This window comes from Accipiter gentilis, chromosome 31 (assembly GCF_929443795.1).
Source record: "Accipiter gentilis chromosome 31, bAccGen1.1, whole genome shotgun sequence".
Taxonomy (NCBI): domain Eukaryota; kingdom Metazoa; phylum Chordata; class Aves; order Accipitriformes; family Accipitridae; genus Astur; species Astur gentilis.
In genome coordinates, this window is record NC_064910.1 from 12,708,074 (window position 1) to 12,829,152 (window position 121,079).

At 41.4% G+C, this 121,079-nt stretch overlaps 4 protein-coding genes across 10 annotated transcripts; all 4 read left to right on the top strand.

Annotated features, from left to right (window-relative positions):
* The first annotated feature begins 23,799 nt into the window (after nucleotides 1-23,799).
* Nucleotides 23,800-29,875, top strand: LOC126053020 (uncharacterized). Of its 4 annotated transcripts, XM_049834507.1 has the most exons (3): nucleotides 24,072-25,351; nucleotides 25,728-25,828; nucleotides 27,386-29,875. In XM_049834507.1, the coding sequence occupies exons 1-3, from the start codon at nucleotides 25,195-25,197 to the stop codon at nucleotides 27,542-27,544; spliced, it is 417 nt and encodes a 138-aa protein (XP_049690464.1). In that variant the 5' UTR covers nucleotides 24,072-25,194; the 3' UTR covers nucleotides 27,545-29,875. The 4 variants fall into 4 exon arrangements, 3 of the variants coding, with proteins under 3 accessions (XP_049690464.1, XP_049690463.1, XP_049690462.1); XR_007510219.1 differs by lacking the exons at nucleotides 24,072-25,351; nucleotides 27,386-29,875 and adding an exon at nucleotides 23,800-24,040 and having other exon boundaries at nucleotides 25,728-26,141; XM_049834506.1 differs by having other exon boundaries at nucleotides 24,072-25,856; nucleotides 27,693-29,875.
* A 3,946-nt stretch (nucleotides 29,876-33,821) lies between these two features.
* CD99 (CD99 molecule (Xg blood group)) lies at nucleotides 33,822-67,511 on the top strand. Of its 3 annotated transcripts, none has more exons than XM_049834511.1 (11): nucleotides 33,822-33,969; nucleotides 56,669-56,704; nucleotides 57,069-57,119; nucleotides 57,600-57,632; nucleotides 59,173-59,214; nucleotides 59,362-59,403; nucleotides 60,844-60,915; nucleotides 62,249-62,290; nucleotides 62,606-62,716; nucleotides 63,558-63,611; nucleotides 65,613-67,511. In XM_049834511.1, the coding sequence occupies exons 1-11, from the start codon at nucleotides 33,909-33,911 to the stop codon at nucleotides 65,636-65,638; spliced, it is 570 nt and encodes a 189-aa protein (XP_049690468.1). In that variant the 5' UTR covers nucleotides 33,822-33,908; the 3' UTR covers nucleotides 65,639-67,511. The 3 variants fall into 3 exon arrangements, with proteins under 3 accessions (XP_049690468.1, XP_049690467.1, XP_049690466.1); XM_049834510.1 differs by having other exon boundaries at nucleotides 63,555-63,611; nucleotides 65,613-67,510; XM_049834509.1 differs by lacking the exon at nucleotides 33,822-33,969 and having other exon boundaries at nucleotides 56,456-56,704; nucleotides 63,555-63,611.
* Nucleotides 67,512-72,149: 4,638 nt separating this feature from the next.
* XG (Xg glycoprotein (Xg blood group)) lies at nucleotides 72,150-94,437 on the top strand. 2 transcript variants are annotated; one of them, XM_049834513.1, is made up of 9 exons: nucleotides 72,150-72,238; nucleotides 83,275-83,316; nucleotides 83,658-83,714; nucleotides 87,997-88,032; nucleotides 90,613-90,678; nucleotides 91,588-91,644; nucleotides 92,296-92,334; nucleotides 92,623-92,742; nucleotides 93,930-94,437. In XM_049834513.1, exons 1-9 carry the CDS (start codon nucleotides 72,178-72,180, stop codon nucleotides 93,944-93,946), a joined length of 495 nt encoding a protein of 164 aa, XP_049690470.1. In that variant the 5' UTR covers nucleotides 72,150-72,177; the 3' UTR covers nucleotides 93,947-94,437. The 2 variants fall into 2 exon arrangements, with proteins under 2 accessions (XP_049690470.1, XP_049690469.1); XM_049834512.1 differs by lacking the exon at nucleotides 93,930-94,437 and having other exon boundaries at nucleotides 92,623-92,814.
* A 3,581-nt stretch (nucleotides 94,438-98,018) lies between these two features.
* Nucleotides 98,019-118,557, top strand: GYG2 (glycogenin 2). Its single transcript, XM_049834501.1, has 8 exons — nucleotides 98,019-98,290; nucleotides 103,952-104,093; nucleotides 105,852-106,026; nucleotides 107,332-107,494; nucleotides 108,052-108,178; nucleotides 109,102-109,324; nucleotides 110,456-110,596; nucleotides 114,461-118,557. The coding sequence occupies exons 1-8, from the start codon at nucleotides 98,050-98,052 to the stop codon at nucleotides 114,620-114,622; spliced, it is 1,374 nt and encodes a 457-aa protein (XP_049690458.1). The 5' UTR covers nucleotides 98,019-98,049; the 3' UTR covers nucleotides 114,623-118,557.
* The last annotated feature ends 2,522 nt before the right edge of the window (nucleotides 118,558-121,079 follow it).

Consider the following 121,079-nt stretch of genomic DNA (forward strand, 5'->3'; position numbering starts at 1 on the left):
TTGGCAGAGATGTATTCCTGGAAATTTTATTTCAAAGCATTATTAAAAAACTTGCCAGTCTGTCCAACTCACTGGTAGCCCAAAGGAATACTCTGAAAAAGGGAAGTATTTACATATGGAATATAAACTGTGAGGCCAGTTGGGAGGAGGTATCATTGTGTATTCTTAGCTAATGACAAAGAAGGAAGGGAGAAAGAAAACACTGCCGATAGACTTAGCAAACACTTAGCTGTAATGACACTTAGAATAGTTATATTGTTTGCAGTGGCCTAGGTACATTTTCTTCTGCTGGAACTAGAACCATTTTTCAAAATTCACCATTCCTCCACTACGAAGCAGGTGGGGTTTGTAAGACTGGGAAAGCTAATTTTGGAAGAAAGAACTGTGAGTCTTTGGCATGAAGCCAGCTACAGTTTGGAAAACAGAGGCTGAATTATGAAGTGGGGTTTTCTGCTGTTATTTTTGTCATTTAATCTCCACTGCGTAGAGCTGGATCAGGGCAGCTACCACTCAAAAATGTCCCTGAAAAGATGAACTCTTTTGCATGTTGATGTCAGCTTCTCCTGCTAGGTTTCTACTTTGCAGCTTCATCATAAAATTTCACACTGGGTTAAATTTTGGCATGATTCAGAAGAAGATGAACCAGGAATTAATGAAAAGGAAGATTCAGCAACGTGATAATGGGAAGCTAATGGTGCTGCTGTTTCAAAACTGAGGTGGGAGAAACAAGAGGAAGGGAAATGCTATCAGCAAAACGCATTTGCTGCTCTTCCTTTCTTCATAGACCTATTCCTTTGAACTGCAGTTCCCCAGAGAGGTCAGTTGATCACTCCTTATTGTTGTCAACAAGACCAGTTGCTTCAGTGATTTCCTTACAGTCTAGATATCAAAAAATGTGTGAGGTTGTTGAATACCAATTGCTACATGGAACCAAGTTTTGCTTAAAAAGTGAATTAAATGATAATGCCAGATTCAAAGGCTGAATACAGAAGAATTTGTATATCTGTAAATTGGGCCCATCCATAACAAATGTTAGTAGAGCAGATCACTAGACCGTTCACCTCTGTTAAGCTCAGTCTAGCTACATCTCTGCTACAGCTAGATAGTATAAAAAAATGTTCTTCTAAAAAAACCAAACCCAACAGTGCTTCCTTTGACAATATACATTCATTACAGCACTTGCACAGAACTCTTGACTGTGTGTCCCTTCGCTCTTTACTTGTTCTCCAAGGAGTTAGGATTAGTGTTAACATGACGTCTCAGCTAGCTCAGCTGCTAGTCCCTTACTACAGGTTCTACGCTGCAGCTGGGATGAGACTGCACATCTTATTAAGCGCTGGCCTTGTGATGCATGCTAGGAAAGTCGTAACTTCTGTATTTATGAAACAAAGAACAATATCATTATCTTGACCTAGAGTTCTCTCACAACAAGATTTTGCTGTGCAAGATTCTGTTCTATTTCCTCCCTCCATCACTCTTCCAAAGCCTTACCTAACAGGCCACTAAAGTGATTTGTATAAAGACTTGTTAACAGCCATTCCCTTGCTATGATTTTCCCTTCAGGGCTGTGGAGTGCAATAGCTTTCTGTAAAAGAATAGCAAATTAATCATGATTATTTTTCAATGCATCCTCACTCCTCATGCAAGCCATCATTATTTATCATGTAGGCCCTACAGTCACCAGTGGTGACAAATGCAAAGACAATGAAGCCATCACCTAATTTTGAGGCCTGTTTACCTCTTCAGCTCAACAAAAAAATTACCTGGCTGTAAATAGAGGCTTTTTTCATTTTATACATAGGACAGGCAGTTGTAGCTGAATTACAACAAAGTCCCAGAGAGGATACTAGGTTAGACTCCAGCATGGGACGTTTGTTCCCCCTAATGATGTTATAACACTTACGTATATAGTAATACAAGGTAACACGTGAACATTTCTGCATACCCAGTGCTGAAGCAAGAGTGTGTGCACAACTCGCAGTTTTCATCACAGTCTCAAATACTCAGGCTCTGTTCAGGTTATTACAAACCACTCTGTACATGGTCATGTGAACTCTGTACAATGGCTGGTTGCTTTTTTTCCCCAGCAGAATGTCTCTGTTATCTTCAACATTCTTAAGGGTGTTTCCTGATCAGAAATCTAACATTGCGAGCTGTAGCTTCCTGATAACTTCAGCATGCTCCAGGGTTGCTGACAGGTCACATATACATTTTACATAGCCACAGCTTACTAGCAAAATTTATGTCTCTAAAATGCTTTTTGCAGCACCTTTTATTAATATGCATTTAATTATGGCAATGCCAATGGTGATGTCTTCAAGTTACAGAGTCCAGAGGCAGCCATAAGTACATAGTGTGACCACAGATGTAGGGGCCCTTCAAGATCTCCCTTGAAGAGATGTGGGGGAGAGAGTCAGTCTCCTGGTCTGTCTCTCCACTGCCCGCTCTCTGAAAAGACGTGCACCGGAGAGGAAACTGAAGCCACCCCTCATGTCACGGACTTGCCATGTCCCACCACTACGTCCCAAGTCACCACCTGCAGCTCCACCTCTAGCTCAGCCACATCACGCGGCTCCACAAACACCAGCCCCCATCGAGCCACAAACACCAGCCCCCATCGAGCCACAAACACCAGCCTCCATCGTGTGACCGCAGGCCCCTTCCTTTGCCACCGGAGAGCCAGCACAGTCTTGCATTCACCCAACAGAGAGATCAGCAACTGTCTTGTACGCAGACAGCTCTCGTGTGAGGGCGGCTTAGCGTGGGGCAGGGTGTTGTGCCATAGCCGACTGTCTGCCCTCTGCTACAGCAGAGATCTGAACTGCTTGTGGGTCAGCTCCTGAACAGCTGCAATCTGCAGCGCGGATTTTTATGTTTTGTAACCAAGATCTGTCACAGTTTTTAGGTCTGTAAGGGGCTAGACAGCTTCAAGGCACCCACTACATCCAACTGCAAGATACCTGATGAGAGACAAGGACACAAGCAACTCGCTAATCTTCTTTCTCTCAAGCTCCTGCTTCCAGTTTGATCGCTTCTTCCAGTCAGATGGAAACAAGATGAAACTTTGGAAGACTCAAGTGGTGTTGAAGAGAGAAGCAGGGCAGGAGCACTGCCCAGAGGAGACATGATGGGAAGTGCCCTGGAATGGGGAGATGAAGAAAAGGAGCTCTGCTCAGCTTCCTTTCTCCTTTCCATGAGGCTTCAAGAACCTTCCTCAAGATTTACCTCTATTGGGCTTAGCTATCCTTAACAGGAAAAGTGAAGGACACGCTTCAGTCATTAGGTCACACAATCCAGCTTCCTGGCAATAAATAGCGGAAAAGGATCTGAGTGAAGGTATCAGTCAACACATGGATGTGTTTTCTTCCTTAAAGCCAGGAAGTCCAAAGTCTGTTTTTTCCTACTACCTTGCTCTTGTGATTTTAATTATCTCGGCACCTTCAGAAACACTGGGAGGTTATTTTTTAATTCCACTTGGCAGATTACAAATTTTATTGTAAAATCTGACAATTAGAATGGAAGATTTCTTTTTGTTAGCTAGTGTTTATTGAGTATAATTTCTGATTTGCCTCTGTTCATTCAACTCTGACACAGCTGTGTCTTTTGGTCAATATACACTTTCTAGTAGCTAATCAACTTTCACTTACTAAGTTCAGATTTTATCAAGACTGGGTTTAATATGGTTATTTTCAGGAAAAAAAGAGTGTAAACATTTCAACAAATATTTTTTACACAAAAACCAAACGCTCCAAAATCAAATCCAAATTCATCTCAGCCATCCTGGGCACCATGAAATATTAATTACTTGGTGGCCATTAGTCCCATTTTCATCCGGACTATGCATCTCTGCCCCATGTGTCCTGGTGCTTTTATTCAGCCTAGAAGGCCTTTTGAGGTTATGTAGCTCTCCAGTACAGTCACAGATGGGAGGGCTGCAAGTACCAGTGCAAACAGAACACTCAGTGGTGCACTGGTCATGTAACAGAACTACAGAGAAATCACGAATATTTGCACATCTTTCACTTACAGCTCTCTCTTCTCAGTATTGTGGAGTTATGAATTAGAGCAGCATAAATCTGGAGGGGTTCTGTTTGAAAAAAGCTTCACTGATGTCAGAAGAAAACACACAGAAATTCAGGTTTTAAAAGAGGAAACTTCTTGAAGGAGACATATTCCTCTAAACAAAACCCAAGATAAGATTTCCTGTATCTGCAAATAAGTAGAAGTAGGAAATAGCCTTTTACTAGAAGAAAACCCATTCTTAATGAAAAACCTCCTCTAGGTAATCTTATAAAGTCAGATCAAGTTTACTTTAGTAAGTCATAAAAAGCCTTTTTCAAAGTCAATAGCATCTTGTTGAATAGGACCTACTAGGAGCCTTCATTGATGCCTACTGGCAGTTGGCAATATGATGTGAGATGAAGGAATTCATGGGAACTTTTAAAACCATGTTGGCTTTCTCAGATATAACAAGGTATGCTTGCAGAAAAATTAGAGGAACAAACCTCTAACTGAATTATTCCTACTGACCCCTGCAGTCAAAACCAAGCCTATCTATCAGAGGATCTTCAAAAAAACCCCACCAACCCAGTCAATCTTGGAGTTTTACCTGTTCATTTAATTCTAAGAGACCAACCCCTGTGGATCACTGGGAAAACCTAGATGCATCATGCCTGCGACATTACTCACATGAAGAGGAAAAAGTCTCCTGTCTGAAGGATCTTTACGGACTACTTAAATAAGTAAGAACAGATGTTATTTTAAAAAACAAACATGCAGCTTCAGGGTGTGGTACATGTAAACAAGGGGGGAAAATGACAGTTATGACAAACAGGAGATGGGTATGAATCACTGAAAGTTATGTGATGGAAATGCAGATGGCATAAGCAAGAATTCAAAGCTTCCAGAAGAGGGAAGCAAAGAATAATTATCAACATCTTAAGATTTAAAAGTAATTCATCAACATTTCTCTCTCCAGTACTGTTTCTGAAGCAATCAAACTATATCAAGAACAACTGGAGTGACCCTCTCATTAAAAAGTCATGATGGTAGCTGAGATCAGCTGTGGCTTCTTCATAAAACAGTTGCTAGTTTTCATCCCTGAGCTGAGCAAAGCCTGAGGAAATTCTTGGTTATGAGATTCATTATCTTAACAGTCTGGGTAGTGAATTTATAACCACTGCTCTGCATAAGGGCTGGCTGTTAGTTCCACTCCACGCAACTTTGTGCGGAGTCTAGAGTAGATGTGACACACTGTTTGCATAATTCAAAAATTTCTGTATATATTTTTCGTCTTAAACCTCAGCTCTTGTAATCATGTGATTAAGGGAGAATCTCTAGTTTTTTTCTTAATTACAATTCTTCATTCTCATGGTTTCAGAGAAACAGCTGAAAGCAGGAACGATGAATGCTAAGTACAGAATTCAGTAAGACAAAACACATGATTCTAAGCCACTACCATAGGTTTTTTGGTAATCCAATACTTATTTGATGATCAGAATGAAGCTTGTCCTGCGCAGCCTGCTCTGGCTGACCTTGATTCAGCAGGGGGGTTGGACTTAGTGATTTCACGAGATGCCTTCTAACCTCAATGATTGTACGATTCTGTGTTTGCAATGTCAGACACTTCATTTTGATTTTAAAGAGGTTCATCTTATAAACAGTAGAGAGACCTATTGTTTTCTGTTGCTATGTGCTGATCATTTCCCAAACACTTCCCCCATGCGTGAGTGCACGCACGCATACTCTCCCTCATATACAAACACACACACAGATGGTCCTTTCCTCTTACCCAGTCTATATGAATAATGACTTGGGTATAATAAAAAGCACAACTGGAATTTCTGTAAGATGCCTGTGTCAGAATGACAATTGTGAGCCAATATGAAGATGGCATTTCATTAACTGTGTTAATTCAGTGATAAATGTGAGAAGTATGAATGTGCCAGTCTCAGAATTCTCTCAAAAGCAGTTTGTTATGCACCTCTGATCAATGTCACATTTCCACCAAGGAGGCAGTGAGACCTGAGAAATAAGCCTTGATATGCAAGCCCACCATCTCCCACTGCCACAATGATCATGCCTCTCTGTGGATCTGTGAGTGGCACGGTATTTCAGAAGACTCTTAGGACACTGGCATACACTTTAACTCACCACTTTCCCAAGCAGCCATGTGTTGACATGTCTTGAATAGATAACCCGTAGAGCCTGAGCATTGCAAACCTGAAACACAGTAAGAGATCAGTTGATTCAATTGCACTGTGCACTCTGTGGAAAAGTTAAATCATGCAGTACAACTTGCATTTAAAGTAAGTAATCATACCTTGCCATTTTTCAAAAGATCCGTTTCATGGTGTCTATTAAGTTGCTGAAGCCACTGGCTTTAGAGCTGTAATGAAAATGTAACAGTGGTCTGCCATGTACCACTAGTCTTAGGGCAACCCTTTCCAGCATTTTCTTTCTGCTCTGAGCACTGTAGGACTAAGAATAGTAGCCCACTTGCCTTTTATTGGTCAGATTGCATGTATTTTACCAGGAAGACTCAGATTTTTATTTTTATGATAATAGCATGGAGAATTGTTTTGAATGCAAATATCTCTATAAAGCACACTTGAGATTGTTATGTACTTATGGAGGACAGTAGAAAGGAAATCTTGTTCATATACAATTAAAAAAAAAGTTTTCTTTCATTAAAAGATGTTACAATACATTCAACTGACTGCCCAGCAAAGAAATCCTGCAGGAGAGAGAACACTAGGTCCAATTACACAAATCCTGGAGTTCAGAATCCGTAGGTATCATACTAAATGCCAAGTGCCAAGACAATATTTTAAGAGCATATAATACATTAATTGAAGTTGTTTCCACTTTCTTTTCATAGAAATCTTGAGCTATCACAAAACTTGTCCAGTAGGTACCGTGCTTTCTATTTGTAAAACAGCTGAGTGTCAAGGACACGCTAATGAAGAATTGCTCTGCCAGAACCACAAGCCTCCAGAATGAATGGTTTGCAGGGAGGGGTGAGCAGTAGTTGAGAAGCTGTGAGAAACATTTTGCACTTGCTGATCATCTTTAACAAATGTATTTTACCCCTTGTACCATTCAAAACCAAGGACACTATTTCAAATTCTCAAGTTCCACTAAATAACACACAGAAGGAAAGGTCACAACCTGAGACCAAATGACAGTATCTTTCAGCATTTTCACTAGCAGTTTTCTTTATCTGAAAAGCTACTCATACTGTTTAAGTATAGCTTATTACTCTGCTTTCTTCCTTAACTAGTTAGCAACTGGCATCCATGCTATTTTCATAGAATCATTGAATCGTTTAGGCTGGAAAAGACCTTTAAGATCATCTAGTCCAACTGTTAACCTAGCACTGCCAAGTCCACCACTAAACCATGTCCCTAAGAACCACATCTACATGTCTTCAGTATCTCCAGGGATGGTGACTCCACCATTTCCCTGGGCAGCCTGTTCCAATGCCTGACAACCCTCTCAGGAAACAAATTTTTCCTAATATCCAACCTAAACCTCCCCTGCTGCAACCTGAGGCCATTTCCTCTCGTCCTATCTCCAGCCACCTGACAGGAGAGACCAGCACCCACGTCTCTACACCCTCCTTTCAGGCAGTTGTAGAGAGCGATCAGGTCTCCCCTCAGCCTCCTCTTCTCCAGACCAAACCACCCCAGCTCCCTCAGCCGCTCCTCATCAGACTTGTGCTCCAGGCCCCTCACCAGCTCGGTTGCCCTTCTCTGGACACGCTCCAGCACCTCCATGTCTTTCCTGCAGTGAGGGGCCCAAAACTGAACACGGGACTCGAGGTGCGGCCTCACCAGTGCCCGGTACAGGGGGAGGATCACCTCCCTGCTCCTGCTGGCCACACCATTTCTGATAGAGGCCAGGATGTCATTGGCCACCGTGGCTACCTGGGCACACTGCTGGCTCATATTCAGCCGGCTGTCAACCAGCACCCTCAGGTCTTTCTCTGCCGGGCAGCTTTCCAGCCCCCCTTCCCCCAGCCTGTAGCGCTGCGTGGGGTTGTTGTGACCCAAGTGCAGGACCCGGCACTTGGCCTTGTTGAACCTCATACGATTGGCCTCGGCCGATCGATCCAGACTGTCCAGATCCCTCTGTAGAGCCTTCCTGCCCTCCAGCAGATCAACCCTGCCTCCCAACTTGCAATCCTCTAGAATGAATTTGCTGCACAGAAAGTAAAATTAAATCTAAAACAAGGTGGCTACATTCTAATTGTGAAAACCTCTTTTTAAGGGCAGGAAGGAAATGGGATGATCTCCAGACATCTGTGTGAGTCATAGCACGCTAACAAAAGACAGATAGGCATCCTTATTCAGCACAACTTTTTTAACTTCTTTGGTGTAACTATTCTCTCAGCTTTTTCTGTAATTACATTGACATGAGGTGAAAAAAGCAACAGGTCCCAGGATGCTTGATTTAGATTTGCCTGATTTGTACAATTGTAACAGACAAATATTTCAGGATTTCATAGGTTAGGACGAGATAAAGACAGAGACTTACACAGACCCATGTTTAGGAATCCATTTCCTTGAAACACATTTTAAGAACATTATCTTGAGGAGGGGACTAGAAACGCTTGGAGTCAGTGCTGTTAGTACTGAAAATCTGCTAAAAACTTGTCTGTCATTGTAGCTTCAAAATACATTTTTATCCTGTGTTTCACTAGCCTCAACAATATCAACCCACCAGAAAGCTATGCATGCATAGAAAAGCTGGAGGCCCAGCAATAAGGTTTAAATATTATGATTTTCCATGAACTGAAAAAGGATCTGACCAATTCCACTGCAGTGGAAATGGGCTGCTATTGCCTAACCCTGCCTGAAGCACCAAGTTTTTGGCTTGCTAATGCTACCAAGAAGCTAGGCTGTTACTTAATATCCTATTATCTAAGAGCAGCATTTTTGTATTCTGCCCAGTGTGCTGCATGCTCCTCCTGGAAACACAAAACTAGCTCAGCTCCAGTTAGAGAGAAGAAAGGCTGTATCATACAACCAAGAGTCCACTGGGCAACAGATCCCCTTCCTTCTGTGTCAAGTCCATATCTGGACACAGATGTTTATGACTTTCTTCTAAACCCGTGAGGGGAAGGGGAAGGGCAGAAAACTGTGATTTGTTCATGCTCTCAGGTGGTGATAAATTGATTTTGTTATCTAGGTGATGTCTGGGAAGAACAAAAATAGAAAGCCTCTGCACTGCAGCTATGCTGGTCTTCAGCACTCCTCAGAGAGGGGCTACTTGCAGCACAGCTAAGGACTTAAATGGTCAGGATGCTTTCCAAACCATAGCTGCTGTAGAAGCTAGAGCTTTGCCATACATAAATACTGCAGCAGCGAAACAAAGACTACCTTTGCCTTGGCGAGACCTTCTGGCCTAGGCTTATTTATTTGGACTTCGCTGAGTGTACAGTATTAAATGGATGGTCCGTTATCTGGTCTTTTTCAGCCTCTATGAATAAATAAATCATAACCCAGGAAAAGATTAGCAGCTGTTCTCGCTGCTGCTAAGTCAGAATCCAGTCAACCAGTGTAGTACTCCAGGTTTCTGCTAGTTAAAAGCCTCTCAAAGACCTTCACTGATAAAAAATTAAAGTCTCATAGTTGCATAAAGGAGCAAATCTCCTTCCAAGGAATAATAACATAAATGGTAGTGCTTGGCGTGCCATTCAGCAGACATTTAGTCAGTACAAGCTAGGACTCTGGAAATATTCACTCTTGACTGAGGTTTTGAGGTTTTGCTCTGAAGTCTTCTACAAAATCCAGAGCATGCAGAAATCCCGTGAGAAGTGAGGTCCTCCACGCCATCAGGAGAACTTGTACTCCAAAGCTGCTCTATTGCTGAGCGAAGCTCTCTGGAGGAAGGGAAGAAAGTCCAATCTTTGTTCAGCTAGGAAGTTCAGACCCCTCCACAGACGCAGCTGGGGGCTGTGTGCTGCCCAGCACCCTGCCCCACACAGCTGCATCTGGCCTAAGCAGGCAGCCATCATCTGCCAGGGCGTGTAGCAGAACAGAAAATACCGATGACTAACACTCACCGCTCACACCCTTGCATTACTTCGAGTTTGACTTATACAAGACTTCCTTTTTCTGATGTTTTATCTTGGCATACTCTCACTCACTTCCAGAGGGTAATTTTTCTGACATGTTGATTTTTCTTATTTAGCACTTGATCCTTGACAAAAGTCAGTGTTTGGTCCCCAGCAGGCAGTTGGAGGACAGCTGAAGTGCTGTCTTAGCAATCACAGATGTGCTGGTTATATCACACAAAAGCCACTTTGTGTCATGACTAATTTCAGATCCTCCCTATTTCTTATGCAGAGTCCAGCCTTGTTCCCTTATACACAGAGAATTAAATTCTGTGCCTGTATTTCCTTCTGGCTTTTCCACTGGGACACGACACAAACTTACTCGGAACAAGCAGACAAGCTCAGGAGGCAACACAAAGACATCACCAATGGCACTTGCTACCTACCCTGCAGGGTCCCTTTGCATTTCACTGCATGACTGTGCCTAGCACAGGAGCCAATCTTCTTCCCATAACTGCACCCTCAGTCAAGGGCCCTCTTTTTTGATCCCTTTCCCAAGGAAAGTTTCCTGCTAGGACAAACTCTGGACTGTGCTTTCCTGCCAGTGCTGAATTTTTAGCTTTCTGTGTTTTTCTGCATGTTCTGGCTTTGGTAGGAGAAGCAGCACCTCTGTCAGGTGTGTGAGTATCTCTACAAATCTGTGTTATCTACAACGCTCCTGACTGCTGAAGGATATATACCTCTCTTCACAAGTGCAGCAGGTGGTGTTACAGACTTTTACGTGGCCTTTGCACCACTGTAGCCACATACATGTAAATGCCTGATAATCGTAAGACAAAACTCGGAGGAGGTAAAGGGAAAGTACGATTGCCTGCCCTATTCATAGGCTCATTATTCTCTAAGTGAAACTAATGTACACACAGGTGTTCTGTTCCCAGGAAGCCATACTCATTATGAAACACGATTCAAATATGAGTAATTGTATCCAACTGGGGGCAAAACAAGGCTACAAAGAGAAAATAAACCCCAAATATGTAGATCCTACTGAAACAAACACTTCACTACTAGTTTAATTCTGATGGGTCAGCTCTCTTGCAGCTTCTGCTGCTATGAGTAAATCAGCCATGCCTCTCCCTTCACTGACAGATTACTGCTTTCAGAAATAAAATTTCTTGCTTTGGTTACAGCTCACTATTCACATGCTTTTCAAAGGAAAGCCAAACGCATTCTGGGCTGCATGAAAGATGTGTGGGCAGCAGGTCACTGGAGGTGATTCTCCCGCTCTACTCTGCTCTCATGAGATCCCACCTGGAGTACTGCGTTCAGCTCTGGAGTCCTCAGCACAAGAAAGATATGGACCTGCTCAACTGGGTCCAGAGGAGGGCCATGAAGATGATCAGAGAGCTGGAACACCTCTCCTATGAAGAAAGGCTGAGAGAGTTGGGGTTGTTCAGCCTGGAGAAGAGAAGGGTCCAGGAAGACCTTATAGCAGCCTTCCAGTACCTAAAGGGGGCCTGCAGAAGAGATGGGGAGTGACTCTATCAGGGAGTGTAGTGATAGGACAAGGGGTAACAGTTTTAAACTGAAAAAGGGTAGGTTTAGATTAGATATTAGCACGAAATTCTTTACTGTGAGGGTGGTGAGACACTGGAACAGGTTGCCCAGAGAGGTTGTGGATGCCCCACATCCTTGGAAGTGTTCAAGGCCAGGTTGGATGGGGCTTTGAGCAACCTGGTCTACTGGAAGGGGTCCCTGCCCATGGCAGGAGGGCTGGAACTAGATGATCTTTAAGATCCCTTCCAACCCAAACCCTTCTGTGATTCTATATTTTATGAAAGTGACATCAGGTATGTCAAAAAGCACTCTTTATGGCTGCCTTTGCAATTACAAAGCAAGTCTCTTAGATACTACTTTCTCCTTACTTGAGTAGATGAACTCCTTACATAAAGGAGTTATGCATGCATAACTCCATAAAACGTATACATACATGCCTTCAATATTTGGGCATCTGTGACTCTATTTACCTCAAAGGACAAACATACTGCACAGCAGGACCAAAGCTTGTTTTGATTCCCAGTCACCCTGATTATGGACCTCCTGAAAAATCCTGCAACTATCTCCCATGCCTAACTTTCCAGCAGAAATGTGTATCTGGGTCTTCACCTGACTTAATACTGGAATGGTATGAAGTGGTACATCTGAAGCCAAGGAGTGGGAATCACTCCCAGGCTCCCCTGGTGGAAAAACAGGTTGGGAGGCTGTTGATGGAAATCTCTTCATCTGTTTGAGAAGAATCTTCCACAAGTAAAGTGGATCTAAGGAGTCGTTCCCATTGCTCATCAAGAAGTATATATTTTCATAACAATTCAGCTATGTTTCTGTCGTGCAGAATCTCTGTGTATCTCTGCTTTCCCAAACACAGACAGCAAGACTAACAAGATGTAGTCTTGTAATTTGAACTTGAGAAATTAATACTGCTTTTTCCAGGAACACTAGAAGAAAAGCCCTTGCACTCCATCTATTACATATTAAACAGTAAGGGAGAAAAGTGCTGAAGAACCTTAAGTGCGGTCCCCTCTGCCAGTGCCTTCTCCAGACTGTTTTCAGTTTCAGTCTTGTTGCCATTGCTCTAAGTTTCCTCAGATTGTAGCTCCATAACACAGCTCCACTGCCAGTGGTCACTTCTGGATCCCCATTTCTAAACAAAACAAAAGCTTGCCTTGGTTTTGAAGGCGAGCTATCAGCGTGCCTTCTCAATCCAAAACAAGGGCTGGCTTCCTTCCCCAGTCCCTTAAGGACCAAGTGCCATGCCCAAATCTCTTTCAGAGCCTTCTTCCAACCTTCCTTTAATTCAAATAAAAGCTGGTATTGAATTTTTTCCTGATCTTCCTCATGACAGCAGAGGCCAACTTACAGCCAATAGCAACAACCTTCCCTCAGCCCTATCCTCCTCTGAGACGTATTTAAGCAACCAGTCAGCTGCTCTGAACAACTGCACAACATCAAAAGCAAAGCAAATACTTTAAATTCTATGCTAAGCCTATACAATTAGAGAAGTATAATCAACATAAAAAGTCACGCTGAACATGACTGTCTGCATATGTGCTAGAGAAAGCAAAATCAAAATTATAGATATTCTAGCACAGAATTTATAAGAGAGATACAGAAACAAACCAACCAAGCACTATGGGACTGGCCTTAGAGCTAAAGATTTGAACTTTTTTTTTTGTCTTTAAACCAAACGTTTTGTAACCAACTGTTATTTTGGACTAGCTTTGTTAGTAAGATCCACAACAATTTAAGAACAAAGGTGCAATGGCCTGGAATTGCCTCATTCTTTTCTACAGTTTCTTTTTCGTGCTGCATTTAGTCAGAAGATTACAAGTCCAGTGCAAAAAAAAAAAAAAATCAAAATTTTCAGCTTCAGTTGTTTGCAGCACAAACTATGCTGACCTTTTCCAGACAATTACATAAACCAGCAATGATAAGCAGTAGGGATCCCTATTAAAATACAACCCACGGCTTTTGTATGTGTGCATGCCTTCTTTTTGGCCCCCAGTTACTGGCTACACTGAAAAAGATTTTATGAAGAAAAACAACAGATATGATAAATTCCAACAGAAATCAGCCTCCAAATATGAACAGCAAGCATAACCACAGCTGAATCCAGCATTTGCTTAACTCACCAGGGATGGTCTAAGGCATCTTTTATCCTTTATACTCAACTCAAACTAGGCATGCTAGTAAAACCCCATTAAGCTGTTTCATGAGTCACAGGCATCTTTGTTCTGTGCACTTTGTAGAAGGTTTCCTTTATCTGGGGGTGGAGAATGTGCTTTGTATAAAGTTTCAACTCGTGTGGAAGTTCTCTCTGGCACAGTGCACGTGCCCTACCCAAGAGACTGTGTTTTCCTTTACCACATGTTGCTACAGCTGATATCAGCTGAAAATCCCAAGCAGGAAATCCCTTAACGTCAACTACAGGGTTGTGCTTGGGTAGTCTCTATAGACAGTCTAGGTTACAGCTTACTGGAGATCCTATTGCTCACGTACTGTGCCTGCTGCAGATCCTGTTCCTCTTTTCTCAGTCTGCAAAGAAATGGAAATAACTGAGCAGGCCTTTGGTTGCTTGGTTTTTAACACACAGGCTAGACAGTTGTATTTTAACAAAGAAAGTAGCTAAATCTAGCATCTAATGTTTGCTTGTTGGATCACCAATACAGTGACTGCAGTTGAGAAATAAGTTATGCTGGGGTTTTGTTAGCAGAAACCACCTTTCTATGGAAAAGCAATAGCAACCTCTCCTACACAGTTTGGGGGGGATCAGATTTCAGCTCACTGCTACTCCTCTTGACTTCTCCCCCAAGAGCAGGCATGTCTGAGACATTCCCTAATAGTGTATGAGGATGGCAACACAAAGGATTATTTTTTTTGAAAACAGACTTGGAGACACAATCAGTAATGCACACATAGCCACACAAAAATGCATCTGCCTCTCCTTAAAAAAAAAAAAGTCCTGCTTCTGAAAGAACATACTTGTAAGGATGTAGAGTTAATGATTTTCTTCCAGTCTTCCATTCTCTACTAAGGAATGTTTCTGAGCTCTTAAATAGCTCCACCCAAGATTAATGCTGCTGAGTAAATCAAGGGTCTGCAAGCCAGATGCCTGAGAATTTGACCAAGTGATCAAGTGTTGATTTTTACCTTCCCATATGATAAACTAGAACACTTGAACAAGGATGTAACCTTAAACTTTTAGTCTTCTAGTCTTAGTGGTATTAGCTGAATAACTGACTTTATATATATATTAGTTATGTGTATCAGTTTCACCTTTTATACTTGTAAAATTCTTTATATCATTATACACTGCCTCACTGAAGAAATGCTGATAGCAGGGGAGAAGACAATTTATGGTATGCTGTGAATTACACTGGTAAATAAACATAACTGGAAACTCACAGGGACTAGGAATATGCTAAATGAAGAGGCAAAAGTTTACAATGCCATTAATTTTCTAAACAAATGCTGCAAGTCATGCGACTATCTTCAAGAGTTATATAAAAAGTTAAGTTATAGAAGTTATTATTTGTAAATAAAGATGAAGAGGCATGTGCAAGAACAGCACAAACATGACATTCAGCTATTGCCAAGTGAGGACAATAAAGCAGTAGAACTGGTGTGCTGAGCTGATGTTTTCTTTAAATCCCATTGTGTAGAGTTTAAAAAGTTCACTGCAAAAGCACTGGGCCAGAACAGAACTTGTCAGGTCTGATGCATGTTTGTCCAGCGCTTCACCCTCCTCATGCATCCTCTCCTGCCCAGCATTACTCCTGAAGCAGAAAATTCATTACCATAAGACAAATAGATAAGCAAAACTCTATTTTCCTTCTCATTAGCCAGCTTTAGGATGTGAACACTAAGGCTGGTGAGTAGAGTTAATGTAGCAGAGGAAAATACTGTGGATCAGAAGGTGTTTCAAAACGTTTTCAGCTGTGCTTAAGGCAGTAAGGAAGAGTTTTCTTCTACCTGCTTCTTCTCAGTGCTGTCTTCAGCAGCACAGCAGAGGAAGAGAAAGTGGGCTAGGAAGCTATTGTAGAGAGTGGCTCGTAGAGGGTGGAGGAGACTTGATGTCTCTTTTGTACAAAGTTAAACCTCTGGAAATCAATGGGTTGTTGTTGTTGCTATGTCAGAGAAACAACACGTTGTAAACATCTGGTTTTTTCCGGTGGTGTCAATTTTGTGCCACGGAATCCCCCCAGCACTGGAATGTAACAAGACACAGCTGAGGCTCAGTGTGCTGCACGCTCCTGCTACATGCACAACCTCTACAAACATGTTGCAATAAAGCTTTCATCAGTTTTTCAGCTGTGCTAACTTCAGCTGCAAAGGCTGAAACATAGCCTTCCTGGTTCTTTATCCAGGAAGACAGAAATTACTTCTATGCCACCTGTGGTCTGTCAAGTCATCCACTGCGTCTGCGTTTAGTGTGTCCAAGGATTGCACCCGCAACATTTTAGCTTGTTAAAAAAATTAGAGCTAAATTTTGAAAGTTTCAAGGGTTTCAGTCCACTTGTAGAGCTATGGAAAGAAACAAGAGGAAGAGTCTGATGTTTTCAAGATCACAAACCAGGAATAGAAATCTCAACTACTAAGCTCCCTGTTTGCATCACTAAACAATCACTATCATTGCTCAAAATGTGGAAAGTCCTCTTTTGAATGATTACACAAACCGAGAATTATTTTGTGCATTCTGTACTCTAATATAAAGGCAGTGGCACTCTGTAGGACTTGGCTACTTTAATTCCAGAAGGACAGCTCATTCCCCATAGTCACACTCCCTCACAGAATATTCACAGAGAAAGGCTAAGTGCACCTTTCTCTACTTTTCTGCTGAAGATCATCTAAACCATAGGCCACAGCTGTCCCTAGTGTCCCATTACACGGTAGTCTCCTATAGGAACCGATGCTAGCAGGATGCAGCTGGAGGGAGGGGACTGTGGTGGCAAATGTATGTTTGTCACTCAAAGCACGTAAGTGTACACAAAGTTCGTTCTTACTAATGAGCAGGAAGAAAGAAGTTATAGATTTCTGTAGTATTTTGTACATTTAAAAAGATCCACCCTGGCACATGTATCAGCAGATGTCAACTAGAACTGGGGACCATCTATAGTAAAATACATAATTATGGTAGAAATGCCCTGCACAGATCCATAAACTTCAACTCTCTTCTAAGCTATGACATGATCAACATGTTATGTTCCACTTTCTTAGCTGGTTTTAAAATACTGAAGCCTGACACTACTCTCAACACAGAGCAGACTGAAGCATAACAAACCGTCATCAGGATTTGGCCTGGTTTTGCGCAAGAAATGAGACACAGCATAGTCAATAGCAATGCAAGACATCATCAATACACACATTTGTGCTTCTGATCGCTCCTCTACATCTGATATCACTATGTGGTTTCAGCTTCCTTTAAAACTTGGCAAGCATAAAGCTTCAGATTTTACACTACAAGGGTCTGGGAAATGGTCTCCACACAAATCTTACCTCAGCGTGCTCTCCTCTCTGACTCCACAGTACTAGATGTAGCTGGGGCTGCCTGAAACTAAGGCCATGGTGAATTCCTTTCCTGGTTCCTGTCTAGAGCTCTCAGCAGACAGCAAGGGCAAGCTTAAATGGCTTTTCCAATTACCCAGATACAGAAGAAGGAGACAAGGCAACAAAATGGAACAGTATACGGGGAAAAGAAGGTGAAGCAATGATAAGAAAGGCAAGCAGTAATAGCTCTGAGATTTTGAACCCGGTAATAACAAGCCCCATATGTGAAAATCTGGCCCTATCAGGACCAGTGAGACCTCACTCCAATTCCCCACCCCACCCCCACCAAAAAAAGGCAGGAGGATTTGCTCTCATTTGTTTAAGCTTTCTGATAGCTCTCTGGGCACTTAGGAAAAGAGCAGTGTATAAATGAGTCAGAAAAATGGATGTGGGAATGACAAATGCATGAGCTATTTTTCTGAAGTGACGCTTGCTTTCCACATTTCTTAAATTCTATGGAGAAGTTATTCACAGCTAGTGTTCCCAAGGCAGGTAAAGTTATGCCAGCTTGTTTTATGAACTCAGATTTTATGTGCTCAAATGGAAAATGCTGTATTGTTTGACTTAACGACTTTTCCTAAACTACACAGACAGGAAAAGAGGGTGTTCCAGCTGTGGGGTTTGCCTTTCACATATATATCATTCCATTTTATACTTTTCTTTTTTTTTTTCTTTATTTTGCAATACAGTAAAAAAATTAGACAATCAAGAACATTATAAGTTTACTTTAATAAGCTGCAATTCTCTATTTTTTCCTTTAGATAATAAGAGAAAAATATTAGAAGAATGTAATGTTTTGACTATTCTTCCTCAGAATTACAGTGTAGATCTGCCCCCACCAGATCCCAGCATTAGCAACAAAATCACATATAAATAAGTAAATTTTTATTCATAAGATGTCCTTTAAGGAAATAATAAAAGAGAACTTGAATTATTTAGGCTTACTAAGTGCCTTTCTGTTACACGTGCCTTTTTTCTGCAAAGGCAGAAAGGCAGAAGCAGAAAGGAAGCAAATAAGTAACAGAGAATTGGAGGAAAAACGATTTCCTTCTGTAGTATGGAAAAAAACCCTACAATGTTACTCCTGACCTTCAACTGACTTTAAATCACCAGTTTCAAAAAGAGAAAGTCCAAGTATGAATCAACTGATTAATTTGTGAAATAGATTATCACTCACTGTAAATTGAACCATGGAATAATTTAAACTGCTTTTGGTTTCTTCTCAGCTGGATCACAACATCAATATCAGCAACTCCTCAACTTTTTGCTTTTTCCACCCAGAGAAATACGTAGGCTTGAAACCATTACACCCTTCTCTCTGCCACTGCTGTACAGACAGCTGCAAGGGAAAGGACACTAATAGTCATCTTCTGGGAACCAAACTCGGAAACCAGCTTTGTTCACCAACAAAGTGCATGAGGACAGCCACGCATTTCTGTGTCATGATCCAAAAAAAGCTCTATGGGCTGAGGACAGAGCCTCGTGAGCTGGGTAATTGGCATTGAGCACAAAGACACAGACTCTCATCTGCCCCTAAACAGATGACAAGATAAAATACAAGAAAGATCCTAAAGCAGGAAATCCACTCTAACGCTGGAAATGATTCTTCAAAGAAGAATTTTAAAGTTTTCAAAGGGAAATAAGAACAATGGTTTCCTACCCGCCTTTTTCAGCACCCACCTATTAGGGGGGCATTTGCCTGTTTGGATTTGTTTGTTCCTAAGACCATGCATGACTAGCAATGCATTTAGTTCTCCTGCATGTGAAAGCAGATTCTGGGTATTCACCTATTTAAAGCATTGCAAGTTTTCCACTGCTGTGATTTTGCATTCATTAATATAGGCCTGTCTTTTTGGGAACAGGCAGTATGTACCTGTCCTGGTGCACAGGCACCAAACTGAGCGTCTTTCCATACACAGACATGACTTAGTGACTTGAGCTCCTTTGGGTCACCGAGTCCATAGCCAGGCTATGCAAAGACAGAGTCCACTCTTTCAAACTACACCTGGGCCTGAAGTGTAAATTTAAAAGCTTTAATCATAGAATCACAGAATGGTTTGGATTGGAAGGGACCTTAAAGATCATCAAGTTCCAACCACCTGCCATGGGCAGGGACACCTTCCACTAGATCAGGTTCCACTAGACTACCCCCCATCCTATCACTACACTCTCTGATAAAGAGCCCCTCCCCATCTTTCCTGCAGGACCCCTTAATGCCAAGTGCAACAACACTACACTTCATAACACACTACAGCAGCTGCTTCTTTTATTCTGCAACACATGACTAAAATAGCTTATGCCTGTCTTAGACTGTAGACGGCTGAAGTTGCCAACAGCATTTGCCATAGCATCTTAATGAAGGCCTCTTAGATGGAGATGTAAGCGAGACATACAGAGATGTTTTTGTTTTATCAGTGCAGCTCAGAAGAGTTTTCCCTGATGTGATGCATCTAGCGTGCATACACAAAAATCATTATGAACAAAATGCCCTCACAAATGGCTGCTAAATTCTTCCCATGTTTGTCAGAACTGACGGCCTCTTTCAAGAATGCAGCTACACCCTCACCGTGTTTATGAAACTGAGCAGTCACTTAACCTGTGCTACGTAACAGAGATGGAAGTATAGAAGACAACAAACCGTGGAATAATAATTAGCTCTCATTAAACCTTAGCTTTCTTCCCAGCTCTAAACCAGTTGTTTCTAACCTGAGCCCTCAGCACAGCACATAACCTGGGGTTATCTCATTGGATAACCACTGAAATTCCTAAATCTTGGTCATCTTAAAGTTCGTGCAGTTTGGTGTCAAACTAACTGCCCCTCAAGGCAACTGGTCCAACTCGCATCTCTGGTGCAGGTGGCCTTGTGACCCACACTGCAGGAGGCTTCAGCAGAATGGATCAGAGGGCACGCAGGAAAGCAAGCCCTAGCAAGCCCTGAGTTACCTGGGTGTCATAAATTGCGACCACAAGGGATCATAATCCAATTAAAATTTTATTAATTATAGCAAGTAGAATATGAGCAAATACAGCGCTGGACGGCAGGGGAGTCTGCGCTCCACCAACTGCCGTAATTTTAGGTTACAGTTATATTCCTTATATACATTTCATGTACCCTTTTCTTGTAAGTCTCCGCCTTGTCTTGTTTCTTCTTTCTTCACTGGTGTAGGTCTGTTACCATGCAGATTTGGTAGATCTTCTCAAGGATGACTGTCCTTTGATATGGAATGTCTTTTGATGTGGAGAAATGCAGCTGTTGTTCTTCCTTTCCTTATCTAGGGAGTCATAGCCATTACTTTTTCCCCCTTATCTAGTAAGTTATAGCAAGTGCCCTCTTCCCGGGACCTCCACACATAATTCGAGCAAGTCTTGTCATTTACACAAGGCATATGTTAACTCTCAACATCTCTTCCCCCTTCTTGATTTCCTGAACAAATTTAACCCGTTTATTACATAAGCAATCTCATGTCTTTTTGCAGTTTAATCTTTACACTGGGCTTGACATAAATCTTAATAAACAATATCATATTCATAGTTTCTCACATGGGGCTGCGTTCCCGAGGCAAGGAAAGGAAGGGGAGCACATGCAGTGACAGGTACGACTGCTTCCCCCAGTTTTCACAGGAAAGATGTCTTTGGGAAACTTGATTCTGAAACAATCAGACATGCAGACGTGAGCTTGAAAGGAAGATTTTCAAGAACATAGGAACCTTATGCCTTTTTTTACTGTCTAGACAATGTCAGTTCTGGGAGTATCACAAACATCATGCTGTGGCTGAAAATGAAGGCATTCCAACTTTGGTTTACTCCTTGTGAATATAACAGTTTATGAAAGTAAGCTATTTTTCCTTCGAGGAGAAAATACAAACAACGGAAGTATTAAGTAGGATATGTTCAGATAATATGGCAAATGGCAACAGTACCTGAACAACTAAAACAGATACTCATATGTTCAAGTTTTATAGAGTAAAACACCTCTAATACATGTCAGAAGTGCCAAAATTGCATTCATTTAGACTCAGAAGGATGCAGCTCAATCAAATAGTATAAACTGAATATGGCACTTACCTGTTTAAGAACTGCTTCAGTCAGTTTTCTCCTTCCTTCCTCTCTGAAGAGCAGAGACAAGCAGAATTTAACATCAGGGAAAAGAACATATAAAACCAGCACTAAGTTATCATCTTAAAATTGAATTATTTTGTTCTTAGAAGAAAAAAGAAAAAAAAAAGGGATATCACAAGTTTTTCAAAAGGAACAAACATTTCATTACTGAAAATGTCACTTTGCCAGAAAGAGAGGAAAGGCATTCCAGGTATTCTTTCCAGTAAGTAAAATATTTACATTAAAATAGAAGTGACTTAAAATATTCAAAACCAAGTTTCATGGTGAAATGCAGATATGGGAGAAACAGGTTTCAAAAGATATGTAGTGAACCATGAAACCTGAATTTCAGCAGTTAAATTATAAAGACAGATTTATACAGTTAGTATAAAATTGAAATATTACTAGAGGAATCAAGAGCTCCTATCAGCAGAAAACCTACTTTATTTTCATTGGATACATCTATGCCAAAGCATACCTTACAAGGCTTTATCTTTAAGAAAAGCTTTTCAGTGTAATTGATAAGCCTACATAGAGGTCTATAGCGTATACTGCTACAACCAGACTGCTTTCAGCATTTACAGTAGACTAGACATTTCTAGTCCATACTATTATGAAGACAAACTGTTATAAATGACTCTCTAGACAGCAAAAAACTCAACTTACTAGAATTCAGTGATGATACTATAGTCTACTGAAACAAGAGTTAAAAGAAAATAAATCTTTAATTGAAGAAGGTGAATATAAATAATTAATAATAAATAATAGAAATTTTAACACACTGCAGTAACGGTAAAAAAACTCTGTTCCAACAGAAGAGGAACCCATAAAAATACAAAATAATAATTAAAAAAAAATATTTGGTATGCTTAGCCTAAAAATACCACAGAATTAATTCTAACAAAGATGACCTCTTAATATCCTGCTTACTCTGACATCACTAGATCTTTCAGAGGAACTACTAAAACATCTTAAGAAAACCAGTGCTTATGTATAAGTAATTCAATACCCTAGATGATGGGCAGCTAGCCATGTAACACCTGATTCTAATAAAAGGCTACTTGTTCGAATTCTACTGGTGTGAGTTATTCCAGAAGAAAACAAATTTGGCTTTAAGGGAAAACGGTTGCAGTTGCATGTGTTAAATAAGAAAACTCCTAAGAGAAGGGGAGAAAAATAGTAAAGAAGAGGTTGGTCAGAAAACTGTAGGAAAGTTAGTTCCTCAAGATCTATGTATTGGTTAAGAAAAGATACTCAGAAAATAATTAGCAGTGAGTATCTACATTTATAGATATTAAAATTAACGCTTAAATAGCCTGCGTATCACTACCACAAATCTGGTCGACAGCCTTCCTGTGTTCTACTGATGTATGCATAAAAGCATAGCTGAGCCTCCATATAACCGAGGAAGAACATGTTAAGGGTTGTTGCTGCAGGCTGTATTTGCCTGAAAGGAGTTATGCAGGAAATAAAATATCCCTCTGTTTCTGATAAAATACAATAACGCTAAAAAAATATTCTTATAAGAGAGATAAGTTATTCCATTAATCAGTAAGCTGCATGTTCTATTATGGAACTAAACTTTGAGTGCATCCATGTCATATAATATACAGCTACCTTTTAAAATAACTTTTTGCGTAATGTCTCTTCAAATGTAGATTAGTATGCAGAAAAATTATCTATAAAATCGTATTTCTCTTTATAAACTATATGAAAAACTGTAATAGACTTTGGACATAGAAAGGTCTTTGGCTAGTCTACAGAAAGTATAGTCAAAGTATGTACAGATGTTACCAGAAGGTAAAAAACAACAAAGCAAAGTATAAAGCTATGTGAAGGGAATCTGAAAAGGAAACAATACCCAGCTGATAGTTATAGTAGGAGAAATATCTACACTAGTAGAAATGGAATGAGCTTTAAAGGAGATGGGCTCTCAGTTGCCATAGACCTTGGTACCTTACTATACAAGCTGGTGCTTTAAGTCATGTAGGTATACTGCAATAACTGCAGCTACTGGCAGGGAAGAAGCAGTACCAACAGAGAAAGGGTATTTACCGCAGGAAAGGTTGAGGGTGACTGTTGGGAAGTGGCTTGCTGAAAAAGGACATGGGCCTGTGGAAAAGTTGTGCGAGCAGAGTTCTGTGTGAAAGAACGTCAGTTTGAGCAGCAAGACTAGGCCTTGGCCGAAAATAGCTGGCTTTACTGATATTGGGAGAAAAACAACAGCTGGTCTCGCTGTTATCAGGAGAAAGACAGGGACGGTGTGACCTTGGCATAACTTCACAAGTAACTTTTGAAGAAGTTCTCATGAGAAAGTTACTGAACACGCGTAGCTGCCAACCGCAAGTGGGTGTGTTTTAGTAATGAATAAACATTAGCAATGTACCAATTGTATTAGGACTAGTAGGCATAATTATCGCAAACTGTATAAATATGAGCTATCCGTGCAAATAAAGTTGAATCACTTCTATCACTCATATTGGGTCGACTTATGTGCATTCCTCCGCCGCTCCAACAAATGGCGCCCGAACGGGGACCGAAGAAAGGGGAATTGGAGCGACGGACACTGAGAAGCACCGGTAGCAGCGACCGGGGGGCAAAAGATTAACCGAACGCTGATCGTCTTGGTTGGTGTGTTAACTCTCGTGCCTGGACCGTCCAAAAGGGGTTCGCCGTCAGTGAGGGCTACTGGAAAAAGGCTGCAAAGACTTTTTAACCGAGGTGCCTTAATCAAGGTAGCACCCAGGAGTATCAAGAAGCCGGCCGGCAATGGATCAAGAGGTAGCCCTAAAATTATTACAGTGCTTTTTAGAAAAGCGGGGAGTAAACTGCATTAAGCAAATTTCGGGGTTAGTCGCGCTGGGTCGCGTTAAGGGATGCTTTAAGAATCCGGATTTATTATTTGAGGAGAGTGAATGGCGTAGATTAGGAGACGTATTATGGGATATGGTAACTGACGATGATAAATCAGCTAAAAAACTAATGAAGCAAGGACAGAAACCTTTCAATTAGTGTGGGTACAGCTTCTGAGCTTAGTACCTGGAATGCTATCGGAACCTCCCTATGGGATGAAATTAGTGACGGGTCTAAAGAAGTTAAAGATCTTGCAACTTTATGGAAATTGATTAAGACAACTCTGTAAAAAATGAAAGCAGATCATAAAGCGTCTGCGTCTGCTTTTGCTGCTCTCTCTCTCCAACCGCAAGCGAAAGGGAAAAGCGGGGAGAAAAACATAATGCAGCGAGAGAGACTTTTTGGAGCTTGTTCGCCTGCTCTTGTGCCCTTGACTTCTGCTCCACTCCCTGGGACTGCCGATATTAATCAGCCATCCGACAGTTCCTAAGCCTCCCTAACCGTACGATTAAAGGAAACCCTACAGAATCAGGGAGTGAGTAAAAATCTGCCTACGAAAACACAGCCCCCAGATACCACCGTTCAACATGAACAAATTATACCTAGCATACACCCTGATTCAAATAATGCAAACAAGGACTTGGCTACTCTAATAATAGAACAAAAAGAGACAATGTTAGAATTGTTAAAGGAAATGCAGAAAAGAGACGGGGAAACCAACCGCACCCGTGATAGACGCGGAGCCGCCTGTAATAGCCGCTTGTAATAGCCACTGCAGAAGAAAGGCAGAGACATTGGAGGGGTGTAATAAAAGATGCCATTATAGAAGGGACTATGCTCCAAGCATTCCCAGTTATTGCATCAAATGGACAGAAAAAATGGGAGGTGTTTGACTGGAAGGTCATTGAGAAATTAAGGAATGCTGTGAGTCAGTACGGAATCAAATTTGCGTTAACTCACCAAATACTGCAATTCATTTTTTCTGCTGATACGCTGATACCTCAATACTCGCTTTTGAAAATGCTACTGAAAAGACACGCAAAGCATTGTGTAATTTGCCGAAAAATGCAGACGTCGTTGATATGATAGAATACACGGATCGATCAGTGGACTCACAGAAAGTAGCCTATGCTGCCACAGCTCTCCAAGGAGCTACAAAGAAACACAAGGCCAGTAAGACACCCTTGGTCAAGTGTTCTAACTGTGGCAAACGTGGACGCATTAGGAGCAAATGTACAGGTACCGTTAACAGTAAGTGCTGCAACAAGTGTAAGAAAGATAACCATACCACCAAGAATACAGGAAGAAGGGAAACTTTACACCGACTGCGAAGGCCCCTCGCGCGGCGACACGAATGCAAGGGGCTTGAGCTGCCAGCCCTCAGGCAGCCTCGCAACCACCAGATCCGCCACCGCAGGAAGCTCCGGAGTGGATGTGGAAACCGCAGTCAACATAAAGGGACCATTGGGGTTTGGACTTAGTGCATTTTTAATGGGGCAATCTTCAACAGCTCTAGAAGGAATTCTGGTGCTCCCAGGGCTTATTGATGCAGATTATTGTGGGACTGTGAAAATTATGATTCATGTTGTAATCCCTCCTGTTTCTATTCCTAAAGGTACCAGAATAGCACAATTAGTTCCATTCAGGTCGTGTGTTCCGAACCCGGGTGAAGTACAACGTGGAGATGGTGGATTCGGCTCCACAGGGAAACCGCAGGTATACTTTGCCATGGACACAACAAGAGGTAAACCAGAAAAGGTAGTGCAATTGGAAGGGCCCAATGGAGTTGTCGTCAAGAAACCAATGACAATCAATACAGGAGCTGATGTTACGATTATTTTATGATGCATTTGGCCTCCATCATGGCCATCGATCAATCCGAATTTTGGTATTGCTGGGATAGGGGGCACACAAGCCACCTTAGTAAGTCAGCTACCGATTACATTTGTGTTCCCCGATGGTGAACACATTACGACGTGTCCGTATGTCATGACTACCCCAACTGAATTGTTTGGCCTCGTAGGCCATGATTTATTGAGCCAAATGAAGGCAATGTTAGTGATGCATCCTTTTTAGGAGCGGTCACTGAGGGGTAGCCAATTCTGAAAATTAACTGGAAAACAGATGAGCCTGTTTGGATTGATCAGTAGCTGCTAAATTCTGAAAGGCTGCTAAAAATACAAGGGTTAGTTGAAGACCAATTGAGAGCGGGACATGTTGTCCCTTCTACTAGTCCATGGAATACATCAATATTTACCATTCCCAAGAAAAGTGGGAAATGGAGACTGTTACATGATCTCAGAGCTGTGAATGCGGTGATGGACAGTATGGGAGCCCTGCAGCCAGGTTTGCCATCTCCAGTTATGCTTCCAGAAGAATGGGATTTGTTAATTATAAATTTAAAAGACTGCACCCAGATGGCGCTGAACGGTTCGCCTTTTCGGTAACATCAATTAACAAGGCAGATCCCTATAAGAGATACCATTGGGTCGTGTTACCGCAATGAATGCGCAATTCCCCCACGATGCGTCAGGTGTATGTGGCCTGGGCATCAGAGCCTGTAAGAAAGCAGTTCCCTCAGTAACTTGCCACAGGATGAGATTTTAACTCAATTCAGGACATCTTAAGCCATCGCGGAGTAATAATCACTCCTGAAAAGGTGCAAGAGGCAGCACCTTGGAAGTATTTGGGGTGGCACATAGATGTAAGCAGTGTTAAACCTCAGAAGGTTCAAATAACATGAGAAATTTCAACGTTACATGATGTCCAGAAGCTTGTGGGAGATATCCAGTGGGTGCGGAATCTTTGCGGTATCACTAATTGCGATATGACCCCTCTGGTAGAACTCTTGGGTATGAGAACACTGTGCAGATGAGAAACGGGAAATGACAGAGCTGACCAATTGGTTGCAGCGCCACGGAAGCCTCCTCCAGGGAATCGTTTTCAACAAAGCACGGCAATCACATGCGCTCTTGCACCAACCCGCTAGGATGTTAGCAAAGCAATTTGACTTACCACTTACTGATGCCCAAGGTATCGTTAAAGCATGCCCTGATTGTCAAAAGGAAGGGCTGGGCTTGGGCCGTGGGGTTAACCGATGAGGTCTTTTGCCATTGCAGTTGTGGCAAATGGATGTCACCCATGTCACGTGGTTTGGTGCAAAGCGTTCTGTGCACGTGTGTATTGATACCTATCCTGCTGCCATGTGGGCCACGGCACGAACTGGAGAAAAGGCCTTACATATTGAATGACATCTTCATGCTTCTTTTGCAGTACTGGGTGTGCCTAAAGAAATTAAGACGGACAACGGCCCAGCCTATGGTTCTACATGATTTGCTCGATTTTGTAATTTGTGGGGAATTCATCATGGTACTGGTATTCCACATCTTCCCACAGGACAGGCTATTGTCGGATGGGCCAACCAAACCGTAAAAGAACATGCTGCAAAAACAAAAAGGGGGGAACCCAGGGCTTACTCCCAGAGGAACGATTGGCCAAAGCCTTATTTGTGCTAAATTACCTTAGATTGACAGGTGATCACAAAGACCCACCAATGGTAGTGCATCATGTTCTTTTACAGGCAGAAAGGACGCAACAAAGTACAGGAATCATGGTAATGTATAAGGACCCAGAATCCGGGAAATGGTGCGGATCAGCAGAAGTAAAACTTACTGGGAGATCCTGGCTAAGTGGGTCAAGCCATGGCTTCACACTGATGCTGGACCCAGAATTGTCCCAATGGCAACTGGCACGGCACCGGCGGGTGCTGAAGCCACTGATCCGACAGATTCTAACTAATAGAGTATTACTAGCGGACACCGAGTCCTTCAGACAGGTTTTTAGAACAGCGTGCCTTATTGTTTATAGAACTTGCTTTAGGTAAAAAGTGTGTTAAGCATAATTTGATTAAACATAGCGTGATTACGGGAAGACAGTGTGGGGTAAATGTAAAAGTTAGTTAAAGCCAAAATTAGGGGTAAGGTCTGTTTCCATTAATAACCTGGGAACGAGTTTGATTGTGTTTCCACAGATACAGGCCCACGATGGACTCCTGTTCGGTGTGCGCGACCATCATCATCTGGAGCATCATAGATGATGTGGCAATATGAATACCACCTCAGCCAAAAACTAATGTATAGGTCACCTTGGCTAACATAACAGGTCAAGATTCTCTGTGCATCGCAACTGTATCGTAAAGCCCACGAACCAATTAGACGAGATGGCTATGACTCGTGCAGCGCGCCTGGCCAGCGAGCGCATGCGTCATAGATTGCAACCGAGGCGGACTTTTGGCACCCGCTGGCCACGTGTGCTAAAACCCGTTCCTCTGCAAATGTATAAATACCGGGATTTTCCGAAGAACATCGGGCTGGTGTACGGTGAGGCCATCGTTGCCTCTGTGGGGACGCCCACGGAAAGCTGGCACCTACCGATTGCTGGGCTGAGTTCGTGGAGCAAGATGGCACAAGAATGTATGGATGGTTCATTTTCCTCATAGTTCTCATGGTCTGGGTCATTAGGGGTAACAGGTTGGCTCAAAGAATTATGGGCATTATTGTAGTTACTGTGATTGTAGCTATTGTAATAGTTTTACCTTGTTCAGCTTATTAAGGAAAATGGCATCCCAAGTTATTAAGCAAGCCTGGATTGCTCAAAAACAAAAAGAGGGAGAAAGATTTAAACAGAGACCTACAGTGGATTCAACCTTGTTTTGGTATTACAAATACAGACTTACAGCCGCTGCTGGATTTATTGAGGGGCAGCGATAGCTTAACTTCTACAAGACAACTAAGTGCACCGGGATGGCAAGCCTTGGCAGCAATTGGACAAAAAAAAGAAGTCACATCATCCATGTCTGGCAGATACGTTCCTGATTTACCCATAAATTTGAAACCTTATGCTGAGATTGATATGGAACACACTGACTGTTGTAAGCAGCATGACAGTGACACTGGTGATTGATCCACATCGGTTAACGCCATGGGACAGTAAGAATGTTTGGGTGTCACTAGCTAAAGCTATTAATCAAATCTGTTTTTGTGTGCTTATGTATTTTATTAGGTATAATGTTGTTTTTACTGTGCTTAATTAGTTGTGTTCACAGATCTTTGCAAAGGGCAATACAGCAGGTGTTAAAATTTTACCTCAATCTATTCACAAACAGATAAATTGGCTGAAGAAACATACACAAAGATCCAGCAAGAAACTAATTGGTTTGATGGGGTGTTACAGTCAATATTCGGTGGGATAACACCATGGCTAATGTCATCGATTAAGGAAGCCTTACGATGGCTGGGTATATTGAAATTAATCTGTGTAATAGTTAGAATTGTGTATGGGTACATGATGAGAGGAGTCTCAAAGCTGACACACCAAGCTCTACTCGCACAAAAAGAAAAAGGGGGAATTGTTGGGAAGTGGCTTGCTGAAAAAGGACATGGGCCTGTGGAAAAGTTGTGCGAGCAGAGTTCTGTGTGAAAGAACGTCAGTTTGAGCAGCAAGACTAGGCCTTGGCCGAAAATAGCTGGCTTTACTGATATTGGGAGAAAAACAACAGCTGGTCTCGCTGTTATCAGGAGAAAGACAGGGACGGTGTGACCTTGGCATAACTTCACAAGTAACTTTTGAAGAAGTTCTCATGAGAAAGTTACTGAACACGCGTAGCTGCCAACCACAAGTGGGTGTGTTTTAGTAATGAATAAACATTAGCAATGTACCAATCGTATTAGGACTAGTAGGCATAATTATCACAAACTGTATAAATATGAGCTATCCGTGCAAATAAAGTTGAATCACTTCTATCACTCATATTGGGTCGACTTATGTGCATTCCTCCGCCGCTCCAACAGGTGACCAAGACTAGGTGATTGGCCTTTGCAGACGTTGTTCAGGATATACACATCTCCCACAGAAACTCCTTTCTGAAATTATCTTGAATGGGCTGGTTGTAGAGGAATTTAATTTGTTTCCTTAGGAAGAAACCCTTAGGCTGTGGTGTCTTAATGTCTCTTCTGTCCTGCAAAGCAGAGGGCATCAGAAAATAGCACACAGCAGGGGAGCCAGCAGAGGTTAGACGGCAGATTCTGGAGCCTCTTTGGACTCTGGCTTATTCTGAATATACCCTTAGAACTGGAAATACCGCTGCTTCTTTACAAAAAAAAAAAAAAAAAAAAAAAAAACACCAAAACCCCAACAAACCTGATGCAGTTTTTATAATCTTTAACCAAAGATCACATGGGGTTTATGTTTGTAATACATGCTTTATATTTCATCCTTTTAAAAAAAATTCACGATTGTATTGACTGACTATACTATATCAGTTTGTTTGTGGTCCTAAAACTTCAACTTGCTGCTAAAACATTATTTACAGGAAACTTTGCTGGTGGAACTAGTCTATTCTCCTTCTCACAGCTCAAGTATGAAAACACTGGGAGAAAATAAGGTTTCACGTGTTTGACTTTTATTTAAAAATAAAGACAAATCCAAAGAATGCTGCTAGATGAGGCCACAACCACAACATCAACACACTCAAATATACTCCTTACATATGAATGTTCTTGGTGTCAGAAACATTGTACCTGAAATAAAAAGAGTCATCGCAGACTATTGCCAAATTCTGGTGAATAGTAAAAGCAAAAAAAGACAATGTCATTTCCAGAGTTGTTTTCAGACTCATACCAACTTTGTAACAGTAACCAAACACTCATGTGCATCAAAGAATAGCTTTTTACCTTTTTCAATACTGTCCAACTCCTTTCTGTTTTTCCCTAGAGCTGTCTTTGCCCATCTGCTTCACCAACCCTTGGCAGTGGCTGTGGCCCTCTCCTTTCAAAAGGTGTCTTCGGGGGACAGAGCAGTAAGGTTTTAACTGCTCCATGAAGACTTTGCTTTTAGCAAATAAAAATCAATTTGTTTTTCCTTTGCTTCTTTGAACATCTGCAGAGCTATGCTGTTTCTAGCAAGGTTGAGAGCTCATAGGTAAAAGGGGCAAAAAGTTACGCTGAGGCAGGAAAAGAGCTACAAGGATCTTCAGAAGAGGCATTGGAGGAAAATGGGAAGGAGCATTTATCTTCATAGCTCACAGAAAGCTACAAAGACAGGTCTTTAGCTGCTGATATCACTGAGTTTGTTCAAGTTTGAGCAGTTTCATGTGGGTTTACATGTTCCAGCTTTCATTGAGCTGCTGCGTAAGTTGTATTTTTCTTTGGGCCAAACCAAAGACGGTGCATGTCTTTTAAAGATCCTGTTCTTTAGAAATAAGTCTTAAGGTAACTTTCTCTCCTTTCAAGGCATCTTCAGATCAGGCAAATGCCCGAGCTGTTTGCAAAGGCTTCCTGGTAGAGGCTATGAGCAGGACACAGACAGAGTAAAAGACCTGCGAGGGCAACCATTGAAGGTTGAGCGGGCCAAAGATAGGTGCTATTGGAAGAAGTGGGTCTCAGATTATGCATATTACTCACACAATCAGATAACCAGCCCTAGTACTAAATTATTTTTATTTTTACAGATGAGTTGGCTTTACATGTGAAATGACAAAGCCCACTTTTTTTTCTAATCAAAATTTAACATGCAGAAGAGCTTGTAACCACAAACAATGAAACTCATTTTCACAAGATGTCAGTGAAATCTCCAGATCAAAAGATCAGTAAGATTAAAAAAAAACCAAAACAAACTGATATTCATAAACCTGGGAAATTTAGTAGCCATAAAGTCGCTAGTGCCAGCAAACATTACCCCTGCCTCAGGATCGAACCAAGTGGAAACCACTAGCTCTAGTGCAAAGTACAGTTATCTCACATCTGTTCTAACAGGAGGCTGCTTTTACCTCCTCTGAAGATGGTAACTTTGACAAAGACTAATTTTGGAAACAGGAAGCTACAGGGACTTGATCTGACGTGGTACTTCTAGTGAGATACCTAGGCTTTCTCTGTTAGTTCTGCAATCCTGAAAAAAAAAAAAAAAGTGGTTTGGTGCGATGTGATTAAATAGAGAAGTGCACAGTACTGATTCTTGTTCTTTTTGTCAAGACAGCAACTTCTTAGGTGATGCTTAACAACAGCTATAAACAAACACTGTGAAAGGACATCCTTTGAGCAACATTAATAATTTCCTGTGTATGTGCACATAGCATTAATGACTAGATCCGTACTGCTGGATTACACAATGCATGTGCATATATTCAATCTTACCATGTAGGCTTGGAGTCCAGAAAAAAAGGAAGCTGCTGACAACAATGTAATGTTGACTCTAGTACTACTCCTGCGACACTCAGGTACTTCAATGGAAAATCTTATCCTTAATTTAAAACACAGCATAATTTTAAGATTAAGTGTGTTTTAAATTTATTACTAGAGTTAAACTCTTTATTGCCTCAGGTTAAATCTAAAAGTTACTTGACTAGGCACCATCAAAGAGGAAAAAATATTGCCATCAGTTTATGAATTGGTGACAGTGATTCACTCACTCTGTGATTTTCCACTTTTCCAGCTGGCAAGGTCCTACAAATGCTAGAGAAGGGGCACAGACCTCTCGGAGGAAGGAATAGGCCTGCGACCAGTGAATTCAAGTCAGCTGCACACCACCAGTTATCTTCTGAGTTGCATACTGTGCGTCACTGAACTACTTATTATCCTGTCAATAATCAGCGCATACTTGGCAAGCGGAAAACCAGGATTCGGGAGAGGCGTTTTTGTCATACATGGCCCCGAGCAGAGCCGAGCACAACTGCATCGACGCGGTTCCCACCCCGACCCGCTTCAGGCTGCTACAGCAGCACCCGGAGGACCGGCTGGCCCTCAACCAAACGCGTCCAATACGGGACACGAAACGGCCGTTACAAAAGGACTTACACGAAAACAGGAGCTTTGACGTTCATCTTCCCACACCAGCAAAATTGGTTTAGAAAGTTCAGTGCTGTACTGCACACGGGTTTACGTTTGCACCGTCAGCTGCGGGCCCAGGGTGGCATCGCTTGCCAATACCAAACTCAAAGCTACTTCACCGATTTTCTGTCCAACCAGCGGAAAAGCAAGCTCGTTACGGGCCAAGATTATTAGGTGTCCTGGCGTGTTTAGCGTCGGGTAACTTTTCCTGAGGAAAAGCGGGAAAAGCGAGTGCCCGGGCGAAGCGACGGCAGCCGTGCAAGAGCACGCGCCTCCGCTGTGAGAACCCGTGGCCAGCGTTTAAGCCCTGGACCAAATTCCGTCCGGAAAACGGGGCCTCCTTTCGGGGCTCCTCGGGCCGGTGCCTCCCTCGGCCCGCAGGCAGGCTGCACGGCAGCGGTCAGGGCTGAAGCCGCTCCAACTCGCACGCCCCGAAGCCCTGCTCTTTCTCCAGCCCGGCCCGGCCCGGCCCGGCCCGGCCCACACAGGAAACCCGGCTGCCGGGCCTCAGCCCGCCGGGGAACGGGGCTCGGCCCTGCGCGGGGACGCGGCAATGGCAGACAACGCCCGCCACCCCCGGGGCAGCGCCCGCCCAACGGCCGCCGCCCTGAGGAGAGCCGCGGCGACGCCGCCAGCCCGTGGAAGAGCCCGCTCCCCACCCCGTTGCCAGGCCGGCCGCTGGCCTTTCGGCGGCTCCGCCCCGGCGGCCCGGGACCGGGACCGGGCCGCCCTCGCTCTCCTTCTCCCCCCCGCGGCGGAGGGACAGCGCCCGGCCGGGGCGTGTTCGGCTTCGCGCACCCAGCCCCGGGGGGGGGGCGGCGCGGCGCTGCCCTGCGGGCGGGCGGGAGCGGCCGCGGCGGGTGGCGGGAGCGGCTGTCAGGGAGCGGGCGGCGTGTTGTGTGGGGCCAGCAGCCATGAGGCGGTGGAGGCTCCTTGTCGCGGCGGTGCTCTTCGCCCTCCTGGTCCCCGCCAGAGGTGAGGAGGGGCGGGGAGCGGGCTCTGCCCGCGGACGCCCCGCTGGGCTTGGGGAGGGACGGCTCCCCTGCCCGCCGTCCCCGCGGCGGGGCGGTGAGGAGGGGGTGCCGAGCGCTGGCGCTGGGGCGGGGGATTCGGCGGAGCGGCCCCGGGGACGAGCGGGGGCCGTGAGGGAGACGGGCGGGTCCCCGGGCGCCGGCTGCCTCCCGCCCTGGAAACCCTGTCTTGTTTTCAGTCTTTTCGGTGAATTCGTGGTACCCGTCCCGGTAGGGCCCTTGGGTGCAGGGGGGGGGGTCCTTGGAGGAGGCTCGGACGGGCGTTTCGGGGCGGCGGGGAGCTCTGCTGGAGCTCGGCTTCCATTTTAGGAAAGAAAGCGGAGTTACGGCAATTCCAGGGCATCGGATAGTTACTGACGAGAAAGTCTGCCGTCACACAGCAGCCTTTATTAAAAAAAAAAAAAAAAAATTGGCAAAACTGCAGGGTAAAACATACCAGTGGATTTTCTGAGAAGCTTCTCACGGCTTCAGTGTGTGTCGGGGAAGATTTTCTTGAACCCTGATCGAAACGGTGTGTACCTAATAGCACGTTGGTATGTGGTATAAGGAGACAGTTTGAGCGGGGGAGAAAAGTAGCAAAGTTCCCAATACCAAGGGTTTTGGGGGGGGGAGGAAGACTCCTAAACTAGAATATGCAGTGCAAACTGTCATCTCCCATTTATATGACTTATTCCTAAGAAACTTTTTTGGTTTTTTACTGTTTTGATAAACCTACTCGGTGCTATGCTTAGGTATTTTCTTTCAGGTGCTTTGTAAAAGGAACACTTCAAAACTTACATATCTCTTCACTTAAGAGAAAAGGAAAAATACCTGTTCCTAGCTTTAACTGGAAGCTGTAGGTAGATACTGCGTGCAGGATGCCAGATAAGCAGTTTGGCATCAAACCTGCTTGAATTCAGTTCTTCTGCTGTGGCTTTATTGTGATCTTAACTGCTAGGTTAGCAAAGCTGAGCTCTTGGAAAAATAGTACAATTTTACAGTAGCCACCTTTAAAATTGACAGATGATTCAGGCTGCTAACATTTAGATATCATCTTCATACTTACGTGGAAAACTTAACTCTTCCACCTCTGCAAGCAGTCCTCATGGTCGTGGACAGCAGGATCTTTGGTGTGATGCTTTTAAGATGTGGAGGTATTTGGAGTCCCTCAAAAGTAGTCTTTCTAAACTTTCTGCCAAGAAGTTTGGAGGTGAAGAGAGTCTGTCTGATTTCTGCTCCACCGGAGAGAAGGTGCACAAAAACTGCTTTCCGGGGTTTTGTTTTGAATTCTGAGGAAAATTATGCTACGTTTTTAACGGATTACTTTTAAAAAGCTGGTTCATTTATCTGGGTACTGGTTAATGCCAATAATATGAACCAAGTAGATAGGTTATAATTAGTTTGGACACTTTTTGCTTAAACAAAACGCTTAAGAATTCAAGAGCTCATGAGAATGTCAGCCTGGGGAGGGTGGGGCCCTTCAGGGGAATTTCAGATTTGTGGTGATGCAATCTTAAATTAAAATAAAGGCAAAACCTGAATTACATACTTCTGAAAATCTTAATTTCACTGTTGGTAGGCTGTCTGTAGTCTGAATTTGTAGAACTGCTATAGAAAGTTAAGGATCTTGCCTTATAAGCAGTTCAGCTGTTGTGTGACGGTTTGGAGGTGACTGGTTTCACTGGCACTGCTTGCTTTCCTGATTCAAGCAGACAAGTCTGTGCCTCAGGACGGAGAACTTCTTACGGGATCATCCATTTTAGGCACGTGAAAGCTGTTAGTGTTAAAACAACATTCAGCATACCATGAGAATTTGAATGTCTTATTAAGCAAGGGTGAACTTTATTATTTGAGTTTGCTTAGGAAAAGAGCTTGCAGTTTTAACCTCACAACTGGTATTCAGGTGTTGTCTCATTTGCCAGGTATGAGCTCTGCAAGCCAGGCACAGCTGGAGTTTAGATATCATTGGGGCTGGATCCAGAGGGAGGTCAAATGTGAGTTTTTATATCACCAGTTTCTGTAGGCAGTCTGACAGCTTGTGCCTGCTGAGGAGCAGGATCTCTCCATTTCTCTCCGCCTGTGTTTGGTCTGGTGCCCATCGGGGCCTGTATGAGATGATTCAGCTTGATAAATCAGCAAATGACTAATCTGGTGCATTGAGTTTGCTCTGCAGCGTGTTTGATGGGTGTAGGAGCCAGCACAAGGGAGTGGCAGGGCTGAGCATCAGAGTGGAAATGAGGTAGGGGCAGGGGAGGAGAGGGCAGGGGGCTTCCTGCTCTGGCTGGCTGTGAGGTGCGAGACCGGGTCAGCCATCTTACATCGGCAAAACCACCAGGTTAGCCCAGTGTCTAATTTTAGGCATCTGGTTTTCAAAACACAACAACAACAAAAAAGTATTAGACAGGAGATCTGTACAATTTATATGAAGAGCACAGCAGAAGGAGGATTAAACAAAAAAACACATACATGATGAGCGGCAGAAAACTGCTGCATGTAGACACAAGGCTGAAAAGTCTCCCTTATCTACTGTAGAAAGATCATGGCATAAAAAGCTGTCTGCTTACCAAGGATCTCGAGTTTGGGCTCAGGAATATATGCTCTAAGTATCCTTGCAAGAATTGTGTAGAGCTTGTTGATTGAAACACAGTTGCCACAAGAAACAGTTGTAGTGAACACTGGGAGGTGAGCAAAATACACTGGAAGCTAAGGTATCTATGTTCTAAGATCAGTAGCCTAAGGTGAATTACAGGTGGAGAACCCTTCATCGTAAGACCGCTGTAATTACAGGGCTATGAGCTAAAGGGAAGGAAACACTTGTGCCCCTGGCTTCCTGTTGAGGCAAGTCAGTGTTGAGAAAAATGACTAGCTGGATGAAAGATGGTGAAATGAGCCTGTCTGTAGTCTAGTAGGTGGCACTTTCAGCTGGGGCAGGGATGTAGCACAGGGACTCCTGGAGACTGATCTCTGCTTTGTGGGCTCTGGAGTTGTTTGCCTTTTAAATCTGATTTTTAAAAAAAAAAACACAACAAAAAACAACAAAAAACCCCCAACAAAACCCGAAAAACCCCAACCACACAACTTTCTTTTCAGTTGAACAATATTAGTAGCAGTGCTAGTGTGCATACATGGCAGCATGAACATTAAAAGGGCAGCACATGTTTCTCCATCTTTCCATTTCCTCTAATTTGAAATTGCGAGAGGGGGTTTTTATATGTTGTTATTTATATAAAATGGCCACTGCGCTGCTACATCAAAATGACATCACTGCAACAATCCTTAAGCTTTCCATAGTTACAGTGATTTAACTTGGCAAGAGTTAAGCGTGACTAAGCCTACTGCTGTCCAGCCAAGACCAATTTCAATATTTTCCTGATGTTGCTGTGGTGCATGTGATGGGGTTGCCTGCGCTTAAGAAAGGACTCTGCTTTAACTCTTGCTGTCTTGAATCTCTCACTTCAATCAACTTGTATTTCATCAGGTGACAGCTGTGTTAGTGAAATTCAGTAATAATAGTAATCTTCATCAGTTAAGATCATCTGCCAGGGGAAAGCCTCTTTCTTTTAGCCAAACTGCTTTTCCATGCTCTGGCAGGGGAATGTAATCTTTTGAGTCTAGTAGAAGTGTTTTGAGAGAATGTTAGGACCAAAACAATCTCAGCTTGGGGAACTTGTACTTAAATTAGCTTACTGTCAGTTAACACAGACTTCTAATCATGGATTTGGGAATTGGGAGAAAGAAAATGATCAAACCCCTAAGGTCCTCCCCTTCCCTACTTTCAGCTTAAACCAAACACCCCTACCCGCCCCATCTCAGCTTCCTTGGTTTTTGCTGCACGTTATGCTCAGCCCGTGCCCTGCCCCTTCGGTGAGGTGACGGGCGGAGCAGGAAGGTCATCGTTCTCCTAATGGTTCCTTTCTGCTGCTCCAACTTGATTCCTGCTGACTTCCCTCTGCTCCTCTATGCGTCTCGGTGACTCTACCCCAGCGAGGGTCACTTATGGTCCCTCAGGGCTGTTGCTGCTCTGGTGTGGGTGACGTTGATGTGAGTGGCCCACAGCCGCAGTCCCTCAGGTGTCCTTGCCCTGGTGTGGATAGCTGCAGTCCCTCAGGGGACTTGGCATGGAACCTCTCCTGCCCGGAGCACACCTCCAGCCACATGTCGCTTCTGCAAGCCTCTCAGACCATCTCCTCGTGTCTCCTGTCCCTGCTGGCTGATGCTCTTTCTTATGTGTGTTCAAGCAGGAATGCTCTGCGTTCCTCTGACCAGTTGAAGGTTTAGTGCACGGCGTCAGTGTCAATGCCAGCGTGACACGACTGTAAGTGGCACGGAACAGTTTATGGCCTCTTCCCAGGCAGGGCACCCTGCAGCCCTCTACTGCTGAAACCCTGCCCAGTTCATGCTCCCATACATTCTTGAGCAATGTGTACCTAGGAACTGTTTGGACATGCATCTGGTCTGCAAAGACATATGTCTTTTGTCTCCAAAACACACAGCATAGTTTATGAAGTAAAATAAGATTATATATCATATGTAACAGCACATATTGAATTTCATTATCACTTTTCCAAAGGCCACCTTGTAGGTAATTCCTGGCCCTTAAGTGATAAGGACTGCTTCCTTAGGGCTTTCAATTGCTGCAGGAGGATAAACACTAACTTGTGTCTCAATTCTGGTGTCCCCAGGGCTGGCTGGTACTTTGTCACCCAGCCAAACATGGGGTAAATGGTTTTCTTCAGGGCTGTTATGATGGGTTCCTACTTTTATGTTAGCTAGTCCCGCCCTCCCCCCAGCTTCATAGAGGTGAGATTCCCTTTTCCTGGAGTGCCGTTTCAAGTAAGCCATTGTACCATTCTACCTTTCCAGATGCCTGGGGATTAGAGGGAATATGATACACCCGCTCTGCTCCACAATCTTCCCCTCACTCTTGGACAGCTGTGGTTTTGAAATGACTACTGCTATCTGAGTCTAGACAAGGCTGCATTCCATCATGCCAACAAATATGTTTGTTTGTTCCATCTAGGGTGCTGCCTACATTTTCTTTCCAAGTAGAAAAGCTTCTAGCAACCCATTTCTAGCTTTGCCACTGTGCGGACACGACACCTGCTGGTGTTGCTGAAGAGAAGGGAGTGATCTAGTTGCCAGGCTTCTTCAAACTTCCCTTTCTCCCATCACATGTACTGGTTCATCGTTCATACTTCCCAAGTGTGTCGTATTACTCCACAGATCTCACATGACCTAGTTGCTTGCACTACGGCTTCCTGAGACAGATCTAAGCTGTGTTCTCTGCCCTGGTACCTGAGCAGCAGTTTCGAGTACCTACCTGGCTAAAAGCAGCCTTCCTTTGTGCTCACACCGTAAATCTATGCTGGCAAGTTGAGCTAACTGGTCAACCTGGTTATTATGTTTCTCAAATTGCCTTTGAATTTCAGATATGTGCATTAACACCATGTGTTCAAGTAGACGTTTCTCCAAGTAGCAGTTGTATTACTTTCCCTTCTGCTGCTGCTGAAAGTAGTTTTCCTCACTGCTGCTGGTTATCATGATTCTGATTTTGAGCCATTTCCGCACCACATTAGTGATCACTGAGGAGTCTTGTGTATATGTATGCTCAGGGCCACTGATGCTCCTGAGCATGTTGCAAGGCAACTCCGAAGGCCATTACTTCTGCACACAGATGACAGCCTCTTGTCCCTTTGCACATGGCAGCCTCCCCTGTGGAGGGGCTCCAAGCTGCTTGGAGTCCCTTTTCCTGCTGTGATTTTTACAGGATTCGTCAGTAAACAAACTCCACTGGTTATTTTCAGCATATAACTCATCATATGCTGGGGCATTTTATAGCCAGAGGAGTTCAGTCTTCCTCATATTGTTGATTTGCTGGCCACAGACTAAGCTGTTCAAGTTGGGAAAGATAAAGATTACCTGGTTGCCCGTTACTTAGTACTGCTTCAAGAGTTTTTCCTTTAATCAATACATCATCAATGCAGTGGAAAAATTTTACAGAGATATGTTGCTTTAAAGTTTTGTAGATGATGCCATGGCAGATGGTAGGGCTGTGTTTCCACCCCTTGTAACAGCTGGTTCCAGACCTATTGCACACTATTCCAGGTGAAAGCAATTGGAGCCTTGCCTCTTCAGCCAGAGGGATTGAAAAGAAAGCGTTTGCAACATCAGTTGTAACATACCAGGTATATTTTTTGGCTTCTTGCTCATGCAAGAGCTACAGCATGCCTGGAGCTACCGCTATTAATGCAGCAGTTAAGTCATTCAAAGCTCTGACGTCTGTTGTTAACTGCCATTCTCCAGTATGCTTCTGGACAGGCTGAACAGGACTGTTGTAAGGTAAATGTGTTTGAGAGCCCCCCTCCCCTTGTTTTTCCAGGGAATCAGTTACTAATTACTTTTTAAATCTCACCAGCAGCCCCTTAATCAGTTCAATATGTCTTTCAGCAAGTTATTTGTGTTTCTAAGGGAAGAACAGCTGAGTCTATCTGAGTGCATGCAACGTTGCTGAGGTCAGTAATAGTCTTGTAGCTGGTTCCCTCCTGTACAAAGCACGCTGCCTGTACCAAAAGCCCAATGCCTTCCTGTCTCATCTGTCCATCTACAGTGGTCAAGAAAGTCAAGCCCAAGGAGGGCAGGGGCCTCTCAACCCATGAGTTTTACTTTTTTTTCGATTCTCTCCCCCATCCCACTGGGTGGGGGGGAGTAAGCAAGCAGCTGCATGGTTCTTAGTTGCTGGCTGGGGTTAAACCATGACAGGCTGGAAGCAACAGGTAGGGGCCGCCAATCTTGTCTAATCAAACTGAGGCTCCCTTCCACTAGAGGCAGGCACATGTCTTCCCCACTGACTCTGTGAATAACTACTCAGTCTTCTCTGCTACACCAGGGCAATAAGGTGCATTGAGCACCAGTATCCATTAGAGCACGGTGTAGATGAGACCAGGTGGTGCCTGGCCACCTTACCCAGACAATCCAACAAATTTCATTATCTGCACCTGCTGCCAGGCCAGCAGCAGGTCCCCCCCCACTGAAGTGAATTCAGATGGATTGTCAGAACAGCATGCAGTCTGAAGATGGGGCAGGAGAAGGCGGTAGTTGAACTGAGCTCTGACTCTGCCCTGTGCTCACAACTCCTCAGCTGGCAATGCTGCATCACTGAAGGGCCTTCTGTTCCACTTGGGCATACCCTCTCTTTTTTCCATTCAGGAGCAGCATCTATTCCGTAAGTCCCAGCATCTGTGACAGGGGCGTGCAGAATTCCCATTCTTTCCAGGCATTTTTCCCCAAGATTTGCCATACTGATAGAATCTTGGTATTATCCCTGGCCTTGCTGTTAATCCTACAGCGTGCTCCCTCCAGCATGGTACACAGTAGGTCATTCCTTGGTCAACAGGGGTCCCACCATGTTGTCAGCCCCCACTACCCAGACCTTGCAAGTTATTCCCGATACAGAGGAACAGTGTTCCAGCTTGTGTGTCTTGCCCTTTGCCTGTCTGTATCTTATCGGCTGCTGCAGGAGGTCTCTGTGCCACCTTGCAAAAGCAGCAACAGCGCTGAGTCAGCTTTTCTGCAGACTTGGGACCAATACTGCAAAAGCTAGTGTTTGGAAGGTTGCTTGGTATCATAAAAGCTAGTTTTAGTTTGCTTTTTCATTTAAAAAAAAAGGTCTTGCTTTCTCCATATGCTTGCAAATTCTAGTCTGGGAAAGATTTCTCTGCTTGCTGCAGGAAAGCACGTTTTTCACCTCTTGAAAACAAAAATTACTGCAGTGATAGTTATCGTAAACTCCTTTTAAACTGGTGTAGTCTCTGCATTTGATGTGACCGGGGAGCCCAGAAGAACAGGATCGAGAAGATTTTCTACAAAGAATTCCAAAAACTCATAAGGCAAATTCCTGTGCCTTTGTGGCATAAGGCCTATTTACAGTAGTTTTTCTAAATATAGAACAGTTCCTTTAAAATGCATAATTAATATGTCAAATGAAGGAATCATTCTAACATGTTTTGGGAAAAAAGATCTTTTTGAAAGAAAACATTGACATTTGAAGTCAGGTCTTACCACACAACATCATTGGCTGTATAACAAATGCAGTTGGTTTCCTTTATAGAGATTGCAGTCACCTGTGAAGAGTCCACATACTGTAAACATCTAAGAAATGGCATCTTTAACTGTATGTGTTAAAGCAAAACCTCGACTGAGGCAACTGTTAATTAACTGCAGATGTTAATTCCGCTCTACTTTCCTCATAGCTTGAGTCCTATAAAACTCCCATTGGATCTCTTGTTTCTTCAAAATTTTTCACTAGAAATGGTGTTCATTTCTTGAAGTGTGTAATATATCCACAGCTCATTTCACTTTAAGCCAAAGAGTTTAATCTAGGTAAAATCAAACTTTGTTTTTTAGGATAGCAATTGTTCTTTCATCCGGTAAATGTTATGACTCAGTATACAAGTTTTAATCTTTCCATGAATTAGAAGTTCTTTTTTATTAAACACCCATCAATTTCATTGGTAAAAATCAGATTTTAATTATAAAACTGTCTTTGTATGCTTTTTTGCTTAACTACAGAAAACATTGCTTGCATCTTTTCTGTTCGTGAAGAAGTCCAATATTCTGAAGGAAAAATAAAGCGAGAAATTTGTTAAATGCCGGTATTTCCAGGACAGCCAATTCTGCAAGCCTGGTTCTACTTTGCAATATTGGTAGTATTACTGTTTTTATTACTGCCACAAAAATACTACACTCTAAACCTTTTCTATCTGGAAAAAATGGAGTTAGAGTGTTTAGACTTATATTTTACTACCACTTGTTTGTTCCCTGTGATTTGGAGGAAAATATTGAACCTATGTGAAGAGGGAAGGGGCTAGTGGTTGTAGTAGTAGTAGTGGTGTTATGTGGTGAATTAAAAATAAGTGAGGCAAATATGTCGGGTAGGATACCATTTTTATTAGAGCTGATGCTATTGTTGGACAAAACAGACAGCTCTGGAGTCACACAAGTCCTTCTTAAATTTAGAAACAAGTTTCAGGATAAGGTTTGGGGGAAGGGTTTGAGGAAGCCCATGTGGAAAGCTTTTGGGTAAGGCTATCTTCTTCTATATTTCTATCTTTATCTTTAAATCTACTGTTTCTTCCCTTGCCTCCAGCTATCCTTGCCTGTCTGTATTCTCTCTCTTTGATGCCAGAAATCCCTGCCTGCCTCTGTTTCTCAGTACATCCTGGATGCCAGGCATCTTGCGATTGAATCCTAAATTCAGTAGTTACTTCACCAACTATTCCCTGCCCTCTCCCTCTATAAATGTTGCAAATGGTTATACAGACATAACTTCTCCGGATCAGAGCCGTACCTGCTTGTCTTAGCCAGCAAGTTAGCAATCTGATTTACAACATCCCTCCTCCCTCCCCTTCTGGCAAAAACTTCCAGCTTTCCTTTTTGCTATTTTGGCCTTCTGTAAAGGCCAGCTCCTTACTGTGCTAGCTAAGCGGAGAGGTAGACATTTTTTTCCCCAAAATTTCAGGCAAGAGCTGTGATTCTGAAGCTTGTGGCTGTAGAGAGCTGACAACTTCTCTGCATTCCAGACCTCTGCGACGCAGTCTCCTCCTCCTCCTTCTTCCCTGCCCACTGCTGCTTCTACTCCTTTCCCTTGGGTGTTGCCGTTGCATCTTTGTCACTGTCTCCACTTCCAATCCTATACCCAGGCATGGATCCCTTCAGCTTGTAATTCTTACCCTTCCTGAGGACAATTGCCGTCCACTCCTATTGCTTTCCTGTGGTGTTCTACAAAATGAGTAAACTTACAGTGCAGACTGAAGTCTGGCATGTGGAATGGCTGCCTGCAAGTGGAATATAAAATCCAATTTGCATTAGAAGGTGATACAGAATCAGAGTGGAGATGGTGAAACTATTTCTTAGGGTGGACATGGAGAATTCTTGATAAAAGTTTTTGTCTAACTATAGCAGAATAGAAGTACTTCCACTAGATGCTCTTGAACTAGAAATGCTTATGGTCTCACTGTGAACACCTTCCAGATGTTTTGCTGAGCACATGAACAAGTTGGAACTACTAAGAACATAGCCTTGGTATGAAAGGGAAGATTTATCTTGTTCCTCAAGTAATAATGAAGCATGGGAAGTAAAAAAAAAAACCTTTTTAAAAATGAGAAACAAAAAGTAAACCCTAATCTGACAAAACCTATACCACATTTCTGGCTTGCCGTGTATCTGTGGCTGCCACTTAGTTGGATTCTAACTCATCTATTTAGGTTTTTTATCTGTCCGGTTTGGGCAACTAGAACTAATCACAGTGACCTAGGTGCATGCAGTATCTCTGTGTACATGGCTGTCCTTCAGAAATATTTTTTTAGGTAGTAATCTTGCGTACATGATGCAAAGTCAAAGTAGAAAAAATGAGCCTTCTCCAGCCATTACCCAGAGAAGCAGGCTGGTGTCACATCACACACACGTCCTGTGGCTGAAGCTAGGCTGCACCTTTCCAAACCAATGCTGGTGTGGTGCAGTGGAGCACAAGCTGCAAAATCCTGGCTCACGGAATTGTCACTTCATGCAACTGTGTCTCAGTCCCTTAATAGTAAATACCTGTAGGAAGTGTCACTGGTGCTACTGAAACACTCAGTGTTTGAAGTTTGAGCAGCACAACAGGTTTTGTTATAAAATGGGTTGACTAGTGCCAGAACTGATTCAGTCTCAGAGCAACGGTTTAAAATATGAGTTGAATCATTACAAACCACTGTACTGGTTTCCTCTACCCCTTTTCCTCTACCCCACAGGAAACCCTCATTGTAAAACCCAAAGTTGTCATCTTCTACAGCTTTTGTTAAAAGAAAGTAGCTATTTTTAAGTATGCAGATTGAAAATACTGAAGAATCTTTTTAGCCATCACTGAACAAGCCACGGTGAAAAAGAGTCTAGGAAAGCAAAGTCAATTTTACTGTTCAGTTAATGTTTCTGACTAGATTACGGATTTTGTTTGTATTTTGCTATTAGTATACAAACTGTATTGAACTGGTAAGACTTCTGGTGAGGAAGGTAAAAGAAACAGGCTGTGAAATGAATTGTCAGTTTACAAGTATCAGCAGACATAAAACAGTCCTGCATACTACGAGCCATCATTTTGGTGTACTGCTGTAAACGTAAGAGTATTCTTGACCTAGTTCTGTGCACATTGCAAATGTATATTTCAACTAAATTTTATTTTAAAGAAGGAATTTCTAAATGGAAGGCCAGGTTCCATTTACTTGTTCATCCTAAGTTATAATTTAAATTCTTTTTCCTTGATCAGAATGAGGATTATTTCCCACTCTGGTGAATTTTTGGAGCTTTATTTCACTGGTTGCCAGATGACAAATCTTGGTTTCTTAAGAATTCCTTCTTCCTTGTGCTAAAATTTTGCCATCTTTCATCTAGTGCAGACGTCCCTAACCTTTCTGCAGCTGAGCCTTGCTGCTGCACTTCTCTTTTCCTCCGAGCCCCCTCCAGGACTGCTCTTTCTTCCATCCCTCCCTGCCCCAGTCCAAGAGGCTACCAGAGGTGCAAATTCAGAGTCTGAGCTAGTAAGGATGCAGACAAAACAAAATGCTGGTGTTTCCTGACCGCTTGGTGGGTAGGGAAGCCTCCAATCTGTCATCTTACACTCTTTATTGCTGTGTAAAGTGTTTTACTGAATTGGGATGAGCAGAAAAAGCATGCAGCTCGTGAAGTCCTGGTTCAAGAGATCACACAGTTGCCCTGAAAACACTTTGCCCTTTCTCTGCATAAGGCTGGGCAGGGTACTGAACTGTACACGTGCATTTAGAGGCTTTCAGTGCAAAGGGGAGAATGTTGTTATCTGAATAGAACTACAGGTAAACTTGGGGTGATAAAATAGCATTAGGTTACATGGTGTCGTCTGTAGTTACTTTCAGAACCAATGATTTTATTAAATTACACAATACTGAAGAGTTTGCAACCTGCTTGGATAAAACAGTTTTCTTAATCAAAAGATCAGTCTCAAATTTAACTACCATTGTAGTCTTTCCAGTGTATTTAACTGTTAATTTTTGGTGCTGGCTGCTATTTGGGTTGTTATGCCAGGGAGGCTTAATGTGTATGAATCTGTTCATGAAGGTGAGAACACTGAGTGTTCAAAGGGCTTTGAAAGCATGCCCCTTCCCAGCCCCACCATCTCCTCTGGTGTCCATCTTAGTGCCTGCCATCAGTGTGTATGTTGCCGCACTGTTTTCAAAGTATAGTTTTGACTGCTTGTGATACGTGCACTGTTTTGAAGTACGTGCTTCAGAGCAAGAGGTTTCACGGATGTCAGTCAGCTGCGGAAAGGTTCTTGCCAAGAACTGCTGAAACTGTCACTAGGTGTAAGTGCAGAAATCCTCAAGAAGTAATGAGATTCCTTGACTCTGGAAGAGGGAGAGGTGCTGACATACTGACTTTGACCTTTGGCGAGTGTTATGAAAATTTGCAACTGGGCCTTGCCAACTGAGGAGGAAGGCTAGGATGCAAAATACAGAATTACAAGGGTAAATATTTATTCATGTACATGAGGTGTCCTAGCCAAATTGGGGCACCTCAAATGTGGTTTTACACAGGGTTCTTGTAGCCTTCAAATGTTCAGGTACAACATGATTTGAGTAGTCATTAACACCCACGCTACTGCTGACTAGTCATAGTAAAACTTCGCAAAGCACCTATATTTCTGCAGCGTTCTTGCTGCTTGTCTATTGATCCAGATGTCCTTGGAGTCAGTCTTGCTATAGTTACTTACCTGTGATGCCAGCCAATGCTGGGAGGGTTTCAGAGAGGTGTTAGAGGGGCTAGGATACTGGTATTATCTTGGTTCTCCAGGCGTATCTTTTATCCTTCAGGGACAGCACTAAGCTTCCAAGAAATAAAGTCCTTATTTACAGGGCCGAGCTGTCCTTTGGTTTCTTTTACTGAAGTATGAACAATACCAAAGTCTCCAGTAAAATTCCACTACTTCACTACATTGCAGTGTATTGTAATATATAGTAACAAAGTTAATACGATTTCATACTATAAAGACTGATTGATATAATAATTAGGGAAGGGAACTTTCATAACAAGAGGAAACGTGAGCCTTGCGGTAAGAATGCACCTGGAAATTTAGGCTATGTGAGTAGTAGCTGCAAGGCTTGTCAGCTTTGTGAAAGCTTAAAGTCCTGTCTATCAAGCAGCTTAAACTTTGAAGCTGTAGACTGTGAGCAACATGTACTTAAAGGATTTTGGTTTCTTAGGCTTATCAAAAATTAACTACTGACATTTCTTATGCCAAGACAGAATTTCAAAAGTGGCTGAATGCATAGTAGATGCACAGCGCCCGCTTGATCTCGGTAAGATTTGAGAACAGGGTTTCCTAAGACTGCTTCAGAGCTCCTGGTCCCACTGTGGCACAGGTTTCTGAAGAAGCAGCGGTGGAGAGCAGAGGTGTCTCGGCCGGCTGGGCGTGCTCTGTGAGCCTCCCTGGGGGAACAGGGATTTTGTCGGCAGGTGAGACCTGGGAAGAGGGGCAGGGGGCACTCCATGCCTGCCCCGCGGCAGAGGGACAGGGTTGGCTTCTGCAGGTGCTCTGTTGGTGCAAGAGAAGGCAGCGGCAGCACGGGCCCCAGGGCTGGCGTTGCTGATATCAAGTAACTTTGGGCTCAATGCAGTGACGTCTCTGTGTTTTGGGGCTGCTATGAGGAAGAGTACCAAGAACTCAAGACCGGTAACTTAGAAGGCTGAAAATTTCAGTGTGCCTAGCACTCGCAGGTGCAAGGACCAACATGCAGGCTTTAAATAATGTAAGCCTAGGCAATATTTAATCAAACACCTGCAGCCTTCGTCAAGGGTGTGCTGCGCAGGAATGCAGACACGACTATGCTTCTGTCTGCCAGTCGTATTTTGCCTAGTCCCTGAATTTACACAAAAGGAAACTTCGTATTTGCTTTCTAGAAAATACTTTATTAAAATACTTACTAATTTAATAACACATTTATGCTTGGTAAGGCCAAGTACTTAGGTGAAATAGCAATAAGCATAGTATGTGACATTTGCAGTCTTGAAGCATGGTCAGGCCCTCCTGAAGTTACAGGTAAGAAGAAATGAGTGAAAGTCAAATAAATATGTCCAATATCTTTTTATGTGTTGCCACCTGGATTCAGCACCTTTATTATATTTTGCAAAATCCTCTTCCTCCCTTCCTGCTTCCCATCCCAGTGCCCCCAGAACTTAATCTTGTCATTTCTTAATGCAAGTGCCATGCTTCTGTCACCCAAATTTTCCTCTTAACAGCTTTTTTTTAGCGTAGGTTAGGTTTCCGCTTACAAACTTCATGAGACAGAGCAATGTATTTCAGTTCTCATCTGTAAAAAGAATTGCAGAGGGACAGAGTGATTTATTTTATTTGTAGTTATATGAGTTTTGTAGCACAAGGAATTTAGTCCAGTGACTAGAATTGGCCCAGGTCACAGAACCACAGGGTGCTGAGGCTGGAGGACACCTCAGGAGACCTTCCAGTCCTACCCCCTGCTCCAGCAGAGTCAGCCACTGTAGGTTGCCCAGGACCGTGGTCAGATGGGTTTTGAATATTTTGAGTATGTAGGGGAGGTGCTCTCTGCAAGAAATTACTTTCCTGGAAGCACGGAAAATACTTCAGCTCTTTCCAAGCTGCTGTTAGTGACAGTGCTTTGGAAGCCCTTTTAAGCTTAAGGAGCAGATCTGGGACCTGTTTGATGTTGGTTTGCCACTGAGGGTTGTAACCTGAAGAAAATCCCCAAGCATCCAAACTGTTGCTTAGAGGGAAAAGTGGTCACATCGGTTATGGACATGCAGAATTACAAATTGTAAGAAAACAACCAGATTGTGATAGACAACTCATCACTGGGCAGGTTGTGATTAAGATGCCAAGTATTTGTTTTATCTTCACTACTTGACTGAAGGACTCACAGGCGTTCACAGACCTCTTGCAACTGTTGTGTAGTTCTCTTTTACCCCTTCTCGTTTCTGGATAAGCAACTCAGCATTTCGCAGGACTGTTGCCATTGTGTTAGTTCTCTAGCGTCGTGGTTGACTCAGTTTTTCTGTATGCTTTCTGCTGATTTAGAGCTATTCATTCTGTCCTCTTACTCCTCTATGAAATCCTGCCCAGAAAACTCTGCTTATAGCTACTGTTCAGAGCCACATTGTATTTTCTTACTTTCTACCACTCAAAGGGGCTACAAAAGTTGCGCAGTGCATGGGAAGCTTTCAGACAAGCAAAATTCCCCAAACTGTGCTTCATAATATGGGGTTTTCTTCCCCAGTAAATGGCTTATTTTACCATCTTCTGTTAAAAAACCCTCACATGACTACAGTTCTTTAAGTGAATAGTTTTGAGTCAAATTGTCACCTTGTAGGCTTTTTACAAAATATTAAAATATTGCCAGTTTGGGATGGAAGGAACAGTTAGTAATTCAAATATTAAAATAAGTCAGAGATTAGTCTAAAACCTATTTTTTAGCAGTCAGATCAGAAAAAGATTAGGCCACATAATTGCCTAACTTTTTCTGTACTGTATTTTCAAGATTGGTACAAATAAAGTAATTTTTTAGGGAACTAGCTTTTGGATCACTGTACAAAAATTAAACATGATAGTTATTAGGATAATTTTACGCATCTTTTTGAAGAGGGAAATAAATCTTTTTATTGGTTGCAGCGGAGACTTAGCTGACTTTATTCCTGTCAGATACATTAGTGAACACTCCAGATGTGCAGAAAACAGACACTCCCCAGATGTAAAAAATTATCTTTGTTTTTGGGCTGATATACAGTTGTGATTTGTGTTTGGGCCATATTTACTTTAGGTAGGAAGGGGCTTCATTCTTCTAAACTGAATTTTATGCAAAACTTTTTGTTTTCTCTTACTCTGCAGAGAAACTAAACTTGAAAAGCAGCATCGATAGGTGGGTACTTGTATGAACAACAGGGTTTGAAACCAACTGTGTGGGATTTAATTTCATGAGACGCCAGTCAGGGCTAATTATAAACTGCTGTTTGGCAGTGGGAGTAAACATCCCATCTGTGTTCCCTGGTGCAGAGGGATTTTGCCTGCAAACCTCTGCCCTGACTGAGAGGAGTACAGTTTTAAGTACATTCTTCCACTTTCAGCGAGTGGTTTTCATGTTCCAGGTTCTCCATTTAAAAACCATTTAAATTTAGAAAGGCAGTTCTTACAGCAAGATACGGAGAACCAAGTCACCTTTCTCCCAGTTTTTTTGTGATTAAATTGCTTCTCTTGGTTTTGCCTGCTTAGGACATGTTGGAAAATAACTGCCAGAATGTGAACTGAGCAGTAGAAGACTTTTATTGTAGATAACTAATGCTGGTGGGGCAAAACCTGGATTGAAATCAAATGCTAGTAAACTTAAAAAGCAATTGTAAGGGATGTGATGGCTTTGCTGTGTTATTTAAAGTGTTTCATGAACAAGTTTCAATGTGTTGGCCTTCCTGTATTTTCTGTAGCTTCTGTTGTGGTCAGGTGTTGAGTATTTCTACTCCTCATGTGCTCCTTCCCCTTGGGGGACTGAAAACGAGACATGGGAGTATAAAATCCAGTTTCCCTGCTGGAAGCTGGAGAAACTGCTTTTCGCCTACTTGCCCAAGAATTTATGCCCTTGTGGCTACCAGCATCCTCATCCCCCAAGAGGGCTGCCAAACCTCATGTAAACAGTACAGAGATGAGAGGCCTCTTTGAGCTCAAGATTTTTGCAGATTTTGTGAAAATGAGCAGCTAGGCAGCCCGACAGACCCAAGTTGGGCAGTCGCCAACTGTATGAAATTTAGCAAGAGAAGGTGCCGGATCCTGCACCTGGGATGGGATAAGCCTGGTTATATGTACAGATTGGGCAACAAGAAGCTGGAGAGCAGTACCATGGAAAGAGATCTGAGGGTTTGGGTTGATGGCAAGTTGAACATGAGTCAACAGTGTGCCCTGGCAGCCAAAAGGGCCAACCATGTCCTGGGGTGCATCAAGCACAGTCGAGGGAGGTGATTGTCCCACTCTACACGGCACTGGTGCAGCCCCACCTTGAGTACTGCGTGCAGTTTTGGTGGCCTCAATATAGGGACATCAAATGGTTGGACTCAATGATCTTAACAGTCTCTTCCAACCTAAATGATTCTATGATTCTAGGAAACTGTTAGAGGGTGTCCAGAGGAGGGCAACCAAGATGGTGAAAGGCCTCGAGGGCAAGACTTACGAAGAGCAGCTGAGCTCACTTGGTTTGTTCAGCATGGAGAAGAGAAGGCTGAGGGGTGACCTCATTGCTGTCTACAGCTCCTTCAAGTGGGGCAGCCGAGGGGGAGGTGCTGATCTCCTCTCTCTGGTGACCAGTGATGGGACACAAGGAGATGGAATGAAGCTGCGTCAGGGGAAGTTCAGGCTGGACGTTAGGAAAGGCTTCTTCACTGAGAGGGTGGTCGGTCACTGGAACAAGCTCCCCAGGGAAGTGGTCATGACACCAAGCCCGTCAGAGTTCAAGAAACATCTGGACGATGCTTTTAGTCATATGGTTTAGTTTTAGGTAGTCCTGTGAGGAGCAGGGAGTTGGACTCGATGATCCTTATGGGTCCCTCCCCACTTGAGATACTCTGTGATTCTATGATTGTAAGTTAAGTCAGCCACTGATGGAATGGCAGGTAATGTCCAGCAGTGGGACAGGGACAAGTCGACCACTGTCACCTGGTCTGTAGGCCTACAACTGGAAGACCAGCTGCAGCCTGCAGGCTATGTGGCACTCTGTGGTGCGCAGGGCGCTGGGGAGGGAGGCAGGGAAGGAGGAGAGCGCCAGCATTTTTAGAAAAACAAAATTCAAGCAGTCTGTTGCTCAAGTCAGAAAGTTATGTTTGTGGTGATTCATCACGAGTCTCCTTTCTTGGTGTGTCGCCATACACGTGACTAATGGAGGAACTTTGCAAAGCTCGTGTTGGCTTCTGCACTGGAATGTAAATATGACTAATCTAATACCATAGCAGTAAGTATTGGAGAGCAGTGATGGATCTTTGCAAAGGACTCCTATTTGCGTAGTTACTTGGCTCTCTTGAATACCCTCTAGCTCATCAGCTTTTCAATTGCTCTTTTGTTTTTATCTGCTGGTTTTCCCCCATCTGGCACAAACCGTGCAGGTTATTGGGGACAGCCTGCTGAAGATCTGTCTCTTGAGAACCTGGTGTATGAGCTATGGACATGGAAGGAAAATAGTGTAGACACTTCTGAAATGTTCTTGAATCTGCTCATGCCCTTAGGAGCTTGTTGTGGGTTAGCCCTAGCTGGGTGGGTGCAACTAAGCACCACAAAGCCGCTCACTCAGCTCCCTCACAGTGAGATGGGGAGAGAATCAGAAGGGTAAAAGTGAGAAAAATCATGGGCTGAGATAAAGACAGTTTAATAGGGAAAGCAAAAGTCACATGCTCAAGCAAAGCAAACCAAGGAGTTCATTCACCACTTCCCATGGGCAGGCAGGTGTTCAGCCATCTCCAGGAAAGCGTAATGGTGACTTGGGAAGACAAACGCCATCACTCCCAACGTCCCCCCCTTCCTTCTTCTTCCCCCTTCAGCTTTATCTGCTGATCATGACGTCCTATGGTCTGGACTATCCCTTGGGTCAGTTGGGGTCAGCTGTCCCGGCTGTGTCCCCCCCAACTCCTTGTGCCCCCCCAGCCTGCTCGCTGCTGGGCTGGGGGGAGAAGCAGAAAAGCCCTTGGCTCTGTGTGAGCACTGCTCAGCAATAGCTAAAACTTCCCTATGTTATTGACACTGTTCTCAGCACAAATCCAAAACATAGCCCCATACTAGCTACTGTGAAGAAAATTAACTCTGTCCCAGCCAAAACCAGCACAGAGCTAGAAATACCTGCTGTGTTGTTGTGCTTTATATGCAATATAATATCTGCTTTATTTGCAATTATCTTTGATTAGACTAAGAAAATGCTCATAAGCTCAGTTACTCTGGGTGTTCCTTAAACCTGTAATGGGTGCAGCCTGCTACTACCTTTATTCTAGTTCTGTAGCTTTATCTCTGTTGTCTGATTGTTTCTTCCCTGGAATGAGCTGAATCCCTGGTGCTGAGCCTCTCTCCTTTCAGTCTAAATAATTGAACTTGTAGTTTAGTTGGACCCACCTATACTAAAAGCTGAGTGAGTACAGTTGTAAAAGCAAGGGCTTTAAAGACATATGAAGGTTTGTCATGAACAGTGGCGCAACACCTAGTCTTTGCTGGGAAAGCAGACCGCCATCACTTCAGACTGCAGATTATCGTAATGAGTTTCATACACTAGGTTTTGACATTTTCTGCTACTTTATTGAGATAAAGTAATGTGCTTGAAGAGCCTGGCATCTTGCTGCATGCTTGGAAGACAGAATTGTGGTTGCAGAATATTGAATAATTCAGTCAAAATAGAATTATTTTTTTCTTTTATTAACACTCAGATTTGTTTATTGGTCTCTCAAAGCATGTCTTATATGAGATTGGCAGTGAGCAGTCTCATCCTAAATTATTTCTCCGTGAAGTTCATGTGTGAAAACAATCCCTTAAAATAGAAATGTCACTGAATGCACACCCTTTTACACTGGTTTCCTCCTCTTGAGGGAAACCACTGCAGCTGGAACCATTCAGAGAGTTCTCGGACTAAGTTTCATGGTAGCAGTGGGAGACTCTTCAAATAGCCTCTTTTCTGCTCCAGGTGAAACTTCAGCTGCACCAAAGCATAATGTTGAGTGTATGTGCTTGTTCTTTCCCTCTGCCACTCCTTCTAAAATGAAATAGTGCTCTTGAAATATACCCATCAATGTAACATTTATTGACTTAGTAAACTATCTTTAACCTTGAGACAGATGGTGGTGGTCCATCCTCTGGTTGCTACTGTGGTAGAATATTTTGAGGAGCATGCATCTTCAGCAGATCGTTCTGCCTGCCTTCTTAAGAGTTAGACTAGCAAATATCTGATCAGGTCCTGTCTTAGGCATTCCTCCCTGGAGGACTTTAGCTTGCAAGATGTACATACTTGAGAAAGCAAACAAACCAGAATTGAAGTTTGAGGAACAACTATGCAAATACCTCTTTTAAATTTCTCTTGAGTGCTTTGACCTTTTTTGCCTATTAATATGGAGGTTTCTTGGTGTAGTCTGAACAAAGGGACAACTTAAGAGGTAACTGAGATTTGGGTCTTAGCAACTGCTCCCTTTACTGAGGTTTTTAAGATTGTATTGCAAGATGATGTAGGCTTCAGATAAACAACCTGCATATATTTTGCATTCTGTGAAACAGTTTTTCATGAGCTAAGTGTCTAAAAGAGCTTATGGTCTCCATCTGGAGTGAAGAACACCAAGTAAAATATCTTCTTGCTTTCTATCCAAGATCTATACCTAATGACTTTGTCCGGGACACTTTAAATGCCCTTTGCTTGTGCATCACATTAAAGCCAGGAATTGGCTCTGTTTTCATAACGGGGCCTGTCACAGACCAGGCAGTGCAACCTCCCTACATGGCTATGAGCAAGGTGATACTCAGTTTGAAAGTTACAGTGTGGAAATCGCTGCTTAGACCTCAGATTTCAGTTTCTGCTGTAGCAGTTCAGTTGGCCAGACTGAAGACTAGCTTGAAGGATGTTTTCAGGAAACTGCGAGCTTGCCTTTGATTTTTTTATTCAAGTTGTCATTCCTTGCTTCCATATTAAAAAAAAATAAAAATGTATCTTAGTCTCATTTCTTCTCTGGAAAAAAAAAAGGCATTATTAATGCAGTTATCTGCGAAAGAAAAGAGATTTCAATTTTGACCTCAGCTGAGAAGAAGGATGTCATCAAGTATATGAGCATCTGTCATTCCTGGTACTAGACTCATGATCTGTCCTTGTCTTAACTTGGCCTGTCGTGTAAGGAGAAGGAACATTCTGCTCATGGTTTTATTTTTGATGTTTGTTTTTTATTCCTCTCTTCAGATTTTGCAGTAGCCAGTTCTGATTCCTCTTCTGTAGCTACATTCTTAGAGGAAAAGCCAGGCACATCAAGGCGCTTGGTACTCAGTAGAAAAAGTCTTCCAGCTTCTTTGGGGCTGGAGCAGTGTATTTGGATGTCTTTTTCTTGAATAGCTGGTATCTACTTTCATGCCTTTTTTCCATGCTTCAGTGAAAGTAGGAATGATGAACTATCAGAAATATCCCAAGCAGTTGTTTTAGCTGTCCATTTATCTTACAAGCCTCTGCTGCTGAGATCACACTCATATTCATGCTGTGAAACCAGTTTGTATCATGAATATATTGAGTTAGTGTGTCTGCAGTTGGCTGGTGTTGTGGTTTAACCCCAGCCAGCAATGAAACACCACGCAGCTGTTCACTCACTTCCCCCCCACCCTGGGATGGGGGAGAGAATCAGGGAAAAAAATTATGTAAAACTCGTGGGTTGAGATAAAGACAGTTTAATAGGACAGAATGGAAGAAAATAGTAATGATGATAATAAAATGACTATAATAATAAAAAAAAAGTATTGGAATATACAAAACAATTGATGTACAATGCAGTTGCTCGCCACTCGCTGACCAATGCCCAGTTAGTTCCTGAGCAGTGATCCACCCCTCCTGGCCAACTCCCCCCAGTTTATATCCCAGACATGACGTCACATGGTCTGGAATACCCCTTTGGCCAGTTTGGGTCAGCGTCCTGGCTGTGTCCCCTCCCAACTTCTTGTGCCCCTCCAGCCTTCTTGCTGGCTGGGCAGGAGAAGCTGAAAACTCCTTGACTTAGTCTAAACACAGCTTAGCAACAGCTGAAAACATCAGTGTGTTATCAGCATTCTTCTCATACTGAATCCAAACCACTGCACTATACCAGCTACTAGAAGGAAAATTAACTCTATCCCAGCCAAAATCAGGACAGAGGGGTAAGCAGCAGTAGCTCTAGCAACTGACCTAAAGCAGCAAGAGAGAATGTTCTTCTCCTAAGGGCTGCAAATGAAACTTAATCCATTTGGAGTGGAGAGACCATAGTGGTGACAGCCACATTTAGCTGTCTTCTAGTAAGTTGAAGAGACTGCTCAAGATCAGCTGTGGTAATAACTTAACCACCTTCATACTGTTAACCTTTGTTAGGGGAAAAGATAAGTCTTATAAACCCATGAAAATTAATTTCTAATGCCAAGGTTATTAAATCTATTACCTGATCATATAACTTTCATATCAGCCTTTTTGCTCCAAGGCTCTTCTTCACACTTGAATCTTGTAAAGTCTTATGAATTGGAGCTGTGCCCTGCTCATTTTGTGGTTCAATGGAAAGAAGGCTGGGAAAGAATATGCTGTGGATGGCACTAAGAAAGCATGCAATAGGAGTGGCAAGAATAAAGGATTAACTGCTTTGTATTTACTGTAGAAATATATGTTCTGGCCTTCCGGATCCTTTCTATAGAGACAATTTTTAGTGCTGTTCCTTTGTTTTCCAAAGAGATGTGTAGATAGTGGTCTCGAGAAATAGAGAAGAGTGTCTTCAGCCCTTACTCAAAATATTCTTCAAGTCTGACACAGGAAGCAGAAAACATACCTCAAGATAGATCAAAGACATGTTCGTGACTGTAATAAGTGTTGGGTTTGAGTACACAATACCAGTGTTCTTACTGTTGCTTTCATCTACAGGCAATTTTGACGACTTCAACTTACAAGATGCATTTGGTAATTATTACACTCTTGCAAATTTTGGGAGGTAGGTGGGAAAATAGTGACTGCTCTTTTGACTTGTTTGTTCCTGAGTATCACTGCATGACCAAGCATGACACCTTCCCCACATATGGTTTGTTTAAACCCCAGTGGAACAATTCAGCTATGGGTGTGTCAAAATGTTGACTGCATAGAACTGAAATGTGTCTTTGGGAACATTCAGGGATTCCTTTTAAGGGGAAAATGTCTTGCTATATAGACATAATCCTGTGCATTTCATTGTGAAGATATAGGCTTATATTTGCCCTTCAATGTATCTTCTGAACAGTGTGTTAAATGGTATTTAAACTTTTTTTTTTTTCCTAACCGTCCCTGATAGAACCTACAAAGAATCCTCTTCCATCTCAGAAGCCATCAGTATCAGATTCAGGTGAGATCTAATTGGTTTGTAATGCCTTTCACTGTGAAGTCAAGTGTAGTTGTACATACTAATTCAAGAGCCTGAATTTTTCAAGTCAGTGGCATACAGAGTTGTGATATTTCTATAAAAGAAAGTTGTTCCCTAATAGCAAAAGGATTTCTGCATTTTGGAGTCTTCTGCTGGTGTTTTCACAAATTCACTTTGTGATTTCACAAGCTTAAAGACCCTGTGAGAATCCCTTCTTTTGCTTTCAGTCTGTATGTTTTGAGCTTGCTCACCCTGAGCTGGCCCTTGGCATGTACCATGACCACCAAAAGCAGCATGTAGTTTGACAAATAATGCCTGGTAGCTCTGTGGTGCTTTTCCATGGGCCACTATTGAATGAGCATGCCATTATATTAAACATTGTGAGGTGCATTTTGTGTCAAAATAGTCTAAAACTAGCTCAGTTTTTGCATTACGTTTAAAACTTCTTTTCCTTCTTTGTAGGTGATTTCAGCTTGGAAGATGCTCTTCATCCTGGTAAGTATCATGTTTTCCTGGATACTGCTCAGTGTTACTTGGTGCAATGTCTATTACTTAAATGTAATAAGGGCGCTGAGCTGCTTAAGGTAAAAGGCTGCAGATAAGAATAATGCAGTCTAGTTATGTTTGTTTACCTTCATTTTTAAGGGTCTGGATCACAAAAACTGTATGTATTTTACTCATTTGATAGACAAGTCCCACTTGTTTCATTGCTGGGTCTTCACTAGATGGCACTAATTCCATAAAGTATTACTTATGGAAGTAGTTTTTAAATCTGAAGTAATCTCTTCCTTTCCAGGAAGTAATTTTAGTAGCACAAGGAAACATTAATCTGTTTGAAATAATATGAGGGAAGGTGCTCTTTCTAATGCGCGTCAGCTCTGCGGTGTGGGCAGCAGTAGAAATTGCAGTATTTTTTTCACTCAGCCAGTAAAAGATGCGTCCAGTTAGGCAGATAATGCACAGTAGCTTTTTGAGTACCATCACTGGACCTGTTGCAGTATAGACAGCTTTCCTAACACAGGGCATACAGTTGTAGGACAGTAGCACTGTTTGCTGCTCTGTTTGATTTAGCCCTTTGAAGTTTTGTCTCTCTTAAAACAGTCTGTTTCCAACTGCTGATGGTTTTGAAAACAGAATTGGCTAATTGGGAAACAGTTGGCTGAATGAATCAGAAGGTCCACGTAAGTGAAGAGAGAGGATCCTTTATAGGACAGCAAGCCTAAGCTGGGGTCTTAGAACTGTGCTCTGGAGGTGCCTGCCTCTTTACTTTGAATATGCAGAGAGCCTAAGGAGACCTGATCTGATTTGTGCTAGAGCTGGGAGGAAGCAAGACCATGCAACATCAAGGAGAAGTAGCATACAGAAGAAATGGGCCACTACATTGGTTCAGCTGTTGGTGAAAACACGGTTTTAGAAAGCACTGCTGGTGTGTAAATTTGATGTGGGCAACAAAGACTGACCAAACAGTACAGAGATAATTACTAAGATATCTTATTCTGCTATTTTGTGGCAAGCTAAATGAAGTGTCACTGTGGGGACTATATTTCTACTTCTATTGTGTATATCTTGTCCAGTTTTTTGTTTGGTTTTTTTGGGGGGGTTGTGGTGGGGTTTTTTAGAGTAAGGTACCAACCTTTATTGTTGGTTAAAATCTGGTAGTTTTAAAAGAGGAAGCAGCCAAGTAATCTGTACCTGGTAGAAAAATTTAAAGAAGTTCAACGTTGGAAATCAGATATGCAAACTAAAATACTGCGTAACACTTACTGAGTTCTTCTGTATATGTTCAGTTATAGCAAGGGTCTGACATACAAGCTAATGTAGTAGAAAAACTGTTAATTGCATTAAAGTACAGTGTTTAACCTAAAATAACAAAACAAATACAGCATTAGCTAATGAAAGGAAAGGAAAATTACATGGGGAAGATTTGATACCATTTTTTAGGTCAGGTGGTCTTTCAAGGTCACTATATGCTCTGGTTTTGGTTTCTTCACACTAGTAACTTTGCTGACTTTATGCTAACTCTATTTGTCTACAGGTGACCCCAAGCCAGGTCCGCCTGCAACTCCTAGAGACACTGGTAAGACTGACCTAACAGGAATTTCTGAACAGTAGAAAAGTATTTGTTAATCTTTCCTAGTCCCTTTCAAAGTTACTGTATTATAGTCTGCTTTTGATATCTTAACCTTTTTATTTTTTTTTTTTCTAAATATCTCTTTGTGTGTAGATAACCCCAAGCAAGGTCCACCTGCACATCCTAAAGACACTGGTATGGCTTCTAGCACAATCTTCTGAATCGTGACATGGTTTTACTATCTCAGTTAAACTTCTAATAATTATTGCTTGTTAACTGGGTGCTATGTATGTCAGATGTTGCACTGGATAAACACTGAGGATTCAGGAAAAATTGTCTTGCAAATAAGCTTTGCGGTAGTCTTGAAATTTCATAACAAACCTGTTGAGTCACTTTCCATTCACTTAAAAGCGGGATGGTGTGGGGAGGAGAAAGGATGGGACAGAGTGTGTGTGCTTGGGGCAATGCTGTTCTTGGCTGCTTATGGTGGAGCACCTGTGTATTGGATTGAGTCCCTTCATCTTTACAAACTGAATCCCTACTAGTCATGCTAAAAAGTAGAAACTACCTGTGATCTGTATTCTTAAAGCATCTAAATTAAAGGTAAAGCTCAAAGTTAGAGTTGGGTGTTTATTAATGTTTTTTTAAAGGCCCAGTTAAGAAATTCAATTCTTTTGTGTTTGAAAGGCTTAAAATACATGTTCTTCCCTGCCTGTTGTGCTTTAGAGGTCTTTTCTGTCTTTGCCTAACTCAGAACAAAACAGATTCAGATGGATGCAGCTGTGATGATGCCATTATCCATGAATATGTTGGTAAAGAGTCCTTACCTGGAATGCAAGCACTGGTTCTTGTTTCTTCTCCTGCCTGATTTGCAGCAGATACTTGAATTCAGATCTTGCATGCCTCAGTACAGTGCTTTTGCCACCCAACTAAAATGTCCTCTGATGCAATGCTTTTAGTTTTGCTGCTCGAAACAGATTGGCTTTGCATAAACTGAAGATTCATTTGGCAGCAGAGGGAAGGAGGAGAACTCAGCCCCCATGAGGTAGGGTCCAGTGGAAGAGGAGAGGGACTGGTTCAATGTCCTGCAATAAATCAGAGGAGGGAATTACATTTGGATCTTCCCATCATCTTGCAAGTACAGCAGACACTGGACTGTGGCATGTTGAACTCTTTTTTTTCCTCTAGCTACTGTGTTGTACAGGTTCAAAAGACTGGTTGTGACTTAGAAACCCAACACAGCTGCAGCCTTGAAAAGAAATGGTCCTTTCCTGTCCATGTCCTTTCTCTGCTTCAACAGGATAGTGAGACTTGGGCTGTTCAGTTAAGTAGTTTACAGGGCTTCTTGCTTGCTTAGTCTATGACTTGTGCAGTACTACCTGCTCCTGGACACCGACTTCTCTCTGTTCAGGAAATCCAGAGGCAGTAGTGCTGCTATCAAACTGTGTAGTGCTGAGCTGAAGGGACTTGAGATTGGGAGGGCTTTTGAAATGTGAACATGTTGCGAGTATGACACTGAGCCTAAAACCACCACAAACTCAGCTGAACGATCTCGAGAAAACTTCCATGTCATTATGTGCCTTGAGATGTCTTTTCACTGAACTTAAAATGTGTAAAATAATTTTTTTTTAATAGGCAAACTTGATGATTCAGATCTATACGATGGTCATTTACCAAACAGAGGAGGTCATGGTGGTGGCAGCAATGGTAAGATAGTACATTGTGCTTCATATCAATCCTATGGCCACCTGAGCTTTTGATAAAAGCTTGCTCACAAGCTGGTTAACATGGTCTAATTTGTAACACCTTTGGTTCTGATATCTGAAACTGAAGAGCATACCTTCCAGTTCAAAAGCAATGTATTCTGTCTCTGCCAAAACCTCCCAGATATTTAAGGGGTAAAACTGGTCTAGAGGTAAAACCTTCAATGATTTTTACTGTTATGCTAAGAAAGGTGCGTTTTAAAACTGAGATGTAAATGTGGTGCTTATTTCAAAATTCACCATGACTGTAGTTCTTAAAGGCATCCAGGTATTATTTTCAGATCTTCTGTGACATACTCTCAGTTTCTTTTAGTTCTTGTGGTTAGGAAGCCCAGGGCTGGGCCAGAAGAGGGTCTGCCATGTGTTCTCAAAGATTTCATATGTCCCAGAGGACAAATTGATCCTTATACTTCAAAGTGATGTAGGGTATTCCTACTCTGAGCAGCACAAAACCATTTCATAGCTTACTCTCAGAGTAATCTGCCATGTCTAATCATTATGGTGCAGCTCAGTACAGAGATGGTCACTGGGATCAAGCTGCACATGACAGTAGTCATCATTAAGATGGGGTTAGTCATCCCTGTGTGCATTACTGCAACTTTACTATTTCCAGATCAGAGTTACCTTAAGTATCTTGATGTGGTGTTGAGATGTGCCACTGGTTACTGACTTCTTCAGAGAGTTGTCCTAGACAGAGGTTAATGATCCTAATTTTTTGGGAAGCTTTCACTTTCCAAGGTTACTTTGGGGCAGTAACATGAAAATTGGTGGGGGCAAGAAGCATCTGTTGAGACTCGTGTGGTGTTTTCATCTGCACAGGTTCCTGCTTCAGTGGTATGAGTTGCATAGTGATAAATAAAGATGGTATTTACAGAACTTCTGTCTTGTTTGCTAAGAGAATTGCAAAGGTATTTAGTAAATGAGGCTGGGATTTTAGGAAGAGATAGTTGGTTCCATGGAAATACAGTTGAATGCTACCCTGAAATTACATGCTCTTCCTCTCCACTGAGTATTCGGTGGTGGTGGGCAAATTGATTAAACCAGATTTCACAGGTGTGCTGCGCTCATTTTGTAGAAGTGCTGAGCACCCAAGGCTGAAGTTAGCACCACCATGAGCTGTGCTTTGAAAATAGAAAGTTTGAGTGCCAGAGCTTAGCACTGTATCGATATAATAGATGGCTTGCAATTTTGCATGGTTAATTGATTAAAAGGTTGTCAATTATTATATGACTGTTCTTTAGACATGTAAACTCTAAACCTTTTGTTCATTTTTACAGAACGGAAGGACCCAAGTCCAAATGATGGCCAAACAGCTGAGGGTAAATATATAAATCTATGTCTGTGATAGATTTAGCTACAAAAGGGTAGTTTTTTTTAATTAGTGGAACTTAAAAGAGGCATGCTTAAGTTGCTTAACAATAGGCATTGCTAAGAAATCAATGATTATAAAATTAGAGGATTCAGTTTTCATTATCCACAAAGACAGAAAGAGTTGATTACTACAGTTTCATGTAATAATTTCAGTTTATTGTTTTTTGGAAGTATTCACAGAGTTTACTTTGAGACAATACAAGTTTGACATTACTTTCAATTCTGGAAAATGTATACAACCTTTTTTTTTCCCTCCACCCCAGCTTCTCAGGGAGCCATAGCTGGAATTGTTAGTGCTGTGTTTGCTACTGTAATTGGAGCAGTATCTAGTTTCATTGCTTACCAGAAGAAGAAACTCTGTTTCAAACAAAGTGGTAAGAATTCTAAATTAGTTTTGTTTTCTACTGTCTAAAGAGATGTGGTTTTGTATTTATATGGGGGGCTAGAAATTGATCTTATGCATAAGGTAGTTTTAATAGCATGGTGAATTTGTGTTCACGGGGAGTAACCTCTCTTACTAGTCATCTAAGACAGGGTGTTTGAAGAATGTCTCACCCAAAATTTAGACTTTCAGAAGCAGACAGACTTAAGGGTCTGCATTTCTTAAAATAAAAGCACTTTCTGCTAAAGAGTAAGCAGGAGAGACTGCAAGAAAACATTTCTTTAAGGAAAATTGAGTGCAAGTTGGGGATTAGACGCTATTTTTGTGGTGAAAAATACTTTGTTATTTCTAATTTTGTAAATCTTGCCTTTGTGTTTTCACAAGATGTTTGCCTACATACTAGTTTTCTGACAGCTACCTGGATATTCATCTCCAAATGATTCTTTCTTCTGAGTCATCTATTGCTTGCTGTCTGCTTCCTTTTCACCTAAATAAGATATAACTTGTATCAGAGAACTTTGGGAGTACTGTGGGTGATAGGTGGGGCAGAAGCTTTGGTTTTGTCCTTTCTAGTCTTTCTGAGTAGTTGTTGAAGGGAGATAATAAAGCAGTCATCCAGCCAGGCACTGCTGTTTTTAATTTAGGAAGTTTAGAAACTGAATAACATCTACCACGCATGTTAAAATTAGCATGCAGGCAACACAAGGGCAACTCAATTACTATCAGCAGCCCAGATTCTTCAGTGCTATTTCTTCTCACAAATTATCTCCATTAATCAACAACTTTGAAGATAAGAGAATTTGAATGCTAAAAGTCTGTTTTTTTCCTAGCAGATGAAGAGAATGTGAATATGGATAGCCATCGGGGAGCGCAATCTGAGCCACCTGGTAAGAGAAGAATCTAGATGGAAAATCAGCTTTTTGGTGGGGATCCTATTAAATGCATTTAACTGACATCTAACATAATGGACAAAATTAGTTAGGCTGTTTTGTTTTGTTTCGCAAAAAAATGATTGTAACTACCATGACAGCTTAGAATTGAATCAAGATTTCAGTTCTGATAATATGGCCACTCTTCTCTAGTTTTTCATTCTTTGAACAGATTGGTTTATTGCCTTGAGGAGTCCTTGAAATACAGAAGCTGGAGAAAGTAGAGAATTTAATTTTCTCTGAAAAGTGTTAGTAAAGACAATTATGAAAGCACAAGCCTGCCCCTATAGTGTGATACTTAACTGCAGTTCGCTGACAGGTGTTTTATCAGTGTATGTTGTGTCTGATTGGAATCTGATACCTTTTTTGGTTGTAAACCCATAGAGAACTCTGCAAGAAAGTATATTAAAAAATGTTAATAGTTTTTGGACAGAGGTGAAACTACACTGGGAGCAAGGAGGTCTGAACTTACTAGCATGTTGTTGTAACTAAAACATTCTCTGCTGTGAACAGAGAATGATTCTTGTATGAAAGAATCATCACATAATAAATCTTTCTACAATGGTGACAGCTGTGGAAGGATCTCTTTTAAAGCAACAAAAACCCTAACAACCTCACCCTTCCAGGTATGGTTGTCTGGGGTACTTGGCTGATGGAACAGATGATTAACTCCAGGAAAGCCATAGACAGATCTGGAGGAAACAGTATAGGTGAAGACTTGGCCTTCTAGCCCTTGTGACTGGTCAACAAAAGAAGAAGCAGTACAAACTCATGCTGAAGCTTGTTGAGAGTCTTTGAAACACTGAATATTAAAATCTCAAAGCAGTATAGATCTGCAATATATTCTTCTGTGGGCTTAATCTAAAACCTGCAGAACTAGTTCTTGTTTTTTTATAATTTAAAAAAAAATTATACCTTATTTCTCTTAGGTATTTCATCAGTTTGCTAAAAACTTCCATCTGGCTCATGATCCTCTTTATAAACATTTTTCCTTTAAGCTGTTACATATATAAAAATCTCAAGGAGAAAACATTTTCTTGTGACTGGCTGTTGAAGTCAGGACTGGAGATAGGCAGGTATCCTCAATTCGGCTACACATTAGTGAAGCAAGCAGTATTGTCCAAACACCTCTACCAAAGGCAGTTAACATATGAGTTGGAGTCAGAATATGCTAAAATTTTGGGCAAGATTCACCAGAACTCAGATGTGAAAGATGAGCCAGACGATGCATACTTTATTTTAACCAATAAAATCAAATGTGGCATGTTATCATAAATGATTACTCCTGCCCACATATTGATGTCATGTTACATCCCAAATTTCATACCTCTATTATATTTTGCAGGCAAGTGTGAGCATGTTTTGAGCCAAGAAACTGGGCAATCATGGTCAGCATGGTGCTACTCCTGATCTAAGTTCTGGGAGTCAGCAGACATTAGCTCTGCTTTTGGTAATATAGTGTTGATGCACCTACATGGCTTCTAGTTAGAAGCAGTCTTGCATTAAGCCAGGTCAGATGGCATGGCAGAAGAGGTTTGCATTTTTTAAATTTTATGTAGACTTATCTTTGACTTCCTGAAAATGTAGATAACCTAGGCTAGTGCTTTCTTTGAACAAACCACTTTTTCTATCTGTTATGCAGACTGTACTCCATTTCATTTTTGCATCCACAAAACTGCAAGTCTGAAACTGCATGTTGGGTTATACTGCAAGTGTAGATAGCTACACGGATCCAGTAGGATGTGGTTATTTGAGTTAGAAATCTGGGATGTAACATCCCTTGGTATGCAGGGTGCTGGCTTCACAGAATCAAGCCTCTGCTTACCTGAATTTATCTCACAGTTTCAAATGCCTACTAAAAAAAGTCTGTTGTCCACATACAGTGTTACACAGTAATACATAACTTACAATATATACTAATTTAGTGTATTAATCTTGAGTTGTTTTTCACTTTTTTAGTTCAGCGCACACTTCTGGAGAACTAAATTCAAGAAAACACGATGAAGAACAGATCATTGAAACTGGATAGAGAGCCTGCATTCTGCCTGAAAAAAAAAAAAGGAAACAAAAAAAGCATAATGTAAACAGCAGTGTCTGAAGCTGCATGAGAAAACAGTTCTTGTTTGAAACACATCTGGGAGTGTGACTTAGACATGAGTACTTCTCTATGGTTAGAGTACTTCTCTATGGTTAGCCCTGTGAAGCATTGTTGCACACCAATATATGGCCTTAATGACAGGAGTGTAGAAGTATGTTGTGCCTTTACATTCTTTCCTTTACTCCTGTGACAAATGGGTGTGTCTCAAGTGCATTCAGTATGTTTAACTTTTCCTTACCTCTCCAAAAACAATAAGCAATTAATGTTTTGTTATGCCATTGCTTTCAGGCAGTGCAAACATTTTTTTAATATCCTGAACGCAGTGAGTGTACCCGCCAAACAACTGGGTGTATGTTGTGGGCACCTGAAAGCAAATGGCTCACTGTGTGTGGGTAATGGATCTGGGTGGGGGTGCTGCTGATACAGTCTGTGTAGTTGCCTGGGTCAGCCACCAGGGAAGGGATACTTGTTCTTGAGCATCCAGGAGACAAAAATTCAGTTTTGTTTTTGCATATTTTTTTTTTTGTTGCATCTGTCTGGTACAGATTCAGAACACCCAAACTAGTGCACACAGACCCTTCATCCTTTCTGGTTCTTCCTGCTTAGCAAGTATTGAGCTGGTCAAATGTGGAAAAGCCTGATTTGCAAATCAGAACCATAATCGATTTTGTACATCTGGTAAGAGTGGTGTTTGGCAATTGTCTAAACAGTTGTGGATGAAGTATTGGGGAGTGGGTATTGACATCTTCAGGCTTCCATAACCAAAAACTTAACAGAAAATAATGTTGAATTCAAAAGGCTTATAAGACAGAAACAGTTTGAAAGTACATAATAGCAAGACTGACCAGAACAACCCAGCCTCATTCCACAAGCATCCTTTGAACAATATAAATAGCATATGTGTGAAGAATGCTTTTGGACTTGTGAAGGATTGCCATCGGGATGAGGACCTGTGATTGCATCCTCAACTGAAAGCACTTGAGTTTTGCTGTGGCTCTTGAAAGCCGCAGGAAGGTTTCAAGGATTTGTGGAAACATGGAAAACTGCAACTCATAACAGTTAAAGGACTAAGTCTGCAATAATAACTAGTTCTGTCTGGAAGGAATAGTCTGACCAGTTCTGTTGGCTTTCATTCTAATTGTTTCCAATTTTCATGCAATTTTACGATATGTGTCTTACTAATGTGCTTCAGCCACCTGGCAGAGTTCTACAGAAAGATGTCATTTCATGGAACATCTTAGAAGTCATTATGAATTTGGATATTAAACATGTAAATATGTCTGTGCATTCAAATATGAATGTATGCCAAGGATAATTCATTTAAGAATTTCTTGTACATGTTCCTTAGCTTGCAACAAAGCTCTACACAGATTTTAGTATTTTGTTATGGAATTAATTTGTAAACCTCTTTTTGCCCCACTTCTGCTTTTAGTATAAAACTGCTAAAACCTTTAAATGTGTTTGAGGGTGCAAAAGTGATTTTTATATAAACATTTGATCTATGTAAATACAAAGAAATGGAATGTACTGCTTACCTGCATGAATAAACAGGTATCTCATATCAATGCCAAGTGTAGAGAAAATGGAAATAAGCCAGTGTTTCTTAGGGATAGAATGGCAGGGGAAGCTCAAACTACCTTTTAGCTAACCAGACTCTTGAATCCTTCTTCAGCTTTTGCAAGCATAAAAATTACTTACTAAAACCTCCTATCAACATTGTGATTTTTCTAAAAAGAAATAAAAAAAAAAAAGAAAACGTTTTTGTATATTCCTTTGTAGTAGCTCTAGAAATACAAAAATTTTGGTGCTCTACCAGAGAGTTTTTCTGTCTGCTCCATCAACAATTCGAGTTTATTTCTTACAGATGTTTTAATCATTTTAGAAGGAAGTTGGCCAGTAGCAACAAAGCTGTGAACTGCTTTCACAGGGTGCTTACCAGTTGGAAGTGCAGAGAAGACCTCTATCTGTGTGAAGGACAGCACCTAGATTTGGTAACACAGAATCTACTGAAAATATACACAGCAATAGAAGGCTTAGTATGGGCAAACTTAATGGCGTTTGCCTTGAGTGTTGCTCAGCCACCTGCCATCGCAGCCCTTAGGAATTGACACTTTTGCAGGGCCATGAGTCATTGTCTCACCTTGTGATACGAGAGGACCGTAACTAAATGAGATGGCAATGTGGGGGTTGCCAAGTGACTGAAGAGTAGCAAATTTACTGATTTTTTTTTTCAGTCTAAACAGGCATAGATTGCTGCATGAAATTTGGGCACAGCTATACACCACAAAACGGGCAAACCTGAAGGTAATGGTTGGAAGGAATTGCTGAGGTAATGCTGATTTCATCTCCTCTGGCTTTGTCCATTTATGGCTTCACAGGCTGGAGTTTGGAGAGAAGGAAGAAAGACTGGCTGCTGCGACCTAGGAAGAAAAGGTTAAAGAGAAGGCTTGACATTTCAGGCTGTTCTCTTGTGGTGAGCAAGAAACTGCCAATTTATGGGTTTCTGTTACTTACCTGTGGATAAAACGTAGCAGTTCTCTTATTTTTTTTCAGTTATCAGGGTATGAATTGCTACGTTGCTCTTTGCCTCACTACTCGTTGAGGCTTTGATCTTTTGCCTTCCTAAGTCAACTGCTCTTGCATTGTGTAACTAAATATCTGAGTTTATTATTTCTCACCTTCATTGGGTCAAGAAACATTATCAGTTAACAATTATTCTTCACCCTACTGAAGTATTTTATGGTTATCTCCCACAGATCAGCTGCTGGCCATCGTGGCCTTACAGGCTGTCAGTGACTTTCAGATCCCAATTTGGGAATTAATGTTCTAGTTTCCGTAAGAGTTTTGATCAGACTGTTGCAGTTGGATGAAAAATTACTGTCCTTTGCGCAAGTTGCAGGTTCACTCCTGGTGAAGTACCTTCACCATTAAGCTGAGTTTAAATAGATGGCAACAAAGAGCTCTGTCCCAGTCCTGTGGCACACCCTCTTCAGTTCTGTTTTTTTTCCAGTCTACTTCCTTTGAGGAGGGGGAGTTACCTTCAGTAATAGGAGGAGAAAAGCAACGCAGGATCTTCTTGTAGAATATCATGTCGCTTTAGCTTCTACAAGGGAGCTGAGATGGCAGTTTAATTCATCCTATCAGTGAAAGGACTGCTTGAAAAATGTTTTGACTGCTTTCAAATGTGATGTCTATTTCAAATACTTATCCAAACTTACCCAAATGAATTCGTTGGGCTGTGGAAATGAAAGCAGGCGATTCTTAAGCATAAAATTTGGCAGCTTTTTACTGGAGCTCCTATTCATGCTCATTTCAATATCTCTGCCAAATTTTGAATACAAAGGAAAACTTTTTGGTGCACTCAGTTTTCAGTGTACCTTGGGCTGAATTACACTCCCAATTGTGCATTTTGGTGTTTTTCTCACTAATTGTTTTAGGCCACTATCTAAACCGTACTATTCTCTGTGTGTTTTTCACTTGACAAGTTTATGAAACAAACCTTAAACTTTTAATGAGCTGAAAAGGTTGTTTTCTTTTTGCTCTTTTCACGCAGATACAAAAGACACATTTGAAAGAAAGGGACGAGATGATTCGCAATAGGAAAAGGACTTGAATGGAGCAAAAAATACAGGTTTTTTCAAACCCCTGCATTTGGAGTACTTCAAGAACCACTAGAATAAAGTACTAAAATGCATGTTCCTCCATCTGCTTGTGAAACGCCATTGAAGTTTTAGCTAGCGTGTAGTAATTGTATTCTTCCATTGCCGAGAAATTGCATCCCTGATTCGCTTGTGTATTTGGCTTATATTTACATTAATATGTAGTATTACCAGATGTTTCAATATTTTAATTAAAACACTTCCGTTTTTACGACAAAAGATTAATACTGTAGAATATTAGTGGCTTTCCCTAGTAGTTCTAGTGTATAATTTGGTTCTTTCATCTCTGATAGACTCATACAGCAGGTCACCCATGCCAAAAAGAGCCATGTCTAACCTCTGCCCACAGGAAGGATGGGGCTGCAAATGTGGTGAGTTGTGACTGTCCTCTGCTTCTCTTTTAGCTTGTCTCATCTAAAAGTATGTGGTGCAGAGAACAGACAGACACACTGGCTCTGTTTCTCCACCCATTTGCTATTTCTTAATACATTTTTTTCGTGTAAGAACAAGTAAAAAAAATTTGGCAAGTCATCCACCTTGTCAGGTGAGTATTAGACAGAACTTTGTTTTCTCTTTAAATAGAAAAAGATGGGTCAATGATTTTTTCAAAGTGATAAAAATGCAATTTATGGTCAGGTGTGAGGCCTTATATTTGTTTTTGATATGTAATATTGTTTACTTGATACCTCGGGCAAGCAGTTGCGTGTCTTTGACAGAGAGAGCTGAGATTAAGAAGTTCCTGCAATGCGCTCCAAGAACAGAAGTTGGATAAGTATTTCAGGCATCCTGACTCCAGTGCTAGGTCCGCTCATTCCTGGGCCTTAGTCGTACTGGTTTAATTTAGCTAGACAGAGCAGTAGCTGGCTTCAGAAGAACTAGAGAAGGGGTGAATCATCTTCAAACTTAATTTGAGAATGTTCAATATCCCAATGAAGTAATATCAGCAGGCAGGTGAGGTAACGCATTTTGGGAAGACTTCACTTACAAGAACAACTTTTTTGAAGTAAAGTTACAGAATGTTTGTGAGCTGCTTGGACTTGCCTGGGACTAGTACATATCCTTGCTAACTTTCCTGTTCCTTCCAGGCAAATTCATCACTGATATGAAGATTAGCACATGTGTGCCTGCTTTCGTATTCTGGAAAAAAATAAACAGTGGACTTACGGGATTGCTTGTGTCATGGTATAATTCTTGTTTTAACTGGCTGACAAAGTCATCTTTTGTGACCTAAATGTCCTTAACTCTTCTGGGATTGAGCAGTTGGCCCTGACAAGGATAATGATGATATATAAATTGAGCTTTAGAACTTTTATTACTAGCTTAAAAGTAGTTAAGCCACCTGATACAATAAGCCAGGCCTTTATAAACCATTCTGCAGGTTCACGTTTGGGGGGGGCTGACCTACTTGAACATCAAACTTCTTGAAGATCCAATATCACCGCATCCTATCAGTCCAGTTTAGGTTGTTACGTCAGTTTTTTGTAGATAGCATAAAAGCATGACTTCAGAGCACACGCTGTATCCTACGTTCTAGGTAACTCAACAGAAACGCAGTAGGGGCTGGCCTGTGCCCTCCGTCAGACTGAATCAGCCAGCAACACCACGAGCCGTACAGACGGGCTGTGTGTGGTAGCAGCGTCCTGAGCGTATTTGCTGCCCTCGTCAAAACAGCGCTGACAAAACCGCCTGCAGCTTACCCCCAGCAAAAGGGAGGACGCGCACCCGTCTGCTTGCTGGCGCTTGGGCACAGCGTGACGGTGGCAGTCCGGTTCAAGAGACAAGTGTGCCGGCGCGTGTGTTTGGTAGAGAGAGGCTGTGACAAAACTGGGTTTGCATCACATCAGTGATTTTAAAATATGATCATGTAGAGAGAGATGGATGCATGATTTTTGTTCATTTTCCAAAGCTTTGTGTTCTTGTGCTTGACACTATCTGAGATGTCGCTCCATGTAGGATATGCATGGATATTTATATTTAAAAATGTGTCTAAATCAATGGAAAAAATCACAACAGACATTGTTTACCTTGTGAAGATAAGCATCTGCTGGGGAGCTACGCATGCTTCAGTTCAGTAGTCCAATGTCACATTTCAAGTTTATAAAATCAGGGTGTTTTGTCATCCCCCTGCGAACAATTCCCGAGTCTCTGCAAAGCAGATTCTGGGCCTCCGCTCCCCTCACGCGGCGGCCTGAGTTCGCGGTTACAACTCCGACTGGATTATCTTTACCGGCAGCTATTGCTCGGCCAAAAAGCAAGCAGGGAAGCAGGGCTTTGAGGACAGAGTACGCCGCAGAGATCTTTTTCACGTACGCTTTGGGGGAAGCCGCTCTCCTCTCACAAGCTGCTTGAGCTCCTGCAGCACCGCGCCCCGCTCCGAGGGCGAGGATGTCAAACAGGTCGGTGTTCCCTCCGGGAAGGAGGTGGATTTGGAGCGCGCCGCTCCCTCCTCATTGGGTGCTGCCGACGGTTCCCCGGCGCTCGCGCTCCCTGCCTGCTCCATAAATAGATTTCTTGGCGGGCGGGTGGCACCTACGGTGCTGGTCACGGCTTGGCCGCGGCGGGGTGGTTTGCTTTTGTTAGTTGTCTTGTACCGGGAGAGGTTTTGAGGGACTTTTCTCTCTTCCGTGGCGCTTGAGTGTGAGAGAACTCTTTGGACGCAGCTGCTGATTCCGAGTGAGAAAGCCCAGCGCTGCGGTTGCAACATCTACCATCATCGCTGGAAAAACAACAACCAGTGCAAGGCAATCGAGGCACTGCACAGAAGACCATGGGGAGTTTCAGAAGCGTACTTCTTTTGTGCCTTGGCTTTCTCCTAGTCCATGTAAGAGGTAAGTGACCATTGCCTTGGCTTATTTCTAGACCATGGTTATTAAAAATGAAAAAAATAACCAACTAAAAACCTAAACCCCAAGCCCTAAAAAATGTGCTTGTTTATTTAGGAATGCTTGCTGGTGTTATTTTTGTTGCTACTGTTTCATGAGAAGCATTCAAGCGTGTTTAGATAAGTACTTTGCAGTTTCTGAAGAGATACGTATCTTTTGGATGATTGCTCATAACAGCCGTGCTAGTTGGAGTTTGTTTACTATAATTTATTTCTCTTTAGTGTTGCTCATGTAAAATTATTCACAGGCTTGGACTTGAGTATAAACTTTTTAAATGGAAGCTGTAAAATGAGACCTTCCAGGGGAACTTAAAGTTTCCAAAGAGATCCTTAGTCAAATACTAACTTCATGTTTTTAGAGCTTTTCTTGGTTATTGATATTTCGAAACATATTAGTTATATTGTAAAAACAAATTCTGACTTGGTTTAAAAATGCTTATGCTTTCATATTGGTGCTCATGCTTTAATAATTATAAATTAATAATTGATTAACCTTAGCCAATGTTTTCCTGAATATATAAAATCCACACACAAGCATACATTCTTTTTTTTTTTCATGCAGGATTAATGAAGAATTGAATACAATTTGTATACATTTTTTGACAAACAAATAGCAGTTGGGAAAATGTAGTCCTTTTACATTGACTCGGTTTTCTATAATCAAAAGTAACTTTCTTTTAGCAGAACATTCTGTAAAACTTTTTTTGATATCAAACCAAATAGGATCATCCTCGTGTGCATCTGCCATGTAGTGTACTTTTTTAATATATTTTAATTTTTTTTTTTATGGTTTATATATATGTTCTCTTTTGATATATTAACATTACTTCAAAAACTTGTAGCACAGCATTCAACTGCAGGAAGAAATCAATCATTAACCACTAGTTCCAAAATAGCTGCTGCTGCTCATCCTCCCACCACCCTGATTTAAATGGAGTCCCTAGGAGATCTTGCAGTGAAAAAAAACTTGACTAAAATTAGTGCCATAGTTCCATTTTTAATAAACGAGGAATTATTTAGAGGTTCTCAGCAAGTAATGTGGCGCAGAAACAGCAGAGCAGTAGGACTGCGCTGGCCTGCCCCGTAGCATGTTGTGAACAGGGATGATTCACACGGTCTCTCATCACTGGCATGTGGACTTTCTTGTTCTGGAGGACTGTCTTACGTTGAATATTTCTGTTCAAACAATCTGAGCATAGGCAAGCCAATCTCCGTATACTCCGTCACTTTAATTACAAGGATAGTCAGCCTAACCGTTCCTGCTTTATACATGTGCTAATTTAGAGCCAGTTCAGGCCCTGCTTTGGGGAAGAAGTCATTGCTGAAAGCTGCTGCAGGCTTTGGGCACAGTCTTGTGACTGTGGAAACTATTTAATCCACTTTGGCAAGCAAAATGAATTATTTTGTCTATGGCAACAGCAACTGAATTTTATCATAAAAGTATTTGCCATGTTTCAGGGGAAGTTTACAGGAACCACTACTCAGTCTTAAGACATGATATGAGAAGGGCTTGGCCATGCTGGTGAAAAGGTGGTCTAAGTCCTTATGATAGGAAAGTCTATGGCACGATTCACCTTTTTATATGCAGCCTTAATTCTTACCTAAGCTGTAACCATCTGTGATATCTTCTAGAAACTACTGTGCCACCACGGCCAGACCAGATCACATCACTGCTCTTACCATCTAGCGTTTCCTTTACGTCTGGCTATCTTCAGTGAGTTGGCTAGAATAGTTTGATGGACGCATCTCAACAGAGGCATGGCATAACCAAGGACTACAAAGCACAAGGAAAGTGAGACCTGATATAGTTCAGAAACTTACATGCTCACTGCAGTCTTCCATACTTTTATCTACTCTTTGACTTTTGTTATTTCCAAGCTTAGGCAGGTTACCCGAGGTCTCCCATATAAGTTGAGCTGCAACAACTAATTGTCTGAGTGGCTTTTAGCCCAGCCCAAATGAAAGAAACTTCATAGAAACTTTTTCCACTGAAGTTCACGCTAACGTCCCACATTGGTTACTGCAGCTTGTCAGACCTGTGGTAATTCAGCTTCGGTTGTGTCTACACTGCCCACTTAGGGTCTGGAAAGACCCAGCTTAGGTCCTAGTCCCCCAGTAACTGAGATCATGCACCTGTTTGAAATATACTGTAGGTCCCATTCAGGCCATACACCTCAGTTTTGGAACATCCCTCAGGTCCCGTTTGGGCCGTACGCCTGTTAGCGTACCTGCAGTGGGGAAGCAGGACCACCCGAGGGCTGTCTCCTGGACGGAGCTGGAAAGCAGCTGAGACTCTCGCTCAGACCTGACTGCTCAGAAATGCTCCTCAGGTTCCCGATATAGATATAATCTAGAGATATCCGTGGTCTTTAAGCCCCACTGATACATCACATGTTTAGTCAGTAACAAAGACAGCCCAAAGGTTGATGATGTTTTAGACACATTAACTTTACTGCATCAGGTATTGCACGCTATGCAGGTAAAATGAACAGCATTTATTGCTAGCCAGTAAACCACGTACCTGTGTCCAGCTAAGGCTTACAAAGAAGTTGACTCAAAACTAATTGTATTCTCGGTTAATTAGCTAGGCACTTTATGGGGAGAAAATTACAGACCTGTTTGGATTTGAGACACTATGTGACTTATTTTTATGAATAATGTAGTTTTCACTGGAGTTAAAGGACAGAATGGGAGAGATGAAAAACACAGTTCTGTTTTTCTTATACTGCTCCATCAAGCTCCATCCTCGCCGTCACTCCACGTGAGGTCCCTGTGTACGTGCCAAAGCACTCGTGGTATCAGCAGGGATGTACCAGACAATGAAATCTCTTGTTGCCGGGCGCCAAAACTATTTCACTCCCAATACCAGAGCTGCTATCGTCTGTAGGCATGTCAGCGCTTTCATCCAAAGTTGCGATTGCAGTTTGATAGGTATACCTGAACTAGTTGAAACGGTAACAACAGCAGAGCTGTTGCAACATCAGAGCTTGGGAAGAGCTAACCACCAGCGTGGTTACTCAGCTTCTCGGGTTCATTTCTCAAATGTTGCTGCCACATTGCAAGCCTGGTAGCAGTGCCCGAACGGCCTGTTTTCACTATGTATTTGTCCCTCATTTGCATCAGCAATTATCAATCCCTTTCCATCCCACTGAGGGTAATAAATAAAGAAATAAATGTCATCATTCTTTCAAGATTAAAAAATCAATAAAAAATATGCCTTTCTGTGGCATTTTGCCTCATGGTTATAAGAAGGGACATTCAGACTGTTTTGATCTTCTTTACCATCAGAGTCTTCCTTCTTTTCCCCAGAGGGGCTGACATCTACGAGTGTTATGGGAAAATACTATCTAAAATTCTGATCCGTAGACAATATCTCATGAAGGCAACTAGGCCATCTCAATTGAAAGAAAGGGCTTGAATGGATTACGAAAATATAACAGTTCCACTTCCACTGTATAAGCATTTTTAAATTCCTGAGGAATTTATTTAAAAAGCTAAATCACAGCCTTATATTTTCAAAGGGCAGCAATGCTCCAGATTAAATGAAAACAAAGGCCAGAGTAGGCACTAAGCTTAGCAGACAAATTAAAGCAAAGTCCTTCCTTACGTCCCAGGTCTTTATAACATTAGTGGTGGAAGAACCAGGGGCATACATTCCACACCATGAAGAGTCCTGAGTTAACAGCAACAAAGCCTCCCGGATCACAATCTAGATCTCATCAAAACGGCAACTCTACCTTGCAGGTTACTATCTGCAAGGAGCAGAAATTGAGATATGGGCCAAATATTTCTATTCATAAAGATCGTACAGACCATTTTGTTTCCTGAGCGTAATGGTAGCAAAAAGAAGGCTGGCTTTTTGTTCAGAAATCCAACTCAGATTTGCAGAGCATTCTGCATGCCAAGACTCTTGACCGGTGTTGCCTCCGAAGGCTAAGCCATCAGATCCTCTTCCGAGTTCCGAGTCTCCTGCTTTTGAAGTTCAGGCACCAACTGATGCTCCATCACCCTTTGCACAGGGTCATTCAGAGAGGCTTCTCTGTGCACTCCGGCACCATGTGCAAAGGCTTCTTCAGCTCTGCAAAGGCAGCCTGATGGCTTTTCTCCTTCAGTCCAAATGAGATGAGAGGTGGCTCCTGACTCTCTGCAGAGACTTTGTTGCTGAATGGACATGCTGGGTGATGTCCAGCAACTCTTCCCAGCATTATTCTTTTCTAGAAAACACATTCTTAATGGCATGAAAGAGAGAAGACGCAGGTCTTGCTTCTTTGCTGTCTTGCATCTTAAACACATAAGCAAAGAATGCGTATGAAATGTCCTGATCATCCACTTTGACTTGGCGGTATTACTAACCCCCTCGGAAGCAATATAAATAATTATGTTGATAAGCTACTGTGACTTCAGGGGGCACAGGATTAGTTATACAACAGAATTTCTGAAATAAATTCAACTCGATGTTAAGTTACGGAATAGTATTACTGAGAGCCGTGTGACCCATATTGAAGAGTAAAGGTATTTTGCATGTATTTTACCAGTGTACTTGGGATGAAGGTGGGAGGAGGAACATTACAAGACACTCTGTGAGCAACAGAAATAGCAAAGCCTGGCATCTCCCTGACCTCCTGCATTATCTCCAGCTCCCTCTGTTGTCTCTAAGCTATCTGCTGGGGAAAGTGTGGATTCGCCAGCCCGTACTATGGCAGCGGGCGGTCACTCAGAGAGCCCAGCACAGCTGTTGCCTGTGCCGCACTGTAGAGTTTCAGTAGGAACGCTCGTAGAGGTCTCTCGTTTGAGCCTCTCTACTTTGTACAGTTCTCATGTGACGTGTCCCTCTCAGACCAAATGGCTGAAGAGGGCTGACAGCTTCATGAACCACACAGGGACAGAGAGCAGCTTTGGCCGAACAGCCCACGCCGCGGCCTCAGCTCCGCTTCCTCGCGACACGCGGCTGAAAATCGGTAAGATGAGCAAACATATGGTGCTGCTGCATCAGAGAGCCCAACTCTTTTGCTCTGCCTGTAATTTTGCAGCACACACCAGCATCTTCTGCACTCACTCTGAAGCAAACTATAGAAAATTATATCTGGGGTTTTTATGTAAGCAGGACATATCACATCAGAAAGAATGGCAGCTACCTTTGAACAGCTGTTGTTTGTCCACAGCAAATCAAACACCGTAGAACTAGAAGATTTTCTTTCATGTTTGATGAGACCATGCTGCACAAACCTAAAGCAGTACTGCCACTCTTGCTTTATTGGTGCATCTTATTTGCTGGTAATTATTTAAATGTGTTCTTGTATGAATAAGTGAGAGGGACCTTTTCATTTGCCTTGAATGCAAACTGTAAACAGAAGTGGCCTAGGAAAAAACACGAAGCCAATAATCAGGTCCATATGCTGTGGTCTATAGACTGGAACTTAGATCTTAATTACAGATCTTAAAGCATACTCATTTTCCACCCCAACATTAAGGGGTTGTAGTGGCAATCATTGCTTATGGAACGAAAGGGCCGTGATGGAAAAAAAAAGCTACAGCATTCTCATCAGGAAATACGGATCATGAGGGTATTACATCAAAGAAATAGTGCCTGCTCATTGAGATTTTGTCCAAAGTGTCCACTCTGGGGCGTAAACCTTTAAGTTCCCCCACATCTTTTCTTACATGAGTTATTTCCTTTAAACAAACATAATTGCTTCCTGAATAAAGTTGGACCAATAAGTGGCTATGTTCTGAATCACATACCCAGGAGAATACATCCATTTTTCCCATTAGAGGGGAAATATGTCTCATGATTGTATAATAATCAGAAATTATCTGTGCAGAGAATAACTTATAATTTCAGCTAAAAAGACCATAAAATGGGTCCCATGAGTGGTTTTGGAAACATATTGTTCCTTTTTAGAAAATTTTTGTTCTCATTTGTGAGTCACCCACTTCTTCCTCAGTCTCTGCCAGCTTCATAACATTCTAAGCTCATTGTATTCACAAAACAATTCTTAATTATACTGAAGAAATAATTTTTGTTCTTGTTTTTAAATAATGTAAAATCAACTTATTTTCCCTTTCTATCTAGCTCACATTTCTAACCTAGTTGCTTCTAATTTATTTGTAACACAGGTAATCTCATCCCAATCATATGACTGCCAGCAGTGTACTCAAAGCCCATTAATTTAATCACATTAATGACAAATGGATTTATCTAACACACATGTGCCTGTATGCATTTAAGATGTATGTCCACACACATGTATACACACATATAAATGCATTTTCTCATGGATCTTAGCTTCATTTTTAATACTAGACTATGCATACTAAATGCCTGAGAAGTTAATTTCATTCGTCACATAACCTGACTCTCATTCAGCAATATTCATGCTGCCTTATTTAAATGTGCGTCACTTTAATGGCCACAAGCTGTGCTCATATGGATCCAGTGCAGGACTGAGCCTACTTATGGAGATTCAAAATTGCAGAGTGATGCCATGGTAGCCTTTTGTCAGAAAACGTAACGATGAATCCCGTAACATCTGCCTGCAGTATCCAGCCTTGTTCCTTGTAAATCCTCCTCAAAAACTGTGGGACCTCAGACCCTTGTGATCAATCAACTACACAGTTAAAGGGTGATGGATCCATTTAACATTTAGGACACAAACCATAGGCAAAAGCTGCTGCTGTCTGCATTTTAGTGACCAGATATTTGGGTCACATTTTCAGAAAACTAACACGGGCAAATGTTTGTGAACATTAAATGCACATATGCCTGAGGACACAGCTTTGCAAGGGAGTGCCTTGGTGGGGTAAGATGACCTCAGCTCTGTGATGCTCCAGCAGGATTTTTCTTTATATGCAAGGGAACTTAATAAAGCTGGCTCAGTATCTCTGTGGCAAACAGCAACCGTAACAGTTTCCATAGTAGAGCAAGTGGACTAACGGGGATTCTATATCACCAGCCTTCCACACATGATATTAAAAAGGCTTATAGAAAGTATGGGCATTAGTGAAAGCAAATGTCCTACCCGGAGAAATCATGCCTTTAAAAGTAAATCTACTAACTTTGAAATTTAAGCTACTATGTTTTGATGCTTGTTTTTATGGAGTCTATTCTCCCCTGTCTGGCTGCTACAGAGAAGTCTACTGTTAGCTATGTAGGCCAGGTCTACACTTCAGATTTTTACTGGCACAGCTGCATGTTTTGGGTGGGAATGAGGGAATTACATCCCAAATAAGGCTGGCAGTGCCAGCAAAAGTCCTGCTGTTAGTATAGTTCATTGTGTTTGAGCAGCTAGGATAAACAGGCTCTTTTGCAATACAGACTGTATATCCATCTGGAAGGCTTGCTTTCTTAGCTTAGCATTTTCTCATTTGCAGATAAGGACTGTTCTGTGGTGTCAGGCAGGAGCTTACAAGCATTTTTCTCAAATTCTCTGTTATGAATCATTATAGACCACCCAACAAAACCCACAGTTACAATAACTTTACTTCTATGTAAAAACAGGGGTACTCCCAGAAGAAAGGCTAGAAGTGATGCCAAGAAATAGCATACTAGCCCAAAGCAGTAATAACAGAGATAACTCTGAGATAATACCTCCTGCATAGCTAAATCTCTTCATAACTTTATCCAGGCTAAAAAAACCCCAAACAAACAACAAGCACAAAAACCCCCCAACCAAATAAAAAAAATCCAAAGGAACAAAGCTGTTTTCTCCCCACTAAAATTTCTCTTATTCTCATTTTCATCAGTACATTTCCAGCTGTTTCTGTTATGGAAGCTGGTCCAAAAAAAAGGGGCCATTTTTATATGTGGAATTTCTTTCAGTCTGTTTGTTCTGTGAAGAAGTTTGACTAATTTATTTCTATTGTCATTTATCTTCAAGAGTTCCCTGAAGTGTTTGCAGTTCCTGTTGAGCTAAATATTCTCTGAGTCTCTAATGTGTTTTTGTTTCTAGACCCACCATTTTGCAGATGAAATCTGGGCTGTTCAGCTATTTAACCATCTGTTATCCTCCCAGATTAGATTCTCAAAATGTCTAGGTGCAGTCTCAGAAATGGTAATGAGCATTTAAAATTCCGTTCCACAAAAATGTTACTCCTTGCGGTCATTTGATGTTATTATCGGAGGAAGTCGGGATGGAAGTCCAAGCAATCTTTTGGTTTATTGGAATACCATTTACTGTGCTGCGCAGATGTCCACATACAATCTGCCCATCTGTCAAGGTTTATATTTACACAGCCAAAAAGAATTCAGTGTAGATTCCTATCTTACTCCCAATCAGCCATTCTGTGTTGGTGTCTGTTTATTTTAATACTTGGTTTATCATGAGAAATAATTTAAAAACATTAATCTGAATAATTTCTGCAGGGGATTTTCAGGCTTCTTTTTTCTCTTCTTAAAATTTCTGTAGTTGCCTTCTGTTTCTCCCTTGCTGTCTCAAAAGAACACCTCTTGTCTTTTCCCACCTTTTTGGCAACAGAGCAGACATACAACAGGAGAGGGCAACGTCGGTATTGTCCAGGAGAAGGGCAGATGTTAGTAACTGTTTCAGTCTGCTGTTTTTGCTTTAGTGCTCAGGCAATTGGAAGCATCTGCATCATCTTGCTTGAATTCCAGAATCTGTTTTGATTAGATTCCTCCTTCTATTTTTTTTTCTTTTCTCTAACTTCAAAGAAATATTTTCCTTGGAAGTTTTCCAGAGTCTTCCTTCACAAGACAATTTTGTCACGTTCTCTTTACAGCATTAGGACCTCAGTAGCTGCTTTCCCTATCAACAGTTCCTGCGTGTCAGGACCTGTAACAGGGGAGCTGGTTTAGCCAACAGCTCTTTGCTGTTAGAAAATTATTTCTGATGACTCACTCTGATCAGAAATGGTTTGAGCCCTGCCGGCGGTATCCTGCAGCAGCAGGGCTCAGGTCAGACGGACTCAGGACGCCAATCAAGAATGAAGATTTATCCAGAGGACAAATTCAAAAGACAGTCAAACTTAAGTTGCTCGTATTGCTGGCACTGAAGAAATGCTTCAGAAAAATAGAATTTTTCATATAAGTCAAGGCAATGTCAGGATGTCAGCCTGCGGGTAGGGGTCTGCATTGGGATCAAGTGGTCCCACAGGCGGGCAGCAGCACGGCCGTGACAGCCCACGGGCTGGGGCTCAGGGCCAGGGCGGGCTAGTGGTGCCCTCAGGGCTCCGGAAAAGAGTATCTTCTGAGCAAGACACGTCTCAATTTTATGTATTTATGTATTTTAAGGGATTCATATAGAAAAAACAACCTGTCAGCGTCTTGGAATATTACCCATCTAGGGACCCAGCCCAAAGGTTACTGGAGTTAGCTAGGTTGGCTGAGCGGCCAGGGCAGGGAAAGGAGAGGTGGTCCGACGAGGTGACACTCCAAGATCAGTTCAAATGATAAGAGATAAAATGCTACTCTAATAACAGTACTGGGAAAGCCTTATGCTGCTTTCTGCTTTTCCTCTCCAAGCATGGGTTTGTCATAATATTTTATAGGGACGGTTTTCTTTAGAAGCCATTCGCTATTTTGCATTCCAGCCTCGTTTTATCTTTTCCGTCAGGCACCAGATGATAATTAAGTTCACAGACTTACGTGAAAATCCTCATGGGAGTCAAAACATTTCTACTTTATGCTCCTGCTCTGATTTTTATCTGGGGATCACACAGTGTTTTACCACTGATAATTAATCTTTCCAGCAGCTCTTTGACACAGGCGAGAGCTATTATTGAGGAACAGTGATTAATGTGAAGAATGCCATGAAGACGGACAGCCCCTGTCAAGAAGAGAGGGCTGAGCTGAACCCAGGGCGCTGTCGCGCTGGAGAACCTCTGACAGCCTCTCTCTGTTCCTCAGTTTCCCCACCTGAACAATGATGCCTTTCGTGCTGTGAACTGTTCAGGATTTAGCAAGAAAAACACTTCATCGAAGAGTTGGGTATTAAGCCTTTTAGACAGGATAATAAACAGATGCGGATCAAGAGGCTTACTCGATAGAGCACAGCAAAACATTTCTGCTTAGGGAAGTCATGGCATGTGGTGACTTTTTGTGGGTTTGTGCAGGCTGATCTTGTATTTGGTGTGCAAACACAAGGACGGTGAAGTTTCAGTTCTGGATGAAAGCTAATGGATACATACTCTGCAAAGAGGTGTTTCATGAAGGCTATGTGCTAAAAGGAAAGTGGCAGATTGTAGAGAGTGGAAAGTAAAACTCATATGAATAATTGTGTGTGTTCAGTTCAAAGTTGTATGCTTCAGTTTATACATTTTAAACATTTTCCAGTTTTATTACCTGCCAGCTTCAAAGGTCAGGACGCTAATTGCCCTGCTGTGACATTTAATGACATCATTGTCACCTAATGCAGAACAGGAAGGTTATTTTCTCCTCTTTCAGATTTTTTAAGTTATAGCGGAAACTAAATTAGGTAAACACGTTTTTATATCTTTTACTCCTGGCATATGTTACTGGAAGAACTAAAAAAAAAAAAGTTGATTCACATTACAAGTAATCACAAGGCAGGCTTGCCAGTAAAGCTGCTCTCTGAAGGTGAGCTAGTAAAACAATAATGAAGATATTAAAAGTTCTCACCTAATGATTCTGGTTTGCAAGTACTGTGCTGAATGCTCCTTTCAGCCGTCTCCTGGCAATAGCCCTTGTGCCCTGTAACAGGCAACCTGTGTTCTTCAAAGGCATGTTTGCACAGCGGCCGGCTATGGATAACAGGAGAAAGCAGCTTCTCTTTGCGCTACCTGAACGAATAGCTTCTTTGATTTAAATGAGCCCATCTTGCACTGTCGTTCCGGACTGCACGGTACAGGGACAACAGCCGACAGCTTGCTCTGCTCCTGCTTCTGTTTGGATGGATTTTTCTTTTGCCTCTTACTGATGTTCTGGCTTTGTCCAGAGCCCTTGGACCTGGCGGTCATGGAAAACTGCCCACTGACTTAGTCTCTTTCCTTCTGTCACCTTCCTTCTAGGTCAACGTGATTTTGATTTAGCTGATGCTCTTGATCACCCAGGTAGGTAAATCTCCTCTCCTCATTTTACTATGGCATTTAGACCCAATAATAAAGCTTAAGTCCTTTTCCTTAGGACTGGAATATGAAGTGGCTGCTACATAAGTTAAAGAAATACAGAACTGGGAAAAGCTAGATTTCAATGTTTCTGTCATAAAATTAAAATTTTCTTTAAAGCAACAAAAAAATAATGGCTTTGAAAACATATCTCTTCATTTTTAGCTTCTGCCATGATACATAAAGATTTATTGAATGCAGCTTGCTAGATTTGCAAATACCTTATTTTGTTAAGTTGAAAAATTTTAAGCTGTTATTGTTTATTGGTCTGTCATTGTGTCCCACAGAGGACATAATTACCAGGAAGCCTACAGTGATCAGAAGACCGACAAGGCCTGTGCTGAGTGAGTAATGGAGACAACGGGTCATAACTGATTTTAGATATGTAGAAACAGTCTCACATCAGATTCTTGATCGTATTTGCTAATGAACTGTAGCTGAGATCATTTGTGTGAATACTAGCTGTCTTCTGTATGTAAAGTAAGTGGGGTTTTGACAATTACCAATTACATGTCTTTACTGCTTCCAGTAAGTCTTTAGAGCATGACTGGCCAGTGATGGCATTTTATTTCCTGAAGATCTTCTTCACGCTTTTCCAGCCTGTACTGAACTCCCTGGGGAGTATAACAATGGGTAACTGTTGCTAAAAATGGGTAACTGGGCTTCTACTTTTTTTTCCATTATCTTTTCTTTTAGCATAAATATTCATGATGCTTCATAACGGTCTTGGAAAAGAATCAGAAGGAATTGGGGTAGTCTTTCTTCTCCCCGTGTATTTACTTAATATCTAGTATTGATAGCTACAAAGACCTGTGTCAGAAAGGAAAAAAGGCTCTGAACAGTGGAGAGAATCAAAACGTTTTAGCTGTAGTCCTGAGGAAGGAAATTTCTGGCTATCGAACAAAATGCTTGAATCAGGAAATGCTGGGTAACATTAGCCCACACAACTTTCAGTCTTTTTCTGGATAAACATTGCAATAAGTCTTTAGGTACATGAAAGCAGTTACATTTTCCACACAATTCTCGGGCTCACTCTGAACAAACAGGGGGAGCATTTTGTGAATGCGGTAGCTACTAAATCCTGTAATGGTTGCATTCTTCGCACTTCATTTTGCAAAGAAAATCTGTGTTTGGCCTAGATTAGAAGTGTCTCTTGTAAAGTACTGCTATGCCACTGCCCTCTGCGTAGGTAACTGTCCTGATTTCCTTTAAAGTCAGTGGAAAGAAATCAGCATGTCTAGGGACAGTTCATATCACTCTAATTGTGGATTTGTTCTCATCCTAATATAGACATTTCAAGCAGGTTACTTGAATTGTGCCTTAAAAGACTGTCCTTAGACATGTTTAAAGGTAACCTAGGGATGCCAGTATCTACAGTGAAGCTGCCTCACTCACGTGAAAGGGATTTGATTTTTAGGGACTCCTAAATCTGTTAGAGATATGACTGTCAGATGATTATCAGCCCTACCTGAATCAACTTCATTAATTCTTGGGAATGAAGAACCCCATGTTTTCCAGAAGATTTTGGAATCTCCTTCAGCACTGAAGAGGACTGCACGGAGTTTAAAAGAAATTAAAACTAATTAAAAAAAAAACAAAACAGTGTTAAAAATCAATTACTGGATTTAGGAAGTGCACTAAGATGATACGAAAGTATGTCCTAGCATCTGCCCGATGTTTCATGTTAACCTCAGGGTTTCCTCTATGTCTCATTCAGCCAGTATCACTGAGAAATGAGGCTGGCCGAGATGATGATTTTGGTCCAGCTGAGGCCAATTACTGTACAGGCGATGTCCTCTGGGCATCACTTCCCACGCACATCTGCCGGAGTTGAAGCTCTCCTGTAGGCACCTCCCATCTAGTGTAACAAAATTCAACACAAAATTTCATGGAAGGGGATGTTTATTTACAAAATCTCTAAATAGGTTGATTTTACCCACTCACATTCATCCTCCTATTGATTTAATTCAGTCATATGCTCAAACCCACATATTCATGAGCACCAAGATGTGTGCGCTCAGCAGGTCTGGTGAGCATCATGTGCAACACAGGACAAGGCACACTGGCTACTGAGTCCTTATTCTGTCTCTGTGGTTCTTCTTGATCAGAAATGACAAGCCAGTTTATGTACAGATCTTTTATACCCTATCGGAGTCATCAGCTACTATGGAAAGGTCCTTTGCCTCATAATCTTGCTTACTTCAGCATCTCGAACCCTAGGCCAGGTTGCTGCCCACTGTGTGGTTTTGCTTGTTTGGGGTACACAGACTAGGTCCACAGACTATTTTCTGGGTGGGCAAACAGGAAAAGTAGTGGAATAGGTGGTATGCTGCAACCTGTGGCTTTAGAGTGCCCTTCTGCTTTTCCTCTGCTGACAAGTCATCTGTGCTGTCGTCTTATCAGAGTGCAGGCCTGCTGGTTTTGACAGAAACAACACATTCCGCAATTTTACTGCTGGGAACAGTGACTTTTATTGTCTGTTCTTTTAACCCTTTGCTCTGCTGTTTCTTACGGTCCCTAGAGACACACACATTTCCATTTGTATTACATTCATATCAACTTTAGCATTTTTGCAACAAATCTCTGCATGAACCCTCCAGAGTGGAGCCCTACATTTTACTTGAATTCTTCATCTTGATAGTAAATTGAATCCAGTTTGCAATTTATTGCTTCTTACAGTGTTAGCATTTTGACACGTAAAGGTATTTTTGAAATGCAACTCTCTGCTGACCAGACACAGACAGGATCAACATCTGACTTGACAAGAACGAACTGAGTCATGTAGTATGAATTTGATTATTTTCTTGCCAGATTTCCTGGTGACATCAGAGCATTTCTGAGTTGTTACACAAATGAGACTTGATACTGTGCAAAAGCAGCTTCCCACTCCCTTTGGAGATAAAGAACACAAGAAGGCAGAGTTCTGCATGGTGATGCATTTGGATGGATTTTCCTGGGGTTTGGGAATTCTGACACAATTATAATGAAAAAACCTATATAGTTAATTGAGCGTCTGTCTAATTTTCTGTGGCAAGAAGCATTGGTATCAAAATTTAGGTATATTTTGCTGTCCCTTTTCTTCTGATTCATTCTAGCACTTCACATTTATACAGAGCAAGAAATGCTTTTTTTGGAGTTATGACACCCATCTAATGTATTTCTGCCTATTACTCAGTGACCTTTCAGAGCTCACCATCATTCCATACATACCCTAAAATATCACCCACATACTCATATCCACACTGCATGTTGGAAACGGAGTTCCTCTTGTTTATGCTTCTGCAGCTCATGGACAAATTGTTTATTGGATGGAAAATTCCGTCCCAGGTACAGTGAGACAGTGCTGGGGGAATGGCAATAGCCTGTTGTTCACTGTGTAACATGCACATGCAGACATTTAAGTATATTTTAAAACCTTTATAGCTCAGCCAAAGAAAAACAGACTGTCACCCAACTTCAGACAGGCACATATGATTGCTTGAAGCAAAAATTTTTGTCACCATGATCCTTACATAAATTAGTTGATTCAATTCTGTCTCCCTAAGTAGGTTTATTAGTTCCCAGTGTTTGTTCTTGAAATGGGTATTCAGTTTTTGCAGTTCAACAAATTACACTTAAGCCAAACATGCATATACCAGTTTTAACCACATTGTTTTGGGTCAGGCTGAGATGGAGTTACTTTTCCCCATAGCAGCCCTCATAGTGCTGTGCTCTGCGCTGGTAGCTGGAAAGGTGTCGATAACACACCGGTGTTTTGGTCCCTGTGAGCAGTGCTGGCACAGCATCAAGGCTGTCTCTCCAACGTTCCCCCCTCACCGGCAGGCTGGGGGTGGGCAAGGTCTTGGGAGGGGACACAGCCAGGACAGCTGACCCAAACTGGCCAAAGGGATGTGGTCCACACCATAGGACGTCATGCTCAGCAGTAAAAGCTAAGAGAAAGGAGGGGGGGGCATTCATTATTACGACATTTGTCTTCTGGAGCAACCGCTACGTGTACTGAAGCCCTGCTTCCTGGGAAGTGGCTGGAGATCGCCTGCTGATGGGCAGTAGAAAATAAATCTTTTGTTTTCCTTCGCTTCCACACGTGGCCTTTGCTTTCACTTTATCAAACTGCCTTTATCTTGACCCATGAGTTTTCTTCCATCTTATTTTCTACCCCCCCATTCTGTTGAGGAGGGGAGTGATAGAGCAGCTTGAGTGGGCACTTGGTGTCCAGCCAAGGTCAACCCACCACAGACATAAATGTTAATAAATATATTTTAAAAATAGATACATTTTAATATTTTAACATATCTAGTTTTATTTATGTACTTGCAGATATATTAAAGAGGTATTAATCCTGATTCCACTATGAGATTTATTTTGAGCTTATTTAAAGCAGGAATAAATCTTTCATATTTTGAGTAGAAAATGTTGTATGATTTGTCAATTAGTGTGTGGGCAAATACTAAATTCTGTAAGAGTTTTCAAGAAAAGTGTAATATCTTATTTGAATTTATGGGACTGACCTGAAAAAGTTGTTTGTCAAACATTCAGTGGTATATTTTATATTAAAACCAACATTTCAATTCCCTCAAGAATTGTGTGTAACTCACTTCTCTACACCTTCCTCTTTTTCATTTTTAGACAATGATCTGCATTTAGGAGATGCTCTTGGTGGGGGTGAGTACTCTCTTCTTTTCTCAAATATAATGGTTGGATTTTTTTGGTAGTCTTTTTCTGAAGTCTGCCTAATTTGTGAAAAGAGATTTCAAGACTGTAGGAGGAACTGTAGTAATGGGAGTCATTACAGCTCATGTACAGGCAGCCCTTTTGCCAGAGGCCACCATGCAGAGCGGGGACAGCAGGATGGGCTGTGTCCGGTTGCCAACTATGGGAGCTTGCAGGCTGGCCTGCCTGCCTGAACTGAAGTCAGCTATGGGTTACGTTGCCATGCCAGGGTACCGCCGTCATGGCTGGGGAGAGGATGTACTGCCCGTCCAGCCCTGATGGTTCAGGGTGGTGGCTTCTGGCAGAAGGTTGAAGACAACAGGTGACGGCAGTAGTTTCTTCAACTACCAAAAATGAGTCCACCTAAGATTAGGAATCAGAGGTAACAGTGGATAGAGAGAGGTGTGAGCTTGTTGTAACTCTGCTGATCCCAGATCAGAAATGCAGGAAGGAATGTTTCAGAGATGAGCACTGGTGGACGAGATATAGCTTAAGCTTGAAGCAGTCAAGATGTTGTAACCTGCTATAACATCCAGGTATTTCTATAACATCCAGAACTGACACAGGAAGTATTCACTGTACTGTGCTGTGCTGTGTAGACATATGAAAACCTTGACTTTGGGAATTTTGGCACCACATTTTGTTTAGTGTGTTTAGAGGTATACCAAGGATGTGAAGTACTCTAGAAAGGTTCTTGTACACTGAAATTATCTAAAATGCAAGTACTATTGAATCAAGGCCTAAAATTCTACTTGGATCAAGGCTACACAAAAGAAAAATTACTTTTCAGCTCATTGCACAGAACCTCTGAATTATGACTCCAGTCACAGTGATTTGGTTTACTCATGTTTCAGTCTTAGAGAATCATAACTTTTATATTATTCTTTCCCATTTCCCAGGCTTTCTGCATTTCCAGGTTCCCCCATGGCATTTCATGCCTGTGTTTGAATGACATGTTAGCCCACACTTTATAAAGCTGAATCTAATTTTGTTTATAATTCCCATGTCTATACTGTCACTTCTTCCTGCCCATACTAATTGTTCCATTCCTGCAAGTTTTTAATGGGTACTTTTATGAGAGGACGGATTTAGTACTTTGATTAAATTATTAATGAATAGCTTAAGTATCTTCACTAAAATCCAGCTTTTCATTCAGAGGATGGCAAATGATGTTTGCCTCAGTTTTTATTTCTTTGCTCCATTTTCAGTTCAGGTTCTTAATTGACATTCATACATGGTGTAATGGGATTGATGATACATACCTCATTATCAATAGTTCTGAAGACATTATTTCTTCACTAGCTATGCCACAGAATGTATCTTCTTATGCTTAGAGAATACTGAATAAGTGCAATACCATAATAAAAATGAATAATGGGTTCAGTAGTTTTCTGCTTTTCTGCCGTGGTGAGTCTTCATTTGTTACACAGTTCTGAATGGAACAAGTCTCTTCTATTGAATTGGGCACAGTCTGATTCAGCAAAGCTTTAAGACTCTACCTAAAATTCATTGACTGCAGTAGGCTAAACTCGCTTGAAGTTAAGCATATATCTAAATAATTTGCTGAATCAGAACCTAAATGTTACTCACAAACAGAAGAATTATATTTAGCAGCTAGGCAAGAAGAAAACATGGGCATCTGGCATGTATTGGAGGTGAAAGAAAGATTTAAGGAGAGAGAGGGAAGTTGGTATTTATTTCTGTGACCTAACTTTCATTTATTCAGAGCTAAATTCACTGTCTGGCTAGAAGAACAGTTAAATATGGGACTGAACTGGATGGAGAAAGGACAGCAAGAGGGGACCTACTCTACATACACAGAGAAACAGCCCTGGATGTTAACTTTGGCAGGTTTTGACCCAAGTCAGCTCTTGCTACTCCAGCACTGTATGTGCAGTTTGGAAATTACTAATAGTCATCATATCTACAGCTCTATCCAGCACATCTCTTTCTAATACGTTGGCAAAAATTAAGGCCAAATACCAGCAAAAAGTCCTAAACAACAAAGCTGAAGTCTGAGTTCATTTTGCACTGTTCAAGAGTAGAAAATTCATCATGCATTAGGTGATTTCAGCATCTGTTAGATGAAACTAATCTGCAGATCTTATTAATACCTGCTAATGGCACAGAGATAACCTGTTACCTCCTGCCCAGCCCAGAACATCAACTGCTCTGTTGGTTCTGCATAACTGCACCACTAAAACCTAGAGTAACACACTGTGCTTCCCAGCTGTCAGCATTAAACAATGTTAGCACTCGCCAGAAATACTTTAAATACTTTCCTTCAACATTTTTGTGAATTCTTCTCTCATTTTAATTTTGAAAATATTCCCTTTTCACTTTCTAATTAGTTTTAGTAGCTAGTTATTTGTTGATACAGTGCTTGAGACTTTTTAACTAGTGACAAGGTCCTTTTCTTAATTCACTGGAGGACAAATTAGAAATAGGTATAAAATCTCAGGTCATCATACTCTTTATTTACAGCTCTCAGTGTTGTCTGTCCAACCATCTAACAATATTAATTATCAATAGGTGACATCCCAAGAAAACCTTTATATCCACCTCTTCCACCGCGACCAGGAAGCCATAGTAATTCCGGTAAGAATAGTTTCTCCTAAGAAAATCTAGCACTATGAGCTGTTCAGAGCAGATATTTTGAATAGTTTACTCTCTTATTTCTTTATTAACAGTTTTTATCATCCCTCCACTCCATCTCCCTTTTGTAATCACTGTTCTTGACCCAGTGTTTGAGATTTTCTGAGTTTTAATGTCGGTACCATAAAGCTTTTCTGTCTGCCCAAAATGTGGGATGTTGACTCCTACGTGGCATGAGACTAACACTCAGCTTGTTTGCCTTTTCATTTTGGGTATGTGTACATTGAATCATGCTAAGGTTCAAATCTGACTGCTAGCCACAGGGTGTGGATAAGCCTATGTTCAAATCCATACTGAAAAGTGCATCTGAGATGGCCCTGGGGCATACAACACGTGGGACTGGGGAGATGGATGTAGGACTGTATTGCTTCTGAGTGTGGTCCCAGACACCCACTTAAATAAAATGGAAGTGGCACATCTATCCCAGCTGCCACCATGTATCCCATATTTACTTCTGGTATGATTGTAGTAATGAGCTGTGGACAGGTCCTCCTGGAGTCTTTCCTGGAAAAAGGACCCACTGACTTCCTGCTCCAGGAACCACTGGGACTGGAGATGTCCAAATTATATAAGGATTTGTGCTACTGAGAGCTCAAGCCCACACATCCTACAGGTGCCAATACAGATGCAGAATGGGTACACCCCAACAATTTCAGTGCTCCATCTTCCAGGTGAATTTGAATAGCTAACCATTCAGTGTAGGACACCTGACCCATCCACCATGTCAAAGCTGGGATTTCAAAGGTCCCTCACTCCTCCCTAGAACACTACAAAAAGACTGGACAAGGGAGCTGAAGAGGTTACCATTGTTCAGGTAATTTTGCAACAGAAATCCTAATCTTTGTCTTGCAGGAGGTTTTGATGACTCAGATCTCTTTGATGGGAAGATTTTGCCACCACACATAGCAGGTATTTGCCAATTCTCCTTGCAGCTTGTAACTTGTAACTCGGAGCTGGCTGGTTTTGCTTTAGCAGTAATCTGTTTGTCACTGAAGGTATTGGACAAGACTGCTATTTTTACTTAGATTAGTTATCCTTCTCCACAAACCATGGCTTTGAGCCTGAAGCTCAAACTTGAAACATATTCCTAAACATTTTGCAGTGTTCTGGTATATGTCAGAACCCTGCGGGATTTATCCCTTTGTATTCAGCCAGGACAGTCCCAAAGCAAGGGGCTTCTGCCGAGAACTGAAAGTAGATGCATTGGGCCTATGATCTTGACTTAAATTACTAATAAATCATCTGATTGGCAGTAGAGAATAGCCAAAGTATACTGGCCTCCTACTCCCTGTGAAATCAGCTTGACGTACACTTCTAAGTATTATCCCTTTTTTTGAAGATAATATTCTTCTCCAAAAACAAAGTGTCAGGAGGATAGGCGGGTTACTTCTCCAGCCAGCACAGCTGTCGGTCAGGACTGGAAGGGGAGCTCCTCTCTCACAGTTCTGCTGAGCAGCCCCCTTTCACCTTCTGTACAAAATCACATGTTGTTGAGTAAAGACTCTGTTCTCAAAACAAGATGAAAACCATTTCTTGATGAAACTTCACCCTCTATTCCAGGAGAAGATGAGCATCATTTCAATCAAGGAGCAAACACGGGTATAGTAAATAAGTTACTCTATAATTTGTTTCTTATCATCATAAAATAGTAAGAAAATGTTAGCCTTATAAAAGTAGTACATATACAAAATTAGGCTTTCAGACATCATTTTCACAGCAGCTGTAATGTAATATAATTTCTAGTCTTCTGCTTAATTCTATTTAATGAATTTCTAATGTTTCACCAAACAATTCTCATAGTTTGGCAAAAGCACGCCTTAGTAGATAAAATGCTTAAGTCAAACCATTTCAGTGCCTCTGAAAAAAACCCCTTCTCTTTTTCCACAGATTCAGGATTAATAGCTGGAGTTACATCTCCTATAATTTCTGCTTTTGTAATATTAGTTGTTGGATCCATAGCAGCCTACTCGGCTTACAAGAACAAGAAACTTTGTTTCAAACCATATGGTAAGATCAAACTGGTTTCCCACTTTCCGAGCTGATTTAGTGCTGAAGTAGATGGGAATTTTACGAACGATTTCAGCGGGGGCAGAAATAGGTCAGGGATGAGGGCGTTTGAAAATCTCATTCTGAACAACTTCACTGGTCTTTGAGAGATGCTGGTAGTTAATGTTCTTCATCAAGGACAAGTATAGGAAGCCAAAAGGTGCCCAGAAGATGGATGTATGTCACTCTATGAAGGAAATTACCTGACGTGAGGTGCCTGCCACCGCAGAGGTGACTGACTGCCGTGGCTCTGTGTGTGGAAACCAGCTTGCGTGGCCCAGATCAGGCTCGCCTGCAGCACCCATGTACCCTCTGGCCAGGGCCTCCATTTCAGCTCCGGCCTGGGTGGGCCGCCGGCCCCGGCCTGCACCGCATCCCCACACACCAGCCCCGGCCGTGAGCCTGGATGGCCGGCTGGGTTTCCTGGCTTGGCCTTGGGCTGGTTGCCTTGTCCTCTGATGAAGATGGCTGGCCTGTCCACGGGGCTCGTTTGCCACCGCCGCACCTCTGCGCACCCGCCACTGGGGAGGCGATGGCTCAGGCTCCGCTGCGGCTGCCCTCGGCTCTCTAGGAACAGCCCGGCCCTGGCCCTTAGCTGCCATAGAAGTCAACTTAAACCTCTAATTCACATTATTTGTTCCATAACGGGACTAACGACTACGACATGAGCGAAACGCAGGCAGGGGTGGGGAGAAGCTTCACAGAGATTTCTGAGAGATCTGGGATTCCCTGGCGCTTCAGAAGCCTCGGCCTGGGGGTGCCATGGCGGGCTCCAGGGCCGGCGCTGCTGCCCGGGCGCTGGGGAAGGCTTGGGCAGGGTCACACAGGGGAGATCCAGCCGGAGCACGGCCCGGGATGCCGCAGGGGAGGCTGGTCAGGGCCGCGAATGCTGTTTGTGCCCTCAGGGTCCCGACAGTCACTTGTTTTCCTCTTTTTCTATGGCCAATGTGTAACTAAAGCATCAGGGCAGTGATCCTGTGGCCTTCTGGAAATGGGGAGTGAGACAAACGGGGAAGGCTCTCTGTATGTCTTTGGGGATACGAGGTTCCCACCCGCTGCCTCAAAAGGACTGGAGCGAAAAAAGCCCAGAAAAGCTGGCAAAGGGCATCCTTGGTGGAAATACTGACTGTTCAATCTTCATTTTTCAGCTGGGGATACAGTGTAAACCGCTGAAAGAAGAGTTGCCCTCTGATCACAGGCCTCTCTGGTTGGTGACATTCAGCCCACAGGTCCGACAAATTCTTTCTACTTTACCATTCTGACAAAAGAAAATCTTCCTCTAATGAATGTTCTGTTGAGACGCTGCAAACCTGCTCTCTTTTACCTGATGTCACTCTTGCATCTTGAGCTTTACGTCATCAAAGACATGCTTAAAATGTCCGGGGATTGTATTGAACTATCCGACCTGCATTCATAAAGATTGGATACGCATTTTGATTCACAATTTATTTTAAACAACAAAAAAATCAAGTTTAATATAAGTTAAAAATGGAAAGATTTTGGTTTGTGAGCATTTGAGTCACTGAACAACTCTTTTTTTTTTCCTGTTTTCAAAATTAGCCAAAATACTTAATCCTTCCGATAGAATAGGAATAAGGAAATTGATGTTTCCATTCATAGATGTTAGGTTTCTTTAGTATATTTCTGTATTGTCCATAAAATTTAAGGAAAACATGAAGTTGTATGAAGAATTAAAAATTTTAATGCCTTTACTTTGTATTTATGTCTGAATTCTAGCAAAGAGAAAGGAGGTATAGATGGAAAAATAATTCTTAATTTTAAAATACAGCATGAAAAGAATACGTAGATTGACAAACCACTGTTTTAAAAAAAATAAAAATGAGGGGAACACGTGCTGATTTTATTTATTTATTTATTTATTACTGAAATGGTGTTTGGCTCAGGAACTGGAATTTGATGTAAATTTTGTTTCTCTTCTTGAAAACTTAGGTCCTGTTCTAGGACCCTTTAAAGGCATTAATCTGGCAGGCTGTTTTTTAAAAAAAACATATTATTCATAATTTCTGTAAAGGAAAAATAGGTACAAAGTTTTCAGAATAATTTAGAATGAGTCTGTGACACTTGGTTGCATAAAATCTATGCCACACCAACTTTTAAGCTTCACACATATGCAGAGGTGTGGTTGATACCGTTTTGCTAGCAAGGCTGTTTCACCTTCTTCCCTTGTTCCAGTCCAACCTTACTGTGCGAATAAATGTCTTTATGTAGACAAATCTATCAACAAAAACTAACACTTTTCCAGTCTCTCTGCCTTCATTTAGCTAACTGAATCAAAATACTAGCAAATGAACGAAATGCAGATGAAAGCTGGCAAAACTAGTAGTTTACTGACATAATTCTGCAATACAGCCATTTTAGCTAACTCTTTAAAGCACAGAGGAAATCTGTGTTTTATCTTCATCTTGTATGTGAAGCATGCTTTTTCATACTGAAATTCCATGTAGATAGAGGTAAACATGATTTTGTATTTATTAAATTGTTGAAAGACGTAATTTGAAAAAGTATTCTTTTCATAAATCTGTTCTATCTAAACTATGTTTGAAATGGATATATATCAATTGCTGAGGAGATTACCATAATCTTTATTTTGATCCTGAAAGTGAGAAATGATAATATACATCAGTTAAAATACAGAAGCATGTTGACAACACACAAACAAACAAGCACCTTTGTGGTTATCACTTTCAACTTATGAATGATAACATATTTTTAATGTGGTTTCCAAGGACACTTGGTATTTCTTTAAAAATACTAATTTCCGATGCTAATAGTTAAAACAGATTGATATATATTTTGCCAGGTAGACATAAAGTTTTGACTAATGAAATGTTAAAATGTTTTGTGGTTACCACTTCAGTCATTTGTTTAACAATGAAAATATATATTTTGCTTCTTTCTCTTGAAAATTTTCAATAAACACATACTGTGTTTTATCTAGGATGTCTATGTTTTATTTGTTTTGTTACTTTCTGGCACATGTGCTGGCTGAAACCTTTTATATACAAATCCATCTATGTCCTGCTTGGGAAGAGAAAGAAATGCTTCAAATTAAAGACATTAAGGAAAAAAAAGAAAATGGCTTAAGAATAATTTTTTTTTTTCAGAAGCAGTATCCAGAGAAGGATCTATATGCATTAATAAGATTTTTCATTTTGAAATATTATTACCATTTATTTAAATTTGTTCATAATATTTTCAAAAGAATTTCTGACTCAGCTGAAAGTGTTTGTGTTAATATTATTAGCCAAAAAGCAGATTTTATTATGGAGAATTTGAGGAAAAACCATGAACTTGAATTGGTAAACCCTGCCCTCCCCCAATGTTTAAACTTCTGAAGCTCCTTGGCCTAATGACACCAACATATGACCAATATACCAGTGTGCAGGCACACTTTTCAGTGTTAATTTCCATTTTAACTAGGACGATGATGATGATGATAGTGATAATGATAATTATGATGACAATAATAATGTCATTATTTTAATACTAATTTGTATTGTTATTTCACATAATTGGGGGTTTATGTAGGGAAGCTCTAATGTATTTAAATCTGGAGGGGAAGAAAGGAATATAAACTGGCTGTTAGACCATCAGAACTCTAGCTTGTATTACTGGCTCTGACATTTTAAGTCTATTCTATGCTGTAAAAAAGTTGCTGGTACACAAGTAAAACAGAAAATCATCTAAATGTAGACATCTCTTTTATTACCAAGAAAATGCTTTTGTTGATTATGAAGTGCCCCAATTGAAAGAGATCTGCCAGTAGAAATATCTACAATAGTGATCTTGCTACTCATAAGCACATTGTTTAGTTGACCTCCCTATGTGAGCAGATGATGAGCACATTTCCTGAGAATTTTGTTTCTGCGGGATAAATAAAGCTTGATTTCCTATGCATTTATGTCCTTCCTTCTTAAACACCTCTGCCACTACTGGAGCGATCACATCATCTTCTCCGGTGGTCCTTTAGAATACTCCCCGTGTGTGAGAGAAGAAATGCTGCAGCCTGGAGTGGCAACACCGATCACTTGCAAATCGTTGCAAAGAAAGGTTTAATTTTTAAAGGTATGTGCATTTTCTTCAGTGGCACACTGTCTTAAACCGCTGTCCTCTGCTAAGCAGTTACTGGTGTTCACAGAACAGGTCAGGCTAAAACTACCTTGCCTATACTCTATGTGAATACATGTGCTTATATACACATATGTGAAGATATATATAGCACTCCGAATAGCACAAGCTCTCTGAAAACATTTTTTACCTGTGTGGCAAGTTATCAGACTGCGTCCACCTGTGGGGGTTATGGTGGCGACACACACGTCACGGGGCAGACTCCCTTAACCAGCCGTGAATCCCACCTATCTGGGTCGCCGTAAGCCACGCCGGAGTCCCTGCACTCCTGCTCCACGGTCTTTTTTTCCTCACTCTGCCATCTCTGCCATCAAAGGCGTCGATGCTTTCCTCAAAGGGCAACGTGGCGGAGTCTCCCCCACCTTACCTTGCTTCCCCTCCGGCTCCGCACAGGAGCGTGCGTGGTGTGGAGGCTGTGTTGCAGGCGACGTGCGCGGGGTGCGGGAGAAGCACGGGTGGCGGGACGCGGCCCACACGCCCCCCGTTTTGTCAGCCTGCCGCCGCCACCCTCCGGCCCACGCAGGCCGCAGCTCCCCGTACGGCCGCCGCGGCCGGGCGCTCCTCCGTCCCTCCCACAGGGATCGCTCTTCTCCCGAGCCACCGCGCAGCCCCGCCGGCCCCTCGCCCGGGAGCCTGGAAACGACGGCGGGAGCGGGGGCCAGGAGGTCCCTCTCCTTCCCTCAGCGCCCCCGGGCAGGGCGCAGGGGACGGGACGGGAGGGAAAAGCGGGGGGAGGCGAGGGACCCCCGACCCCCGCCATGACGGGAGGGCTTCGGGCCAGTGGCGCGGGAGCGCGGCGCCTCGCCGCGCCGCCAGGGGGCGCCGCAGTGCCGCCGCCGCGCGTGGGGGCGTGTGGGGTGGGCGCCGGGTGTGGGGGGCCCCGGAGCAGCGGGCGGCGGCGTGGCCCCCGTCAGGCGGCGGCCGTGGGGGCCGAGCGCCGGGCTCTGCCCCGCCGCGGGGGACAGCGGCGGGGCAGGGGGCCCACGGCGGGGCAGGGGGCGAGAGGAGGATGGCCCCCTTGCAGTAAAGGCAACGCCGGGCAACGGGGAAAGGGGGGGGGGGGGGGGGGGGGGGGGCGGGCTGGGTCGCGCCAACCCTCCCCAATGGTCTCTGCCGCTAATGCCGTTTCTCTGCTGCTGCGCAGCAGTCCCTGCGAATATAATTCACCTGCCACTGCCTTCAGCAGGAAAGAGGCTAATCCCATTTCGCGGTTTATCGGGCCCGCCGCGAGCAGGTGAGGCGGCGGCGGCGGCGGCCGCAGAGGTGGGCGCCGCGGGCCTGGGTCCGGGTCCGGGTCCGCCCGAGCCCCCGTCCCTGCCCCTGCCCGGCGGGCTCCCGCCTGCCGCAGGATGTCCGGTGAGTACCGCGGCTCCTCTGCCCGAGGGGCTGCCGTCGCCTTTGGCAGCGCCCCGCTTCGTTTGTGCTCGGCCGCCTCTCGGGGGCGGCGGGGCGGCGCGGGCCGGGCTCCTCCGGGGCCTGCTCCCTCCTCCCGCCCCGCTGCGGTGGAGGGTCTCCGGTGTTTAGTTATCAGCAGAGCGCTGTGCTGGAATTAGCAGCCTCGGATTAGGATTTAAACTGTCTGGTGGGATGAAAGAGCTAAACTCATTTATGTGTTCTGCTTGTACGTACGGATTGGCCTACCCAGGCCTCCGTGTGTTTTCCTGGTGGATCTGCAGGGTGACAGGCTGGGGTGGGCTCCCTCGGGCTCAGACAGATTCGGGGAAACCTTGCTCATGTCCCTTCTAACGTAGCAGCGCTATTGGTTTTGTTCAGTTATGCTTAAAGCCTTGAGGGACTTGAGGATAAAGTCCCTTAAAGCCACGACTGCGGGGTGGGTGCGGGTGCCGTTCCGTTTCTTGAACGTGCTCTCAAAACCGAGGAAAAAGTTGAGCAGCAGCCCCCCGAAGATGGGCTTGTTGAACCGTTTGCAGGGTGTTGAGGACATACCTTCCTTGGGCATTCGGCCAGGTGAATCCTGTTTGAATTTATGTATATGGCACCTCAGTGCTGGGGGAAGATGTAGAAAGGGAGTCTGCATTAATTAAAGGATTAGAGGATTGTGCGGTTCTTTGTTGTGTTTTTTTTTTTTGAAAGGAAGGTGGAAAGACTGGAAATGTATAACTTGATACGTGTCACGTCCTCTGTGCTGTCTCTGGATTGCTTAATCAATTATTACTACTTTATTTCAAACTGGTATGTTGCTATTTTGGAACTAGTTTTGGGTGCTGTGCTTATTTGCATATTATAATGTTGCATTTGATTTTTCATCAGGATCATTTACTATCTGTTGAATAACAGAACTGCAGGGTCTTGAAGCAGAATGTAACTGTTCTTAACTGAAAGATACATAGTAAAAGCTAAACAAAATGAGAAACAAGTTCTCTTTGCGTAGTCTTCCAAGATAACAGTCGTAATCCTGTCTACTAAAGTTCACTATCGTTTTAATAACGGATAAGAGAGAATCTGGGTTTGGACCAGGCAGAACTTCATTAAACCAAGAGAAATATTGCATGCCATCAAATGTCAATTTATATTCTGTTATAAAAAGGACTGTGTAAAGTGTTGGTTATGCCACCTTCGTCAGTAATGTAAATATTTCTACTATTGGGCCCAGACCAAGGAAGCATGGGAATTAAAACTGCCAGCTGTCATTTGTTTACCAGGGCAAGAACTGCCTCCTTGCTGAAAACTTGCATAATAATTTCTGATGGTGGTCTGACATAGGTTATTGTCTGACATCATTATTCATTTTACCTACTTAAAATACTTTTTGACTGCCTTCAAGGTTGTGGGTGTCAGCTGGAGCAGAGCTTTTTGTTCCAAGTGCTTCTGATATGGTTGTGTTAGGTCAGGGAAGTGAGAAGGCCTGTAGCTTTCTTTATCTTTGTAGTAATCTAACACATCTTCACTAAGACATGCTTCTGGGGGAGGATTCATAGAGACCTATGTGTGCGAGGGGAAGTAACAAAATTGTTGTTAGAAAACGTGATGTGAGTTGGGGCTGTGTTATGTCATTGTCGCTCGGGGTTTCAGAAGGGTGCGTTGGGCTCAGTGGACAGAGGTCCAGACTGCTGCCTGCCAGTCCTGCAGATTGTGTCTCAAGTAGAAGGGGGGAGGTGATAAAAGAGCAACAGATGGTACCAGGGAGGAATTTAAGAAAGCAATGAGACAGCATTGGTTATTATAAATGGCAGTACGTACTGGGGCCCTAACCAGCCTGTTGGAGGCTTTTAGCTGTTGGTTTATCTACTCTTATACATAAGGCAGCAATGTGTTATTTAGAATATGCTTGTAGGAAAGTTGTAGCATATGAACCTCTTGTCTCCTATTGCAATTTTGGAGCGGGTGACTTGGCAAATTTGAGTTGTTACTGTAGGAGCCACAGCTAGAGCACATTTATCCTCTCTCTGTCTATCAGAAGAAAGACCAAAATACGCTTAAGAAGCTATGTCTAGTGGATTATGGAAAAAGCCCCTACCCTCCTTAAACTTGTCTTGAAGCTGGCAGGTGCACGTGGTTCATTCAGTGCTTGTTATTATGAGTCACTCCTGATTCTCATTGGGTACCTGGTGTTTGTTCATTCCTTCTCTCTTTTTAATTTGAACATCAAAGTGAGCACCACTGTCCACTTGCTGGTGTGGATTGTAAGTAAGGCTTTTAGCTACCCTGGAATTAGTTTTCAGGCCAGTTGAAGAATTTTTCCTCTGGCAGTGTCAGAGGTACTACTGCTGTGAGGAAGTAGCATCAGAAGTTGGTGATCTTGGCTAAAAAACTGTAAAAAGTTTCACATAAAATCGCCCTGACTGTAGAGGTTCACGTTACTTTTGCTGTTTTTTTCTGTGTTGCTATCTGTAGCTGCCTATTGGGCACTAAAATAACTCGCCAAAGTTACTTGCTTGAAAATCCTTGGTTTGTTCTGAGAAACTATTGTTAGGTATCAAAACTATAATGATAATGATTTCTAAAGTTGCATCTTCATGTGTTGTGTGGTAATCCAGATGAGAAATGAGCAGATTTATAAATTCATGTGACATGGTTTTAATGTGATTCTGATCACATACTTACTTTTCACATAATTCACTGAGTCAGTGGTGTTAGCCATAGGGTTCCACAGCTTAAAAACAATTTACTTGAAAATATTGTTAACACTAGGTGTTTTCCATGAAAATCCTATTGTCATTCAGCACAAAGTCTTGAAAGTTATGCATAATGGTGCACTTGACACTTAAAATTTGCTGTGACTGGATTTTATTTTTTAAATACCTAGACCTTTGGCTTTCAAACTTAAAAGATCAACTTTTCTTTTGCAGCTTAAGCTCAGTGAGTGAAACCCTGTGTACATTAGATTTAACGCAGCATTGTCCTTGATTTCAGTTAAATGGGAATTTTCAGGTAAACAGTTTACTTTCACAAGTTTATATGAAAATCCGATCCTTAGTTTTCAGTTATAAAAATAAAACATTTCCTTATAGGGACAGTGTTCCAAAGAACATGATAAACGACGTAAGTCAAGTAACACCTCTTTCTTGAAAATAGGGATTAGATGAAAGAACAAGTAATGATAAAATCTTTTGATTTTTAAACCGCCTGTGGAACCTTAATGGACTAGTGGTGGCCTGGTAAGATTTTGAAATAGCTAGGATGTGCTTCTCTTTGCACTAGAAATACTTTAATGTTGCACGGTTTCAGTCAATAGTTTGATTATCTATTTAATTACCTCTGTAGTGATTGACTCTAATAGAGGAGACCATAATATGTGTCCCACATCTGATTCTCAAAACAGACAATTGGTTTCTTTCCTGTGTGAGGTATTAGCAGGAGTTTCTTGGAAGCTGTATTTGTTCGGCAGTTTGCTTCCTTGTAGTTCTGACCACAACTTTTGCCCCAGAGGTACAAAGCATGAAAGCATCCGTAGGATGTGGTAATTTGCCATGCCAGCTTGCTGAACTATTTGATGAGTAGCATGTGTATTTTTAGATATATTACTTAAGTAAAGATTCAGCTTCTGTAGCTAAAAGAATTTGCAGAAGCAATAAGAGTATGTGTTCAGTTTTGTGGTTGTTATTTAAAACAGTATTTTAAGATTTAAACTCCCACTCATTTCACAGTTTGCTTTTTGTATTAACCTGCCTCCCACGTTCCTCTCAGTAGTCTTTTATTACCTTTGTTTGGCTGAAGATGCTTGTTGCCTAACACAAAAGTGTTTTTCTTTGCTGACTTGTCGTGTCTTTTGAGAATCATTTTATTGCTAAAGTAGCCTTCAGTGTTTTCTTTTTTTGTTTTGTATTGGTTTTTATGTATGCTTAAATTTATTCGATTAACCTTTTGGAAGATTGTAGTAGGAGCAGTTTACTTGCACAGCTGTTCTTTTAAACCACTTCATGTAAGCAACTCCTTATTCATCGTTTTCTGGAACAGCTATAACTTGCTTGAGCTGTTACAATAATGGGAGATTTAAAAGCTCCTTTTTTAATTTGCTTTTTCTGGAAATTGTGTTTAAAAATGTTACTGGAGTTTGCTTAGCTGAGGGATCTGCAAACTGTTTTAAGTTTGAATGGATGATTCAATTTTTTTGGCCAAGTTTAACACTACTGGGATTCTCCCGAGGTGCAGGGATCTGTTGCAGTGTCAGCAAGTGTAAGGTGTATGGGCTTGATTCGAATTCAGGTCTGCTGGAGATAAGTGGGAGGTAGGGCAAAAAGCGGGGGGAGAAGACAGCACACCAGTGGGTCTGTGCTTTGCTCTGGATTTGGAGGACATGAAAAATGGAAATATTTAGTACCTGAGAAGGCTGTCAGGAGCACCAACCATACTTTATTGCATACCTTGATGTTAGGTTAGAGGTTTGAAGTCATTCATTTTTGCAGCCCCTGGCTGAGGCAGCCATGAGGTCATTTGTTGGGTTCAGACCTGCAACTAGTTCTGTGACATTCTTTCGTAGTGTCTCTCACAGAGCCTGGAAACTGTATGACAGGGTGTTTATGTTGTTGTTATTGTTCGGTTGGTTTGATTTATTTAACGTAATTGCTTGTCCCTTAAGATGATGGTTGTTTTAAACAAGTATTCCCACACAAGTGTTTATTGAAGCTCTATAGACCTCAGTGGAATTCCCCTCATCTGTGTGACCTGCTCATCTTGTTCTGGTTAATTCTGCAGCCTAGAATGCTGAGGTCATCTTTGTGCTCCAAGGAGGCTGTTCACTTTGCTGAATCATAGGTTCTGGCTCTCCCCAGGAGAACCCTGATAACGGTGGTTCTGTCAGAGGGCAGAGCTGAAGAAGCAGCCCCTGGTGATACTGCCACAGGCTAGTATCTCTACAAAATACATTATGTCTCCTGTTGTGCAGGAGTGTACCTTTCTTTCTTTTTTTATTGTAACTTTTTTCCCATGTGTTTCTTGACAATGAGGAACACTTTTGATTCTCTTGGAGTTCCTTGAGGTAGGGATCCTTAACTTCTGGGAGGTGTACCAGTCTTGGTAGCAATTTCTCTACATGTGTTCAGCCAGCACCAGTTACTCCAGTACAAAGATGACAGAGCACTTAATAATGCCTGTTGGGTTGATTCAGTGAGGTTATGGAAAGAAGGACGTTTCTGGCTGGTACTTAACAGCCTGTTTTTTTCCTTAGCTTTTGGCACTATATAAACGGAACATTTTCCTTATAGGTTGTATTATATTATGTTAGATAAATGTAAAATCTAAATATTTACAGATAGGCTTTTTTTGACTGAGATTGTTTAGGCAATAAGACATAGGGAATTATTTGTTTAAGGCTAGTCCAAAAACTTCATACCTGTTACTATGTAAATCAGGCAAACAAAAAATAACAAAATTCAGAAACATACATTCTGCAGTCACGTTCACTGGCTTTTCCATTCAATTGTGTCTTCTGGGGGAATTTGGGAGAGAAAAGAGCTTATCACAGGAACTGCAGGCTGTTGGTTAGCTGGAGGAGGAAGAAACCTGTCAAAAGAGCCTTTGTTAAACCTGTGAAGTGACTCTTCTGAATATTTCCTCACAGTAACGGATCAAGCCTTTGTGACCCTTGCTACCGATGATGTGTACTGTCAAGGCGCTCTGGTTCTCGGACAGTCGTTGAGGAACCATACGACATCTAGAAAACTGGCAGTACTAATTACACCAGAGGTTTCCAGTGGGATGAGGTAAGGATTCATGTATTTTTGGAGGTTGATATTATGGAAGAATGAACAACAACATGAAAGATTTTAATAGGCTTCCTGTGGATTTAACAGCATTAAGTTCCCCCTTGGCTAGTGATTTCTGAGAGAAGTCCCAAATAACATCCATGATAAGATCGTAAGCCTAATAAGTATTCATTTGCAGAAGTAGAGCTTGTGGCTGGAAGTTGTCTTAAGCCCGTAATTGGGAACATAAGCTGAAAGTTTGGGAACTAGGGTTTTGGTGTCTGCTTTTAAGCCAAGATAAAGGCACTACTGTTCTTTTTCCCCAAGCGATTCTCTGCTAGAAAGAGCAAGATATCTAAAAACATGTGACATAACAACTCTCCAAAAACCTTAGGGGCTTGATTTTGGATGACTAATCTTAAAATATTGGTGCACAGCTATCATGATGAGAAATTATTATTTGGGTTTTTTTTCTGCTGCTTTTTTTGTTTAATCACTTTCCAATTTGGGTTGTGATTCTACAGGTACTACAGACTTGCATGAAATTCACTACAAGCACTACAGAAATGCAGAAGTCTCATTGATGTGTTGACCTCAAGCCCTGTTATTTGGAGGACAGTGCTGCTTGTTAAAAGGAACATGACATGCCATAGTTACTTAAACTCTTAGTTCTGCTATGGCTTAAGTGTGCAAGCTCCTGATTTCTGTATGCCATGTGAAAGTATTTGCAATGCATCTGGCTCAAGAAAAGTATTTTCCCATTTTTGCTGTGATTAGATGCTGTTTTTACAGCCTTTTTAAAGTATGGATTTTGTCAGAACACTGTAACCTTCCTGAGGGAATACTGTATACATTTGACATCGGGGTGGATACTAAGTCCATCAGTTTTTTCGTCCCCATTCAGTGGGGGAAAACCCTTTATAGTATATCTTTTAATCAAGGATAGCATTTAAGAAAAATTACACTACTGAACTATGCTTCTAAAAATCTTTACCTACTCTTAGTTCCTTCCCAGTTAACTCCTGTCCCTTGAAGATCAGTCAGGCAAAAGCTAATAACTCTGCAATCTAGATAATCAGCACAGGCTTTTCTTTTTTTGTGTTTGTATGACATCCAGGACTTTGTAGTTAATAGTGTAATGTAAATAAATAAGCTGTGTTTAAAAGACTTTTTTCTTGTGTCTTGAAGGAAAATTACCTACTTTGGTATCACCCGTAAAATTCCCATGGAAGATATGTATAGAAAAGATACCTTCCTAAAAGTCTCATTTAAGACAATTTGTAGTAGTGAGCAAGTATATATTACCTGTATTAAAAGGTGCAGTTCTGAAGTTGTGTTTACTTGGGCATAATAGGTGCAAGTGACTGCACTGACAGTGCATGCCACGTCCTGTGCAATGCACAGGGAACACGGTTCCGCACTGTTCTTTAGAGTCAAGTGTGCAGGATGAAAGCTGCTTTAATTTCTATTGGTGTTTCTATAGGAGATTGAGTAACTAAAATAAGGATTGGTTTCTCCTCTGCACAGCACCTGTCACTTTTGAGATGTGCTTGCCCTGTAGAAGGGGTGATGGTTTATGGCTTGATTGATAGCTGTCATTTCAGCAGACTGTTTACAAGGACTTTTCACTTCTGACTTCTCATTCTAACCTATCAGTCTAGCCTTTGTTATTGTCATAGTAAAAGTGGTGCTACGTATTAGTGTTTTTATGCTGGAAGTGAACTCTGATGAACCTCTTTAAATTCTCTTCTTCCCCTCCACTGCTTCCTCTGGTAGGTCTGTCCTCCGCAGCGTATTTGACGAAGTCATTGAGGTGGATACGCTTGACAGTGCTGACTCAGTCCGTTTGGCTCTGATGCAGAGGCCAGAACTGGGTGTAACCTTCACTAAGCTTCACTGTTGGACTCTTACTCATTATAGCAAATGTGTCTTCATGGATGCAGACACTTTGGTGAGTAGAGCAGGAGCTGTGGAAACATTTGTGTCTGTCTTAAGGAGCTACTCTGGGTGTGGGATGCTTCCTTGTCAGGCAGCCTACTGGCCTATGAATTGACCAGATTTGCTGGTGGTCACAAATGCAGAAGCTCCAGCTGGCATGTTTGGCAATGCTCAGAGTTTTGCTATCTACATAGAAGTAAATCCTGTTTTGAGAGTAGCCTCAGGACTGTCCTCAAAAGATATCACAAACGCACTCTATGCAAATGGGCTTCTGACAGATGTTTAAAATGGATCTCTCTCATATACTTTCATTTGGACTTACTCTGGTTGGGAAGGCCAGAGTTTTAAAAAGGAGGTGGGAGCGGGAAGCCCGGAAGCATTAATTACTTTTTTCTTTTTCTTTTTTTTTTTTTTTTTTAGAGGTATAGAGATAAAAATGGCTATAATTTTGGCAGGGTCAATCATGTCAGCCTTCCCCTGCACTTACATGGCTCACTTGAAAAGACTGGGATGCATTTTAATTTAATAGGATTGTATTTGAATTAGAAACCAAATTAAGTTATTCTTCTCAGGGGGTGAGGTGGGGAGGCTTATGATTTCCTGCTTTACATTAAAGTAAAGGAGGAAGGCAAATATTTGTGTGTTGGTTTAAATTCAGTGAAGCAATTTGTTTCCTAAAAAAATTTTCTGCTTCTTTTCACAGTGGCTCAGTTGTGGGTGGGGTCCAGACTTTCAGTGATTCCACAGCTGTCTTTCTACCAACTTTAAAAGTGATCTTGGCCTTAGCCTAATTGACTTTTCCCACTTCCTTGTGAAGCTTAAAAACAAAACCAGAGCAAATTTATGAGCCTAGCTTACATTAGAAGACTGGTAATGAGACAGTTTTTCTGCTACCCCTTTAGTCAGTCTGTTGCTAACTCAAATTATTTGGATTCCCAGCTTTCATTCAGCTCTGGTGCAGTTCTGAGAATAGTGGACTCTGGGAAGGTGAGCTAAGAAAGAAGGAAATTGTGTGTTTTCATAGTATGTTATAATATTTAAAGGCATCTTCTGGAGGGTTTCCAAGCTTCATGAAATAATTTCACAGGGTTTGCACTTTGATCAGAGAAATCATGGAGAACCACAATTAATGTTGCTTTATTATATTAAAAATAGAGATTCTGACCCCTAGCATATTTTGGATTGCCACTGCTTTTATGCTCTGCAAACAATATACTTGGTCAAACTAGCAATTTACTCCATTGGTACTGATTTAGCTCCTTGTGTTCTAGAAAAACATTTGCTCTAACAATTTTTGTGTTTACCTACTGTCTCTAAGGTGCTTTGCAATGTCGATGAATTATTTGATCGAGAAGAGTTTTCAGCAGCTCCTGATTCTGGCTGGCCTGACTGCTTTAATAGTGGTGTATTTGTATTCCGACCTTCTTTGAAAACTTACAACCTACTGCTCCGGTTTGCTGCTGAACATGGCAGCTTTGATGGTAAGGGGCAAGGCATAAGGGATGAAGTGCAAAATGTTCAATTCCTTCTCAGTAAGCTGCTTTTCCGTGTTATCAGGCAGAAAAGAGGAAGGCAGGACTTCTCCGGGCTTTATGTAATTGTGCCCCCACAAAAATTTAAGGTGCAGACCTTTGCCTCTCACACTGTAGTTAAGGCCCATTGAGTTATTGTGAACTGGTTCTTCCCAGAAAAGGGCAATGAAGAGACATTGTGTCTAAGTCTTGCTCAGTAAGTTTTAATTTTGCTGTCTGGTTTAGGAGAGAGAAATACAGCTGATCTTCAGTCTTCTGCTATGAGGGAGACCAAACCCCTTTCCTACTCCTTTCTTCATATATTACAATAGGACTTCATTTACACTGAATTTGCATCGGAGTGGATCAGGTATTATTCACTTGTACCTGCTCGCATGGCCATATTGTCAACTCCAAGTTGCAGTCCCATGAACACACCAGTCTCACTCCCATCCTTGGATGTGAAATTTTGATGTAAATTTGAGTGTATGAGTAATTATGGTAATACAGTTTTTTACGTTCTTTAGGGGGTGATCAAGGCTTGTTGAATAGCTTCTTCAGCAACTGGGCAACAGCAGATATTGGCAAACACTTACCTTTCCTCTATAACTTGAGCAGCAGCGCTGTATACACCTACATTCCTGCTTTCAATCAGTAAGTAGTATACATGTCTGACTGACTGTAAACCTCTGTAGTTTGTTAACAAACATTCTATTATAAGAGAGAATAATAATGCCATATTCTGTTGATGATAAATTACAGCAGTCAGAAATGGTGTTATGTAAAAATCATGCAGTAAAAGCTGAAATACAATATGAATGTCTTGCATCTGGACACAGATTGAGTCCCAGAGCTGGCTACACTGTCTTGTATGTTGTTTCAGGGAAACTTTTCTCGGATTTGAAAAGATGTAGATTACTTTAGCATTAGGTTCTGACAGCTTTACTCAGAATGTTGTTCCCTTCTTTTCCAGTCAGTTCTATGGGAAACAGTTGTGGGGTTTTGTCTTTTTTTTTTTTTTTTTTTTTTTAAGGTTCTCTGTGAAACAAGATTTGTGCTAGTAATTGTATGACTTCAGACAATGCAGTTAGGAAACTTTTCTGGCAGAAGGCAAGTTGGATTTAGAGTGTCATGAATTACTGCTCCAGTTGCACAAAACACTCTTAATGGAAGGCAAACTTAGGATGATGTACTTATTAGAAATTTTTAATATGGGATCAGTAATAATCAATTTTGTTGATTCAGTGTTTGAAGTGGTATTTATTTGTGAACAGAGTATGCAGGAGGACTAGAAATGGTACTGCATAAGCCTGTCATTTTCCTTCATGAACTTTACTAGAATCAGCACCTGGAAGCAAATGGCAATGCAGCCTTTTTTTTTTCTGTATGCTAAATGAGATACCTTAAACTAATAAGACAGAAAAAAATACTAAATATATACTCATATTGAATGTGTTGGTGTTGCAAAATGTCAAAATTACCTCACCAGTGAGAGTAAGCATATTTCTTTAGCAGTTCATGTACACTAAAAAAATATATATATTTAATGTATAGACCTGTATGTTTAATCTCTGCAGTTTTGGTAGAGATGCCAAAGTTGTTCACTTTTTGGGAGCAACGAAGCCCTGGAACTACAAATATAACCTTCAAACAAAGAGAGTTATGCAGGATGGCACCACCTCTGGATCTTTTCATCAGCTGTCATTTCTTGCCCTCTGGTGGAATATATACAGTGCAAGTATATTGCCTTTGTTAGGAAAACTTCAAAAGATGGAAGAATCAGAATCTGAGGAATGCAAGGTAACTAATAAGGAGTTAGTGGGAATATGCTGGAATCGCAACAAAAATTCTGAAAATTATGTGTTTGCTTGAGGAAGGAATTGCATGAAAAAACGTATCTGTTGATCGGTAGTAGCAGAGATTGCTTCTAGAAGCATCTAAACTAGCATTTTAGGAAGGATTTTTACTACTATTGGCTTTCCAAAGATTTCTTCTTAATTGTTGAAGAGTTTGTATGGGAATGTGTATATATAGATTCTGCAAATTAAGCACAAAGTATGATACAAATTAGAGAAGGTGATAATCTAGCTATGAAACAAATGGACTTTTGACTTTTTGAAGATAACTCGATATAGACCATCAAACTAGCCCTTGAAGTATAGTAAAATTTACCTTTTCAGAACTGCATTACAACTTATTTTGAGGGTCATAACAAATAAATCGGATTTGCAAAGGCAGTGTTAAATACATTTACGATATTATAGTCAGTACTCGTATGTCATCAAGCACTTGCTGAGCTCTTCATGCTTTTTTTTTTTTCTTCAAAGGAAGTGCAGCAATGTATGGTTTCCATGAGTAGAATAAAAAAATCTGCTGATAAATAGATGATTTCTTGGAGATCAGCAGAATAAAGTAATGAGTAGAAGTATGATTTTTAATTTTGTATCGAGACATGACAATTAAGATCACTTTTATGCATATGTAAATATTTTCTTATTTTTTAAAAAATATTAGACTATTACTGTAACTGAACTAATTGCATAGTCCCATAAGATCAGTTGGACAGTTACCATCAAAGCCCTAGAGAGGAATTTGGTTTGTTAACCTCTTCACAAATTAGAAAGCAGAGGAAGGAATGGGTAGGTTTTTTTCTCATACTTTTAACATGCTTTAATTTTTAAGAAATTGGGCAGTAAAGAAATACTTCAGCTACAGCAGCATGAAGGTGGAAATACCTGTTAGATTTACCTCCTTGGCATACTTCTTAGTGCAAAATCTAAATTGCAACATGCTCTGAATCTGGGACCACAAACTTTTTTCAATTTATTACCTTATTCCTTTAATGCTGTAAGGAAGTGAAACTGTTTTAAATAAGATACTAATTTCCTGCAAAATTGCATTTCAGTGGTGAGATGTTCTTGTTTTTGTTAGCATACTTTCAATGGAGTTGAAATTACACTGAAAAAGGTCAGTCCTTATGTGGCCAATTCGCTGCAAATACCTGTGCTTCCAGAGCAGACATATGAAATATATCCCACAACATGTTCTCCTGAGGAGCTCACTTTCAAAGCTGTAAGTATGTTGTATATTACTATATGCAGTAACAAAATGATACACTAAAATGAGATTTTCTTAATTATGCTTCTGATCTGGGAGATTATATCATCTTCAATTTAGCTGTAGCTATTGAATTTTCTTGCTAGCGTCAGGAACAGTCTAAAGAGTATCTATTTTCTTTAGTCATGCATGCATGATGTGTCTGGAGGTTGAAAAAATTGCATTGAATTTTACGAAGAGGTTACTTGTTGAAAGTTGTTAGGTACTTAATAAAGTGTAATATAAAAAAAATTTCTGTTACTAAAGTAATCTTTTGAATATTAATACCCTTGGGAATTAATATATTTAAAGCTAGAATACTTTCTATCACTCCTTTGTAGAAATTTTTTCCAGAAGTGTTGCTTGGAAGACTGTTCCCCAAATTTCTGTGGGCAACAAGGAGTGTCTTAAAAGAATCCACTGATGTTCACTGTAGGGGTCCTGGTTCTTTTGTCACTCTTCTCAAATTTGGGTTTCTGTTGCACTGATTCCCCTTATTTTATGCAGGAATTAAGTTGGACATAATAGCACAATGTTTCACGGCTGTAAGTCATTACATGTTTTATGATAAACCATGCTACAGCAGGGAACAATTGGGAGAAAATACAATTAATGTTCTAATGTCATCTGCTATTGTAACTTGTGCACTGCTCTCTAGTAAGATGAAGGTGGTTTTTATTATGTTCAGTGCTTCATCCCTTTCGACTACAGTTAACTCCATAAAGTAAAACTGTAGTCTTCCTTCCTTTCTTGTCCACCCTGGGTGTGGAGGGGCTTGAAGGAAAATTGCAAACCTTCCAGCTCTATTGCAAATAAATTATTCTTATCTTGTGTGCCTCATACATCTGACTCCTTTGGAAATGCTCAAACCAAATAGGGACACATTTTAAAGATGTTTGTTTGGGGTAAAAAAAAAAATAAAATCATGATGTTCGCTTAAAGTAGTGTCATTCAAATTTAAATTTCTTTTTTAGTTACTAGGATTGGTTTATCAGAAGATCATGTTAATCAGAAATTAATAGCCTGATTCTGTCCTTACTTAGGAACACCATCATTCCACTTTTTGTTGCTTAACTTCAGTAGTCTTGTGGGATTGTTTTGGTGGAAAAGACTTCAGAATGGGGTCTGTCTACTCATTTATGTTTTGATATATGGCAAAGGCAAATATTTGACGCAATATGTTTTAGGCAGTATGTTTTACCTTTGTTTTGGAATACATTGTTCTGTTCTCATTGTATGCATATAAAAAGCTCATCAGTTATAGAGCAAGCTATTACCCTAAAATGCGATTTTTCTCATTTGAAGTTTAGCCTCTTGAATGGTAGGCATCTACTGTAAGCTAGCTTTCCAGGCTGTTTCTGTAGTTGCTGAAGAATGACAGCCACTCTTGAACCTATTTTAGGATGAGATGAGCTGCCCTCTGGAGGTACTTATCCTAGATTGATTGTAGTAGGAGCTTAGATTCGGTGCCATTTTGATAGCTAAAGCTGAGTGAGATGAATTTTGTCCTTGGCGATAAAGTGTTTCATTCCTTTTCCTCCCATCCACTGCTTTCCCCTACCCCAAGACTCAAATCGATTTGTATTGTATGAATTCTTATGATAAGGAAACTATGGAAAAATACTCTCCTAATAAAACCTCAGTGGCTGTATTTTAGCAACCTATATGTGAAGTTGATCAAAGTGGTTCTGTAACATCCATCTCTCTCAGCCTGACAGACCTTCAGAACAACTTGTATTTCATCCTGTTTCATCCAAGGTTTCAGGAAACCTCAGAACTGGTACATGTAGCTTTCTGCATTGTACATCTGTTGATAACTGCATGCATGTCTTTTTGCTTCCACCATAATTTTGGGAAGTCCCAACTAATTATAATGCATTGTGTAAATAAAATCTTGAATCTTTTAGCTATGTAATTCCCTAACTGCTTCCAATACTGGGGTATGATCCCTTTCTATCAGTTATACTTCTAGTTTTTTTTAATGTATCTTTTCCTGTGCGAGCCACCAAGTAATAAATGCATGGTGCTAATTTTAGCTCTCCAATATTAATACAAGCAAAGCTATTGGGATTTTTTTGTTCTGTTTTGTTTCTTTTTTTACCTGCTGAAGTGGTGTTTCCAAGCAAGTGGAAAATGAATGTACAGTGAGTCAGGCATGGAGCCTAGGCTTTTCTTTGTGATCTTGCACTGCATTTATCTGTGGACAGTGTGACAGCAGTGCCAGACTTGGCGTTGATGGGGATGACAGGGTGTCAAGGACTTGTAAGGTACACAACACAGTCATTTTTCTATTGAGGCCTTTTGTATGATTGTGAAGCACTATGGTGAAATACTTTTAAAATTGAGAAACAAAACTGTAAGTGAAACTGTAGCTCCTGTGCAGCCAGGAGTGTTTGGGCCATAGCTAAAATTCTTCATTTCTAAAAAAATGGTGATTCCTGTCTTGTTAATGGCATCCAAAGCTGTTGATAAGGGTTGCCAATGGTAAAGAAAGGAATTTCAAGCATTACTGCAGTTGCATGTATATAAATCCTGAAAATTAAATACCAAGTATTGTTGCATATTTGCATATATAGGTGTTACGGATGCACAACTAACCAAATCCAACAGGTGTTAAAACTCAGATTTATTCTTCAGCAAAAGTTAGTTAGAAGTCCAGTAACATTTTGTAAAACCACAGGCTCGATGTAAAGAGAATTAATACTACACGGCCGACTTACACTGCCACAATAGGGAGCAAGCATGCTCTTCAGAGTGTTTATTCATGTTTAAAGTCATGTAGAGTGGGATCCAGGTGAGGATACGTCTGGAAGGATGCAGTTGCCTAAGCATATAGTGTCATGTTGGCTATTTGAAATACCTTACCAGGTCTGCAGGTGCAGGTCTTGTGCAAGTCTTGTGCCTTATCTGCCCCAAATTGGCAGATGCAATGGTTATTCCAGGGGATTAAGGTGGTTTAAGCCACTGGTTCCTGCCCTTTACATTCTATTCTGAAACATCTGTATATTGAATTTGTGCGGGCTTTGCTGGAAGGCCATGCTGGTTGATTGCAATTTTGTTTATAACATAAGATGAGTTGTTTGCCTTGGAGCCTCTTGGGTTAGTACTGAAATTAGGTTTTCAGTAGCTGCCTTGATTAGTCCTTTTTATATTTCATCTTTTATTACTGGTTATAATTGTCGGGATGTTCTGGTTTTACTGGCATTGGTCAATCACGGACAGAGTTTCTCTTTTATGTTGTTTAAGTTATCACTAATAACATATCTTGCATTTGTGCACCTATAACTTGACCTTGATTCAGGATTCACAATTTTGGACCATCATTCAAAATGAACTACTTATTGGTGTAGTGAATAGTGTCAAATCTTTTTAAAGTACTTTATACAAGTAATGTCTCACATCTGCTAAATAATACTGACCTCACTGGAGATCAGCTAAAAACAAGTGACTAAAAATTCTAGGAACTTAGATTCACATGAGAGCCTGTTGAAGACAAAATTTGCATAGATACATGGTTACACTTCATTGTAGGAGATACTCTACTCTAAACCAGCTGTATTTGTAATAGTCTCATTGTTCTGTTGCTGAGTATGCCAAGGTCTGAGTTAAGACAAGTAAAATAAATGTTTGGTATATTCACAGATGCTTTGACAAGTAGTAAAAGCATGGGATAATGAGATCATATTATCAAAACAAGAATGAATGTTTGAATACTGTTTGTTTTATTGTTTTAACTGGGACTGTACAGAGCAGAAGTTTGACATTCAAGGTTTAACTTCACAGCACTGAAATGAGAATGACCAAATGACTGTTTTCTCACTGTTCTGCTTCTTCCCACAGAATGAGGTCGCACATTCTGTTTCAGAGCTGTCTATTCACTTCAAACCAGAAGAACCAAGTCCAGAAGATGAACGGAGAAAATGGGAGGAAGGGCGCATGGACTATATGGGGAAAGATGCTTTTGAACATATCAAAAAGAAATTGGATGCATTTTTACATTAAGATGGGGTGTACTGTAATGGCCATCATGATCTCTGTTTCTTCTGTAAATGCAGTCCTTGAATACTTGGCTATCTTCATAGTTTATTTGACACCAAAGTGAAGGTAGATATGGATCCTTGTATATTTTAGGGGAAGATTAACAGATAGAGACTCTTGGTTTTTAACTGTTAAGTGTGCCTCATCTTTATTATGTGTGTTTCATCTTCATTGTCCTCCCATTGTGCCTTCTGAAGTATAATGAATGGTACCTTCTGCATTTGAACTCTCGTATTTATCACTCTTCCCTGCTCTTCCCCATAGCATTCTGCAGAAAGTCATGAGTGTGAAACATGTTGGAAGTTGAGATTATCTCACAAATTGAGATTATTTCAAAAGTACTTGTACCTTTTAGAAGATGCTATAAAACTATTTAAATGAAAACCTTGTTCTTGAAACCAAGTTAACACTTTCAAGGGCAACCATAGTGTAGACTTCAATATGAGAAAAAAGTGAGGAGATTAAATCTTGGCCTCATAGGAGTCTGCAACAAAACTTTTTCATCTAAGTATATTTAGGGTTAGAGGAAATACAGGCTTTGTCTGAGATCACTAGTGGTTGTTCTCCCTATTTATAGGAATCTGCTCAGCCTCATCACACTGGTGATGAAGACTAGTGTAAAACTCTTAAGATAAACTGATAATGTATGTTAACCTTTTATATCGTTGCTATAGGATACTCTTGTTTTTTCAAATAATGTTAGCTTTACTCGCATATTCAGAGTTGTGCAGTCAGAGGAAGAAATGCTGACACTATGGCGTAAACCTTCTGGTGCTTCATATCAATTTGTTTACAGTACTTCAAACAACAGTTGACAAAGGCGTTCTTCTTGTTTAGCATGGTGGCCCCATACTGCAGGCAGTTTGAGTGCAACTGAAAACACAATTGGCACTTGTTTTAGTAAACAGGCCCTTTGAAGATCTTTTAAACAATAGCTGTGTGTGGGAACTAATAAATCTGTGAGTGTAGTCCCAGAAAAATCTACTGATGAGACTCCATTATATTAAGGATACTTATGGGGGATTACTTTGTGAATTTGGGTATTCAAATTTGACTAATCTCAGCAAGTTTGGCTTAACAAACAAGGAAAAAGAAACACTTTGAAAGAAAGAAGCTTGACAGGCATGCTAATATCATAACAGATTTGACACAGTTATTCATAATGCCACTCAGTATTAGAATAAGAATTCTGCAGTGCTGATCCAGGACTTGAAACCATTTCAGTCTTAATATGTCACCAATTTTGGTACAGATATACCTGATGAAATAACTTGGGAATTCTGTTTAAAAAGCAATAATGTAATGTTACATCAGAGGGATTGCCATAGGTGCTAGTGGAGAAAAAGGCAGGGTAGGAGGGAAGGAATTTTTGTTTCTTTTTCCTCCATCAAAAAGGATGGGGAGGGGCAGGGAATAACTTGCACAAATTAGGAATAGAACAAAAGAGTCAAAAGGTCCCTTACAGTAAGAAAAATTATCTTTGAGTATTTTAGAATTACTTTCTAATATTCACAGTAGTAGATTTGCTTTTACTTTTGTGGGGCATTTCTGATTTTTATCTAGTTCTTTATTTCTCATTTATTCTAAGCATTCTTGAAGTGGGAAACTCTTTGGTGGGTCTGCTGAATTCAAGCTTCTAGTTCAAGCTAGATGTTTAGGTTCTCTGAAGTCAGATGGCCAGAAGATGATTCTTCTCAGTTTCTCCATCGATCATAAAGGGACCCTTGACAGCATGCCTCTCCTGTGTAGGTTACCTTTGCAAGTTAACACAGGTAGGCGTGTTCTACCTCTTGCTGCATGTGGCCCAGTGCAGCACTATGTGGAGATCACAGTAGCTGCAGTGTACTTTTACTCATGTGGCTTTTGATCTACTGATTATCTCTGTTTCTTAGTGAATTTGTGCACTTCTGATAAAGTTCTCTGTTTTATAAGCATTATTGCTAATATAATTCAAACTGATTTTGAAGACTGTATAAAACTGTAGTCAACAATGTGAACTCATTCTTCATGCAGCTGTACTTTTTACAGTAACTACTAGATCTTACTGGGCACATTAATTAGATTATGGGAGAAAAATTACTGATGTGATATCAGTAACTGAAAGGTTTTAAAATAGTAAATGAATGTAGTAAAATGAGCTGTCATGGAATACGTTGAAAGTGCTAATATGTAAAATATTACTGTGTGTGGATTATACAAAGTTTTGCAAAGAACTGTAGTACGTTGATGTCATGGAAATAAAATAGAAATGGAAAGGATCTATGAAGTCATGTGTGTATCAGATGATGCAGTTACAGGTTTTTTGTTGGGCCAGGGAGTATTATTTGTGACTGACTAGTTACTTTAATATGTTTTTTAAATTTTATTAAATTGCTTTTGAGATACTAGCCCTACTTGCTGAGCAGAAATAAAAGGTGTGAGTTATAATTGTTTCTACAGACATACATAATTATAAACTTTAGAATCTCTTGAATTAGCACAACTGCAATTGGTTTATTTTATTTCATGGAAAAGCATAGCTGTGGTTAAAACCCCTGTCCGAGTTTTTGTGTACTGTCTTCACACAAAAAATGTTGACCTAATTACAAGAAATGTAGTATCATGGTGGATTCTGGCACAGGACTGTTGTCACTAGGGTGTGAGAAGGGAAAATCTTGTAAGTGAATCCAGAATTCGCAAGTACTCCAGAATTCACAAGTGCTGTGCTTTGGGCAGCATTCTTTGCTCTTACAGACATCATTCTGAAATCTTGTGGCCACAAGCAGGTCTGGGGGCTGTTATGGGCTACATGTTGCTGTGAATGACAGGGTTGAGGTTTGCTAAGTTGAAACACGACTTGAAAAAAAAAACACCCAAAACTTGGCGAGCTTCACCTGGAATTTCTTCCACATTAAAGTGTGGTATAGCCCCAGGTATTTTTAGGCTAAAGAAAGTTTAAGTTTGGCACCACTCCTCCCTAAACAAGACATATTTTCGCTTTGGCAATTTGGAAGGCACTGTAGAATAATAATCTCAATGAAATTTAAAGGGGGAAAAAAATGGCATGATAAAATGAGAACTGCCAAAGATCTTTTACCAGCTGGTCTGTACATGTGTGTGACTGAGAGGTTTTTGTCAGTGTTGTTTAAGCCCTAGTGACCTGAGAAGCAGCTGTAAGGATTTTGAAAGTCCAGACTCTGACCTATTGCTGTGTGGCAGACTCTGTTTTTTTTAAAGAGGACAGCTTGTGTTTAAAACAAAACATGCTGATTCTTCTGTCATGTGCTTCGAGTTACTCACAGCTAGACTTAGAGGGTGATTTTATTTGCAATACAACAGTTTTATTGGGTGCTTTTCATGTATAAACAGGAGATAGTGTGGGTGTGCCACAAGGAAAATTCTTGAAAATTTTAGACATGTGGGTTAATGCACTTTCCTAGCCTACAGGAAAAGGAGGTGGTTGTTGTTGAAATATCACTTTACTGCCTGATGTCTTGTGAGGACCTTTCCAACTGGGTTTTTCGGAAAGAAGTAGTTTTATTTGTCTCTCCAGTTCAGTCAGCTCACATCAGTTGTTTTGTAAGGCTGGTATTTGAAAAAATGCTTAGTGGGTTTTTGTTTGTTTGTTTGTTTTACCTTGATGTTTCTGTCCATGAATGGGAGGCTGGGTTGTCCATGAATGAGTGGCTTTACGGTTGCATGCTCCTGAAAATGTCTACTTGTTCAATAGAAACAAGTCTGCAACATGCCTATTTATTCCTTAATAGGTCTGATTCTGTTGTTTTGCTGATCTAAACTGTTTTGATTCCTGTGACTTTGAAAACAAAATGAGATGGACCTGTTTTCTTAATTCACATCTTGAATATTTTCACCTTTGTGTAAAGGTATTCAGGTCAGTCTATGGAAAAAAAAGTTTTATATATTTGATTCTCCCCCCCCCAAATTTTCGCTCCATCACTTTGGGATTTTATTTCTGTGGTTTGGTGTTTTTTTTTTTTAATCAGCCCTATAAATGAGATTAAATGTATAGCAGTCAATTCTTAAATAGCCTGTAAAAATACATGTCAGTTAATACTAGTTGTTGAAGTAGTCTGTGTTTCAGTATATTGGTTGCAAAGTCCTGCTTTGGTGCTGACAGTTCAAAGGGGTGACACTCAAGCAACACGTTGCATCCTGGTATAAGCTTTCAACTTGTAATAACAGCATACCATAATCATAGCGAAGATAGTTAAAAAAACCCTGAACAACGATATACAATTGACTTTAAACATTATAAAAACTAATTGTTAGAAGACTGACAATGATATACTATGAGTAAAGGAAAAAAATACCATTGCAAGCATTTTTCCTGAATTTTACTTTGACTGTTGTCAGAACCCTTTCAACTTCAACTAACTGGAGGGGAAAAAAACCCTTAAAATTCCAAGGGAGCTAGCCTCCAACTTGTGATTATTTTAATACTTTTCCCACTTCAGGATGGCATGATATTAACTGCCTTGGAAAAGGGATTATTCCCTTTCGTGGTACTGTACAGGGGTCTGAACCATGATAAATATAGGTGGTTTTCCTTTAGATGTGTAACATCAGAAACAGGCAATTTGTTTTATTTTAGAGAAATATGATTTTCAGAGCCTTCTCATAGTATTAAATACTTGGAACACAACTGATTGAATTTGATGGTTGGGTACTTGTTTTATGTTTTACTTAAAGACTTTTTTTTTTTAAACGTCCATAAATTCTTTGTGTTTCCAAACCTTTTACTTGCAGCTTTTAGACAAATGACAGAACAGAAGCCAGGGTTGTTTGGAACCTGTAGTATCCCTATTTATCTCAGAAATCTGGGGTTGGGATTTTTTTAAAAAATATTTTTTCTTACTTTCAAAAAAATCTTAGTAATGCAGTAGTATGGTAATTCAAAGAGAAACTATGTTTTTAATAAATCTGATTTTCACAGAGCTGTTTAGATGTAACATTACAATCAAAATGTTCTACAAATATCTTCCAATATTTTATTCAGTTCAACACTATATATATATGTGTGTGTGTTTTGACATACAGTCTGGTGGTGAGCAAAAGATTTTTTTTATATTTGCTCTTTCTTTTTGGTCATTTATGTAGATGCTTCTCAAATATACTCAGAGTTCTCAGGAATTTCAAGCTGGATAAACTTTGAGCTCAAATTGCTTTTCTCAGTTTATTTGATACACACAATTACTTTGCATCCTCAAATGATGGGATCTTGTGACCCATGCACTGGCATTCCCTTGGGTCCCAGCAGGGAGGAAAGCAACTTGTCTGATATTTAAACACAGTGAAGTGAGGTCTCTCAGAAGCTTATTGTCTCACTACTGTGAGACTCGACAAATACTTTGTTGAGCCAGTCTAATGCAGTGATTCCAAGTGTCATTTAATAATGATCAGGCTATTTAGATGGAAGTAAGCTTCATACAGCATGAATGTCAAATATTTATAGAGTTTAGCCACAGCTCTTTCAGTAAAAACAAACTTCATTTGTTACAGACTAATGCTTCCCCATGTCTAGGCACATTCTCCTATGGTTAACGCTGGCTTGGAGATTTGCCAGGTGTCTCAGGTCTTCCCAACAGGCCATTTTATGTGGTGCTTGCTCTCTTCTATGAAGGGAAAGACCATGAGGAAAGAAGGGAGAAAGCATATAATTTAGCTCTTATTCTTATATTCATATATTTTGCAAAAGATTATTACAGATGATTTTTCAGGCAAACCTCAGTAACTGACTTAAGTTTATTTCTTTCAGTATTATTCAAATGCAAACAGTTTCTGTAACAGCTTTTTTCCTATTAATGCATTTTATGGAAGTGTGTACCAGAGCAACTCTTAAGTGTGATGTTGGGTTCACCTTCTTTATGGGGAATATATATTTCCCAGGAGATCAGAATAGTAGCTTGTGCAGAGCTTGCATGTTCTGAGTGTATACAGACAAAGAGATCTGCAACCACTCCATGGCTAGGATCTGCAGGAAACAGGTAAAATAATTTACTTCCTTTCCCTGCTTACCACTGTCTCCTCAAAATTGGCATCTTTTAAGATCCATTTAGCTTTAGACAGTGAAAGGAATTTAGGACTGAAAATAGTCTTGCCTCCTGTTCTCGATGGCTTTTGAAGTGACACGGTGCACCCTATCCGGTGATTTCCCATTACGTTGTTCTCCTTGTCCCCTGCAGATTAGCTCTGTGTGCACTCTCTTCCCCTGTCTGTATGGGAGAGCCTGCTTCCTTACACCTGGTCGAGGTCTCTGACAGTTACTTAACAAAAGCCAGTTCTGTGTTGCCGGACCCGTTTCCTCCCCTTCCTGCCCGAAACCCCTCTGGCTTTCCACAGATGCCAGCCAAGATGAGATTATCTGTGTTTGGATGTCAGGGAGGCAGCATGTATATTCACGTGAGTCCTTAGCATCTGACTC

Excerpts from the sequence above, each read along its gene's own strand:
- GYG2 (XM_049834501.1), top strand. The coding sequence starts at position 98,050 with ATGCCGTTTCTCTGCTGCTGCGCAGCAGTCCCTGCGAATATAATTCAC. Across the intron at positions 98,291-103,951 it reads TGCCGCAGGATGTCCGGTGA|TAACGGATCAAGCCTTTGTG; the intron begins GTACCGCGGCTC and ends ATTTCCTCACAG. Across the intron at positions 104,094-105,851 it reads GAGGTTTCCAGTGGGATGAG|GTCTGTCCTCCGCAGCGTAT; the intron begins GTAAGGATTCAT and ends TTCCTCTGGTAG.
- XG (XM_049834512.1), top strand. The coding sequence starts at position 72,178 with ATGGGGAGTTTCAGAAGCGTACTTCTTTTGTGCCTTGGCTTTCTCCTA. Across the intron at positions 72,239-83,274 it reads TCTCCTAGTCCATGTAAGAG|GTCAACGTGATTTTGATTTA; the intron begins GTAAGTGACCAT and ends CCTTCCTTCTAG. Across the intron at positions 83,317-83,657 it reads TGATGCTCTTGATCACCCAG|AGGACATAATTACCAGGAAG; the intron begins GTAGGTAAATCT and ends TGTGTCCCACAG.
- CD99 (XM_049834509.1), top strand. The coding sequence starts at position 56,596 with ATGTTCGTGACTGTAATAAGTGTTGGGTTTGAGTACACAATACCAGTG. Across the intron at positions 57,120-57,599 it reads GCCATCAGTATCAGATTCAG|GTGATTTCAGCTTGGAAGAT; the intron begins GTGAGATCTAAT and ends CCTTCTTTGTAG. Across the intron at positions 60,916-62,248 it reads TCATGGTGGTGGCAGCAATG|AACGGAAGGACCCAAGTCCA; the intron begins GTAAGATAGTAC and ends TCATTTTTACAG.
- LOC126053020 (XM_049834505.1), top strand. The coding sequence starts at position 25,241 with ATGCTGCCACAGCTCTCCAAGGAGCTACAAAGAAACACAAGGCCAGTA. Across the intron at positions 25,829-27,385 it reads GCTCCACAGGGAAACCGCAG|TACTGGGTGTGCCTAAAGAA; the intron begins GTATACTTTGCC and ends CTTCTTTTGCAG.